Below are 117,143 nucleotides of genomic sequence, written 5' to 3' on the forward strand. Positions count from 1 at the left end.
GCTTTGGTTGCACCGGGGGTTTTCTGTTGTACAGCCTGGGAATGGGTCCAAGAGAATCCCCAGGAGAGCATCCCCATGCAAGGATGCACAACCCAGACCCAGCGAGGTTCTGCCTCTTGGCCAGACCCTTCCAGGGAGCCCCAGTCCCAGTCCCAGCAGCCAACACTGTTTGTGGGTCAGGGCAATCCCCCTCAGGGACTGGGCTCCCCAAAGCCCACCACAGCCACCTCTTGCCTTCCACCCATCCGTGGCAGTGGTGCCTGCTCTGGCCAGGAAGAGGGAAGGGACACCACCTCTCTCTGCAGCCGCCTGCCCCAATTTCACAAGTAGTTTGTGGAAGTGTAGTACAAGGGAACTCTGTCTCGTGGTCCTGACAGGAGCTGCTGCCTGCTCCCTTTAGGGGATGTTAAATCCTGTTATTAAATGCAAGCCATTATCAGGATGTCACCGTTGCCTCTTGATGGAGCTCTACACCTGTGCAGACAGACAGCCCTCTTTAGCTTATTTACTATTCATTATGAATGCTCCACATTGATTTGCCTCATCCTAATCTCTCTGTGGCTCGAGGATTTGTTTTCTCTGTGTGAGTTCAGGGCACTGGACCTCACTCCCTCCTCCCCAGAGATGTAGATGAATTGCCATTGCCGTCCTGCCCCAAAACTGGCACAATCTGGGGGGAAGAAAAAAAGAAAATATGAGGGTTTTCTCCTCATGTCCATGTGTTTTTCTTTAGGGAGGACAAAAGCCTTAGGAAAAGTCAGAGCTGGAAGTCAGGAAAGCAAACAGGATCTTACCAGGACCAGAACAGGGACTTGAGTTCCATCTTCTTTGCAACAGGAGATGCAGAAAGCCCTTCCCTTCCCTCTGAGCATCCTAAGCAGGCCAACTACTTAGCAAATAAGAATAAAAGCCAAAAAGATTTGCTGAAGGAAGAGTTAAATACACACTGCAAGTCCTAAAAGCAACATTTCTGGAAGCTTTGATAACTCTGCAAACAGAAGATTGTGCAAATGTTTTACCCACATTCATATTTCCCAGTAGATGCACCCTTCCCCCAGACAATTTATGAGCCTTCATCCAGACCAAACATCCATCTTTCTCTCAAAGACATTATGACCCTTTCAAAAATCTCCTTGAAAATGTGCATTTCAGTGATTCTTTCTTGCTGGAAGCAATAATGCCAGTTCCAAGAGCTAAAAAAAAATCAGACCTTCTCAAAGTGCATGAGATGAGGTTAAAAATCAGGAGGCTTTCACGTAACTTGCACAGGTCTTTCACTTCAAGACACCATGGGGTTGGCAGCAACCCATTCCCAAGTGAGGATTTACTTTCAAAGGCAATTCCAGCTGCAGGTACCCACTGGAGAGATGGGAATGTGCTGGTCCTCATCCTTCCCTCCTACAGGAAAGGGCAAAGACATCTTGCAAGCCATGTGTAGTTTTTAACCCTCCTCTTCTGATTTTTAAGCACCCACCACTGCTTCTCACTCTGGGGAGTCCTCCCCACACAACACTGACCATGAGCATGGCCAAAAGTTTGAATTTTTGCCAGGTGTGTTGGGAAAGCTCTGCAGGGACACATCCCAGCCAGGGAGCCAGGCACAGTGACACAGACATCTCCAAGAAATCAGGGCAGCGAGAGCAGCAGTCCCTGGGAGAAGAGCTGCCTCCTGCCTCATACAAGTTTCCTGATCACATTGTATTCCCTCCTGCTCAGGCAATATGCATTTGCTAATTTGTGCTGGAAAGGAGGGAATTCAATATTCCCCTCCCTCGCTGCATGGGGAATAGCCCAAATTTTCCAGAAATCTCCCCTGACTTGTCCTTTAAATAAATCTTAAATAATGCCATACCGTCCTTTAGGCAGCTGATGTCAGATATATTAAGAAATACAAATATATACTCATTTACAGAGAAATATATACACAGTACCCTCTTTCAGGCTGCCCAGCAAGTACAGCAGGAAAACGCACCAATTTTCAAATATCTACAGATGAGTATTGTGGGTCAGGCCATTAACCCTTCCTTACCCCCAAAGGATCCCTGACAGACACTTTGGAGAGCTGCTCCATTGCAAGGCGCTAGCCCTGAGCAGCCCCACCGCTGCTCTCCCTCTCTCGTTATTAGCCACGGGGTCGGGCAAAGCACGATGCAAAATGCTGTGATTATTTCCTGGGAGGGAGCAAAAGGAGCCTTTCAGCCTGGGTGATGCTGGGAGCTTTATCTTGCATCAGAAAAGGAATCAGTCTTGGCTGGAGCTGTGGTCTGTCCCACAGGGAAGGGAGGCAGAGAGGGGCTGAGACCCTCCTGCTTCATGGACAGACCCGACCAGTGCCACCAGGCTCGAGTCATTGCAGCCATGACCCTCCTTTCTGGTAGCCACCAGCTGCTAAAATCCCCAGAGCACCCCATAATCTGGGTCTCTTTCTAAAGTCATCCCCAGTGTTTAACCCCACGGTGGGAAATGCGCATTCCCATCCCTGCAGGGGAGGAGGGGGGTGCTGGGGACAGAGATGCCCCAGGAGGACACAGGATGGGGCTCCTCAGGGGCAAAACACTATTTGCACCCCGTTCCCACCCAAGCTGGAGCTTTTTATCCTCCACAGCAAGCCAAGCAGGACTGGGAATTTTCCCTCTCCTCTTGTCATGCCTTTCGTCCACGGAGCATCCTAGAGCTCCACAGATCTTACGTTGCTCCGGGGTTTAAGGCAGATTCTCGCTGCCTGATTCAAGGGATGTGGAAATCAGCATAAAATGGGATTTAGAGAGCAAAGCTGTTACTAGGGATAACTGAGAGAAGAACAGGGGATGTCTGCGGGAGCCAAGGACCCTGCCCGGCTGCACACCGTGCTGCTGCCTTCCCACACCCGTGTCACGAGTATTTAGGGAAGGAAGAGGCATCCAGGAAAGAAATTCCGCTTGCCCGTGGGGCCGAGCATCCCTTCTGCCCCGGTGTCCCTGCTCAGCTCTCCCTGGGGCCACAGGGACCTAAGCCCCGGCTCCTGCCGGAGGAGAGCAGGGAAGGACCTGGCACGGATAGGCTTTTTTCTCTCAATGGCATCGATTATTTCTGTAATCAGCACCTCGTTGCCGAAACTGAACATCCATTATTACAGGATTCTAAAACAAAAATAACCCAAGGGAAGGAAAAAGATGTAATTCAGACACCGCCGCTCCTGAGCCGTGCGCGTTGGGTCAGTGCCATCTAGAGGCAGCAAACCAGTCCAAAACGCCCAAAAACACCCACATCCCAGGGTTCTCCCGATGTTTGGAGACCTTGTGGCCCCAGAATGTTGGGAAGGGACATCAGAGGGGATGCTCTGTCCCGTCCCGGTGATGCAGAGCCACAGGTCCTGGCTGCTGCCCCATCGCACCGCGGTGGGAGCCACACCGCAAGCAGCACCGCATCCCACATGCCAGCACCGCATCCCGCATCCCGGCACAGCACCGGGGGCAGCCGCACCCCCCGGGATGGAGGCACAGCCGAACGTGCTCGCCGCTCGCAGGCAGCCGCTATTAATATGCGTGGAGCTGTATTAATAGAGCTGCTAAACACCGCCGCGGGCCACAGGAACAGTTCAGCGCTTCGTTTTCATCCCAAATTAGACTGGAACAGCCAAACAGGAACATTTTTTACTTTTTTTTTTTCACTGATGGAAAGTTCAGGAAAAAAAATACCGAATGAGAAAATGAGGGATGAGCAAGTGCCACATCATTGCCATTTGTGGGATCCGGGCTGGGGGTGTAGCTGCCTGTGCTGCCCTGCCTCGTGCTCGTGCACTTTTAGGGCACCTTATTTCAGTGTGACAAACCTGCCCACAGGACCCAGCTGGCCCTGAAATGGCTGCAGACACCCCCGGGGTTTATGGCTGGTCTGCAGACAAGGCCAGGACAGAGCTTGTAACAGCTTCCTAATTGAGACTAAATCCTTGCCATCATCCAGCCCAAAGAAGCCTTTGGCACAACCCCGGTGGTCCCTGCTCCCATCCCCCCAGGAGCATCGAAGATCTTCAAAAGCATCTCCCCTGTACAAACCTTTCCATTCACTTCTGTTCACTTCCTTTTTACCCAAAAAAAAAAAAAAAAAAAAAAAAAAAATTCTCCTCATCATATTTAAGAGCAAAGAGCCTGCATAATGAAAGAATAAAATTGCCTCCTGTCCCTGGAAACGCTGTCCTATTTTGCAGTGATTTACTCACTGTATTTGCATACTGCCCATTCCTGGCTAAAGACTCAGGGGGACAATTTCCAAACACTTTCTAATCTTGCACGGCGCCTGCACGCAGTGTTGTCATTTCCTGACAACCCCCAGCGTGGCTGCATCTGGCAAGCTCCACTTTTGCTCCCTTTTATTGATATTATTTCATATTTCCACTGCTGGCTTGCCCGCTGCCGGGCCCTGCCATGCTGGGTGCTGCACTAATGAGAAGTGGAACATTGCTGCATAAATCAAGTGGTGCTCACATGAGAAATTGGCTATTAAGACCCATCATGAGGGCATCATGGGCTTTGCTGAGTTTTCTTTCCCATGCTCCCTGTTGGGGTGTCAGGAATTGCTGTTCCTTTTCTCCCCTGGGCTTTGCAGTGGAGGTTTCCCAGGACTGGGTCTCCCCAAAACACCTAAACATCCCAAGATGGTACCTATCTACTGGCACCTATTGATGAAAAGCAATGGGTCAGCCCATGCAACCCCAAATTATGCACTATACACCCCAGGCTGTCTCTCAGGGGAAGTACGGGACCACCAAGTGTCTTTGGGGCTGGGAATGCAATTGGAAATCAAAAGGGTTGGGCACTCTCTAATTGCTATGGCAGGGTTTTATTAAGCAAATTATTACTGAGCAAGTAAATAAAGCAGCAGGAATCAAAGTGGCAATCAATAGGATGGTTTGATGCAGGGCAGCCTGAGCATGGCCTCGTGCAGATCCCACAGAGCTGCCAAAGCCAGTGCCAAAGCCAGAGCCGAGGGGGGACACCCCAGTGCACAGTGCTTGAGGGGACCCAAGTGGGAATTCACAGAATAAACCCTGAAAAAGAGCTAGAAGGGCACTCCTGAGAAGCATCTCAGGAGTTTCCACCCTTTTTTTATACCACTCACACACTGGCCCCACTGCAGCCCTTCCCTTCCCCCCTGTGGATCAGCAGCACAGAGCAGCACATGCCCCTTGTAAGCCCTTTTTCTGCTGCCAAAAGCACCAGCAGCCCCCATCAGTGTGCTCTGCTGCAGCCCCCCTCGGCACAGGGCTGTCCCTTCCCAGCGGAGAGGGAAAGAGCCGCACTGGGAGTTCCTAATCTCCCATAAAATCTCCCGTGTTGCACTTTCCCCTCTGTGCAGATGCAGGAGCCAGCACGGAGCACTTGGAAAGCTTCCTGAGCGCTCAAAGCAAAGCTTTCCATCTCCACACCGAGCCTGCCCTGTTTGCCATGCCCAACTGGAATGCAGCATCCTTTGTGGCCAGACTGTGGCCTGGGGTTGGACACAGAGGTTTGCTGCCCTCCCCGAGTGGCTGCCCCCTCCCCAGCACAGAGCATCCCACAGTCCCGGCCACTCCCAGTGGCCTCGGGGCTCACCCAAACCCCTCTGCCAAGCACAGCACCAGGGCAACTCCCCTTGGTGTGTATTTGTGGGACTGGGGGTGATCGAATGCTGGATATTTGTTAATAGAGCACAACAGAAGTGAGAGACGCCTGCGTGCCCTGGCGGGGATAAATCCCAGGCCCAGGGGAGCGGTGATGGACATGCTGGGTGTGCTCAGGCTGCATCACTCACCAGGGGCAGCACAGCAGTGTGCCCAGGACTGAGGACATCGATTTATTGGCTTGGGAGTGTTGTTTGTGACTGACCCAGGCCCACGGGGAGCAGCCCTGCATGGGGATTTTGTCACAGCAGGGGAACGTGAGCTGGCTGTGGATGTGTTCACCCTCACAGCCCTGTGCCCAGAGAGAGCAGTTCTTTCATGCTTCCCACCTCCCTTTGTTCATTCTTGTCTCCTTTCTCCCCAGCCATGATCTGAGGGAAAGGGTCACTATTTGTCCCCTTCCATGCAAACCCAGAGTAGAGCCCTCCCTTCCCAACACACGCAGGCAGCCCTGCACTGCTTGATGCTACTGGGAAGTGTCAGTGTCCCATATGTCCCGAATTTCCTGCTGCACCAGCCCAGCTGTAATCAGCTTTGGATTACCGTAGTCTCCTAAAGTACCACACTCTGATAACATCCCTTCTGTTACTGACTCCCTAAATCTCCCCAGTCACGCAGATGGTTTCCCCCCAGCAACCCAGCACCAATTACTAGGATGGGAAAAGAACCCCAAAACAGAAAAAAAAAGTCAATAATGAGGGGAAAGCCAGACTCTGTTGCACTGAGCAACTGGGGGCTGGTTTTTGCAGCAGCACAAAGCCAAGAGGATATGAAGTGAAATCAGACAGCAGTGAATTTAAAACTGGCCACTCCCCACAACGTGTCGTTAACTTCCAGAAGATGCTGCTGCAAATTATCTCTGAGGGCTCAGTGGTGCAGGGCTTGGGCTGATTGGAGGCTCAAATTGATGGTGAGGGGAGCCACGGCCACCTGAAGAACAAGACAAAAATTGCCGTGGGGGTTTTAGGGGTTTATCCTTCAGGACACAGTCCGAGGGTTGTCTGAGCACATAAAGAATTTCCCTTTTCTCAACAGTCACCATTTTTTCCCATCCTTGTCGTGAAGCAGCAATAACTGGTCCTGTCCCAGTGCTTTGAGCAGCCTGGAGTGTACTTCTCATCTCTGATGTTCCAGCAAGTCCCCAGAGGCTCCTCACCTGAGCTCCTTTAACATCAGGATACTCTTTGGTCTACAGCTTTCCAGAAGGTGCCGTTTTCCAAGCAGGAACGTGCTTTGGTGAGGAGCTGCACCCACACCAGCACAGCCCATGCACTGCAGGGTCACAGCACACCAGAGCCGGCTCCTCTCCCCATCACAGATTGGAAAGTGGAGATCCTGAAATTCAATGACTGCTGCTTTCCAACACTTCTCCTCATTCCACTTCATTCCGGGTTTAAACAACCTTGCAGAGGGGTTTTTATCACTCTGGTTGCCTCAAGTGGTAAAACCCAAGTCACATGGGAAAGAGATGAGGCCCAAATATAACTGCAGCAGCCAGAAAACAGATACAGGTTATTAATCATTATTTTAAGCCTCTATCCTCTGGGGTGCCTCCCACACCACAGCTGTGGGCCTGGGGCAGCTCTGTGAGGGGCAAACAGGCCCAGCATGGAGCAGCACAAGGAAAGCTGTCTCCCACTGACCTGGGACAAGGAGAGTGATGCTGGATGTTGTCCTTAGGGACCACATTTTGCAGCACTAATACATTTAAAAGCCCTGTGCAAAGAGCTGGGAGAGCAGGTGTTCATGGTGCAGGTGCAGGACAGTCCCAGGGGGACACTTTGGTCCCCAGTGCTGTCCAAAAAGCTTCACCGCCCACATCGCATCAGTGCCTGTGCAGCTCACAGCAAGCACCAGGGCAAAGAGCTGGGAGGGACACATGGCAGGGCCACCGCTAGCAGAGCACAGCATGTCCCAGGAGTGCCCCTCCTGTGACCCTGCACTGGCCATTTGTCACCCTGACCCAGCAGCGAGGGCAGGGGCAGCCAGGAACAGAGGGCTCACAGCCCAGCCAGGCACAGAGGAGGAAAAAAGAGCTGTCAGAGAGCAGTGTGAGAAACTTTGCAGGCTCTTGTAGTTATCCCTCTGCACGGCGAGTGGGGAAGGACGAAGGGAAGAGGCCGGCACCTCTGCGGGGACACAGTGGCGGCTCTCGCCGTGGCACGCAGGCCTCAGCACTGCCACGCACGGGGTTTTCCTCTGGGGGAGGCAGACAGGGGTTTTAAATTCTTTAACATTTTCAAAAGAACGATAAGGTAAATCCTCCAGGCCCCAAGCAAGGCTCCCACTGGACCCCATGGGAGTTTCGCCTGAGTACCTCAGGATTATTATAGCCAAAATATTTCTGTGGATTCAAATCTGAGGCTTTTCGTCCACAGCCTGTAGCTGCAAGTTTTGTCAGAGAATAGTCCCGATAAAGCCTTCCTGGTTTTCCCCCCCGTTTTAATATAATTGGTATTTCTCTCGCTGTAATCCAGGCAGCTCCTTTTCTATGCCATTTCACACCAGCACTAAGGATTTACTTTTTTTCCTCATAAAAGGGAAAAATCAGTTTTTCCACCCTGTGCCTCAAATGTTCCTTTTCCACCTGAACAAGCCCCAGGTGGCACCTCTGAGAGTGCCACATGGACCCCAAAGCTGAGTGGGAAGAGAACAGCAATCCGCGTCCTGTGGCATCTCACCCACCCCAATGGGATGGGAAGCAGAGTCAGAAACAGGAGGGGATTTTGTATCCACCATCCATGTGTCAAACTGCTGCCCAGCAGAGTCTGGCCTTGTTGATGGAGGCAGGGGGCACACCTGGATGGGTCTGTGAGGCTGGGCCGCCCCAGGAGCTGCAGTGCTGGGTGAAACACCCAACCCCAAGGCTGGGGGACAGGGCAGTGACAGCTCTGAGGACTTGCTGCAGGCAGTGATCACACTCTGCCCCAGCTTCTGTGAGGTTTCAAGACAGCAGAATTAAGTCTATCCATTCGGCTTAGTGCCCTGAGCTGCTCAGCAGCTTTGCCAGCTCCGCCTGCAGGGCAAGGGGTGAGGACAGGAGAGAATGCCAGCCTGGAAAGAGATGCTGAAGCAGCATCTGGAGGAAGGATTTTCTTCTCGGTGATCTCTTTTTGGTCATCAGCATTTATGACACCTCCTCTTGGTGATGTCCTGAGAGATGCCATCACCCAGCAAAGAGGTGAAGCTTGGAAGTTTCTTTAAAAAATGCTGTGCCCTTGTACAACTCCAAGGTGGTACTTCAGAGAGGTTTCAGAGGCTGTACCCTCTCTCCTAGGGACCAGCACAGTGGAAAATTGAACCTGAAAGGAGGAAAATAGATTTCCTTGCTGGGACAGTGCTGTGCTGCCCAGAGGTCCACGAAGGAGCTTTGCCCTCGAGGTCTGAGCCTCACCTGGGGGATCATCTGCAGCCACAGCACAACTCCCCATTCCAGGCAAGGAGGGATCAGCACTGCCAGTGTGTGCCTGCAGAGCCCCAGAGCAAATGGGAAGGAAGAGGAGCGAGGCTGCAAAGCCCAGGTGATGTGTAAATCGATAGCACAGCAGCTCAGCAGCATTTCCTTACAAATCCAGGCAGCCACGCTCGCAAACGCCTCCCGTTTAACAGCAGAGTTCCCATCAGCTCAGCAAACCAGCACAGCTCAGGCACAAGCCTGCTCTGAAGGGCCTCTGCCTGCCTGGGCTGGGGGAGAAATAGCAGCTGCTGCCACAGAGATGGAGTGGCAGGGGTCCCCAAAGACACCCACTACAGAGCTGGAGACAACCCTGATGTTCCTGCCCAGCTGTGTTCCAGTGTTTGGCCCTCCCTTCTCCTCCACCACACAGGGATATCTAGAGACCACTTACATCAGCTCTAGGGAAGAAAAAATAAACTATCCATAGAGGAATTAGCAGTTTTGCTAGCTGAATGTTTCAGCCAGGCCGTGGCTCACCAGGCTGTGTTATCCCAGAGCAGGAGGATGCCCAGCCCCCAAACTCAGTCTGGAGCTGGGTGAAACACCACTGAGTGGCACAGCACCCCAGGGAAGTGGGTTGGCCCTGGGACAGGCACACAAACCCCCTGTGTGTGTGGCAAGGCAAGTTGGGGTCAATCCCTGCTCCCAGAGACTGCTTTTTGATTTCTGGGGCAACCAGCAGCTCATCCCATCCCTCTCCTCCCACTAACCACTCCTTGCCAGCTCTTCCCGGCTTGTTAAAACCAGATTAGGCTTCTGGCTTCAATTTACTTTCAGCCCCTCTGTGGCTAGTGGTAAAAAGTACAATGCTCCCCTTCCACCTGTAAAAATCAGGCTCCAACTATCCCTCGGATTCTTATATTCCTCAGCCTTTCAGGAATGATGAAATGCATCACTGTGAGCCAATCCCCACAGCTATGGGTGCCACACCAGCGTTCCTCTGCCCACAAGGAGTATTTCCTTCCACCCTACAGGGAGCCATAGCAATAAACAAAACCTCCTCAGACACAGCAACACATTTCAGCCTCACACTTGCTAGTCTCTACTCTTACAGCAAAGAGACGCTATAGAAACCAAGTGCTGAGTGCTGCTGGGCCCTGCTTCTGTCCCCAGAGTCCCACAGCCCTGGTCTTCACCCGTCATTATCCCTGCATCAGAATCAGGAGCTCCCAAAGAAACATACAGGATTTGATGTTGAGTAGTAGGGAAAAACAATTTGGAAAATTGGGAATAACCAGCAACAGGTACTCCAAAGTATTACAGCTGGTGGTGGGGTCCGAGGCAGTGACCCAGGAAGAGATGACCGGTCCGGGGAGATGGTCCCGAAAGGACTCGCCTTCCCGGGGTCCGGTGTCTTCCTCTCAGCTGCTGGCAGAGGAGCCCTTGCAGAAGCTGTCAGCTCTTTAGTGATTATCAGCTCGTGGTTTCAGCTCAGCTCTGCAGGGCAGCCTCTAGGCCAAACCAGACCGGAGAGAGAGACACGAGAAGACCTGTATGGCTGGTTCCGCACGAAGGTAGCTTTATTGTGGGTTCCCTCCGGCGAAGGGAAGGCCAGGGACGAGCTCTCTCCCTACAGAGGTGAGCTGGTCTTCTTTTATAGGGATACAGAGGATCAGCAAGGGGACCAATGGATTACAGAGGGTCTGGGATAGACCAATGGGTTACAGAATGATCTGCATAGGGTATCCCAAAGGATTGTGGGTCTACTTTCCCTCACCATGACTCAAAAGTCCTTTCCAGGGAGTACTGCTGGGCAATTGCGAAATCCTTTATCTCAGCAGACATCCCTCCAGGGCAGTGGCTGGGCATATCCCACACCAAAGCACTCTGGAGGCTGTGCACGACCAGAGTCCCTCCTCCATGGACAAGTCTCCAACTGAAAGAGCTGAGCACAGAGCATCTAGAAAGGGTGTTCATCGGATGGGAAATTACTCTACAACTTTTACACAAAGAATATACACATACCTCTAATACATACATACCTCTAATACATACCTCAGCAGGATGGGAAAGCTGGGATCAATGACACCCTGCAGCAAAAGGCCCTTCCACTGCTTCATACTAAACCTGCTGAGGGATTGCACATGTGCCCGCTGGAAGGGACCAACAGGAACAGCTGTGGAGCTCCAAAAAGCACTGGTTCCTTCCTGGCAGGGGGGCAGGAAGGGAACAGATGCTGGTGTTTGCTACATCTGCAAGTGCACCTCATGGCCACGAGACCAGGGGCTCTATGGAGCCTGAGCAGCACAGCTCTGCTCTGAGGGGATCACTGGCACATCATCAGCTGCCATTTCTGCTGAAGGGAATTAATTTTTTATTTGGTTTTATTAACCTTCACACATCTAGACCCGAGGCCTGTGCTTTGCAGCTCACTCACAGGAAAAGATGAAATCGCCGCATCTCCCTGTTTAAGATATTTGCAATCATGATGTGCCATCTGCCCCGTTATTAAATGCTGTCCCAAATCCACTGATACAGGGGAAGCAATTTCCTAGGAGGTGGGAGAGCCCAGCTAACCCTCAACTCCTGCATCCCCCCACACGACCCTGGGCCTGTCCCCAACCCCTCCAGACCTCAGCCCGCTTCTCTCTCTCACCTGTCTGGGACAGGGTCTCATTCCTGGCACAGGAAGCCACCACGTCTGATTTATAGCATTCAATAAGGAGAAAGAATGCAAAACAGAAGGTTTATGCAGAGGTAAGTTTTGGAATGTTTCTGCATCTCTACCTTTGTTCCCAAAAGACTGGAACTTGTTTTGAGTAGAAGAGGCAATTTGGGACAGTTTGCAGCTATCCCTGGGGCGCAGCAGAAGCTGAGAAGCTGAGCTAAAGTACACATTAATGATGTGCCCTTGTACATCCTTTCAAATACCTGCATCTTAATTACTTCAGAGAACAAATTTCTGATGCTGGAAATGCAGCTAACCCAGCTGGGGTGTCTTTCACGCCTTCCCAGCTCATTTTGTCACTGGTTCCTTCAAAGCAAACCATAAAGACAAAAACATTTCCTTGAATGCACTTGATGGGGGTTTGATGTGAGTGGTGGGCTCTTTCATCTGCTGCTTCTTCAAAACAGGCTGTGGATAAAAGGATGAAAGGAGAAGGGATCCTCATGCACAGACGTGTTGCTCCTGGAGATTTGCTTGCTCGGCACTTGCTCCATCAGCTCCAACGAGCTCCCACGTCACAGCTCCGGCTCCAGGCCTGTCCTGGTGGCCTTTGCTGTGGGACTGGGATCCTCGGTCACAGCCACCTGGAACAGCAAAAGCACAGGAGGATGGGGACAGGGCCAGCCAGCTTGTCTTGTTGGGACCAGCTCCCAGGCATCTCTGGTTAGTAGGGCAGAGGTATCCAGGGGGGTTGGGGCACCATGGTCCCACTCCGAGCCACATTTCCACAGCCCTCCAGCATCACCCAGACAGTGCCAGCACAGAGGGCAGGGCAGGGACCCCCCCAGCCCCTCATTCCCCCAACCTTCCCCCACAGTCTCTCAGGGATTCCTCCACAGTTTTTCCCCACTTCTGTCCTGGAGGGCTGAAGTTTCACCCTTCCTGGCAGGAGAACAGCTGGGAGTTGGAAGGAGGCTCTTGCACCCCTCTCCTGCTGAGGAGCTGAGTGAGCAGCGCCAAACAGCATCAGGAGATGGGCCAGGCTGGGGCAGGGCAGCTTCTCTACCCCAGTTTCGCCTCACGCTGTTTGTGAAGAACTCTGAACATCCCCTTGTGCCTCCCTGCATGCCTGGGGACAGCTCCATCCCATTGCCACCACGCACACCATGGGCACCAGGCAGGATTCCAAGCATCCCTCCTTGCCACAGTTTTTGAACAACTCCCTGGGTGGGCCTGTGCCACCCGAGCCCAGCACAGGTCACAGGGACAGCGGCTGCTTGATTGCTCTGGCCTGTCCGAGCAGCAGAGAGTGGCTACTTGTCCCACTGGCCCTTGTGGGTCCCCACCTGGGCCACAAGAGCATCAGCCAGGGCCAGCTACACATATCTCCTTCCCAGGAACAAATAGGAGAGGGGAGATAAGGACGAGACAAGGATGAGAGGTGACAGCACTACCATCTATCACCTCAGGCCTTAGCCTCAGCACTCATTAAAGCCCTGAGTCTTCAAGTCATGAGATTAGAAGTGATAAAAAAAAGAAAATCAAAACAGCCTCTAATGGAATGGTTTCTTGTAGAACAAAGAAACAGCACTCTGTTGAAAAGTGAAAAAAATCTGTTTTGACTTAAAAATCTTTTGCTATTGCAAGTGAAACAGAGAGATAAGTATATTATAAATATATTTCATTTAGGTTTTATCACTACAACTCACTCTGACATTTACATTGTGTTAAAGTTTTAATATTAATACTGTGCTGCTACATAATATTTAATACCAAAATTAAATATATATATTTAAGTTAATACTTCATATGCCAAAGTCCAAATGGCAAAATCCTTTTTCTCCATCAAAGATAAAAGCACCCAGCACTAATTAAAAGTGATCTGATGCTTCTGAGGCTCAGGACCAAGAGCAGCATCAAATAAATCCCCTGGAAATAAATTGCAGTGATGCCAGTGATGTTTGTAAGAGCATGTCAGGGCCCTGCACTGATGTGGGGATCAGGAAGAAAATGACCCCTGTTGCTCTCACACCTCTGTGCATCACACACTGCGAAAGCAGAGCAGGAGCAGTGAAGAACCTGTGGAGAAGTGGGATGAGGAGGGATGGTCGGTGGTGTTTTGCAGGGAAAACATCAGCTGTGAGAATGAGTCAATCCAGCCATGGCTCTGCAGGACTGGGCTGGGGACTGGTGGGGTCGGGAGCCCAGGGAAGGGAGCGCTGCCTTGGGGCAGGGGCTTTGGACTGGATGCCATCTCTGTCACCATCATCTCACCTGAGATGTGTTTCTGAGCCATTCCCATTAACAAGGCAAGCATCCACACAAGGAATCCAGAGGAACTGTGCAATCCTGCAGGAAAACTGCCCTCACAGCCAGCAGGAAAGGCAGGCTCGTGCTGAGAGTGGAGCCCTCCAGCACCCAAACCGCAGAGCCCAGCCAAGCCATGCACAGTTCTGTTGGTCCTAGAGGACAGGTGAGTGCCCATATTTCCATGCAATCCACAGCTTGCTGGACAGCCAAGCCCTTTGTGGCTATCCAGGGCTTACCTCCCCATGTCCATGACACACCACCTCTCCAGAAAAAAAGAGTTCAGATGTTATAGCCGGATGCATCTCAAAATCAGAGAAAGCTGAGGGGGGCACAGGGTTATTCCCCTGATTTCTCAAGCCCCTGATCCAGCCAGCAATATTCCCTTAGCCCCCTGTTGTTCACCTCTGAAGCCTCAAGCCTCCATCTCCATCAGCCTGAAGAACCACCCTCACTCCTTTCCTGCTGGAAAATCCTTTTGGGGTAATTCAGCATAGACAGGCAGGACCAACAGAACCCTGCCCACGACTGTCCAGAGGCTCCTTCCCTCCAGGGAGGAACAGGGAGCTGCTCCACAGGTCCCCCTCTCCCCTCAAGCCCCCGTTCCCCAACCGCCTCTGCCTAATTAGAGGCCAGCTTTGAACTGCCTGTGTATAACCAGACCTAATCTTCAAACTGAATATATTTAATGGGCCTGATCTCCATAATGGCTGTGTCTGAGGCCCTGGATTTCAAAGCAGCTCCACTTAACGGGACTTTGTCTGGAAGCTGCAACCATATAATAGGGCCTGGTTCTAACCCAGGAGTGTTTAATAGGATCTGATGTTTAAAGAGCATGTAACTAATTGGACCTAAGCTTCACAATCCTCCTTTCCTCCCCCTCTCCTGATGTTTTTCCTCCTCCTTTGCTGCTCTCCCTGCCTGCAGCACAGAGGTTCCTCATCTCTGCCATGGCAGATCCCCAGCTTTCCCAGGGGCCCTACCAGGATCATGAGCTGATCTCACAAGGATCATACCAAAGTCTTTCAAAACCCTCCAGGGTCTCCCAGACAAGCTCCTAATTCCTGCTGCAGTTCCTCTGCTCTCACCATCTCCTCCTTAGGAGCTCGCTCAGGCCTGGCTTGTCCCAGAGACACAGGCACAAACCCATCATTAAAGCTTTGTTTAAACAGGGAGGCGAAGAGTGGCCAAAAGATCCCCAAACACCCGATTTGAGGAATGGAGAACACATGGGGGTTTTCTGTCCTTTTCTGCACCAATCACCAGGCTCAGACTGTTTTATTTCAGTATTTCCCTCTCTGGTGCTGTGGTAAAAGTTGCACTCTTTGGAAGAAGAGTCCTCTGCAGGAGTAGCCAAAATGTTCTGGTTTTGAGAATTATAACTGATTGCCTGAAACAACAAATCCCTTTGCTTTGTCATTTATGAAATTGGAAAAAATATATAAAAGGTTTTCCTATCATCCCTTCTTCACAAAGGTCAGGCGTGAGGAGTCAGCATCTCTTCCAAGCAAAGAAGCCACAAAATACACACACACAGTTTGTAGAGCAGCTCTGATCAGTCCCCTGCCCATCTGCACCCAAGTCTCAGATGTGCCCACCTCGAAGGACAGCAAACCTGTGTCTCAGTTTCCCCTGCCCTTGCTCCCTGCAGTGCTGTGAGAGAGCAAGAACGGGAGGAATTTGTACTTCATGGCCCAATACTGTAGGACCTTCCAGCAATGCTCCTCAGACCCAAGAGGAAAATATTCCTGACACCAACTGACCAAGAGAAATTAAAGCAGAGAGAAACCAGGGGGTGTTCTCAGCAGAGAAGCTGTGGCTGCCCCATCCCTGGAAATGTTCAAGGTCAGGCTGGATGGGGCCCTGAGCAACCTGGGCTAAGAGAAGTGTCCCTGCCCACAGCAGTGGGGTTGGAACAAGAGGATCTTTCAGGCCCCTTCTAACCCAAACCATTCTGTGGTGCGGAGGACCAGGAAGGATGGAGCATGCAGATCCTGAGAGCGAGGACATCTCACATCTCCAGCCCCTCGGGTGATTGATCAACCCTTCCTCCTCTAGGAACACTCTCCGAGCTCCCTGTGCCAGCTGTAGCAGCTCCCCAGGCAGGGCAGCCCAGCTGGGACCATGCCATGGGGTTACACACCCCCATCTGCCCCATGCTGCACCTCCACCATCGTTCACCACTGCTGGGTATCCCCGTGGAATCAATCCACCCTGGTTTATTTGCAGCTGAATCCAGCTCTGGCACTGCCCTGAGATTTATGCTCCACACAAGCGGTGACAGACAGCAGGGTTGGGAGGTTAAGGAAGCAATATTTCCAGAATTTGCATAAAACAAGGGCATTTCATAATTTAGCTGATGCAGATTTGGATAAGATGAAATTGTTGGCCATTTTATAATTAGATGGCTAATCATAAAATAACCTTTGCGAGTCATCAAAAACCATTATTACACAAATGAATTCCTGCTTGGTACTAAACTTACTTTACCCTCGTCCTTGAGGACCAGAGACAGTAAAAGACGACCTTTTTTTTTGGTGGAATTCATTCTGCAGCCAGCCCCATGATTTTACTGTGTTTTACGGATCACAAATGCTTAATCAATAATGCAGTGCTTTCGGGAATGATGTTCTTTCTTGTGTCTCTGTCTGGAATTGTTTGGCTGGCTGCTCACAAATCTCTTGACATGGATTCATTGTTCTGGAGATACCCTTCCCTGCATCTCAGGGCAGATTCATCAGCTGAGCTGGAAGGAGTGGGAAGGTTTATTGGGGTAAAAAGAGACGTCATGGCAAGCAGGTAGAATCATTGCTCTGGGTTTGCTGGTTGACTCGTCAGGTTAATGAATGGCCCTAGAAAGCCATTAAGTATGCAGCTGCTGGAAGATCCCTTCTTCAGCAAATAAAAACAAAGCTGGGGCACCTCTTCCCACATGCCAGTGCTGCTTTTCTCAGAAAACAAGGATAGGAAAGGCAATTGCTGCCCCCTCCAAGCCCAGGAACCCTGTGCTTCTCAGTGCCTGGCTGTGGAGATGATGTTTCCCAGAAAAGCAAGTTTGCCTCCCCAGGGGTTTCCCTACTCTTAATTTCTGTCCAGTTATAGAGGCATGGGTGTGTTGCTCCATTAGAGCTCAAGAGGGGGGATCCAGCACCCCCAGCACAGACCCCCACACTCAGCTCCCCCATATCACATTATTTCTCTGCCCTATAGGGTTGTTGTGAGAACTGCACTAAGCATCACACAAAACAACCCTACACCAGCCCTGGGGATCACTCAGCTCCAGACCAGCCCAGACCCAAAACTCACACCAAGCTTCAGTAGCACCCTGGGCTCCTGTGACCACATTCATCTCAGCACCAACAACTTCTACCACTCAGGCTTTGCTTCGTTATCAAAGGTTGAGGGAAAGAGGCACTTAGATCAGGTACAGCTGTCTGCAGATGGGAAAAAATAGGAGAAAATGGCTGGACATTTTTAAATCTGGAGTCAAAGCAACAGCCATGGTCTGCAGGGCAGCACCTGCCCAGAGAAGGTGGTGAGAAGCTTCCCTAGGAATAGTCTCTGTAAAATAGAACCACCTCATTCCTGTCCTCTCTGTTTAACTTTCCGTGCTCATTGTAAGAGGAATTAACTGTTGTAGCTCAGCCCTAATTTGTGTGCAGTGTGTAGCAGGTACTGACCGTGTTTGACTCGGCCACCTGAGTAAATGTTGGATCTGCTCACGCCCCATGGACAGGCAGCAGGGAGAGAAGGCTCTGTCAGGGTCTGGCTCATTACACAAAGCACCTGAGACTGCATCTCTCCGGGTGATCTCAAAGCACTGTGGCAAACAGCGATTAACCCAAAGCCCCCCAACACCTCCACGGGCATGTGGGGCTGAGCAAATCCTCAGCTCACAGCAGGGAGGAGTCACCAGGGGCACCAGAGGCTGCAGATCCCTGCCCACCCCCTTGTCCCCATGGGGTCACACCCCATCACTGCTCCCCACAGCAGATGGGTCATCCCACTCATCCCCAAGCATACCAACCAGCACCTTTAGACACCATTTCGGCATAATCTGAACCAAGACCTTATCCCTAGCTCTGCTGCAGCTGCTGGGATGAACCAGGGAGAAGCAGGACACACAAGGACCAGCAGGTTGCGGAGCCTGCAGCAGTGGGGGGCCCTCAGACTTCTGTCCATTCAGCACAGAGCTGCTGCAGAGCATTGACTGCCTCATCAGCTGTGCAAACAGAGCGTTTCAAGGTCCAGCACACAAGCCCCTTCTCACTGCAGTACACTTATATTTTAATTAGCAGCTTATGGGCTGATTACCCTGTTGTTATTCGTGGCACTGTGTATCTGGGCTGGCGGGCTCCCAGCAGGAAGCTGGGCTCCAGGAGGGCAGGCAGGGAACCCACACTCACTGCCTGGAGCTCCTCAGAGGGCTCTGCTAAGTGCATCCCCCCCCATCATACATTGCTCATTGCCCTGCGGCTGCTTCCTCGGGGGTGGAGGAAAACTGAGGTGAGAGAAGCAGCAAAGAGCCTCTGTCAGACTGCTGAGACATGAGATGTCCCAGCTCCGCAGCTGTAACTCACCCCTGCAGCACATAAGGCAGGCAGTTCATAAAATAACGCGAGGTTTTGGGGGCTGGGCCATCTCACCCCAAAGCCGTCAGTTACCTGATAACACTAAAGTCTTATTTTTATCCTAAGAGGGATTGAATAAACTAGGGCAGGTGGTGGAGGAAGAGGATTAAGTCCATAAACTTCTTTTTTTAAAGACAAAAAAACTACTTTAATATGTGGGTCATACATCATTTCTGCCACACACCTGCCCACATCTGCACACTGCAGCTCAGACATGCACATGATCCTCCTCTAAACCTGGTGCTAATCCTAAAATCCTAAAAACTGTTGACCCATCATTATTAATTAGCTTGCTTGCCAAAGCACACAAGAAAGATGATCATGTTATTAATCTCTGTGCTACCTGCTGTGATGCTGTCTTGGGCAGGGGGAGCCTGACAGAAAGGCTATGGAAGGATTTCCCTCCCATACCCCCCAGCAGCACCCCAGGAATCAGCTGCTCAGCCAGAGCAGAATTCCAGCTTGGAACTCGACAGTGCAGGATAGTGTGTCACCATAGCAAGCATGTAATAAACATAATTATAGAAGAAACTTATGATTATTCAGAAGAGCGTGTGGGCAGCAGCGAGCAATACATGATGTAAAAGCATTTCAGTAACTGCAGCAGAGCTTTCCAGATCTCCCAGATCCATATTTTATGAGAAGAACAGACAGAGGCATCAGCAGAGGGGCTAACAGAGCTCCCTCTTTAACCTCAGTACTGCCATCAAAAGCTCAGCATAAGCAGGGTTTGCTGACACCTCCTGCCACGAACATGTCTGGGTGTCACAGAGCTGATGGCACCCAGCTGTTTCCTCCCAGGTTTGTTTCCAGAAATTTACTTTTTCCTGAGGAAAAGACGCACTGGTGCCTTCCCACTTCTCTTTGCCTCTCCCACCACCCAACAGGGACACCCCAGTGGGGCACTGGATGAGCAAACCACTGGCAGCAGCAGATGGGAGGACACTCAGCTCATCTGGGAGGACACCAGGCTCTGTGACACAGCCCCAGCCTTGGCTGGGAGCCCCCCTGGGCATGCTGGAGCACATTTTGGCACGTGGCCTGAGCTGCTTCCAAGCCCAGGCAGGCTGGTGCTGTGTTGGATTCCCATTATTTATGGTTTGGGCGATGGGAAGCGCTACCAGACACACACACTGCACCACCACGAGCTGATGTGGATGCCTGGGGCATGTTTCCTAACAGAGCTATTATGGATTTAAATGATAGCATTTTCCAGGCACTTGCAGCAAGATGTTTTCAAAAGCCCCGTGTGCTAAGCTGTAGCTGAATAGCTGAGTGATCTCCTGCAGAGATGGGGACCCAGAAAGGGGGAATTTAGTTGATTCCTTATCAGCAATACCTAAAATGGCTTTTTTTTTTTTTTCTAGAAGAAGGAAGAAGAAACAGTTTTTCTTAGAAACAGCAGCTTTGCCTTCCCATCCAATGGAGAGCTGGAGCCCTTTGTCCTTACTGCACCCTCCCACTGTGCTCTCACCAGCTTCCCACCCTGACCTGGCTCCTTCTCCATCTCCCAAAGTTGATCTGATGTCCTGGAATCACCCCTGGCCCAGTGCTGTCCCCACAGGGGCAGGAGAGGAGAACGGTCAGGCCAGAGTCAGATGGGCACCAGTGAAACCCCCAACTGGAATCTTGAAAAGATATGAGGGAGATGGAGAAGGTTTTGCATTTCAATGTGGCTTGTCCTGATAACAGAGGAAATTCAGCAGGTCTCCAGCCAGCCACAGAATGCTCAAAACACCCACGACAGACACAGCACGGCCTTTTATCAAACAGAAAAATGCTCACCTCCCTTCATTTTATCTTCAAAGACACCTCTCGAGGTCGCTTACCCAGGGAAGGCAACAGGAAGAAATACACAAACATTATGCTTCAGAGTGGCTTCTTTTGACATAAATACTATGTGTGAATCCCCTTCCTGACCCCAAAACCGGGGCAGCTGCATGGGGACAGCTGACAGAGAGCACCCAGAGAGCATCTCCCAGGCATTTACAGCTCAACAAGCCATCCTCCCTCGGGTCACAGCCTCTGCCTGGGCACAGAGAGCCAGCACAACACCAGATCAGGCCTTCCTCCTCAGGATTTCACAGCTTTGGTGGCATCTGGCTGGGTTTGACCTGGCAAATAGCTGTCTGGAGGAAAGTGCTTTGTAAGAATTTTGTTGATGTGGTGGGAGGATACAAGAGCCATAAACATCAGTCTGGACAGAGGCTGAGGGCCAGGAATGATCAGCCCCAGGGCTTTGGCCAGGGGGTCCCCATGAGGTGGGAGGCAAAGCAGGGCCCTTCCTTTGACACCAGCACCAAAAGCACCATGAGCTGTGCCTGAAGGCAGCAAAGGATTACAGCTTTTTCCTCCTGTTCCTCCTCCCCTCTCCTTCCCCAGGAGCAGCGTTTCCTGCCAGTGCCACAGCTCTGAACCCACACCCAGCAGAGCTCACCTGTCCCTTTACCCAGGAGGAAGCAGCACAAACCAAGAGCTGGAAGGTTTTCCAGCCTGCTGCGTGTCCCTGCTCTAGGGCTGTGCTCCTATTTACCCACTCCTGAAATGGATACAGCAGCTCCTCCCCATGCAGGCCCATCCAGCACACTGGGAAGAGCTCTTGATTTCATGGACCAGTATTTATAAGGAGTTCATGCTGGAGCCTGTGCTTCACCTCCCTGTTTTATTTTTAAGTTTCGTTTCATAGAGCTCAGACAATTCTTTCAAGGTTCCCATGAATGATCTTTATCCCTTCTGCAGCTCATTCCAATTCTGTGAATAAAATCCCTGGGTGGCCCTGAAAAAAGAAGAGAAAAAGGATGACATTTGAAGTGAAGTAAGAAACTGAAAGGAGAATGTATTTTTAAAGAAAATTCACAATTCTAACCACAGTAAGCCATAAACAAGAGTGTTTGGCATCTGTGGATGTAGATGCCAAAACCCTGTGCAGGGAGGGGTAAAAAAAAGATGGAAGGGGGTTATCTGCAGTTCGTAGGCAGAGGGACTGGGGTTCTAAGGAGGGAAAGGTCTGAACTGCACACACCTTTTATGTCTCTCACAGGGCAGGGGAATGACCTTGAGGTCAGCTGGAGCACATCAGGGATGACACAAGCATCAGCCCACATGAAAGCTGCCAGAAGCAGAGATCCTGAACTGCCCTACCCCAATGAGCCCCTCAGCCCCATTTTTAACTCTCTTCTGCAGGCAGGGAGGGACCCTTTCCACTGGCAGTTTTGGGGCATTTCTCCTCTTCTTGATCCGCTTCTTCCCGTAGCAGGGAAGCTCATTTCATCAGACTGCCAAGAGTCCTTCCACCCACCTACACCCTCATCATGCCCTCCCTACTCTTCACCAGTTTCCATCCTCCTGGGGCCTCATGGATCAACCGGTGCCTCTTAGCCCACGCCAAAGCCGAGTGGTGACAAAGGCTGATGTTTGCGCTTATTGCCCAAGATGGGTCTGAAGTTTGTGTCGCTCCCCCTTTGATCCCGAACAGGAGGGTGTTTGCCCTGCCCTGGGTGTTGCTGTGGCGATGCCTGCTTCACTCCTGCCTTTCCCAGCCGCTCCAGGAGGGAAAGGACGCGCTGCTTCGGGCTCATCCAGCTGCTCCACGGCGTGGCAACACTCCCGCTTAGTGGCAGGAGCGGAGAATAATCCTTCAAACCAGAAATAACTCTAATTAAAGGGACAAAACGATCTCCTGGCTCGACACGGGTCCAAAGTGTAGAGCTGGGTGTTAATCCAGCTCCATTTCCACGGCGTGGGACTTGGAAAAAAGGTTCCTGGCATCCAGAGAGGGGGAAAGGATTTCCTTCCTTGCGATGGAAGGATGCTGGGTGCTCCCCTGAAGGCAGAGCAGGGTGGGCTTTGCAAGAGGGGTCAGGCAGGGTCCTCACACATCCCCTTGGCCGCAACAGCCCAGGATGATGGGCTGGGAGGAAACCCCAGGGCAGGATAGAAACCACAGCAGAGAGGGCTCCAGAGAGCTGCAGGGATTATTAGGCAGAAATTAATCTGTAAAGAAAACTTAGCAACAGTTAGAGCAAATATTGATTTTGTGTTTGTCTGCTTCTGCAGGGCCTGAGAAATGGCAGATTTAGACATTAACTGGGCTGTTTTGGCTTAATTCAAACCTCGATTTACACTGACCCTGGGAATAGATGAGTACATCAACAGAATTTAATCTAAAGTTTTTTTTTTTTTTTTTTTCCTCTTATCTGGTCCTTTTCTGCAGATCTGACAGCAATTTTGGCACCTGTTACCTGCTGTACAATTACAGATAACTGGCTTTATTTCCACAGCCAGACACTGGGCTCTCCCTTCCCTAATCGACTGACTTAGGCACTTTCAGCAGCCCAGTGCCCCTGGCTGAACTCAGGACTGGGCACAGCACAGTGGCACCAAAAACCCCCTAAAAACCCCAAATCCCACCTTTAAAGACATCACTGTTGTACAAAGCATCCCATTCCCTGGGCTGGCTGCCTTGCTCAAAGTCAAAGCTTTGGGTGAGATTTCCAAAACTGAACAAATTTTGAAAAACTCTAGGAGGGATTAGGAATGCAACATCAATTTATGTCCTACAGCATCTATTTAGTGTCTTGGGAAAACAAAACAAAACCAAAGCTAATGCATTTACAAACACAAACCCACTATAAAGTATTAGATTTGCCTCTCACAAGCTATTAGGTCACCAGGTCACACATGACCCAGGTGGTGATTTTGGCCACTGCCAGCTACCCTTGTACAGGCCAGAGCCTGCCCATGGCCAGGGGAGATGAGCCTGTGCTTGCCCCCTGGGTAGTTTTGCCAAGTCTTTTCCCAGCAGGGGTTTTAACTCCCTGAAATTTCTGATTCCTAACATTTTTCCAGTGAGAACATTTATTTCCTCACCCTGAACCCTTTGGTTTCCACAGCAAAATATTTTCCCCTGACCTAGTACCATATTTTAATATTTGATTATTCTGTTCAGGCAGAGATGAAGAACTGCAGTTTTCTCACTCCAGAAACAGGGGCAGGCAGGATTTTAGGTTTCCAAAGCTCAGTTGTTTTCCCATCCAGCTGCAGCCAGCTGTTAGCACAAGTGGTCTCCATCTCTTGCAAAACCCAGGAGCTGCTCAGCTAATCCTCAGCACATGTCTGCTCAGCTAAAATCATCCTTTTAATTTCCCAAACCTCTAAGCCCACAGGTTAGAGTGTCAAAACAAGCACATGGGAAATTTTACAAGGTTATTGCTGAGCTACTACTCAATGAATACCATAAGCAAAGGCAGGAGAGGAGGCACTCTGCTGGTCAGTAATCCCCAGGATCAAAGCATTTTTTGGCAAAGCAGAAACCCGGGACACCCCACACCAACCTCAGCATCCCCTTGCACTCCTCACAGGGTTTCTTCCCTGCACTGAGCTGTAACCAACTAATATTTAGCTACTAATGACCCTCTAACGGAGAATTTCCTCTGCTCTGTGCCACCACACCTGTTAATGAGGAACTACCAAAGGGCAGCAGGGCAAGGCTGGCTTGCAGCAGGAATTGCAGCCAGGTCAGCAGCATGTCCTGCCGCAGCTGCCAACACCTGGGGAACACCAAAGCCCTGGAGCACAAACCGTGGATCCCGTGCCCACAGAGCCCTTGCTTTGCCAAGGCTGGCCTTGTACCCCGTTCCCCAGCTGAGCCCCATCAGCTGTCTTTTTCTTGTTTTTCCTTCAGATGCAAGAAATGCCCAAAATACGAGGAATTACACTGTTCACCGTTTGTATTCCTCCACGGTCAGATCTCTCTCCCCAAGGGTGTGGAGCCACAGGCCCCTGTGAGCAACCTGCTGTTTGCACAGGCTTTAGCAGAATTAGCTGTGAAAACGAGATAAAAAAGCTGTGAAATTCCTTCAAGCAGCAGGAAGGAGCCCAGCAGCTGAGAGCCCTTGGAGGGACACACAGCACAGCAGCTCCCACACTGCTGACCATGGAGCTGTGTGAGCTCAGCACTCCTCAGCCCCACCAGCCTCCATTTCAAAGCCAGACTTGCCAATAAAAAACCATGGATGTCCTTTTTTCATCTCCTTGCCCTATTATTTTTGCTTTCCCCAGCTTCTTTAAGGCCTATCCCAGCTGGAAACAACATCCTGTTAGCAGTCAGGGCACTGCCATGACCCAGGAGCTCCAGCTGTGCTATTCCCTTCCCACTCCTGGTAAGAATCAATCCTTTTTCCATGTCTGGACTCAAACAGGGAGTCATCTGCTCTGTTGTGGAATGCAAAATACCAAAAGATAAACTTTAAAATCAAGCAGCAACATGGGGTTTGTGCAGCAAGTTGGGCCATGGGACTGGATTCCTCCCACACACAGCCAATGCTCCTGGAACACTTTCATCCTGGTTTTTCATTTAAAGCTAAATTAAACATCCAGATTTCCCTTTGTGAATGAAGGTTGGGCAGCCTGAGAAGGCTGTGTGAGGCTTCACAGGGACATCAGCCAGGGACAGGGAGCCTTGGACTGAGAGGGGTCTCCACCAAAACTCCCTCTCAGGGTCTCCAGCTCCAGTCCAGGAACTCCACAGCCAGCAAGAAGTTCAACCTCTATGAAACTTTTACTGGAAGAAAGCAGAGCATCCAAACTAATAGGAAAAACAAAGCCAGTGCCACCTTTTTTACCCCACCTGTAGAACAATGTCTATTCCTGGGCCCCAGGACAATCAAGCCAGGCTGGCAACCTCCACACTAGAAAGAGCATCATTTTCAAATTAAAAGCTAATTGTCTTTTTACCCACTAACTATGCTAGGCCTTGGTATTTTTCTGCCCCTCAATCTTTCCCCACAAATGTTCTGCAATGCAGAACTGCCAGGATTTGCAGCCTCAGAGAAGCAGTTAATATTCTCAGCCTCCTCCTCCTTTAATTTGGGCACAGCTCTCAAACAGAGGTGCCAGGCTCACACCATGATTTATCCTCCAGCAGCCCCTGCCTGCTCAGAGCTCCCAGCTCGTGTCAGCTCCAGGAAGGAATTGCAATTCCAGGCTTGGGTTTGTACAGCCACACAGCGCAGGACCAGCTGAGCCCACCAAAGGCCGAGCAGACAGGGATAGGTTTATGACAATTTCTCTTAAAATAACACCAGAATGGGAGCAGCTAAAGCCAGGCTTCCAGACAAGTGCTCCCAGCCATCTTTCCAAAGCAAACGCTGCAACACTGAGAAACAGAAATAAAAATTACTTCATGGATTTGCTCTGGCCCCAAGCTTGTAAAAATGAAAAACAAGCTGGGTTTCTAAACCTCCCTCATTTCCCAGGATCCAAGGTTTTATTAACAAGTTTGTCAGTAAGGATTGTTTGACTCTATTTCCAGCATAAGCCACAACCTGAAACGAGGTTTGTGCAGCCCAGCTCTGGTTTTCCACCCTGGGGTGGGTACAGCGTTGCTGTGTGCACACCCCCAGCCAGAGGCAGACCTGCCAGGACAGCTTTGGCCAAGGAAAGCACAGCACAGCTCACCCAAAAAGCTCTTCCTGTGCTGCTGAGCTGCTCCTCAGTTTTTCCAACACCTTTCCAATTGCAAAGTTAATATGTTGCTAAGATCACCACATTTCATCCTTGGCTGCCTCAAAACAGGGCAGTGCTACTGTTCCCACACTGGAACAGCTACGTGGATGCAACTTTAGCGTTCACAGGAAAGGGAACAGAAAGGCTCTGCTACATCACACACTTCTGCTGCTCTTTCTCCAGCCTCCATCCACCCCTGCACCTCTGCAGGGATCCCAGCCACCCCGAGCTCAAACACACTGTGGCACCTGCCCATAAAGTAGCCCAAACTTCTGAACAGCTGATGAAACTACCAAGAGTGTGTGCTGGGGGAACGTCCCTTCTCCCCCGTGCTGAGAAGGGAATTCCAACAGGAATTCAACAACTTGCCAGGAGAGCAAAGAGCCCACACAAAACCCAGCACTTCTCTGCCTTCCCCGAGGGCTGTGAGGCAGAGGCAGAGTCCAAGGGATGTGAGCACCATCATTTATTGGAAGAGGGAGCATTTTAGGTTCCCACAGTTGTGGGAGAGGCCCCGCTGGAGCCATGGCAGGACAAAGCAGGCCCATGGGGAGCAAGGGGCTCCAGGCACAGGTCACCCCACTGCACCACACCCTCCCTCCTCCTCCAGCCCAGGGGGACACTCCATCCCCTGGGGAAAGCCGGGAAGGAGGCTAAAGGCTTGCAGGAACCTTCACAAAGCTGTTCCTGAGGTAGCAGAGCAGCAGCAGGAATCCAGGGATGCTGTGAGGCCGGTCTCCAGCTCCAAGGTGGAACATGGCTGCTGCTTCCACTTTTCCAGAATTCAGGTCTTGCAGAGAGAGGTCTTGCTGTCAGCTGTCCAAGCCTCCCTGATTTGCCTTTCCATAATGATCCCAAAGCTTGCATTCCACACACTAGCCAGCAGTTAGCCCAATTTATAACAGTATAGATCTACCTGGGAACTGAAGGGGGAAAAAAATCCACACCCACGTACTAAGACCTGGCCAAAGATATTTTTTCCTGTGGTTCCCCCTCCACTTATTAAAAAGTTTAAAAAATAAAATTAAAAAGCTGAACAATCCTTCATGATAAGATTAAGGTCCTTGATGTGTGACTCTGTTTCAATGTGCCCAAAAACTGTCGAGCTTTCTCCTGCATGAAGAGTTGGTCTTGGGTTCCACCACAGGCCACTGCTTTCCAAGCCCTGCTCATCTGTAGAGGGAAAAGAAAGGATGTGTACAACACAGTCAAGGGAGAGGACCAATCTTGTTGACACCGTATTCTGAAAGACTGCAAAAATAAACAAAACTAACAAGGGAAATAAAACTTCAGAACCCATCTGGCAACCAGGAGGCACTTGCACACCACCAGTTGCTCCTCACAGCTGAGGTGGCAATTTCTGGGGTTCAGGTTCAGCAGTTTCCCAGGTGAGTGCTCCATTTCAAGGCAATCCACATGCCCTTTTAGGGCTTTCCCTTAACTTGCCTCAAGACAAAAACCCCAAAGCACAAACCTATTAAAACTCACTGCCCTGAAGGGATTCCAGAAGGATAGAAGGAATTCAAGCACAGCTTTAGAGTTTATTGCCCACCAGTTCAATTCCTACAGGAGCTGCTTGGCCCCAGGCCTATTTTGATCAAATGCCATCCTTAACAGCAATTTAGCGCTTTCAGCTTCAACAGGGCCCCACAGCACAAAGGAAGAGCCAAAAACCAGCTGTGCTTCAGTCTCTGCACACAGAGACTGAGGGCACCTACGAGGTGTTTCTGCACTCCAGGAAAGCCCCAGAGAATCCTCTGGTAAATGCAGCCAGGAGACAGGCAGTGCCCTGAGCTGGAAGTGCCTGTCCACATGCACTGCAGGGAACCAGGGCTCCAGCATTTGCCACAGCAGCAACATCCCACACAGCCACAGAGCAGCTTTGGGCCCACTGAGGCTCAGCCCAGAGCTGGATGAGCCTCCTTAATAAAGAACTGCCTGCCAGCAGCACCAGAGCAGCACAATAAATCCCCAGAGCCCAGCAGCAGCACAGCCAGCCCTGCTGCCTGTGGGCAATGGGATTTCACTGCACACCTGTACTCCATCACCACACAAGCTGCCTCACTGGCACCCCCGAGTCACTCCCAAAGTTTATTTATAGGGAGCTGTTAGCTCTCGGAGCAATACGACCCTGGCGAGGACAGGAGAAAAAATTGAAGTGTTTAAGCAGGGTTTATTTGGGGAAGGGGAAGGAATTACTCTGGCTGAGGAGTATTTATTTGTCAGAATAAAGAGCTCTCACAAGACAGGGACAGATGCTGCTCACTGCAGTTTCCTGGGGACAACGCTGCACCTGGGCTCTTCCTGGGATGGGAAAACACCCTCACACAAGGCCCCAGTTGCAGTCTAAGCCCCCCAACAAGGACAGCACATGTTTCCATCCTCACTGAAGCTCGAAGAGACATCCGATGACTCACTCTACAAACACCTACAAAATTATAGTCCCAATCCCTATGTCTGAGCTACACTGCCCAGCAAAGCACGGATACCTCTCTACAAATGCATCCTGCATGCAAGCTGTGACGATTGCAGAGAGGTCTGTTTATGCCCCAGAGGGCCTTTGTGGGCTGCTGTGACTCCAGCACAACCCAGCTCCAGAGCTGAGGAACAGAGCTGCTGTAACAGCACCAACCTCAGCAAGAGGTACAAGGTGCCACACCAGAGCTCTGCACTGCCACGGGGTCAGGATAAAGCCAGCCCATGCTGCCTAAGGCACTCAGCCTTCCCCACAACCCAGAAGCACCCTAAAAAACACAGGGGTGGGAAATACCTTCCTGCTTAACCTTTATACAGCACTTCAGAGTTGCTCTGCCCTGACAAGCAAAAAAGGTGAGCTTCCTGCTGTCCACCCAAGGGGTGCTCACTGGAAAAAAGAAGGTTTACTTTACTGCCAGAGCAATCATCCAAATTCCTTGATGGGTGCGAATTCCCATGGGGAAATCCAGGGCCAAACATGCTGAGCAGGCCACAGCTGTGTTTTGTAGGAATGTAGAATGACACCTCTGGCTCAGCATCTCCCAGCCTGAGTGCAAAGACAGCCCTGGCAGTGTAGGGATGCCCTTGCAGGAGTTCAGAGCTCCATCCCTTACTCCTCAAGGGACAAGGGCAGTGTGCCAGATAAACTCCTGCCTGGGAGGGCAGTGGCTGCAGGGCTTACCGGCGCTGGTGGCCTGAAGTGGCTGGGCATTTTCCTGTAGGACATCTTCTCTGGCTGCACTTGCACAAAGGCTCTGTTGAGCAAACCACTGTCATTCTTCCTGCTTGAGGAGGAGAGGTTCAGGGACCGTGACAGGAAATTCACAGGCTGCACCAGGAGAAAAAGGAGAGCGTAAGGGAAGGAGAAATCCAGCCCTTCATACACATTCACATGGACTGTTCAAAGGCAGCTCCAGGCTGCTTCTGCTGCTTTGCACAGTTTTGCCAGAGCAGAGCCAGCTCTGCCCCTGCTCTGAGCACACAAGCCCTCACCTGGGCTCTTTTGAAACACACAGTCTTGGGGAGGGCAGGCAGGTTCTGTGTCATGTCTTCATCCACAATATCCAGGGCCAGAGACTTCCGCACCTTCTTGATGGGACTCCTGCGCAACTGGAGGACGTAGGAAAACCAGTGTCACCATGAACCTACCCAGGAAAGTGCCCTCCTGAGGGCCCAGGGTGCACACCAAGGCCACATCACCCCAGTTCTGCATGGCACCAGCACCTCAGGAAGAAGGTGTGTGCAGCCTTCCCCACTACAGGGCACAGCAGCTTCCAGTGCCCCCCTCCTGGCACCTTGAGCCAGCAGCTTAGAGAAAGAGCTTTAGTAGGAAGGAAAGGCCACCAGGCAACTGAGACTTCTTATACCAGCTCAGAGCCTTCTGGGAGCCCAACTTGCCCCAGGTGCTCCAAGCATGCCAGCAAGCCCTGAGCTCAGCATAAACCAGGACACTCCTGGCAGTATTTTAAGCAGGCCTTAACCTCAGGCACCTGTTGTTGATTAAGAGAGCAGCCACAAGGCTAAAAACATTTTGGCACCAAAAGCAGGATGACTAAAACCAGCCAGAACACTCCTTAAGAGTACACAGCAGATAGCAGCTGGCACTGGATGCACAGCCAGCTCACCCCTTGTTTCCTCTTTTGTTTCTCAGGCTTCACATCATCCTCAATGATGAGTTCAATGCCAGCTTCACTTCGGAGCACCTCCTTCAAATCTTCTTCCAGGTGAGGAGTCTGGGGCTGGGGTGGAAGGCAGAGAGAGCACAAGGCAGTCAAAATCTCTGTGCTAGGCAGGGTCACAAGTGTTTCCCTGAAGGGACAATGGGGTCAGGAGAGCCCACAGTGGGAGCACAAACACAACAACATATTTGCTTCCCATCTGGAAAAGATATGACAAGCTTTCTGCTAGGCTGATGGATTTACAGGATCTCCAGGTGTGAGAGACTTATCAGCTGAACCCCACACGTGCCATCAGGAGACCGGTGTGCACACAATGCCTGGGAGATCCAGCTCCTCAGGGAGGCCTAGGCTTTTCCCTGCTTTTCCTCAAGGTCATCAGTAGCCAAGCACTGCAGCCCGACTCAAGGGCAGCTTTTGGCACTTTTAGCTGGTTTACAGAGGAGCTGAAAGTCCTGTAGCTCCTTACAGTGAAAGGACCACTGTGACAATGTCCCCTTCACCCCTCCCCTCTCAGCCTGGCACTACCACACCACCCTTTGTTCTGGCACAGATAAAAGTTTGCTCACAGCCCTGCACAAACCTCTCCCCTCCATGTCTCATTTGCATTCATCAGCCCCACACCCTGCTCAATAATTACCAGAGGTCTAATTGGTCCATATTTCTCCAGGGCATTTTTGAAAGGCGTGGGAGTGTGGGGTGTGTTGTCCACCACATATGTCTGATCTGGTGTGACAAACCTGGAAGCAGAGCGGGAAAGAAAAGGGATCAGACAGGCTGGAACCCACACAAGGCCACAGCCCACCCAGCAGCTGAGCACAACAGAGGTCACTTAGCTGTGCCCCCAGCCAGCCTGGACACTTACTCCCTGCAGCTCAGAGAAGAGCTGTTTTGGGGGGGAAAACACTGATTTAAGGAAATCCCCAGCCTGCCTTGCCTCTCTCACAGTAATGCCATGAGAAGTACTGAGAGCTATGTCTGAACTGGAGCAGACTGCTGTGTGGAAAGGGACACTGCTCAGGGATGAGGAAAGGACTTACGCTAAGTTCTTCTGGAGCAGAGGGGTCTTGTCCCTGTGCAGCGGGGTGGTGACAATCACCTTCTGGCTGCACACGGGTGTGGAGGTCAGGGAAGGGTTCTCCAGTTCTAGTGTATCCTGTTTGGTCCAAAAGTTCAAGAACTGCACAGCACAGGGAAGAAAAATTGAAGACACTCAGTCTCAAGCATCACATCACAAGCCATTACTTTTTCCTAAATATGAGGGAAACCCTGAGGCAGGAACATTTCTCCCAACCCAGGATGGGTTACAGACTCAGTTCTGTGCATGGACACACACATGAAAGTGCCCAGAAGGTGCCTCTCACCCATAGAGATTATTCACTTCCCATAAGGGATGAGCTGATACAACTTTCACAGCTACCAGCTACAGAGTAGGAGAGAAGTCTCTCCTTGCACTGGTAATCCCAGCTCACCCAGTCTATTCCAACCTCAGGCTGGCAAACATGAGGGAAGTCCACATAACACAAAGTGTGCAAGTTAACAGGTCTTGCATTGAGCTGTCTTCAGCCTAAACTGTGAGAAAACAATGAACTGTGTTAGCTCTGCTAGGATTTTACTTCCCTAGAGCCAGTAAGCAACATCTCTGCCTCCACGAAGAACACAGTTTGTACCTAAGAACCTCTTGGGAGAGAAAAATTGTGTTTGTGACATTCACTGATGGCTGAAGCTCAGCTTGAGGTAGGACATGCACTTTGCCTTCTCAGATTCACTCCAGACACTCCTGCCTTTCACACTCTGCAGAGCTGTACATTATGGGTCCCATTCTGATTGCTTCCTTCCTCCTGGCCTTTCCCTCAAGGTCCACCTAAACCTGCATTTTGGACTGTCCTGTGGTGCCCTCCCACGTTTTCTGCTGCAGAAACAGCAGAAATAAAGGCCTGGAAGGCACAGCTGGACCCTCGTGGGTCTGACCACCACAGAGACCACGTGTGGGGACACTGCAGGAGTCACAACAAAGGCTGAAACACCCTGAGTCCCTTTTGCAACAAAGACAAGGCCAGGAGCGTTTTCATAAGCACAGCAACACAGATCTGCACAAGGTGTTTGCTGCCCTTGTCTGTGTGACTGAACTGCAAACAGACAGGGAAAGCAAGTTTTCAGTGTTGCCACTCTGCTGCCCGCAGCTGGGCCAGCAATGCCCTGGGGACAGCAATGCCCTGGGGACAGCAGCAGTGTGCTCTCCATCACAGGGGGCTCCTTCCTCACACTGGGCAGGTGCCCTGCCCCTCACACAGGATAGTTGGGCTTCCTTAAAACTGCAAGCACTCCCATATGGAGACACAGGCTGCTGCTCCCTCAGGAAGGGCAGCACTGAAGAGAAGCAGTGCCAGAAACCAGCTCTGAGCCTTCTTTTAGCACAGGAACACGCTCTGCACACTGGCACTGCCTCATTCAAGGCAAGAGGAACACAAAGGGGGCAGAGCTGATGGGAATGTATGACATTAGGGTGAGAAGATACCTGAGATGGAGAGAAGGGCAGTGTCTTTACAGGGGTGCCCTTGGGCGTCATGCTGTTGCAGGACTCCAGGAAGGACATGCTGGTGCTGGTGATGTTCTCTGTGACAGGCGAGAGGGAGATCTTCCTCTTCTTCTGCCTCTTCAGCACCGAGGGCGGGGTGCCAAAGCTGCCCTCGGCGTGTGGGGAGATGGGGATGAGCTCTCCCTTGCTGCTCCTGCTCAGGTCAGAGATGGTGTGGCCGTCCAGGCGGTACTCAGTGACGCTGGGCAGGGCCAGGGCCACCTCGCCGGGCACTGGCCTGGCCGGGCTGGCGCTGCCGCTGCTGCCACCGGCTGAGGGCTCCTCGGGCAGGTCGAACTGGGTCAGGTCACACCACCCATCTGGGTCCTGCACAAAAGGGAAAGTGTCAGCAGCAGCCCAGGGTGGAAGCTGAGCAGCCAGACTGAGCTGGGAGGTGAAATAAGTAGGGGTGTGAGATGGCACCAAGCTTTGGAAGGAGCCTGGCCAGGGACAGCTCAAGCCCTTCTCTCCTCTGCCATGGGCACAGCTGGAGCCAGATCAGGGATCTGACCCAGCTGAAAGCTGCTGCTTGTGCATGGGGCAGGTTTTTCTATTAATGCAAGGCTGGTTTCCCTGTTTGTTTCACAGCACAGCTGCACAAACAGCTGCACCCCCTCAGAGAACGGACAGAAAAATCAGCTGGGCAGAGGGCTGGGACTGAATGAAGCAACTATCACCCAAGAGCGACCCACAGTCCTGGGCACACCTGTAAAGCTGGGCACGGGGCTTGGGTGCAACCTGCACAGCTGAAAGCAGACTAAAACTGACCAGATAGTTCAGAAATGAGCTGCTTCACAGCTCCACCCCACCAACACCCAGCACCATACAAGGGCCCACAGATGCAGTGCTGAGCCTCAGGCACACACTGTCTGCCTATACACAGGCAAAGTGACTCCTTCACGGATTTTAAGTGCCTCAGGCAGGCTGGGGGCTGCAGAGGCAACTTCCTTCTGACGGCAGCAAAGAGCCCTGCTGGTTTTAGCCAGCCTCCCATCCTGGTGTGCCTCTGTCACCCAGGGGACCTCAGCACCGCTTGACTGGCTGAAAATAACTAATTTCAGTGAAGCTACCTCCACTGAAAGCAAATGGTGGCATTGTGCCAGCATGAAGGGGTCTCTCCTGCATAGTACAATGGGCTTGGCTTATTCCCAGTCTGTCCTGTCCTATCCCACCCCATGACAGGGCAGAAAGGAAAGCCAATGAGCATGGGCCTGAACCATTACAAAAAGGAGAGCTGGGGACACTCTGGCTGGCAAAGAAGGGCTTGAAATCAGGTTTGCCAGCACTTAGAGCCTCCCACACAGGCAGAGCCCACACACAAGGACACCCACCTAGGAAAATCTACACAAGCCCACAGCAATACTGGCAGAGCTGGAAAGGTCTAATCCAGCCCCAGAAGAGAGAGAGGAGGAAGCTGCAAGGCAATGACAGACCCAGCTCTCCTCAGGGTGATGATCAAGGGGACCCAGTAAGTTCAGTCAAACAAAAAGGGTGAGGGTCGGTCTCCCTACAATAACTGGAGGAACAAGGGTCTGTTACTTACAGATTCAATCATGTCCAGAGCTTCACTGAAGGCTGGGGCACAGCTTGGGTACAAATAGTTGGTAGCTTCAACGACCCATTTGTACGGTGACTCGACCAATGAAGTGCCATCCTCAGGTACTGCATCATCTGGGGTCCCCTCCACGTTCTGCTCTGCCACTCCTGCAGCTGGCAGCTCCAAGGGCAACTCCTGTACACCCGTCACTTCCTCATCACTGACTTCTTCTTCCTTTATTTCAGAGACATCCACTGGCCAGTTTGGCAGGACATTCTTGGCACATACAACAAAGAAAGTCCAGATATCAGCAGAAAGCAAGGGAACAGTGTCAAGTCCTGGGGACAGAGAGCACCTAGACACGTTCAGCTCTGCCCACTCTCCTACCTGCCACCAGGTTTGTTTCACATCCCCATTCTCCCTCACTGTTCTGTCCCATACAGTGAGCAGGAGTCCACACAACATAAGAAGCACAGGACTGCTTAATCAAAGATGTCATTTTCCAGTGTCCCAGGAGGAAGTTCTACTTAGGCTGAGCATGTAGCACTAGTTCTATGCTTCCTATTTTCCAGGAGCCTGCCTTCAAAAACTATATGCTTTCTTCATGAAAACAATCACTGGGTGTACTTTCCTGCTTCCTTGTTAAGAAGAAAGGAACACAGTATCTCTGCACCCTGCTCCCACACACACACTGTCTGCAGCAGCCTCCTTCTCCCACCAGCCACAGCACAACGAAGCCAAAAGAATATTCCGTGTCCAAGACAGGCTTGTTGCTGGGATTGGCAAGGTAACAGCTCTAGCAGACTGCTGTCCTCTGCCTGGATAACACACTCAGGCTCCCATCACACCTCTAGCTCCTGAAGGGAGAGATCCGGGAGGCTGGGGAAGGCACAGACTGTCTGGGCAGACACCAGGCTGCGGAAAAGCGTGAGGCAGCAGAAGGGTGGACGAACAGCTCCAAAATGCATTATCAGGGCAGGAGACTGACCCAGCTGCCTGCTGCAAGTGTGCTGGTGCAGTACCTGGCTCTCAGCTGTCGTCTGACTTTGCCTCTCCTTGTTATCCACCTCCACAAGGAGGTACAATGACTTGGACTCCTTGGTTTCGTTGAGAAAACCTCCTGTGTCCACTTTCCGCTTGATGGTGGAGTTCCAGTGATTCTTCACAGCATTGTCAGTCCTGCAGAGAAAGCAGAAGGGAACAAATCATCACTTACAGCAGCTTTAAAGCACAGCTGGCAGCTCCAACACACGCCCCAGCCCCATCCTGAGAGCCTAACACACGGATCTCCAGGGGCCACCCAGCAGGGAAGGCAGCAGCGAGCAAAGGGGTCCTACCTCCCAGGCAGCAGCTTGGCAATCTCTGCCCAGCGATTCCCCAGGACCTTGTGGGCCTCAAAAATGATGCGATCCTCCTCCTCTGTCCACGACGACTTCTTCACCTCAGGGTTCAGGTGGTTATGCCAGCGTTCCCGGCACTGCTTCCCTAACCGCCCTTTCAGGTGCTTGGCTATCAGGGTCCACTGTTTGGTGCCATATTTTTTAACCAGTTCAATTACCTTTGGAGAGAGTGGGAGGGAAATAAGGAAATGGAAAAAAGGAGAGGAAGGTCAGTACAGTCATCTTCAGGCTTTGCTCTTCACCTCTCCTGGGACCAGGCACGGACAGACAAAGAAAGGCCCCTTTGGAGGAAGAGCTGGAGGGACCCAGCAGGGCAACCAGGTGTTCCAACCCTCATGAGAGCAATGATTCAGCCAAATTTCTCTAAGAGGCTGTTTCCACACAGATATTTTGCCACAGAGCGCCTGTGAATGCAGATGACCCCTCCCAGAAGATGGGGTGGAGACTGGCAGGGGCCCAGATATAGAAACACGTTCCCCATTTCTGAGCAAGGGCCAAGTCCCACCTGCTCCAAGGCTCCTCTGCCCTCCCTGCTTCCGAGGGCCTGGCTGTGTGACAACAGTCCCCATCAGCTGTGCACTGGGCTGCTGCTCCCTTTCACAGTGTGGTACACCTAGGACAGACAGGGCTGCAGCTCCACGCCCTGACAGCACCAGGACAAACAGGGAAAGAGCCAAATTCATTTAAGAACCATCCACTTTGCCTCTTCCCCTTCGCCCAGGGCTCGGTCACTTCTACCTGAGCCCCAACACAAATGCTTCTGGGCACTGAATCCATTCTGGGCTCCTACAATATCCAGGGCACAGTCAGGATGAAACACTCCCTGCAATGTTCAGCCCATCAAAATCCTGGCTGAAGAGTTCTCAAAGAACACTTCTACCCTGGCCAGCTGTGCTGAGCAGAAGGGTGCAGGTAGAGAGGTAACAAATGTCCCCGCTGTAGACTCCTGCCTTTTGAGCACAGAAAAATGGACCCAAGATGCCAAACTGAGGCCAAGGAGCTGGGCCAAAGAAATGAGGAGTGAGTTGGAGCCCAGCCTGGCCAGGATGGGCAGGCTGGCAGAGTTGGGACAACACAAAGGGCAGGGGAAAGCAGGCAACAACTGCTCTGCTGTAAGAGCAGGGAACAACATCAGGAGAAGCTTCCTTAGGGCTTGACATAATGAGACCAAAAGGGAAAGAACTGGGGGAGCAGAAGTCTTACAGAGAATCTGCCAAACTAGGATGTTCTGTACCAGAAAACCTTGGTAAAATTTGAATTTCATTCCAGCTTTTCTGAAGTACATCAAGATGATGAGTCTGTCTGAGCTTGCCTCTCTCAGCTGACTCTGGAATCAGCAGAGAAACAGGCTCACAGGAGTCATGATTCACCCAGCCAACCTCAGACATCCACTCCAGCCTACCTACTGTGGGCACAGGAAATACCAGTTTTATTTTCTCTCAGACCCAACCTGGCCAGGCCAGGTGGAGACCTGCCAGCAGGCAGATGAATTAATTCCCTTTTCAGCTCTCTCTCCCTTGGCAGCCTACTGTAGCAGCACTGTGTGAAAGGGAGAAGGTGTTTACCTGGAGAAGCCTAGATCACATCACATCCCAACCATGGCTGCCTGGGCTGCTCAGGGCAGGGCAGACAGAGCTGCTCTCACAGGTATCCCCCATGGGGAACAATTACACACAGTTTACAACGTCTGAGGATGGCTCTGACATCTCCATCCTCTCTGCAGACAGAGACAGCCCAACACTTTGATCCTCTCAGCCCTCACTTACCTTTTGGTCCTCTTCTTTGGTCCAAGGACCCTTAACCAGGTCTGGATTCAACACTCTCAGCCACCGGTACTGACACTGCTGGTCACTGCGGTTCTGGGAACAGGAATGGGAACAGCCCTGTGTTAGACCAGGGACTCAAAAAGCTCCAAAAGCAGCAGCAGTCCCCATACACACAGGCTGTCCCACAGAACACCTGCAGAAGCACGTGGAGAATACATATGGAGGCCCAGGGCACTGGACACAGGGACAGGAACCTCAGTTTCTCACCCCAACTCCAACAGACTCGCCCCAGAAAGCCCTCTGTGCAAGAAGGTCTCCTCCTGGTTTCACAGCCTGGAGCTGTGAAGTCAGAGCAGAGTCCCACTGCACAGACACAGGGAGCCAGCACGAGGAGAAGCAGCAACATGCAGACATGGCATTCCCAGCTGGGCACGAGGTCACTTACAGGAAAGTGACTGGCCAGGAACTTCCAGTCATTCTGCCCATAATGGCTCACTAACATCTTCAGCTGCTCATCCTGCAAAGGACAAAGACATCCACTTTCAGATACACTGAGGCAACACCTGCCACAAGGCTGATGACATTAAAAGAACAAGTTAGATATTTTGAACTGTCAAGGTTTTGTTGGCATTTTGTGTTCAGGGGAGGAAGGCAGCTCACATCAGCCTTTAGCAGCTCTCCAGTACATGGAGCCCACATGGCACAGACTGCTTCTGAGCTCTGTACTAGGACAAGCTCATACATTAAGTACAAAGTAAGAGCTCAGCCCTGTTCCTCTAGTCTGATTCAAACTCTGTGGCCAAGGGCCTGCTTATCCAGCCCCAGTACATCCCTGACCAGACAGTCCATCTCCCAGCTCAGCCACTGCTTTTGGCTGGCCAGGACAGCTGACTGATTGAAGTATATCACCACTAGCCCTGGCGCTCTTCTGTCTTTCAGTGCTACAGGGCTCTACAGCATCTCTTTAGTGATCCCTGCTATAGCCTGGGTGTGCAGACTCCTACAGCTCACACAAAGCCTGTTAGAGGGGTCCTTGTCTGTGAGCTCTGGCTGGCTCAATAATTAAATTATTCCCTGCCCAACATGAGCCCAAGGCTTTGATCCCTCCCCACAGACCACCTTACTTGGTGTTCTGACCCCAGCTGTAGTTTTCACACTGCACAAACCAATAGTGAAACTAGGAGGAAGGAAGAGAATATCCCAGTAAATTCCAGGCTCTTAGCCAGGATGACTAAGCCATGATCCCAAGTGTCAATACTCCAGAAAAAGGAGTACATTTCCACTGCACATTTCAGCTTGTTGGAGGCATCAGCCATCATCTGGACCCCTCTGTGCTCTCAGGAGTGTTACAGGCAGTGGTATTTCACTCAGTACTCACATGCTTAAGTTAAAAATGTTTGAGTGCTTGCTCTTCAGGCTACATTTCAAACTCCCCTGAACCTCTGAGCCTCATTCAGGCCTGAGCTCAGTACAAAAGACACATGGTCCTCTCCAGTAGCAGGACAGCAGGAGGTGAGGTCGTGGCTGGCAGGTGAGGACTGGGGTGGAGTCACTCAAGCCCAGGGTGCCATGTCAGCGGCACCACCCCAAAGCACCTTTCTCAGCAAATTTCAGGCTCTCACTCACCTCTTCTTGTGTCCACTTGACTTTGCACCTGCCATCCCGCTGCTCCGGCACATCCAAGTCTGTATCCTGGTAATGCAGCTCATCCTGGTCCTCACTAGAAGCGAATAAAGGAAGATTATAACTTCCATGCAGGAGAGGGAACAACCTCCACCATACAGAGCAGAGCTCAAGAGCAACCTGCACCATTATAGAGCAGAGCTCCAGATCTCTCTTCCAGACCGAGCTCCAACCTCACCGACACCCACCCAGCCACCCCAGACTGAAAGGAGATCCTCAACTTTGGGCTCCAGCGTCTGCTGGCAAGTTTTATTCTGCCCAGAGCAGGGAAAAGAGCGTTTCTTTCCATTTCTGCCCCTGCTGTCCCTCGGGGCGGACTTTGCATCTGGGCACCGGCCTCATTTCCCCGGTACAGCTCAGCAGCGCCCGGATCGCTGGCGCAAAGGGGCGCGGGGAGCGGTGCGGGGCAGCAGCCGCAGGGCTCCCGCTCACCCCCCGCTCCCGAGCGGATGCCGCGGGTACCGCGGGGCCGCCGCCCTGCGTCCCGCATCGCGCTGTCCGGCCGGCGAGCGGGAACGGGGCGGCCGGGAGGAGCCTGCCGGGGTTGGGAGCGGGCACGGGGAGCCCCGGCACGGCGGGGTCGGCACTCACCCGCGGGCGCGGCGAGCCATGGCGGTGCGGGATGGGGCCGGGATGGGGCCGGGATGGGGCTCGGGCCGGGCCGGGCGCGGGTCCGGAGCGGCGGCGCTGGCGGCACTTTCCTATCTCGCGCCAACGGCGCCCCCCCGCGCGGGGCCGGGCCGCGCATGCGCGCAGCGCCTCCCGCCCGCACAAAGAGGCGCGCGCGGGAGGGCGCCCGTCCGCCCCGCCCCCGGCACCCTCAGGGAACCCCGCACCCAGCCCCGCACCGACCCCGGCACCTTCAGGGAACCCCGCACCCAGCCCCGCACCGACCCCGGCACCTTCAGGGAACCCCGCACCCAGCCCCGCACCGACCCCGGCACCCTCAGGGAACCCCGCACCCAGCCCCGCACCGACCCCGGCACCCTCAGGGAACCCCGCACCCAGCCCGCACCGACCCCAGCACCCTCAGGGAACCCCGCGATCCCCGCACCCAGCTCCGCCCCGCCCCCGGCACCCTCAGGGAACCCCGCACCCAGCCCCGCCCCGCCCCCGGCACCCTCAGGGAACCCCGCACCCAGCCCCGCACCGCCCCCGGCACCCTCAGGGGAACCCCGCACCCAGGCCCGCCCGCCCCCGGCACCCTCAGGGAACCCCGCACCCAGCCCCGCACCGACCCCGGCACCCTCAGGGAACCCCGCACCCAGCCCCGCACCGACCCCGGCACCCTCAGGGAACCCCGCGATCCCCGCACCCAGCTCCGCACCGACCCCGGCACCCTCAGGAAACCCCGCACCCAGCCCCGCACCGACCCCGGCACCCTCAGGGAACCCCGCGACCCCCGCACCGACCCCGGCACCCTCAGGGAACCCCGCGACCCCCGCACCCAGCCCCGCACCGACTCGCGACCCTGAGGGCACCCCGCATCCATCCCCGCGCCCGATCCGGGAACGCCACATCCAGCCCCGGCACCCTCAGGGAACCCCGCACCCAGCCCCACACCGACCCCAGCACCCTCAGGGAACCCCGCATCCAGCCCCACGCCGCTCCCGGCACCCTCCGGGACCCCCACGATTCCCCGCATCCATCCCCGCGCCCGATCCAGGACCCCCGCAACCCTTCCTATCCCCACCCCCGGGATTGTTCCACATCCACCCCTGCCCTGACCCGAAACCACCGGCATCCCCCACACTGACCCAGGACATTCCTGCATCCACCCCTGCACTGACCCATCTCGTTTCCATCCTCAGGACCTCCGCATCCCCCTCTACATGGACCCAGGGCCCCCCCAGAAGCTCCACATCCACCCCCTCCACCAACCTGAAGCTACTGGGACCCCTCATGCCACCCCAGGATACCCTCCATTCACCCCCCACCCCAGGACCCTCCATTTCCACCCTTGGGACTCCCTACATCCACCCCTACACCGAGCTGAGCCCCCCTCCAGCCACAGCAGCAGCCCTGGGCAAAGGGCAGGAGTGCCACACAAGCTACAGAATATTCCGGGTTAGAAGGAACCCCCAAAGATCATCCAAGTCCAACTCCTGGCCCCAGCCAGGACAACCCCAACAATCCCATGCCTGAGAGCATTATCCAAACACTTCAACATATACTATCCACATCATCCACTAGGTCTGTGTATGTGGATATTCCTAACCAACATCTCACAAAACAAGGCAAAACTTAAAAAAAGGTGCCACCTTAATAAGGACCACTGACAGGACAAACACAACCCAGCCCTCAGAGTACCTCCATCACTCAGCCATGGCCCACCATCACTGCCCCTGTGCTTAAAAAGAGGCAAACAGAAGCCCCTCCCTCTCCCAAACCAGCTTAATTGGGAAACCAGCCTGTTAATTGATTACCAGAAGTATAAAACTCCTGTAAGTACCACTAGCAGAAAAGGGTCAGGAACTTTGAGGGATATTTATAGAAGCTGAAGGTAAGTAGTGCTATTTACTCTGTTTTCTTAATCTCTTTTTTATTTCTCACACACTAGGAGAAAAGGTTTTTAGTCTCTTAAAGAAGACTTTTCTTATAGACTGAGCCTACGGGCCCTTTGTACTAAATTTAGGAGCTATTTATCACTGCTTAATGTGCATTCAGGATAAAGATGGGTTTGGAGCATAGCTATCCCTTTCCTAGGCCTGCCCTCGTTGCTTGGAATGGTGCTGGAAGTCAGCTGATGGTGAGGGTTATCACAAGTGAGACTAAGGTGAGAGCTGCCCCTCAACCTCTCCTATCCAAGCCTGAGCTTGGTTTTGGTGCCTCCCTCTCAAAGGGGCTCAATTCTAGCTGGGGTTAGTGGTCCTCTGACTTCAGGAGTGGGATAAAATGTTGCTCGATCCCCTGTATGGAGCTAAGAGTAGTGATAAACAGGCTGAGGTCAACTAAATACAGCTCCAGGGAGGCTCCCCAAGGACCTCTGAGCAACAAACACACTGTGGTGCGCTATTTCTGACTCTAAAAAATGGATGCTCTCTTACTTGTCCTGGATCCTGCTCAGCTCCTTGCAAGACTGAGACAGGATTTTGGCAAGAGTGGTCCATGCTACTGTAAGTCTGTAATTCCTTTGTGAACAGTAATGTGTTTATTCTGACAGGGTTACCCTGATCTGTCTCTATAAGCCAGACAGCTGTTGGATTCTGCACCATGCTGTCCACCCGGAGGCACAGTGCCAGCATCCTGACCAGAAAGGAAATTCTAGAAAATGGGTTCTTGGCCGGGTCCTCCAACCATAGCCATTCTTTTCCTGTTCTGAGTTATTACATGGACTCTAGCAGTGCTTCCAAACTGGACACCGGGGGGCTTCCCATGGACTTGGACAGCACAGCAAGTGGCAGTTCTCTGTGTGTTGTCAAGCAGGTAGAGTCTCTGAGCAGCTGTGTGAAGACTGAGCTGCACAGCCTGACCCAGAGCATCTCTGACCTCGGTCTCATCTGCTTCTGCAAGGCCCACCATGGCCACGCCACTTTTGAGGTGTCTGGTTTGCCATGGGAGCACCCCAGCAGAGACGGCCGCCTGATGAATGTGTCACAGAAGACCTCGACACCTTGCAAACCACTGGAGAGCCTGCTCTTCAAGGGCCCTGGGCTGGTTGGAGATCTCTCAGCCCTTGGGAAAGTGCCAACACCCAGGTGGGACATCTCCACAGTAAAATCCTTTATGGATACCAGCACATCCCTTGACGTAAGCACTGAGGAGTTACGGTTACTGGGATGCTCCATACCAGCCACATCATCCCTGGAGACCCCTGTGGTGATTCCTCTGGCTTGCCCTGGTGCCTTCAAGAAGCACCCTACACTGATCCACAGCTCTGCCACCCTGCAGACCCAGCTGAGCGATCCTGACACCGTCCCTGTGTTTCTGCACCGGACTCTGTGATGCTGCTGCCCGGGCTCCAGCTGGATCTGCTGGGTGCCTGCACCCTGCTGCAAGGAGCAGAGACCCACGCTGCCGCACAGAGGACGGAGCCAGCGGCTTGAGTGGTGACGGCGGCACCTGGTGACAAGTTAAATCTCCCCCCCTGGGGTGACTGACTCGGCACTGCTGGTGGGGGATGTTTGGGCTGGTGATGGCACCCCCGAGAGCCGCAGCCTTGGCGGCTCCTCCCCCTCCTCCCCGATCCCTCTCTTTTGTATTAACACAATAAAGATATAAATGTCTCTCTGGTGCTGGTCTCCGACTCTCGCTGCATTCCCGACCTGAGGTTGAGCCCCCTAAACACCCAGGGCCGGCCTCCGGTACAACCTCACCGGGTGCAGCCCCCTCCGGCACCGCCCGGCGCAGGATCCTCCAAGGTGGCCGTGCCCGAGCCCCCCGCCCCGCCCGCCCGCGTTACCTGGCAGAGGGGTCGGGAGAGGTCCGTGCGGAGAAGGGGCAGCGGGATGCGGCTGCAGAGCTGGGGCCATGGCTGCGGGGCCGGCGCTGCCCGCCGGGAGCGCGGGCGGAGGCGCGCCGGGGCTCGGATCCCTCTCCTGGCGCAGCGGGAAAGCACAGCCTGGCAGCGGGGAGCAGCCCCGGGCACCCTGTCCTGTCACCCGCCCGCGGGAATCCAGCACCTGCCACCACGCAGGGAAGGCCTCCTCTGCCCTGTCCAAGCGCTGGTCATGAGAGAAGGAAAGGAGCCGGACTATCGCACCCACCCCTCTTACAGATTTTCATGCTCTCCCGTTAGATCTCACCCCACTCCCACAATCCTGATTTTCCTCTCCTGTCGCTGCTTACAGCAAAGAAAGGGAGAAGGACTTGTTAAAACCACATAAAAAAGGAGATTTATGGTTTGCTGAATAACCAATGTTGTATGAGAGGACAGACAAAAAGGGAAAGCAGCAAGAGTTGCTTGTAACTCACTTTTGTGAATCGCAGCAATAATTTCATTAATATATAAACTCCTTCACTAGCTACGTGCCTAACCTGCCTCCTGGCCTCGCCTCACTTCTTCAAAGCACTCACCTACTTGTACTCCTTCAAAATTGTCGGTCAGCCACAAATTTTACATGTATCACACTGCCATGACTTTAAGTTTAAATACTTCCAGCGGGCTAAAGGAACAGCTTTGAAAGAGAGATGCTAGCTACATGTATTCCACCCTAGTAAAAAAACATTCATTCAGTGAAAAATTGGTTGTTCAGCTGTCAGAGAGGCCTCAGAGACACTCAGAAAACAAAGGGCTGTTTGTATCCCCTGGCTGCTCACCTGGCTTTTCTCTAAACCATATTACATCAGGAACAGGTGACAAAACAACTCCAAAACAGGGGTGGAAAACAGAAACTATTTACAGTTTGAAGTATAAACACCCCAGACTAGTACAAACCAGAGCTATAATTAGCAAGAGGAGCACTCGGGGACTTGGTTCAGCTGCAGTCTGTGCTGGCTGATTGGTATTGATACCACACAGGAGAAGAGATTAAGCTTGTTGTGTAAATCTGTAGCTGGAATGTACAAAGTGCTCTGGGTGACTTAAAGACAAACAGAGGAAGAAATGAAAAATTTCCAACATTCTGCTGAGAAAAGGGAATGTCTGTAGCAGAAGAGACAACCACTTCTGCTAACATTTATATTAGCGCATCTCAACTGGGCAGGAACGTGGCAGGGGCTTTGGGGCACCTCCTTTAGAAAAACCTGTGCCAAGAGGATATGTGAAGCATGAAGAAATGTAAAATAAAAAGATGTTTTTGGGGGATAAAAGATGAACAGATTTCTCCCAAAAAACAGCTTTGATTTTAAAAACCATGGAAGAGCAAGGTAAAGCACAGAAGTCATGGAAGGCCTGAGTGGGGGAAGAATTTATGTTTAACAATTTGAGTGTCAGATTGACAGCCAAACAAAGGCTTTATAATGCAATTTCACCACATTAATATAAAAAAAGTCCTTGCAATAGAGATGTGGTGTTGATGATGTTGACAAATGTTTTCTTCTCACCACTGATCTCCTTGTCTCTATTTTTGCTGTGCACTGAGCTTCAACATTTCACGGTCAATGAATTTAACCTGAATTTCCACTCCTGCACATTACTGAACTCACCACCTCAGGGAGTGGGCTAGATATCAAATAACTGGAAGTAAAAATATTCCTGAGTTTCTGTGCAGTATCAAAGTTTCTTAATAATGATCCATTAAATCTTAAGGTTTTCATCCATGTGCTGTCCTCTCTTTTTTAAATTATGTAGTTCCAGTCTGATATGAGGCAGTGATCTGCAGCAATGTCATTATTGCTTAATTTCAAATCCTCCCCTCCCTTGGAAGAAATACTTTCCTTCTACAATAGCAAACTCACCTCTCCTTAGTTCTCTTTGGCAGAGAGACAAAAGGAGGCTGCCCGAGGGTGATAAATGTATTTTCAGCAGCTCCTGTTAGAATCATGGCTCTATTTTTTTGTCCTCAGTTCACAAACCAAAATAACAACCCCTCTCACAGTGCAATTAAGGACCTCATGTACACCAGAACCAACAGTAAGACTTAACTACAAGAAAATAAATGCTGGAGCCAGAAAGAAGGACCCAAAACACATTTTCTTCGTATATTATTTTTTTAATATATTAAAAAATTACATTTTCAATAAAGAAGTAGAAAAATAAGAAATTCTTTGGAAAGTGCTTGTGAAATACAAGCAGTTCCCCAGAAGGCATTAATTATCTGAACTACCACATATAAATGATCCAAGTATTCAGTGAACTACTGAGACAGTCCTAATCAATATACTGAAAGGAGAGGCTCTAAAAATGGAAAAATATATTTTCACTAAAAGGTCTTTCTCAAACTGGGGAAAGCCAGGTCTCAGGTACTGTTCTGGAATCCAGCTTCACTTGGGTCAGTGTCGTGTTCCTTAAGTGAGGGAAGAGAAAGAAAAAAAAAAAGAAGGAAAATGAGTTTTAACAACAGGATAGAACTGTAAGATTTTTGGCTTAGCTAGATTATGTGTGAAACAGGCAATTCTTGCTAGCACAAACTGCTGCTCTGCCAATATGCTCCAAACACACTTTGAAGCATCAAATCTACTATGAGGAACTATTTCAGCACAGCTGTGTTTCAGTACAGCTGCTGAGGAACAGTGCTGGTGTCACCTCTGCACTGCAGCACTGGCCAGAGCTGTGAGCACTCCTGAGGCCTCACTGCTCTCACTCAGGCACCAGCAATCAACTGGATTTAGTTGAAATTACAAGCTACACTTGCATGTACTAATCCCCCAATTAAAATAAATGAGAGACTTAATAAATTGAGCACTACATGTTTTATAGAGATTAACAGTCATAAGTACTCTGGATCACACTTCACTGGTCTCATTTATTGCACAACTAATGTCTTACATCACTGCACCTCTCGCCTGTGACAAGTGTAGCTGCTACAATGACACACCACCCTCACTGCTGCTACTACAGCTACTCATTGTACTTTTTATAAAAATACCTGATTCAGTTTCTTAAACTCAACCACTTGGAAGAAGATGTGCTCCAGGATATATTTGGCATCTTGCTTGTCCTTTGGGAGTTCACTCGTCACGCCCAGGATATCACCGCATTTCCGCACGTAAAACTCCAGGTCATCATCAGTGCCTAAACAAGAGCCCAGATGGAAGGCAGGTGAGGATCACACACATCTGGAGCAGCTGGCCAAAAACTGCTCTGAATCTCCATTTGCTGTTGGCATTCGGGGAGGTTCAGTCCCATAACCAAGCTCAGTGGACCAGCCATGATGTATTCCTGCAGCCAGTACCTGCTCATCTTCCTTAGGTGTTTAGAATAATCCTAACGTTTTAACTTCAAAGCATAAAAAGGATGTGAAATTCATCAGCAAGAGTGCCCAAAGCAATTTATGCACAATATCGGAAACAACAGGCAGAAGCAGGATAAAATGTCATGTAACAGACAAAATATAATGTCATGGTACATAAAGTCACACTATCCATTTCCAAAGCTTTTCAATTTCTTGGATCAGGATGAGAGCAATAGATTTTCCCAAATGAGGTCCATGCTTTAAAATTAAATATAACAGTTTTCCTCTAAAAATTTGGACTTTTTATATAAATGTGCAAACAATCTGCTCCACTTACATTTGTTTGTGAGCTCTGCAAGACGTGCTTTCTCAGAGGAAAAAGTTTCATCCAAGTCAAACAGTTCCAGAGCGGGAGGAGGCAATTCTCTGAAAGCAGGTGGAAAAACCTTGAAGAGAAAAAGCAGCATGGTTGATTGCCACATATTTTTCTTACACTTTACAGATCTCTAAGACAACAGTTTTGAACTTTTACTGGACTTGAACAAACCTTTTCAAAAGCCATAAGCAACTCCAAAGCCCACTGAACAAAGGGGCACCATTTGAAAATTCCATTCTTACTTTGTAAAAATAACTGAACATTCCAAAAGAGTTTAGTCACAAGGGTGCCAGAATTATCACCCAGCATCACAACTAGACATTCTTATTTGCAGTTTCAGTTTTGCTCCATGAGACCCAGGTGATGGCTGAGGGCTGAGGAACTAAATTGGCCATAACAGATCACCCTGAAAAGATATTGACATCAGTTCTGGTCAGAGTATCTTCTGATTCATGCAGGCACCATTTATGTCACAAGTTGGACTTGGGTTTGTAAAAAGCAGTGCATGAGACACCACTTTCAGTTGCAATCCTGCAGCTATAAGGATCCCAGCAATCTCAATGGCCAGGGTAAAGAAGGATGGAACAATGATGGCAAAATTCAGATACTCAGAGATTCCTGCTTTCTGAAATGAGTCTGACACCACCATAGCTCGTGTTGTTGCTGTCAGCCCAAATCTCTGCTGGTAAAAGTTTGATCAGCTCCTGCTGTAAAAGACCAGTGCTCCACTTTCTGCCTTTCCTGAGGGTCTGGGAGATGGAAGCAGAGCAGGACAGACTGGCTCCTCCCTGACAGCACTCAGTGCAGTACTTACACCACCACTGCCTTCTGAAATACCACATCCTGTTTTCACAGGGAAGGCTGAGCCAGCACCTCACAGGACTGGGAGCAGCTACTCAACCAAAGGCTTATCACACAAGGATTCTGTTTTGGTACCACACACTACATTTTGAAGCTCTTTTAATGAAAATTAGAAGTGTAAATAAGTGCTCTTTCTAAAAGATGGTCCCTGTAGTGTATTCAACTCCCCAGTGATTAATGATTACTACAGTATTTCTCACCGCTTTTTTTACAGAAGTATGGAAATGACACACAGAGGTTTTGCATGAAACAAAGGAAGCAGAGACTCATTAAGGTTGGAAAAGACCTCCAAGATTCTCAAGTTCAGCTTTCATGGAGAAGGGTTCTCCCTGTACTGTACAAGCAAGAAAATTACTCACAGCTGGCTGGAGGACAGGTAGTGGACTCTCAAATTCAGGCTGAATGAGTCGAAGGGGTTCATGTTTCACATTCAGTTCTTCATAAGCTCTACAGCACAGAAAAATTCAAAGTATGCGAGAAAAAATGATACAACATCTATTTCCACTTGCAGGCTACAGAGATGGATTTTTGTGAACACACCAGCATCAAAGTTTTGCACTGTAACAGCACAAAAAAAAATGGGATGTCCATATTAGAAGGACCTCAGAGAACTACAGATCAGTAATAAACAACTTCTACAGTGAGAAAATTAAAATTGTGACAGAGGAAGATAATGATAGCTGGATATATCAGATGATCAAAAAAAAATCACAGCTCAATTCTTCAATTGACTTTTAGCAGGATGAACATGGATGAACAAAAAGTGATCCAGCACAAAAAAGCAGAACTGGGATTTCAAAAATGTTTGTAAGGAAGTCAATAACCAAAATTTATTTTTGAAAAAAAAATTTGTTATGGTGGGATCAGAAGGGAGATCCTACTGTGAATTCACAACTAGTGAAAATACAAGAAATACAGAGTAAGAAGGAAGAGTGTCCACAGCAGAGTGGAGTTTCATGGAATCTGTGTTAAGCGGCCACTACTCAAGTGTTCAGACATGATCTGGGTAACAGGGGAGTTATGATGGACAAAGCTCATAGTGACACAAACTGGGAAAACTGAGCAGCTGATAAACCTCAAAACACAATTATTGGGAAATGCAAAGGCGACTGAAATGCAGCTTTCAGTAAATGCCAAGTAATTCAAACGTGGGGAAATGAGCAGCTCTCAGCTATCACTCCAGAAAGTGCCCAACTTCACTGCAGACAGTTCTAAAAACATTAGATCAATGAATCTCGTGTAGTCAGAAAAAAACGGAGAGAAGAAGGCCAGAAACTACAGCTAAGACAAGCAGCAAGAGAAAACATCATTGCCACACTGTACAAATCCATCCTCTGGTATATCCATATTCAAAATGCTGCCCACAGCTCAGTCCTTCCTGCTCTTAAGGAGACACAGTTGAACACAAACAGAAAATGCAGAACACAGAATGGAATAAATAAATAATAAGAAAATTACAGATGCTGACTTGATAACTGAAGGGAGGGCAGTTGTGTCCAGCTGATAAAGGGATGTATCAAACAGCTTTGTGAAGTCTCTTGGGTTCTCATCTCCTTCCTGCAGGCAGACTCGCAGCTGCTCAGAGAGCGCGGCTGTGTCGGGGAGCACGGTGTAGTCTGAAATCTGAACACACAGGTACACATCCCTGTCATTTGAAACGGCCAACCCATTCCCATAGCCTCCTTCTAGTTTCTATCTCACATAAAATCTCACCTACAAGTTATTATTTCATTCTTTATCAGGTATGGCCCTTTGCAGTGCAGCTCACTAGATCAGTAATTGTGCCAACTCTTCTCTCAGCTGTAAAGCTACCCAACACATGGATGTTTCATCTGGATTTCTGTTAATTCTTTAAAATTAGAACAGCCAGCTTACTAAACAACCATGCAAAACTGTTGTTCTTTTATGCACACAGAGTATACAACTTTACCACATAAAGATATTTCCAAATAAAAATGGCATTTGTATACAACTAAAGCTGACACAAACGTTGATCCCTACTCACATACAGAAAATCTGCCTTTCCTTCCTGCACGCTCCTCCTGTCTGAGGGCTCAGAGTGAAAAAACTCATTACACTGGAGCAGTAAATCTCTTAAACATGGGCAAATTGAGAGAGACTTTCACAAATCCTATCTGATAACGAAGAGCAATCTAAGGCTGAGTGATACCATTATCTTTTACACCTAAGCCATCTGTCTACTCAATCTTAGACCATGAATAAAGGTACTGCAACAACAGCAGCACCCATCTGGCTGTTACCCACTCTGCTAAATACATGGTACAACAAAACTGGTGCTGCCAGATCACACTGTTCTTTACCTCCTCGTGATGGATCTCTCTTACCTCAGGGTCCTCCATATCCATCTGGTTTAAGTGGATATCTGATGTTGTGAGCCACTGGAAAAGCACATCCTGGAGAAGGGCAAAACTCAATTAATTTCAGGAGAATCCAAATAATCTCATACTATGCTTAAATATTCGTATTAAATCTATTAAATAACATGCCATGAAAAAGATTAAAAATAAGATAATAAATCAAAGAATATCCATTAGTATTGGCTTAGAATCCCTATACTGAATCCATTGCATAGCTGTCTTACTCTAAAATGAAGATGAGCCTGGAGTGCATTGCAAATGTTGTGAAGACCCACTAGGGTGTTTTTAAAGAAAAAAAACAACTCCCAAAAAACTCCAACTTACCATGATCTTACCATTTTCTTCTTTATCTAAATACTGGTCATTGAACATGTGGGAAGATCCCAGCGCTGCCATCTTTCCACCTTTACTCTACCAACAAAGAATACAATATAACAAAAATTCCTTCCAAAGCAGTTTTAGAGGTAATTGTTTTTGCACTGCTTTACTTGTCTACATAGTAAAAAACTGTGTTAACTTAATATCAATCCTGTGCTTGTAACCATTGACTATGACTAGATTTCTGAATTTATTTCTGTAAATTAACAGGGTTGGATGAGCAAGACAATATATGAAAAATCTACTGGTTCTGAGGCGACAGGCCTCTTCCTTCATTCAATATGGTGTACTTACAAAGCTAAGGATAATTTCATTTAATAAACTATTACTAAAACAGTGGAAAAAAATCCCAAAACTTTAAAGAACTAAAGATATCCACCAGTCAACCAAAAAATAGGTAATCTTTGCTGACCAGCTCATTAACTCTCCTCTGAACCCCATGCAAAGAAGTTTACTATAAAAAGAATAAGAAGTCACAGGGCTCATCTGGAGTTTGCAGATGCATCAAAAATTGAGGTGGGTTTGTAAGTATCCCCAAAACATCCACTCACAGTTTTTGTGTGGGGCAGGGGGAATGCAGGGAGTGCCCCAGGCAGCTCATACCTCATGCTGATAGAAAGCCAGGATAGGCCTGTTGAGAGGGAAGCAGACGGATCCTGTGGACAGAATTGCCACTGCTGGCTTCATCACATTCAGTGTGGCTCCAAAAGGATAAACAAAGGTGAGAGCTCTGCAGGAAATACAGAAACTCCATAAGCACCTGCATGCATCAGGCAGGCTGGACAGAGTCACAGAACTCAAAATCAAACCCACAGACTAGAGGCTAAAAAGATCTGGTCATGAGAACAGTAATTCCTTTCCAAACCTATCCCTCCTGCTCCTTCAGAGGTTACCAAGCTCTACTAAACAGATTCCCCTTTCCAGATATAACCTAAGAAGCATAAGAACATAAGAAATGCATTAGAAAACCTCACCATAAGCACAGTGTACTGCTGCTAATCACAAACCTGCCAGTTCTGAGGTATTCTACATATTTTCACATCAGTTTCCTCACAGAAAACACTCACTGTGAGTCATGGCCCCTTCCATCTTCATCTGTTGTCTCAAGCACTGTTTTCTTTGCAGCTTCACTGATTCCCCTACGAGATATTGAAAAACAAACCTTGCTGAAAACAATCCAGATGACAAGAGTTTACTGTGAGGATTCATGTACCCCAAATACTTACCTGTTCAAAACTCCATCAGAGATTAGTGCTTCCTTTGGGTGGTGGTACTTGTAATACACATTCCGTACTACAGCATCTTGAAACAAGAAAAAAATACAGAAATTCACACCTTAGCTGATCAGTGTGTTATATTTAGCAAAGAAAAATTAGTTTAGTTCTTGGATTCCCTGGGTGTTTGCTTCTAACAGCACAAAGCCGGCATTTGGATCCCAAAAGAATTGAAATCAGCCTTCACTACTGTTTCCTTTTGGACAAAACAGATTTAGGACAGGAATACCTTTGCAAATTCAAATAAAAATACAAAAAGTAAGCACATGTCCATCTTCTGCAAAGCAGAAGAGGCAAAAAGATGGTCCAGTTAAAACAGCCTGTATCAACTTTTACAGGCTGATTTTTTTAATACATCTTCCAAACACTTGATGAATCGAATCCGATTGATGCAAAAAAAAGGCACAGTTGAGAAAAGCCACCAAAGACCCAAAATATTTTATGTACACTGAGACACAGTTGCCTTGGGTTGTTGGGGGTTTTTTCCCCATTGGCAGCACAAAACTAATAAATGACATTTTGTTGGTCTGATAAAGAAAAGTGCCACTTCTTATTCAGGATGAGCATGAAGTGAGTCAATCCTTTAAAATGTGTGGAAAATATCTTAAAGGCTTTTGAATCAAGAAATTTCACTAGAATTAATTTTTCTAGTAAATTAAAACTAACAGCTACAGCAAAGGAATGGAGATGGCCGAGTTGTCCAGGTACTCTGTCCATGGAAAGCCTTTGCTGTGCTCCAGTATTACCCTGCCACGTGCATGCAGATTTAGAGAAAAAACATCTTTTAGATCAAAAGATACTTTGTGAGAAAGATCTGCTTGGCTTGTATCCACAAAGGCTGAACCTTGCTCTTTCAATTTCGCTGCAAACTGATGAATAAAAGGCAGCAGTGAGCCCCATTACCATTATTGAAAATGATCCCATATTCTTCTAACAAAAAGTTAATATTTGTGCCATTCTGGGACTCTCCACCTTCTCTCAGCATCACCAGGATGGCCCCACCATCCTCCAGGAATTTCTTCAGAACGGAAAACTAGAAAACAACACAGATCCAGAAAAAAAAACCAAACATGAGAAACTACACACAAAACTGCATGAAGTTATATTGAGATGAGGGAAGGTAAATGATTTTGACTACCTGCATTTAACTTGATCCTATGAGAAAAACATCAAATTTCAATTTATATTAATTCATTTAAAGCAGCATTACAGCAAAGTCTTCTGTCTTGCTCTTTTCTACTTCAGCAAATTTTAAAACATAATTAACTTGAAAACAATTATTGACTTTTTACCTCATCAGCACTGAACTTCTCTCTTGGTCCTGCTGTAATCCACAATTTCACCCCAAACAGTCTCTCAGATGTGATCTCATCTTTCAAGCTATGAATAGATTAATAAAGACACACATGATTCTTGGATATAGCCCTGAACCACAACTTTTTCCTTTTATTTTTTTTAAAGGACTGGCAAATGAACACAAAGCAAACCACTTCAGTCAGTTCACATCCTTTTATCTGGGTTTAAAGTTGACAACTTGAGCAAAAATAATCCTTATAAATGTCAACCAGCTAAACAGTGACACTCCTCTGACAAGGCACCGTGGCAGTTCCAGAGCTGCTGCAAGCTGTCACAGCTGCTATTGAACTTTGCACCTGAGGAACTTCCTATTATTTTTTTCTTTTTCTTTTTGGTCTGGGCACATTTCATAGAATAAGCTGAGCTGGAGGGACCCACAAGGACCACCCAGCCCAGCTCTTGACCCTGCACAGACACCCCAACAACCCCACCCTGGGCATCCCTGGCAGCGCTGTCCAAACGCTCCTGGAGCTCTGGCAGCCTCGGGGCCGTGCCCATTCCCTGGGGAGCCTGGGCAGTGCCCAGCACCCTCTGGGGGAAGAACTTTTCCCTGATATCCAGCCTGAGCCTCTCCCAAACAGTTCATGCCGTGCCATCTTGCAGCGGCCAGATAAACAGTATCATCTGCACCGGGGCTGTTTTCTTTTTGTCCCAAACTCCAGATCAAGACAGACTCACAAATCTGCATGAGGCGCTTCATCCTTACAACTTACACTGCATCTCCGCCACAGCTGAGACAGCTGTAGCTCCAAAGAACCACGCACAACATCCCACAGCGGCAGAAGATGCAACAGGGCGCAATCAACGCGAGAGAGCGACCTCAGCTCACGAGATACATCCCCAAGGCCACTCGGGTACCCAGCGCGGCCCGCACACCCCCGCCGGGGCCTCTGCGTGTCCCCGCGAGCCGCCCCTCACCTCTGCACCTTCCAGCTGCCGCGCAGCCTCTTCCGCAGGGCCTTGTAGCCGCCGGCCGGCGTGAAGCTCTCGCCCTTGGAGGCGTTGAACACTATGGCAGTGCGCGGGCCGCTCTCCATAGGCTCCCCCGGGCTTGCCGGAGGGCTCTGGGGGGCAGCGGACAAGCGCCGGCGCTGCGGCCGCCCGCGGGTCCCCACCGCGGCCCCGCCGTGCCGCCGTCACCACGCGCGCTCCGCCCTAGCAACGCTCCGGCCGCACGCATGCGCGGGTGTCCTGCCCCCGCCCCCCCACCGAGTGCCGAGGTCACCGCGGTGGTTCGCTCCACTCCCCGCCAGGGAAAGGGGCGGGGCGGTACCACTGCGGAGGGCGGGGGTGTGGCGGGGCGGGGACAGGGCTGCGTACGCCCGGCCGCGGTCAGTGCGGGCCCGTGGCCGCGGGCCGCGCTTGCCAGCAGGGCAGTCCCGCTGTGCTGAAGCCCCTCTTGACGCTTCTGGGCCTTTGATTGTACTTGTGTCTAAAATCCCAATCCTGACAGCTGCAGGTTCTGCCCTGTGACGGTGGGGAGGCCCTGGCACGGGGTGCCCGAAGAAGCTGTGGCTGCCCCATCCCTGGAAGTGTCCAAGGGCAGGCTGGACGGGGTTTAGAGCGACCTGGGAGAGTGGAAGGTGGCCCTGGCCCTAGCCTTTAAGATCCTTAACCCTTTCATGATTCTGTGATCATCTTAAATTAGGGAATTTCTCTTTAAATTAAACAGTGCAACCACCCCCTACCCTCCTCCCCTCAGATCCAAGACAGCCATAGAAGAACATCAGTGTTTGCACTTTAATATAAACCATGTCGGATTCCCAATGACTCCAGCATATACAAGATAAAGCCTGATAAAAAACCCAAACAATTGCTCCAGCACAAGGTTCCCCACAGCACGAGCATCACACAACTTTTAGAAAGGCCCTTGTTTATCCCTGTGTTGCACCAAGCCCCCTCTTCTCCCTACAGCAACAGCACAGAACAGCTTAACAAAAAAAAAAAAGTGGGAAGTGACATTCAATGAATACACCATCATTTAAATTAAGGCAGAATAAATAACGGTTCCACAGCCGTGATGGGCATTTTCAGGTGAGTGCTGGAGCCTGGAGCGCAGCTACCCCTCACTGTGCACTGCCCCGTGCTCATCACAGAAGTGTTGGTGTGCCTGGGACAAGTCAAGCACATGCTGTGAAAGCACCCCCCAACCCCAACCAGAGTTCAGCTATAAAGTTAACCTTTATTTTTCCAAGCAGCTCAGCCTCTTTCCCCACACCTTTGATCTGGGATTTTCCTCCTACAGAGTGGCTCCTCCATCACAGCCTCGTTGTTGCAGCAGTAGCATCCCAGTCCTGGACCAGAGAGATAATCCATTCCCTTTGAGGAGGGACAGACTGGCATGAAGGGTCACAGTGCAGTTCAGGACTTACAGATCTGAAGCTGCCTTTGGAGCAATAACTGATGAACAGTTTTTCCCTCAGCCCAGCTCAGTCCAGGATGAGTAGCTTGAGAGAGTTTACTTAAAAGAAGGAAGCCACTGTTCTTGGTGATGTGAAGAGTATCCTTCTCTGTGGAAGGCTTGGGGAAAGATATTGGACATAGCTGAGCATAGCTCCACAAAAAATAAAAAAAAAAAAATGTGTCCAGTTACAGGGCCATGGCTGTTGATGTGAATGATGGCACATTCCTCAACCATAAATACAATCACAGAGTGAATACAATTCTGCCAAGTAGCACAAGACACTCGGGGAAAATCATAATCAGTGTCCCACTTTCCCCGGCAGGGAAACATTCCTTTAGGGAGAAAATCCACCAAACAGCAAAAATTAAGAGCTCTGATCCATCCCAGCCAGTTAGTGTGTTAGTGCCAATTTCCTTAAACCATGAGCAAAGGATGGTACCAATCCTCTCAAAAGGAAAAGGAAAACAAAATAAACATAAAACCCAATCATTTAAAATATGGCTTCACAAAACCTTTGTAAAACTTAAATGTCCTCTTCAGCTGGTGCATAAGAAAATCCTAAAAATGCATCTGAGGCACTGGAGCTGCTGGCTGCTAGGTCAGGCGTGTGGGTGATGGAGGCAGAGATGGCTTCTTGGGTGAACTCGGGATCAAAGTGTCGCAGATCAGCTGGACCAGCCTAAGCCAAGGAGCAGAGACACACAATCATGGACTGGGCAGACCCAAACCAGCCACTTGTGTTCAGGCAGTCCAACACAGCTGCTCTTCCAAAAGAGAGATCACCACTGCATCTGCAGGTCCCAACCCACACCTCAGAACCCTCGGTGCCAGCATGAGAGATCTGGAAAGGATCCCTTTGGTACAGCAGACAGAATTACCCACTTACCACATTGGGGTTGAATGGAGGAGTAATCCTCTTGTGATATAAATCATCCCAGTTTATTGGGCTGAAGAATACGTGGTTCTTTATCTCAAGCTGTACAGAAAGCAGGAAGGAGAAGTCAGTTTTCCACCAACCCTCCTTTTCCAGCACCTGGTCTCACAGCTTGAAGCAAGACTTGAAGTTACCACATACCCATATCCACAAATCCTTGATACACGAGGGTCATGGTCCAGGAATCCCTTGAAGGGAAATGACCCATTGGTGTCCTTAGCTGGCCACCACCCCTTTCCCGTTGGGGAAATCCAAGTCAACCCCATGTGTCCCTTGTAGGAGGCTGAAGGGACAGACTGTGTGGGAAGCTTTTTCCAAGGCAGTGCTGTTATGAAAGAAATGCTCAGAACAGAAATTTTCCCATCCTCCCTCCCTCCCTCCCGATCATAGTGGAGGCCACCTACAAAGTCTGTTTTGGCACCCAGCCTCCTCTTCTGGTCCTTGTGGAGAAGTCCCTGGAGGATGTCACAAGCTGCCACAGTCTTGGTTCCTTGGATCTGTAGTGGCTTGTGCAGAATGTTGTCATACATCTGAGACACATCCCGGCTGTAAAAAGGAGGCTAATTTGAAAGAGAGGAGAAGCAGCCAGGTAAAACATGAGCTACCAGAAGGAGCCACAAATTGCAGGTCAAAATGAGTCCTGCCATGAGTAGATGAGGCAGACCTGCCACACCTCTGCTCAGAAGGGCAGAGGCAGGATTGAACCAGGTCGTTGATTCAGGATTTAGTTGTCTATCAAGTACCTTCTGAACACCAGACCAACCTCACACCACAGCTTTTGAAAATAAAGTTTCCACCATGTAAAGTAAACCAACCTATTTCCAAACTTACCAGTCCAAAGAGCATTTCATAGAGGACAGCTCCTAGGCACCACCAGTCTACTGTCCTGTCATAGGGCTGCTTCTTTAGCACCTCAGGAGCCAGGTACTGGGAAGCCAGAAGGAAATATTTGAGTCAAATTATAAAGGAAGGGCTTTACCCTTATAAGCCCCAAACCTGGCTGCACATTATTCCTAATGTGTTGAGCAAACATTAGGAATAACGCAGATGTATTTCCTATTATTATCTAATAAACTCTCCATTTGCTTTGGTGCAAAGGCATTGAAAGAGACCTACCAAAGCCCTCAAAGTGTCCTTCCAGAGAACAGAAGGTTCTCTTCCTAGAGAGGATTTGTACAAGGGCTTGCCACCCACCACAGTTCAACCAACCAACCTGTGCCACCCTGACACATCACACCTCTAAAAAGCTGCAGTTTCCAGCCCCGGTAAGCCTGCCCAAAGCAGCAAAACTACCGAGAGCCACCACCAAAGAGCAACAGGCAAGAATTTGAGCATTCTGCAGAACAGTCTGCCACAGAATTATCTCTGTGTGCTATCAGGCTCTGTCTAGAACAGGAAAACACCAACACAGAGAGCAAAACTAGAAAACAAAGCTCAAACATTCCTCCTTGTTTCATGCTATGCTATGGCATAAGAGGCATCCCCCTGGAAAAGGGGGGAAATTCCTGCCCCCTTCTGCTGAGTTTGAACACTGGAAGGTGTCATGTTTACAGAGCCTTTGTCAAGCTGTCTGGGGAATAGCTGAAGTGCTACCAAAATCCCCAGCAGACTCCGTCAGGAGCAGGTTAAAAAGCCTCCAAGAAGCCAGACTGGAAACAGGTTTTTACAAATGCCAGCTGGAGCGCATTGGAGAAAAGGCATTTCCTCCCCTCTGAGCAGTGATCACATTCCAGAGGGAGCCTGGTGCTCTCCTCCATGCAGGGCATTCTGTAGCTCCTGCATGCACCAAGGACACGCAGGAGAGCACAGCAAGGTCCTGTGCACACCAGTACCAGCAGGCTCCCTGTCCTGCACCTCTGGGGTCTCAGAACTGGTAAACATCCTGCTCACAGGCTCCCAGGGACACTGTTGTCTCCACCTCCACAGCTATTTTCACAAGCCTGGCCATTTCCAAGTGCAGGAACCCTTGCCCCAATAACTGATTAATACTCAGAAATCGCTGTGTTGTTACAGGTAGAGCTGTCTCTGCTGAATAGGGAAGGCCTTATCTGAACTCCAGCTTCAGGCTGACAGCCTCAGAGAGCCCATAATTTTTTGAGGTGTCACATAAACCCAAGACCCAGAGCAACAAGTGTCTGAAGGCTTCCAGCCCTCAGGTCACAGCAAAGCCCCAGCATATGCAGTACCTCAGGAGTGCCACAAAAGGTAGAAGTTGTCTCCTCTTGCTCCATTCCTTCTTTGCAGAGTCCAAAGTCTGTCAATACTATGTGTCCCTAAAGAAATGAGATATTTTAGCTTGTCCCACTCTTTCTGGAGAGGAGACAGGATTTCCAAGTATTCACCTATGCATTACATCTCATGTGGGTTTTAGTTTCCCACTGCTCATCTGCCCCCCCTCCCTCCCCTTGTGTTCATCCTACAGCACAGGCACTGGAGCCTATAGAGGAAATAAAGTCTAGATTTCTTTTTTTTAAATTTGTCTACAGCTAGATAGCCATGAAGAGATGCAGCACTGTGGTGATTTTCTGCTGCTTTATCCCAGAGCCAATTTATGTAACAGTCACCACCAGAGTTGCAGCAGTGACCTGCTCTTCACACCCCTGATCCCTACCCACAGCTTCTGGGAATGAGCCAAGGGCCCCAAATCCATGCAATCCTTCAGAGGGCAGACCCAGTCATCCTTCCCACAGAAGTGCAGTGGGGCAGACAGACAAAACCCATGCCATCCGTCAGCTATAGCCCAGCTTGCAGAGCCACAGCCCTCTGTTTGTGGTCTTGACATTTTTAAAGGCAGCAGGAAGACAGCCCAAGCTGTGACTATACCTGGCAATCCAGGAGAATGTTCTCAGGCTTTAAGTCCCTGCAAGACAAAGTGCTGTTTGAGCAGATTTGGCCAGATATTTAGAAAACATGGATCTGAAACAGCATCAGCTAAGAACAGGAGCTAACAAAACCTCCCAATCCAGACCGCCAAGACCTTCCCAAATTGCAGATTCCCATCAGTATACATACATGCAAACATAGGTAGGCTGCTTTCACAGCCTATCAGGATCAAGCGTTAGCCAGGATTTCCATGCATGAAGTGTTACTGAGAGATATTTCTTACTTATTGAGCCAGTTTTCTTTTATATCTTTAAACTTAATACTCTCAGACAGATACTGGGAAAGGGAAAGAATGGCTTATTGCCTGTTGGGTCCTGTGCAGACCCTCTTGCAGGGCAAAGTGCCAGCAGCACAGTCTTGTCTGGGGTAGGAGATTCTTCAGCTATGCCAGTCCTGCTTTTCACTTCCCCAGTGAATCCCATTCCCTCGCAGCACTGCACCCCTGGCTGGGCAGGCTTGGTGCCCCTGCCTTACCTGTAGATGATGTTTAGGGAATGCAGGTACCCAATGGCACTGGCGACTTCTGCAGCGTAGAATCGGGCCCGGGGCTCACGGAAACAGCGCTCCCTTTGTAAGTGGAAGAAGAGCTATGGGAAGGTGAGAGGGTGGATCATGTCTCTAAATAAATGAAGGCTAATCTGGAGCAAGGGTGAAAGCCAGCTATATAAGTGACAAGCATTTTGCAGCAGGTAGCACATGAACAGCATGAAATAAGCCCAAGTCAAGTAAATTTAAGCAATCCAAACACCTTTCTAGAAATTGTTTCATTTGTCCTCCTCTTCATTCACAAAAATTAATAATTAGTTCTCAAATCCTCCATCATCTGCTGACCTGATTAAGCTCCTAGCTTACTACAACCCACAAGATGATTTCAGTGGTAGTATGGCCATGAGAAGTGGTACATGCAGAGAGCTGAACATGTGAAGGTCCCCAACATGAACTCAGCTTGGGCAGGATATCCGCTTTCACAATGTCTCCCAGCCAGTTTCAGATAGCACAGAAAGACAGCTGAAAAAGGTAAGCCTCTACAGGACAGAAAAAGTCTACAAAGTTGCAGTGGCATCACACACGAGCTTTAGACATGGATCCAGAGCTGGGCCAAAAGTGAGTTTCCCTAAAGCTCACCAACACCAATACTTACCATATTCTCCCCAGCATTTTCAAATGCCCCAACACTGCTTTTCTCAGCATCTTTACTTTGGGAATCATCTGACCCAGGTCATAGCCAGCAAGATCTTGACTGGATTTACAGGTGAGGCATCCTGCCAGGTATTCCTGGCTGCTCTTTGCCAGCGGTCAAAACAACATCATCCCTCAACATCATTATCTTCTGACAAGAAACAGTTTTAAATGAAGCAGCATGTTTGTGAAGGACCAAAAATGATTAAAACAAAGCCTGTAAGTGCACTCACCTCTCCTCCATTTACATAGTCAAGCACAAAGTAAAGCTTCTCTGAGGTCTGGAAGGAGTAGTGGAGTCCCACGAGGAAGGGGTGCTTGACATTTTTCAGAAGCACGTTACGTTCTGCCATGATGTGGTTTTGCTACCAAAAAGCAGATGAGGCATTAAGGTCTCAGGCAAGGGTCCAGCCCAGCCTGCCCTAGGGGCTCACTGCTGGTTTCAAAACAGATGGAAGCTGGGAGCCCACGAGGGTCATTCTCCAAAAGGAGAACAACTCCCTCCTATCTGACCCAATTAATCTGTGTTCTTTTGTTCTCATGGCACAGAGAAATCCGTGTTTAACACGTGAACTGCCTACATGAACACCAGGTACCCCAACTGCATTACCCAGAGAGCCCATACACCGAGCACTGTTTGCAGAAGTAGCCCAGGAGAGCAGACACACCTCCTTTTTCTTGAGGATGGTTTTCTTGTGCAACACTTTCACTGCATAAAAAGTCCCGTCACACTTGCGTTTGGCCAGGAGAACCTGCAACAGAAGGTCCTGGTCACAGCTTTCAGTCTCACCTTGGTCAGTGGTTCCTCATTAGCTCACCACTCTTGTGAGTGATCATACACAGAACGGCTTCAGAGGGCCAGATACAGGGTTTTAAAGACCAAGCTCCAGCCCTCTCAATTCCCAGCACTTTTTCATTGCCAGAAGAAAAACACACAATATCTCCACATATATCCCCTAGACACCCAATAGAAAATACTTTTGGAACATTTGGGGACAGTCCCCATTAAAGTGAATCCTGGCTGTCTCCAAGGTACAGATTTCTCTGGAGATCTTTTGCTGAACAAGTCTGAAACTTATTCTGAATCAAGCACTGCTCCTTACCATCACCCCCTGAGCATAAAGCACCTCACTCTTCAGTCCTTAGAGAGGTTGCGGGACCTTAAAGTAAGAATGGACTATTAATAACTGTCTCAGGTCTTATTTAATCTCAGTCCCACTCAGGCCAGACAGCCAGAGAGGTGCAAGCAAAGGACACAGCCAGAAACTCCTTCAGAAACACATGTTCCTTCCAAGCTGCCTCTAAAGATCTACAGCCCACCTGCACAAGCCCACTTACTTTTCCAAAGCTTCCTTTGCCAATAACCTTCAGGAAGTCAAAGTCTGTTGGCTTGGCACTGTTGGGCAAGAATGAAACAAGTTAATGTTTCTGGGAGAGAAACATGTAACAGTGACACCACCATCAAAGCAGAGTTCCTGCTTGGAAAAATGAGTGTTTGTGAGTTTGTGAAAGGGATTAAAGGGCACTGGTGGGTGACCCTCGCTCCCAGCCAGCTCAGGATTCACACTGTGGGTGTCAGTGCGCCCTGCAGAGCACCAAGAGCAGTTCCCAGGCTGAAGGCAGCAGCAGTGAAAGCACCTGTAAGGATAAAGTGATGCCTTACAGGGGACACAGTTTATCCCTGTTTCTAGAGAAAGGTAGTCAGGAAGCCAGCAGGGATGAGGAAGACCTTCTCTTATCACCTCTCAAAAGAAAAGGGACAAGAGGCTACAGATATGGCCAGGAGAAAATGATTATAAGTGCCAGCTACAGCTTAGTCTTGAAAGCTGGTGTATTGGTGACACACATGGTGTTAGAGGCCAAGAAATGTAATTATTGAGACTTCTGCAGACACAGGGACCTGCTGCATCCCCCAGGCAGATTTCTTCATGCTCCACACCCTACCTGGCTTTGCAGAGGCTTACTTGGGGTTAGCAGAAGGTCCAAGGTTGATGTTGTCAGTTGGTGTTGAAGGCTAGAGAAGATAACAAGAATTTTAGTCAAAAGGACTATGCTGCACATTGGGTTTTCCCTTCCTCAACACAGTGTCCCTCACACAGAGCCATTGATAAACACCCATCAGCAAGAGACCCAGCTGATACTTCGGCAAACCTTTCAGGTCTCTTTGGATGGCCTTATGCACACCCAGCACCACAGAGCTGCAGCCCCCCTCTTCCCAAAGACAAGAGGATACATACACATACATGCTCTTCCTCCTCTTCCTGCTCCCTAGGAATCTTCCCCTCCCCAGACTCTGGGAACATTGTGCCTTGTCCAAAAGGGCCTCTCTGCTGTTTTTCTTCGCCCAGCATCACCCAGAGGACAAGGCAGCAGTAAGACTGCCAGCAGGCTAACACAGGCTCTCTCCTTGTTTTTCATCTAAAAGCACCAGCCCCCCTCTGTCCCAAAGGTGAGGATCTGCTTGTTCAGAGCCATGATCTTACCTGGGTGCTTTTGTCTGGGCTCCGGGAACGATCCATTAAAAAAGCAACTCTCTCAGCACTTGGGAAAGGAAGAAGTAGTCAGTGTTGAAAACAAAATCCAAGGGAGAAACAGCTTCACACCATTAACTTTCCAGGGAGCAGTGCAGACCCCAGTGCACCCCATCCATCACAGGAGGGCTGAGCTGAGTTCCCCAGCACTGCTATCCCCAAAGGATGGGGATGCCCACACTCTGGAGGAGGCAGGGAGCAGTGTGTGCTGACAGGAGGTTAGGGGAAAAGGGTTCCTGGGTGCACAAGCACATGAAATGTCTGCCCTTGACTTGCAATAGCACAAAGTGCTCAGGGCACCAGCACATGAGGACCAGCACAGCCCCAGCAGCAACACAGCACCAGGCCAGGTGAAGTCACAGCTCTCCTGGCCAGACCCCTCTCGAGGCAGCTGCAGCCCCCACCCCACTGCCCAGGGATACCACAGCCCAGTGAGTATCCCCACAGGGCAGCCAGGAGAGTCCAGCCGGGTCCAACCACCATGGTCCATGGGGCTGGCAGCAGCCAGAGGCCACTCCCCAGGCCAGGTCAGACCAGGGCAGCTCAGGGCTGTTGACATTGCAGGAGAGCTGCCATGGCAGCCAGGACAGGCTCGGTGAGCAAAAGCATTAAAGACCAGGGCTCTTGTCTGCCTGGTGCAGCTTTTGCTGGGGCTGGAAGAGCTGGACTTGAACACTTGTTGGTTCAGATCCATCCTGCCTGAGCATCACTGGGCATAGGTGGACCCTGCTTCAGGGATTCCTCTCTTTGGTTTTAAGGGTTCCCCCATGCTCCTTGCAAAGGCCAGAATTAAGGAGATAACACAAAACAAACAGCTCTGCTCCCTTCTCCCCTACCCCAGAGAGCTTTGACTCCCCCTCACATGAAGGCTCTGAAGGCTCCCCTCCCCACAGCCACTCTCTGCCCTACCCCTCCCAAAAAGGGGGTCCAAAGACCCCACCAGCCTCCCCACATCTCACCTGTGGGTGCTCCCACTCGCTGCCCCCACACAGCACCAGGCACAGACCCCCAGCCATTCCAAAGAAGCCCCTCCTGTGCAGCCAGGCTGAGCATGGCAGGAGCTGCCGGGCAGCAGCGGATACTGGCAGCTGTCCCCAGGGACTGCCCACATCTGCCCGGTGCCAGCCAGCTCCATCCGCCACCCAGCCAGCGCAGGGGTTATCGGGCTGAGCTGTTAAAGGGCTCCCATCCCACTGGGAGGGTTTCATACTCACTACAAGCAGAGCCTGGAGCCGGAGGCCTTGATGGTTTGTTCTATCCTCTCCCGGCCGTGCTTGATGAGTTCTGTGAGGAAAGTTGGAGCACCGAAGCCGATTAGCTGGCAGCGTGATCACAAGTGCACAGAGGCACATTTGTTCTTCTCTGACCTTGCTCTTCTCTCCACAGCCACCCTCCTCCCCCTTCCACTCACATACCAAAATAACCGGGAAATTATAGGAACCAGGACATCTTCCCTCCCAGCTTCACCAGGAGCCCTCAATAGCTCACAGGACAGCAATGAGTGCCACAAAACAGACACCTTCTCTGGTGGCCAAGGGGACTCAGGCTAAAGCACCACTGACAAGCCTTCCTGAGCCACCCCTGTGTCCCCAGGGGGAACAAGGAGAGTGCTTACAAGGACAAGGTTGTACTGGGATACATCACACACTTGGCACATCCACTGTCCCTTTCATCCAGGACTCTGCGAGTAATTAGGGACATGAATGAAACCTTTCAGGCCCTGCAGGAGGTAAGCCAGCACACACACAGCACAGGAGTGACTTGCCCAAGGACACATAGCCAGTGCCAGAAGCTGGGATTCCCACCATGGAGCATCCCTGCTGCTCAGCCGTGCAGGCGGTTGCCACCACTCATCCTCATCATCACCTCTCCCTTCACAGAGGGGCAGCCCTGAGCCTGCTCCCTGCTGCTGCACAGGCTGAGCCAGAGGGAAGCCCAAGGAGTGCAGCCTGTACAGAGGAGATCCTTGTTTTGCTTAGGAGAGTAGATAGCAAGATTATTTCAAGACTCAGTTTTACTCAGTTCTGCCACTGAAGGGAAAGGAAGAATCAAAGCATTCACAGAAACATGTGTTTACCTCAATTTAAAAAGAAGGGGCTTTGTGGACATAAGCAAGTTGTGTCCATAAATATCCTGGAATAGCTCTTCTACAGGGAATGGACAGCACCAACTGCCAGAGGCCATCTCTCTGGGCAAAGAATTTGTAGGACAATGAGTTTTGAGGCAAACGAGTCCATAACAGAGCCCTTCCCGCATGGATATTTGGATCTGCCAGGCAGAGGGACCTGTGAAGTCCTGAGAGCCACTGAACTGGCCCCACCAGCAGATCTGGGGGCAGCTCTGATGAGCAGCCAAAAAATTAAGCTGTGGGTTTAGAGTTTCTGAATGGATAAGAAAGGGAAAGCAGGAATTTAAAGCAAAATCCACAAACCATGCAGAGGGAAAACTTACAACCTCAGTCTGGTCCGAGCCCCTGACCTTGTCCGTACTTTGCCCTGCAGCAGGTCCAAGATCCTGTCCCAGCTGGCACCCACCAGCGGGGACAGCACACAGACAGCACCCAGACAGATCAAACCCCATCTCCTCCCACTGGGCATAGTCCTTTCCTGGAGAGTCTGGCTATCCCTGGCTCCCTGAGGTCTGCTGAAGGGCATCCAACACCTGCCTCGGGGCTGCATCTGTCCCGCAGGCTGGGCAGGTATCATGGCCACAGCAGAGGGACATCAGTGCTGCTGTCTCTGACCAGACAACACTCACTGAAGGCTCAGGGCCAGGGAGGAGGTTGGCACAGCGGATGGCCAGGGCACACAGGTGTGTGTGGATAAGCCCCAAGCTGCACATGGCAGCAGTACGTAGAGGAGTGAAGGTTCCCACCCCTGCTCAGGAGCCTCTTGCCAGAGCAGCCCAACCGAACACCTCACTCCTTCTCCCTGCCTGCAGCTCCATCAGGTGATACAGCCCATTTCCTCCAAATCTGAACCCCCACAAGCCTGGGTTTGGCCCCAGGGTCAGCGTGCTGCCACTGCTCCAACCCCAGACTTGGGGGGAACATAACGACTCAGGCACAGATGGAGATATCACAGCTTGGACATCTTGGAGAGCACATGGGCAAGCCATGGAAACACATCCATCTGCTTTGGAGGTATTTACTAGCAGCACAGGATGCAGGACAAGTTCCTGGCTTGCTCCAAGGGGCTTGGACAAGCCTGTTTTAGCAACCTGCAGCTAGGCAAGAGCCCCTTCCAGCCTGGCAGCCCGTTAATGCCTCCCTCCACCAACCCTGTTCTGCTCCACTGCCTCTTTGCTGGAAGTGAAGCCACTCAACAAGTCCCTGCTGACCAAGGACAGCCTTTTCCAGAAAAGCTTTTTCATTAAAGGGACTTGCTCTGAGGTTAAAGTCTCTGGCACTGAAGTACCATACCCATTTTTAGGATGTGTATATCCGCATCCCATATCACTTTCTATTCAGCTTCAGAGCCACCTTCCCCAGCCCAAGTCCACCTTCAAAACCAGGTTAGTTTGTGGTTTAAATCTCACAAGCAGTCGAGCAGGCTTTTCTTTATCACTAACAAACCCTACTCCCCCTGAAGCACAAAGATTTCCTGAGCGCACACACTGAACAACAGAACCAGAAATAGGTCACAGAAATACGCTGGAATCCTTGGTTATACATGCCCAGCTGCATCCCTCCTTGTGCCTGCTGGTGCAGCACAGATGCTCCAGGCACGGCCAGGGCCACGGAGAGCATCGGCAAGCAAGTCTAGGAGTTTCCCAGTATAATGTGACTATTACACACCAGGAATAACCCCTGCACCCTGCTCCCCACTCCTCAAAGACGATTTCACCCCAACTCCCAGCCAGAGGCATCCCCCAGGAACGAAGTCCCCGCTCACACAACAGAAAGCCGCTACTTACAAGTTGGAGCAGTTACTGCAGCTAAATCTCCCCCCACCACACATCCCTCAGTAACATACGTTTGCTTCCCAGCACAGCACGAGCAGCTCCCTCTTCCTTGCACAGTTCTGGCAGTGCTGACCCACATTCCCATGCTAGCCCAGCGTTATTTGCTACAAACACATTACTAATGCAACGCGTACCCTGCACGGAGATACAACCTCACAGCCTCGTCATCTGCGGGCTGCCTCCCACCCTCCTCCCTGATGTCACCGCTCTCGGCAGCCTCCCCTACCTAACCTACATTGCAAACCCCTCCGAGCGAGTCCCTCGTCCTCTCCCGCTCTGGTTATACAGAAGGGCTGGCTGCCAGCATGGAGAGGCATGGCAGGGCTGTCACCGGGACAGCAGGTGATGCTTTGGAAGAAGCACAGAGTTTGGAAGGGCAGGATGGAGAGAGGGGCACCGAAGGCAGCCCACAGCTTTCACCCAGCACAGGGGCTGCTCTCAGCCTAAGGGGGAGGTGCCCCAGTTTCAGTTCAGAGAAGAGCAGGGAGAGAGGTGGGAAGGAGGATTCCCGCAAACACGTGCTTTTACTGGGGAGAGGAAAAAAAGGCTCAAGTTTTCCCCAGCTACAGATCTAAGAGATAGCTGCAAGCCAGTACTGAATTGCACTTTCATTCCCATTGAGGCACTACAGTAAGTCCAGGAAGAGGTTAGGAAAGACTTTAAAGCACTTCTGTATTTGAGGAAGCTTTCTTAGCCACCCTCTGGAGAGCTCCTGGCTTGTCCAATTTTCTCCTGCGGATCCTGGGACACTGCAAACCAAAGCAGGAGCCCAGCCAAGCAGCCATGGCTCGGGGCAAGCTGGAGCCCACAGACAACCAATCCTTGAAATTTTAGAGAAGAGCTGTATGCAGAACTTAAAGAAAACAGCAGGTGGCTAAAGTTTGAAGCACTTGGCAGAAAAATAATTCCATGAAAACAAGTCACTAAACATACCTGGGAGCACATCTGCCAGAGGCTGAGTCCTGAAGCACGGGAAGCAGCCCACAACCAGTGAGTGCAGAGACCTCTCACTCCCCCCATTTCCCATCCTTGCACCAGCCCACCCTGTTAGGCCAGGAGCCCAAAGCCCCTTCCTAAAACCCAGAGGGGAAGAGCTTTGTTTCCTGCAGCAGTTCATTTAGCCCCTAAACACAACCACCCTCAACCCCTCAAAGTGATCGTGCCACTGCTGGTGCCTCACTGCAACACTTTAAAGAGAGCAGGAAAAGCTGCCCAGCTGCAAAAGATGAATAGACACCTGCTAGCTATACCCTAGGAGTGAGAATTTAGGTGGGAGGGGTAGTTTTGGGTGGGGAGGAAAGGGTGTAGGTTGTGGCTAGGAGCAGATTACAGCCTGGCAGGCAGCTCAGGTGTTCTGAATAATTTTTTACAAGTCAGCTGGAAATTTGTCTGCCAGCCAGTGGTTTGGAGGAAGGTCAAAACTGGCATTTGGTTTAGGTCAAACCCTGAAGGAGCTGCTTTTTCCACTGTCCTCAGGAATCCTGGAGGGCTGCAACCAGGGCAGCCAGGCTGGTGCTTTGCAGCACTGTTAGCTGCAAACATAAACACGCAGGGAGCCTGGTGATTTGAGAGACCAGGGACTAAGCTCTGAGCAAAAGGGACCTGGGAGAAGGGCTGGTGTCTTCTCTCTCTTCGTTAAAAATAAAGCAGTCACTTTTTGCTTCCATTGTAATTTCCTACAAAATCTCCCTGTGTGCAGCTGCAGCAGCAGGAAAGCAGCTTGCAGAGCAATTTCAGTGGTGGGTGCAAGGAGGAGTAAAAGCCAGGCTGTGGGCAGCATTCCTTGTGGGAAGCAGAACAGCCACCATGGGATGGGTGGCCCTCACTCCAGACTGCAGCTACTGCAGGAAATCACTTGGGACATCTGATGTGCTTGGTGCCATGTGTAGCAAGGAAGGGGAAGCAGCATTTTGCTTGAAATGTTGCCTTCTCTCAGGTCAAAACCTGATTTTTTGCTCAGCCAATATTCTCAGGCTATCAGCTTTGACATCTTTTAAGAATATCCCTTAACATGTTTTTCTTTTCTCCAGCTTTGCCTCCACTTGCATTGAAATTGTCAAATTTCAGAATAATTTCATCAGTTAACTTACATTTTCTAGTCAGTGCCTTCTGCTTTTGTTTCTTTAATGAAAATCTCGGTGCTATCAACTTGATTTTAATTTCCATAGGAAGAGGCATCTTTAATTAAAACCCACTTCCTATCTAAAGACGAGAAAGCAGAAGGATCCTGTAAAGCAAATTTTAACTGCTAGAATGCATAAAACACCTAATCTGATGACAGATAGTGATGGTAAAATGATGTTGGGTCGGTTTTGTCCATCCTAGCCGCTCTGTGAGGGTCACTGACACTCCGGGGCTGGGTGTCACTCAGGACCAGGTGTGCGATGCAAAGGTGCCACCTCCCCTCACACACGAGTCCCCTGTGTGTGTCCCATGGGAACCAGGCTCCCTGCAGCCCTTGCTGGGCAGGCTGAGCCCAGCTGGAGCCCACCGGGAAGGCTCTGCAGCCCAACACTAGTGGGAGACCTCCATGGGGAAGTCTTCTCCATGCCCTCACCACCCCCAGGGCTTAGTGACACCTTACCATCCAGCAGCATTACCCTTTGTCTTGGCCAGGGCAGTGGAGGAGGGCTCCATCCAGGCCACGAACATTAAACAGCTGAAATAATCTCCTCTCCTCACAGCTGGGGCAGGAATCCAGCTGCTGGCTCCGGGTGTCCTCGGGAAGCAGAGCGTGCAGATGTTCCTCTGTCTGCAAAGGTGAAGGGCACAGAGTAAGAACAGAAACAAGTCCCTGGGTGCAGCACTGGCTGCCTGCCAGCCAGGCATGGCTCTGGGACACAGGGACAGCTCCTGACCCTCGTTTGGGCAGCACCCACTCAGCATTCAGTCTGGTGGAGGTCACTGGGGGGCTCTGCCATCACCCTGGTGACAAAGTGCTTTGGGACTGGCAGACAGGGGGAATGGAAGAGAGCTGAGTGGTTTGGCTTCTGTACCACAGAAGAAATTTACCCCAAAGCTGTTGAATTCATGTATTTCTGCTCTTGGGAAAGGATTTGGGGTTTAGATGCTTTTGAGGAGCTAAAACCCGTACCCGGGGTGACTGCCCTGACACTGGTGGCTCCCTGGCACAGGAGAAAACATTCCCTGGAAGCACACGGACACATGGCCCACCAGAAAATGCCCATCCTCACTGGAGATTCAGCATCAGACACCACCAGATGCCTGGGGCAGCCGCAAAGGGCTTTGCCTGTGGAGCCCTGTGGCTCTCCCTGGAGAGGTGACCATGGTGAGCAGTTGTCACCATGATGACAGGAGTGGGACAGGTAGGTGTGAGCAGGGTTAGCCTCCTGCCCTCCCCACGTGTAAGAGGTGAGACTTTCCCCTGGCCCTGTCCTGTGTGCCCACAGCTGGTCACCCCCTGCAGCAGCTCTTGTCCCTCACTGACCATCGGCCGTGCCCATGGCTGGACAGGTTAATGCTGTGCTGAAGGCACTTCTGAGTGTGGGAGCCCTTGCAGGGCACACACATCACACAGGCACGTGTCCCTGCAGGTGCCAGCAGGGTGACCGTGCCCCCTTACACCAGCACTGACCTTGGCCCGTTCCCCTGCCCAGCACCCACGCACTCCTATGCAAAATTAAACAATTCCGGTGCAGCTGCTGATCTCAGGGCTGGGTTTTGCCAGCGTTGCTGCTCTTCTGTGTCTGGCTGCTGTTTCCCTGCCCTCCAGAGAACACATCTGTGCCAGGAAAACCTCTGGCTGGACCTGAGTTCAAAGGTGAGGAGCAGCTCTGGGGAAATTTAACCCCTTCTGTGCACACCTCCTGCCTGGACCTTGTCAGGCCATAGGGGGAGCAGGCTCTGGCCACAGAAAGGGAATTTTTGCAGCTGCACTGGCACAGCTCAGAGCCTCCACACACTGCCTGTACTTGGAAACATTTTCTTTTCCACCAAGGAAGGGAAGCTACTTTCACATCCCCAAGCCCTATAAGGGGTCAAGGGCTGCGTGGTCCTTCTGTGGCTGAGTTGGATCCCTCCAGGCAGAGCCATCCCAGGGAAGCCACATTTGCAGCTTCTCTGGGACAGGACATATCCAGTGGGAACAACAGGTCCAGCCCATTGTCTCTACACACAGAGAAGCACCCTCTCTCTCACACACACAATATTTTATATGTTATTTTAGAGGGAAAGATAATCCTAATCTCCCTATCTAGCAATATCCATAACCATAATCATAAAAGTATCACTGAAGTGGAGCCACACAGTCCTGAGCAGTTGGAATTGCAGGGAAGGTCCAGATAAGGCTAAATCAAATACTTCTCTAGAAAGCACAGAGCAAGAGTCCGTGGATCTGCAGTGAAAGCTGACCTAAAATATTTGGCTACTCAGTTATCTCTGCTGGGTAAGAGCTAAGATAGAATAGGACAGGGTGGGATAGGATAGGACGTTCTTTAAAAGCCCAGAGGCTATTTGTTCATTTTAGGAGGATCCATAAAAGACTAAATAGATTACTGGTGACCATTGCAGTTCTTTAAAATATTTCTCTTTTTTTCCCTCTCTACATTTTTCTTTCAGCTTCAAAAAACCAGGGCTCTGCCTGAGGCTTTGCCTTTGATTTTGCCAAGGAATCTCACATAGGTGCTGGGATATTTCCCCATGGAGAAAGGAGACAAGAGGAAGCCACTGGGGATCAGGTTTTTATTCCAAAGGACAGCTAAGGTGGGTTTGAGCAACTCTTGCCACTTTTCATGCCTCTGTTTCTGTAAATATGAATGCAGCAGAATGATTACTGATCTCTTGTAAAGCCTTTACATCTTCTGAGGAATAAATTCCTGAGGTTATTATTGCCATTAAATTAATTGGCTGGACTTTTTTTTGCTCCCAAGTGCTTTTCAAGTGTAGGCACAGTCTCAGTGAATAAATAACACGTGGTTGGAAGCAGCCTGACTGTAAGTGGCCCTTCCTGGCCAGCCTCGTCCTTGGGGAAGGCTCAGCTCTCCTGCTTGCTGTCCCCTCCTCTCCTTCCCAGCTGCACTTCAGGACACATTACAGCCCGTGTTTTAGGGTCTTTAAAAAAAAAAAACAAACAAAAAACAACCACAAACCCAAAAAACACAAACACCAAAACCTGGTTTTTGGGGTGAATGCCTCTTTTCCCCTGTAGCACAGCTCAGTGTGACACAGGGCCACCACCCACAACTCAAACCCCAAATGTGCTCAGCCTGGTGGGGACAAGGGCAGAGAGGCAGTCTCCTGGCTGGATTGAGCAGGGTTTAGCAGTCCAGGAGTGGCTCTGAGAGCTGCACTGCCCGGACCCAGGCCCTCACTGCTGGCACAGCACTGGGTTTGTGAGGATAGCTTATGGGTGCAGTGTCCCTGGGAATGCCTCCCCTCCGCCTGCTCCACCCCTGAGAGCTGCCTACTCCAGCTCCTCTGCATGGGATATATGTTTTCACCCCTTTTTATCCACGTGCAAATCCTGGGAAGCAACCGGTGCTGGCACAGCCAGAGAGTGTCTCCAGCAGAGTTATACATACTGGATCCAGTGAGCAGCCCAGTCCAAGCTGGGCTCAAGGCATTGCCAGGACCTGTGAGCCCCTGCACAAGAGCAGCAGAGCTGTCCTGAAATCTGCCAAGCCCAGCTCTGTTCCCCTGCTCTGGAACTGAGCAGGAACAGCCGTCCCTGTCCTGCCAGCGAGGGGGCTGGGAATGCCCTCTTAGAAGGCTGCTGGGCACAGCACCCCTGAGCTTCACCAGGCCGGGCCCCGAGCCCAGGAGACCACAGCCAATTCACAACCTGAAATTTCCGGTGTAAACTTCACCCTTCTGGTGCTGGCTGCAAATCCCAGTGGAGCCCAAGGCTCCTTTCCATGTGCAGGTGGCCCAGGAACATGCGGACACACACAGTCGGTCTCTGCTGATCTGCCAGCTCCTGGAATCACCCAGATCAGGAACACCTGTGGGTGCTCCCCACAGGAGCTCACCCAGTGAGCTGATGTGGGGCTGCAGGGACAAGCAGGGTGGTGGAAGTTCCTTTGATGGAACTTTCCTGAGGGAGGCACAGCTAGTGCCATAAGTCTTCCCAACTACTGCAGCATTTGCAGGGGGAGCAAGGAGGCTGGTCATCTCCTCTCTGGACTTCTCCACAGCTGGGAAACAACCCCACTGCTGGAACTCAACCCCCCTCCACTTCCAGCTGCTGGCCCTGAGGAGCAGCTCTTCCACTGGCCAGCCGGGCTCTTGGCAGCAAGGGATGAGTCCTTCACAAAACCCTCTGCTCCTCCCAAAGGGGTTCAGGAACTCATTAAAAGAAGGGAAAGTCACAATCATCCCAGAGAAAGCAAATGGGCATTACCTGCAGAGACAGGGCTCCCAGGATCCGGCAGCAGGGCTGGCGGGCACTGCCACACTCTCGCTGTGGGAAGCAGCTTGTACTGCTCCCTCCCGTTGTTTTTATTTTGGCAATGCAGTCTGAAGGTCGAAGAAAAAGTCCGAAGGAGTGGCTTGTGGCAGGCAGTAAATTATTACCCTGGACCGCTCTCCGAGGGGACCAAGGCACAGGGAGCCGGGGTGGGAGAGGAAAATCCCTCCTTGGGGGGATTAGAGGGCAGCTCGCTGGCAGGGAAGTGCAAAGGGTCAGAACAAAGTGCTCTGTTTGCCGGAGGCTGTGCCGGGTCACATGCCAGGTCCCAGCAGAGGTAGTGAGGCATGGGTCACCTCCCAAACGCCAGCAAGACCTCCCGGCTGTGGACATGACCTCTTGCCAATCCTCCAGCAACCCACAGACCTTGCCAGACAGGAAGGAGCTGGGTGAGGGGGAGCCTTGTCCTCTGGCAGCACTGAGGGGCAAGAAATCCAGGGACTTTTACATGCTTGATCTGTACAGGTGTGACAGTCCTACAACCTCCCTTCTGCCTCCTGTGTGCCCCCCCCTTCGCTCCACACTCCCCATCCTGGGTCACTAACATGCAGGAACACCCACCTGAGCAGCCAAGAAGATCAAGCCCCATGGGCACATCAGAACTGAGCCCAGAGGAGCACTCTTAGAGCCAAAATCTACTGCCTCCATGCCCTCCCCAATTTGCTGCATTCCTCTTCCTTGCCCTCTGCAGAAGCCCAGCACCAGTGGTCACACATCCCTATGTGGGGGCCCAAATGAGGGTCTGACAGATGAGTGCATTGGTGGGGTCACTGGTGGAGCCTCCAGCTCCTCACCTGAAACACAAACTCCAAAGATGTACAGAAACAGTTGATGGAGAACATTGGTGCCACTGTCAAAATAGGCGTTTTCTAAAATAGCCTGGAATATGTGATATGGAGCATGAGGCCGAGATTTCCAGCTGCCACCACAGCCAAGGACTCTGGCTCCCTGTGTGTGGGGAGAAGGCAGAGCCACACCTGCCCTCTGCCCACAGGGAGGACTGGGCTCAGCCCTCCCCTCACTCCAGCTCCCACCAGTGGTCCTGTTGGGTGGCACGACTGTGTGGGTGCATGAGGGCAACAGAGATTTGGTATTACCCTCATGTCTCAGGAAACGAACCCAAATAGAGGTCCCCATTGTGTTTGAGGAACTGTACGGACAGAGAGAGAAATAAATCCATTCCCTGGTAGTGCAGAGAGGGCCTTTGTTTGTCTGGTTTTCAGAGTGAGAAGGTTTAGAGGATTGTTGCAGCACATGACCAGAAGCTATGAAGCTGCAGACAAAAGCCATTTGGAGCACAGATCAGACTTTGCCATCGCGCTGGCTGTTCAGGAGATCTCTGCTTTGTTCAAGTTAAACCTGCTGCTATTTTGGGGGTTATTTTCCTCACTCCGCTGCATCCCTTGCTGTAAGGGCTGCACATGTCCCGCAGCGCTGGGCTCACGAAGACTTTCACCGGCACCAGCACAGCATAAAAATGTCTGCTGCGACGGGCTGGAGGGGCTGCCCGTGTTCCAAGCCCAAGGCACAAGTGTTGCACCGACATCTGCGTTCGCTCCAGCCACGGACAAGTTTAGAGGACAAAGGCTCCGCTTATCGCCCGGTTTGCAGAGCCGGCTCGTTTCGCAAGCTGGTCGCACGTCAGCCGCCAGCGAGCGCCGGCTCCCGGCAGGAACACGCAGGGAAGCGCCTGAGCAGAGCTGACAGCGAGACAAAGCCCTTTGGGGCTCTCTGGGTAATCGCTGGCTTCGCCACAGCTGAAATCTGCAGCGCAGCGAGCCAGACGCTGAGGTGCCCTGTCGTCCCCGGGAGCAGCACCGCCGGCTGCTGCCAGCCGGCAGCGGGAGGCACGAATGCCTCGCGGAGCTCCTCCAGCCAGAGGCATCTCCCTGGATGCAGGAGCTTGGGGGGCTCCGGGATTTGAGGTGTCCTTGCAGGGGCTGAGGGCACCCTCTGCTCATGCTTCTCTGTTCTTCACCCTGAGGGATAGGAGCGAGGATCCCTGACTTTCCCCTCACTGTCACAAAAAGGGGACAAACCTTACAGCCCCAATTACAGCAGGAGCCACTTCTGCTTGCAAAACAGAGGGGGAAAAAAGTGCTGAATTAGGTTTAAAACCTCTGCAAAATTAAAGCTTCATAAAAGGGTCTCCATCATCATGTACCCTGAACCAGAGAAGTTTTGGCCCCTGTAAAGCACAAAGACCAGGACAGGTTAGTCTGTGAGCATCCCGTATCCAGACACAAGCCCACAGGAGAGGAGAGCCAGTTGCCGCGCTGCTGCAGCATGGCATGGCATGGCATGGCATGGGTCCCTTTGCTTCCCTGGTGAGGAACAGAGAGACAAAACCACCCTGAAACCATCTTGTGCAAAGCCGATGCAAACCACAGATGTGCAGAGCAGTGCGTTAACCTGCCGGGGAGCCTCAGCTCTTATTCCCAGGATCCGAGGGGTTATCTCAACCCTGCTCAGGGCAGGGAGACGGGCTGGATCTCCTCCCACACTGGCCCCTTATCATCGCCCTGAGGAGAAAACAGAGCTGGGACAGAGAGTTCAGGGCAGAAGCAAGAGCAGTGAGCACCCCTGAAGTGAAGCTCCCAGGCCGGGCTGGCTCCCCTCATCCCGGGCGGATGGACGCGGTGGCTCTGGGCTGGGCACATCCCATCTCCCGGCTGTGGATGCCGTGGCCCCGGGCCGGGCACATCCCATCTCCCGGCTGTGGATGCCGTGGCTCCGGGCCGGGAGCGCCGTCGGGCGAGGGCGCTGCGCCTCCGGGCCGGCTCCGGGCCGGCTGCGGGCGGGGAGCGCACGGGGCGGGGGGTCGGATCGGGCTGTCGGTGCCTGCGGCAGGGCGGCAATCGCGGGTAACCTGCATCGGGGTGGGAGCAGGGGTGATGAGGATGAATATGATGCGTGTAGGGGTGAGCATGGAGATGATGGGGATGAGCTTGAGAACGGGATAGGACAGCGCTGGATGTCCCCAGGAAAGGGCGCCGGCGTGGAGGGAAGCGTGGCTAATCCGGGGGCGCAGACGCCCCACCACGATGCCCCCCACACTCATCCACCCCCGGCGCCACACCGCCCTGTCTCCACATGGAATAGACCCCACAGCTCCCCTGTGCTTTCCTTTCGGAGGCTGCTCGGAGAGCCGCCCGAAATGCGTTTTTCTCCGGGCAGGGACATCCCCCGCTCCCGCTCGCAGCCCCTTTCCCAGCTTGTGCCAACACCCCCCTCCCGCCCCCGGTACCGCATTGCGGAGCTGCCCGCTAGCGCCGGACCGGACGGGGGACATGGAGGGACATCCCGGCCCTACCGGGGCTCGACGCGATTTGGGGGCAAAAATAAGACCCCCACGGGGATCTCAGCCGTGCCTGTGCTGCGAGAGTGCTGCCGGTGGGTACCCCCATCCTCATCCTCGCTGTGTAGCGGCAGCGGGTGGACAATTAGTCGTTGTGGCTTTTAAAATGGTGTAAATCGAGGTGTTTTCTGTCACAGGAGTGGAGTGTGGGGCTGATTTTCCCCGCGGTGGCGGCTTTGCCTGCAGCGGGGATCAGCGCGGTGCTCCACAGCCGTGGGCAGGATTTGATGAGTTTGGATCAAGCCAGGGGTACATCCAGCACTTTTTTTCGGTTTTTTCTCCCCTTTTATTTGTTTGTAACGGGTTTTTTTCCCCTCCTTCACAAGAACAAAAACCTCGGGGTGCATCTGCAAACTCCCTCCATCCCTGGAGTCTGAGCACTACGGGGGAAAGCAAAACTGTGAGGAGGGGGTGAAAGCAGCCCCACCACCCCCAGACGTAAGACGACCTCTTCCCAAAAAAACGTGTCCTACCTCTCGCAAACAGCTTAATGCCACCTTCAATGGCAACCCAGCACTGCCTCGCTTTAACCCAAGGATGTGCTGTAGCCCCGACACGGAGAGGATGAACCTCCTGCCCCTGCCCTGCTTCTCCGTGGCCCCCCACGAACCAGGCCAGCCTCATCATCTATGTTTTCTCTTTATTGTTCGATATATTTATGTACCACATTATATGTTAAAGATAGATTTTTTTTTTCTGATATACATTTTTCATCTTATTTACCACAATGACACCACACGTACATTGGAAACAGCTCCACGGATCTGGTTGATTGCACAGAATGAATTGTGTCGTAGTTTTGTTCCTGTAATCCTGAACGACATCAAATCCAACCATATATATATATATATTTATTTTTTTTTAGCTTTTCATAATTTAGAAATAACGATTGTTAAAACGAAACGAAACATAAGTCACCGAGAAGTGGACTCCAGGGCTGCGATTTCAACCAGAGGCAACACATTTGTATTCGATGGGAAGCGCCGTTCCTCGGTGCAGATTCGGATGAAAGAATCAAGCAGTCCTGACATCTGTGTGACTACGGTGTAAACATTGCAGGAAAGCAGCATCACCAGTCGTCAGCTGCTGCTTGGGCTTGTTGGGCTGGTCGTACAATCTGGGTCTCATCTACATCCATCTCTCAAAGTGTTAAAACAAAGGTCCCTGCTCCTTTAAAGGCGGGTTTGCTTCCGTCTGTGAGCGCAGCGACCCAATCCCATGGGATCGGCACCTGTGTTTCAGCTCCTGAAACACTGAATTGCATATCTGTGAGGAGTGTTGAAAACTGCGACTGTTTCCCAACAGGCCGTTTGTGGGGGGCCAAGCTTCAGGCAACGAGTGAGGAGATAGGGACGGGGCACCAGATAATTTCCTTCAAAAAAATCTAAATAACAAAAAAATAGATTTAAATCTGAGCTTATTTAAAAAGACATCAGGGAGAGCACTTTCATCTCTTCTTGTTTTCCTTAATTTGCAGATTCTATGACATAGAATTTGTTGGATGCACGTAACGAAAATAATGATTCTTTCCATTAAAGGGATGCAGAATTATTTGGCTATGCGGATGTTCAGTGTGATTCTCTTCCTGCACCCGACTCCGGCCCCTCCTTAGTCTTCAGCATTGGTTCTGAAAGCCTCTATGAGGCCTTCTAAAGAGTGGATGAACCCAGAGATGCTGCAGATACCACCTATAACGAAAATGGCAACGTCAAAGAAGACGTGATGCCACAAGAGCTTCCTCCACAAGAGTTTGAGGTGGAAGAGACTGGGGAGCAGGAAACAGAGCCCTGCGCCTGTGAGGCTCCCAGTAAGACCCATCAAGAGGGCAAAATGGGGGACATAAATAGCCATGAGCAGGGTGAAAACTACCAGGGCACATCTGAGGGTGAGTCCCCAGGATTTGAGCCGCCCGTCACCCCCGTAGCAGTTGGGGAAGAAAGCCCTGTTTCCATCTTGGAAAAGGGACCTCTCCAGGACTTCTACAGCTGCAAAGAACGGCAAGGGGTATGAGAGCAAGGCTTTGGCCACCAAGAAAATATTGACTACTGCCCTAATGGTGGATGGCAAGTTGTCTGTAATGACCTCCTTGGTCTCATCAGCCCAGGTCAGGTAGGCGACCAAGGCAAAGAGTCCCTTAAGGATGCAAGCTGCTATGTGAGTCCAGTTCATCATGCAATGAAACTCCTTGGGGTTCTGCATGTTCCCCTCCAAGGAAGGCAGAAAGATCTGGGAGGTGTAACTGAAGACAATGATGCCAATGGAGATGGGAAACTTCTTGACATCAATGTAAAACTTGACTTTGTCCCAGGCCCAGTCGCGCGCCCTGGAGAGGCAGTAGGCGATCACCAGGATGTTGATGACGAAGTGGGCTAAGGTGCAGAGCAAGCTGAACTTGGAGACTGCCTTGAGGTTCTTCAAGAACGCACAAGGCAGGAGCACTGCCGTGGCAATGATGGACCACGACTTCTGGGAGACGGGCAGGTTGGGGAAGCTGTTGTACATCAGGTTCCCACTGACCACCACATAGAGGATGCAGGTCATGACCAGTTCAATGATCTGAGCCACATTCACAATTCTGCCCCCGAGGGTGGGGAAGCGGGGCGCGCAGCACGCGTTCGCGATGTCCACGTAGGAGTCTCTCACCCTGACTATCTCCCCATCCTCATTCTCTTCGTAAAGACAGGCAATAAGGATTTTCCCAGTGTAGCAGCAAACCACTGCAGCAAAAATTATTAAAAAGAGTCCTAGGTATCCACCATGAAGGATGGCATAGGGCAGGCCCAGAACAAACATTCCCTAGAAAGAGACAAAATAGAAACCGTGTTGCTGGGTCTTGGAGGGGCCCAGGCTGAGCACACGCAGCCGCAGCACGGCGGTCATGTGCGTGCTCTGTGTCTCGTCCGCGCACCATCACACCCACGCAGGCGGTCACACAGTCACGCCATGCAGTCGCGGCCCCGTGGTGACGCAGCCCCGTGTCCCTGTGACGTGCAGCCCCCTCAGTCACACCCGCGCAGTCACACCCGCATCATCGCACCCCCGAGCGCCCGGAACAGGCCAGCAAGGTTTTGGCGCCCGGGCTTTGCCCCAGTCTCTACTGTCTCTGTCCCCAGCCCCTCTCGGTGTGCCAAGACCTCTGCAGCTGGGAACATCCAGAGGGGCCACACTTGGCCCACTCCAGTGCAGCCCCACCAGCAGCCCAGTCACGCGCGGGGCCCCTGTCCCTCCTTGCTCCCTGACCCTGCTGGGGGCAGCCTGATGGGGTCACTGGCCAGCCCCCGCCCCGCAGAAGCTGCAGTGTCACAGGGCTGGAGCCCCTCCCTGGCGCTGTGCCCTGTTCGGGGGTGGGGGGAAAAGCAGAAAGCCGGCCTGGGGAGTTTTAATCTCCTTTTTTTAAAATCTGTTTCCCTTTTCCTTTCTCCCTATTATTCTCCTCTATCTTTCACCTATTTTTATTTATTTTTCCCCCCCTTTTATTCTCTTTTTCCCCTTTTCCCCGAAGCGGGTTTGCAATCAGCTCACGGCTGCTGGCCAAGACACAGAGCATGTAAGAGGACCGGGATCAGGGAGCGCTGTCCGGCGGCCCTCGGCCGTGGCGGCGCGGCGGCGGCCGTACCTGGATGGCGTTGGTGACGTTCCATCCCGCCTCCCATGCCGTGATCTTGGGCTTGCCCTGCCCCGAGAGCTCGGAGCAGGCCTCCTTGGAGCCGGAGGGCGGCAGGGGCCCTGTGCCGTCCCGCTGGTAGTGGATGTCCCCCTCCAGGGGCGGCTCCCCGCCCTCCTCGCTGCCCTCGGACTTGAGGATGTCCATCTGCAGCCCTTGCCGATGCTCCATGTCCAGGTCGTCGCAGTGGGCGAAGCCCACCGCCTCCTCGTCGGTGGCCGCCTGGAAGCCCATCCTGGCGAACATGCCGCTCATCTTCGCCTGGGATTTGTGCGACACCGAGGTGGCCACGTTGGAGAGCTTGCTGCGGAGGAGGGTGGCCATGGCGGCGGCTCTGGTGACTCCGCTGCTCGCGGACCCTCGGGGATGCAGAGACCCGACGGGGCGGGCGGGCGGCGGGGCGGTGGACGGGACTTGGTCGCCCGGCGAGGGGCGGCTGCGGGGATCTGCTCCGAGCCGCTACCTCCTCGTGCCGGCGCAGTGCGGGCGGCTCCCGGCCGGGATGCCCAGGGGCATGACACCGCTGCGGGGGGAGCGGGCCCGCACGCCCCGCCGCCCGCTCCGCGCTGCTCCGCGCCGCTCCGCCGAGCCCCGCGGCGGGATCGGAGGGCGAATCGGGCGGGATGGGGGCTGTCAGCAGCCGGCGGATGTCACCAGACGGGCAGCGCAAGCCCCTGGCAGAGCGCGCCGCGTCTCCATCGCAGTGCGCCCACCTCGCGGAGAGAAGAGGAGAGGGGAGAGAATTGCTGCATTTCTGGGGGAGGTACCAGCCTCCCCGGCCAAGCCCAGCCCCCCGCACTCCCCCCCCGCCCCACCCACGCCCGCCGGGCCCCGCCAGCAGCGCCGCAGCCCGGGACCCCCCCCCCCCCCCCGCACCCGGCTCCGCATCCCCTGCGCTGCCCGCCCTGCCCCTCACCTGCCCCGCACTCGCCCGCAGGCCTCCGGCCGCCAGCCCCTTCCCCACGGAGAAACAAAAGAGCCCTGCTGAGGAGGTGGACAGGCAGCTTTCGACAGGTTCTGAACGGGATTTTCCTCCTCGCACCCCCTTCTTTTTCTTTTCTCTGCCCCCGAAACGCGTGGCTCCTTTGGAGGCGGGGGGCGGCCTGGGCAGCGGCCCCTGCCCAGGGGACTCAGCAGAGCGTGGCCACCCGCGCACAAGGAGCGAAGGCTCAGCTCTCTTTAACGATTCCCGGGATCAGGGAGCTCCAAAACCGGCGGGACAAGGGGCCCAGCTCCCGGTCGGGGCCCGCATCCGGGTGGCATCGCATCGGCACCGCACCGGTACCGCCCGGCCGCGGGGGGCACCGGCACCAGGGAGATGCTCCGTGCAGAGCTCTCGGTACCCACCAGCCAATTCTGAGGTTCTCCTTTCTTTAAACAAAGTACCGATATTTTCCGCTTCCGTGCAAGCGCTTATGTTCGTTTGTAAGTCAAAAGCCTTACGATTTTTAATTTATTTTAATTTTTTCCGAGGTGAGCGGCCAACACAGCCAACAACGGCAACGGGAAATGCCGGTCCTGTGCTGTGGCACAGACAAGTGGAGAGTGGCAGTGGGAGCGATGGCATTTGGGGGAGGTGTGTGGGAAAGCACGTCCCCTCTGCGGCGGGAGAGCCTTTGAATCGTTGTTAAAACAAAAACAAAACAAAAAAATTATATCTATATGTTCTTTAAAAGGCGCGTGGGGGGAGGAATTTCTGTTACCTTTGCTATTTTGGAAGGCAAAAGAAGAACATTATTTTACTACAGATGGGAGGAAAAGCCACCACTAAATTATTTCCTAATATCGTTGTTGAGGGAGCAGGGAGAGAGCGCTCAGGCTGCGGTTGCAGATGGGATCCGGTACCGAACAGAGATGGGGAAAAAAACCCGATTCCTAGGAAAAAAACCTTAAATAACCTCCTTAAACACCTTTTAAATTTTTTTCCCGGTCACAATCCAAAAGCAAATTGGGTGCAAAAAGGTTGAAGGGCGCAAAAAACCAGAAAAAACCTAAAATATCCCCGGTGAGAGCTGTAGCCTTAAGGGGTCTCTCGGCCGCTGCTCCCGGCGGAGGGATGGGGAGCTGCTGTTACAGCCGGCCCCCCAAAAATAGGGGTTTTGATGGCAGCAGAGGAGAATGGCGACTGAGCGTAGCGCATCCTTGGCTTTGCGTGGGAATTATTACATGTCAGTGCACAAATAGGTCGAGAAAACCGAGCGGGGCACGGCTTCGCCTCGGGTTTAGCAGCGTCTAAGGGCTGGGATTTAACGGGCGAAAGTGAAAAGCTCGGGCCGTCCCCGCTGCCCTCGGCTGCCGCAGCCGCCGTCTCGCCTCTTCACAGCCCGGGAAAACCACTGCTACGACGGACACCTTGAGGGACTCGTCCAACGATTCCTTTTTCTTTTTATTAACATCAATTTTTATTCATCCTAAGACGAGTTCGTTATGAAGGAAGACGTGAAGGAGCTCTGTTTCTGGAGGCTGCAGGGGGCATCAGGGAAGAAGGAACGAAAATGCATCCAAACCTCTGTCTGGTGCGTGATTATTTCCTCAAATAGCCCTGACACATCCCCGCCCCTGCCCCGGCACCCCCGAACGTCGGCTGGGAGACCCAAAATGGTCCCACCGGGCATCGCGCCGCACCCCGGCCAGCAGCCCTCGATGCCGGGGGATGGAGGGGGTTCCACTGGGAGCCACCCAGCTGACCTTTAAGGTCCCTTCCAACCCAAGCCTTTCTGTGATCACGCCAAGGGTGGAGGAAGCGGGCTTTCGGCTCTTCGTTGAGCATCCACAATGTCACGGATGGGTCGGGCTCGGGAGATAGCGCTTAGAGAAAAAAAAAAAAAAATCCCTAACCGAAATAAATAATAATATTAAAAAGCCCCAACAAAAAACAAACAAACAAAACCGGAACAAAAAAAACAAACCGACAGAAAACCAACCAATAAAAAAAACTCTAACCAAGAAAAGAAAAAAAAAAAACAAAAAGTCACAGGGAGCTTGAAAATAAGCCCAGGATGGCGGGGCCGGTGCGCAGAGAATGCCCCGGGGCAGGGGCTGCCTTGCGAGAGCCGTGGCACCCTCCGTCCGCTCGGCGGGCTCGGGCCGTTCCGCCGGCCGGGATGCCCGGGGGTCAGGGGTCGCTTTTCCCCCTGCTGTACGGGGCCGTGCCCGTTTCTTGCCCGGGGGACCCCTCAAGCCGAGAGCCCACGGAGCGCCGGGGGGGCTTCCGAGCCTCGTGGGACCCCGAGGTGAGTGGGAAACTGTGAGGGGTGCGAGGATGCGCGGGGAAGCAGAGGATGCTGAGGGGTCAGGGTCTGGGGGCTCCGAGGGATACAGGAGCTGGGGGTGCCGCTCTGCCCCCCCGGTTTTAACGCCGAGAGCTGAGCCCGCACCCGCCTCCCCTGTCCCCACTGGCGGGGCGCCCCTCGGAACCTCCCCCGCCACCCCCTGCCCGGCTGGGAACACCCACCCGGGTGCCTCTGCCTCCGGGACGCCGGCTCGCTCCTGCCCCGTTTCCAGGAGAGGGAGAAAAAGATTTTCTGCAGCAGCGGCTGGAAAAAAAAGACTTTTCCTCCCTTCCCCTCCCCCCGAACTAATACCGGCGGCTGAAATCGGGGAGAAAGCACAAAAATAGGAACGGGGGCGGAGGGAAGGGCTACGGGACACAGAAAGAGGGAGAGCAAGAGAGGAAAACCCGGAGAGATGGAGAGGAGGGTGGGGGCATTTACCTCTGCTTCTCTCCCCATCGCTGCCCGCAGCGCGCCGGGGAAGGCTGGAGGGGCGGCTGGATGGACGGACGGACGGACGGACGGACGGACGGATGGAGGCAGCCGCGACACTCCTGGGCTCTCCCTAACTCCCAATTAACCCAAGCAGGATAACGGTGCCAGACCTTATCCAAAGGTTAGCGGCTCTCAGGGGGGCGTTTGAGCTGCAAATCGTTTCAGCCGAAGCTCAAAGGCGAGAGCGAGCCCGCGAACGAGCGGCAGCCTCCCCTCTGCCAGCGCTGACGCCGGGGGGCTCTGGCACTATCTTCTTTCTCTGCAGCTGCTCCCCGGGGCGGGCTGAGGGTCTCCTGTACCCCCCCCGAGCAGCCCTAGGGGTGTGCAGCTCTGCTCCTGCGGGGAGCAGCTCGTCCAGACCCCACCATCCTCCCCTGGAACGTCCAAGCCAGAGGAGCGACTCTGCTTATCTCTGCAGAGCAGGCTCGTGAGGGTTGTGGCTGGGTCTTCTGATTAATAAACGGAAGGGAAAAAGCTATTTGTGGTCAAAAATCACTTAAAGCAAGCCAGGAAGGCCAGTCCTGGATGTGCTGTCTCTCTAAATCCCTCACCACCAGCCCCTCTGCAGGTTGCTGGGCGGCATAGAAGGTGCTGCTTGCACGAAGGTGCAGTTATTTGGGAGCAGGATGGGCATCACTCCTAGTTCACTGCTCAGTCAGGCTCCAAGCCCTCAAAGGATTTGATTCTCAAGGGCCTTGGGGGACCGTGAACTGCTACAAACACACCAGACTGCAAATTGTGACCATATGAAAAAAGGAGATGTGCAAATCCTGAATGTTCACCCTCATCCTCCCCTGTAACACTCGGGGAAAAACGTGGGTGTCCAAATGCAGGTGTGCAACCCCCTGATTCCTGCTCAGCCTCCTGGCCAATGCCACAATATTTCCCCACACCTTTCTAACCTGCTGCAGGGCACCTCCAGCACAGATGCCAGGCTGCAGAGACAGGAAGGCCGAGGGGCACCTTCTGCCCAACCAGCCAAGAAAATTCCATGGTCACATCTGCCCGAGGAGCAAACTTCATGCAGGTCAGCAGGCACTCTTGGAGCAGCAGCCACCCCTCTGGACACGTCCATGTCCACCCAGGGAGGTGATCCCAGGAGTTGGGAGTTATTCCACCTTCCTCCAGCCGTTGCCAAAAGCAGCTCCTGCATTTATGGCCAGGCCAATGCCACCCCAGCAGCACCAGCAATGCACAGGCACAAGAGGCTGCACAGCACTGCCCTTCATCCCAGCTCGGCCTCCTCATCCCTGATCCAGCACCGTGCTGGGAAACTCTGACAGGATAATGAAGAGTTGCATGATATACTATAAAAAGGCAATTAGATAAACTGCTGGATTGGGACCAGCTCCTGTGACCTAGTTAATAGCCCTGGGAATTTTGGGCTGTTAGGGAAGGAAAAGGCATTGCTGTCAGGACGTGGTGCAGAGTGAGTGGGTTTTGGAGGGGAGGGAGGGCTGTGGGCTGCAGCACAGGGTGCTGGAATGCCCCAAGCTTTGGGCTCTCCCTCCTGGTCGTGTTTAGAGCTCGTCAGGAGCTGTGAGTGAAAGTACAAAGTGAAAACTCTGGATGTAGAATCAAAGAAGCTGCTGCTGGGTTTGTGCTCTGGCTGTTGGGGCTGGATCCACAGGACAGTGCTCAAGACAAAGACAGCTGCAGCCACACTGACAGATACTCTGCAGTAAAATAACCATAACAGAGCGAAATCCAAAGGCAAAGTCTCCAGGAGAAAGCCCGCAGTGGATGTCCCCTCTTTATTTCATTTTTTTTACTGAACAGAAAATGGCTGCCTAAATTAAAGACTTATAAAAAAAAGACCACACGTATAAAGGACTGGGAATACCATAATTTTAGATTAATGTGTATTATGATAAGAAAATTTTACTATATGTAGAAAAAAAAAGGCTTCTTGATTTAACCTCACTATTTGCAAAATAAATAACTTCTGATCTGTAATTTGGGATACAATTTGTACAAGAATTGCTGTGATTTCTGCTTCCCCTGGGGAAAAGCCTTGATAAACCATGATCACCTATAAACTAAAAATTAATTTGCAATTTGAGCACAACACACTCCCAAAAACACTTTCAATAGGTTGGAATAATGTTTGTCTTTATGCTTCATGTCAAAATTAAGTGGTAGCCACTGGGTACCAAATTCCCAACTCACTACACAAGTAGTATTGTTCCCATGAGCTTTAACAGCATTTTCACTGACTTAATATATAAAGCTTCATCACTGTCAAATTAAATATTCATATATGTACTTGCCCTTGTATTTCACAGGAAATGACTGTGGACTAGGAAAGGAAGGTGCACACTTCATTGTTGCCAAGCTTTTTAGTATCAACTTTCAAATAAAAAGCTCTTCTGCTGCAGTTGTAGAGGCTGTAACAAACAGTGACTGGTCTGTACAGGAAATTTCTCCCTGTGGCCAGATGATGCCCCAGTACTGGAGAGTTTTTATATAATCTATATTTTGTTCTTATTCTTTTAATATTGTTTTTTCTTAATTGTATTTAATCTGTGGGAAAGGCCTCTCAGAGCAGAGGGCCGGCCGGCAGCCAGCCTGCCTTTGGGGTGTTTCTTGTCAGGAGGGCTCAATCTCAGCCTGTTCCATCCCCCACCTGTCCGTTTTCCTTCTTCCTTTATGTGTTCATTTCTGATAAAAGCAGGTCAGCAACACACAGTTACTCACATCTCCTGCAAACTTCTTCCAGCTCTACCCAAAAGCCAAGAGGAGCTCTTTGGGAAACCCCAGCCCCTGCTTTGTGATATTCCTGACACCTCAGGCAAGGCTATCAAGGGAAGGCAGTAGGCACAGGTTTGTGTATCTTCCTTTAACAGGACCTCTCTCAGTGTTTTGGAGTGACAGAAACCAGGTTCACCTAAGCCAGGGACTGGAGCTACTGGCAAAATTGCAGTTGGGTCTCTGGACCGGACTCCCACACCAGTTTGTGGAGCCTCACATGTGGAGGGTGCTGTTTCCCACAGCAGGATTTGGATGTGCAGCCTCTGAGTGCAGGTATCATCAATTAGTCGGGTCTTTTTTCTAGAGAGCAAAAATAAACTCCAGGTAAAGGATACAATCAAAACCTGAGCCCAGAAAAACACCACGTGAAGCTGCTGCTGTGACCTAAGGAAAGCCAAAGGGCAAAGCGAGGTACGTCACAGCTTGATCGAAAGGGAAGGTGAGCTCAGCCCACAGCAACACTTCCCGTGCTGCTGGAGAGGATGAGACAGAAAACCTCACCTCGTGCTGCTGCCACTGAGTCCCCTGAATGCCCACTGCCAGCTGAGGGGATGCTGGTGCTCGTGGACGAGGACTGGATTCTGCACTCGCCTTGGCTGCCCCTGCTCTGCAGTGCGGGCAGAGTCCTGCTTTTAGCAAAGAAAGGCAAAAAAAAAAAAAAAAAAAAAAAGAGAAAAAACCTCTTTTTGCAGGGAGGCTCCACACACATCATTCCCTTTTATCCCACAATGCCAGTGTGAGCAGTGCAATGCACAGTGCTGGGAAAATTCACTGTAGCACAGGGAGGGTGTGAGTGCCCAGCTCTCTGCTGCCAGAGGGGGACTTGGCACGGGGCAGACCCAGCCCTCCTGGTCCTGCACTGAGAGGGTGCAAGGAGCTCCAGTCACCTGTGTCCAACGCAAGCAATACCTGCTTGTTTTTTACATGTCTCAGAGAGACCAGCTCATCACATTTTCTTAGTCTGCTGTTGCAGGGGTGCCCATAATAACCCTCGATACCTGACAGTGCTGGCAGCTCCTCCGTGGTGACTCCAGAGCCAGTCACGGGGACAGCACTCAGTAATTACAGCCTAAATGTAGCATTTCTATAGAGTTTCTCAAATACTCTGACCTGAAAAGCTTTCCTGTCAGTGTTTCAGACTAGCAAAGCTGGGACAGGGTAATATTTATTGTCCTCACAAGCAGGCAAGCAGCCAGTTCCTTGTCCAGAGGCACCAGAAGAGTCCAGCCAGCCCCGGGAGCCTCAGCATCAACCCCACAGGCAGAACACCAGATCTTCGCAGAGGGGCCTTCCTTCTTTCATCTAGGATAATGTACAGAAAGAGAACAGGTACTAGGGCAGGACTGAAATTATCCCTTGCCAGGAGACAATAAGGAGGCAACAGACCATGAGCTGGAAATCACAGCTGCAGCAGAGGATGTATTTTTGGTGACGCAGCAGAACAGTGCACAGCTGTGCAGCTCCCACTGACACACAGCAAATCTCTCAGCAAAATAGAAATTTCACCTGTTACCACTGCAGCAAACCTCCTGTGGGGATTTTGGTCACTTCCTGGTGGGATGCTCTGCTCCATAACAGGCAGAATTGGGTGCAGGACTGGGCAAGGTGCAGGCAGGGTGGTTCTCACTAGGGTCTGCTCTGCGGCTGCCAGGAACCTGAGGGTCTCTGCTTCATGGGTATTACAGGGACAGATTCTGTGCCTTTCCATGAATTTAGCTTAAGCCTTCAAATTAAGAGAGGAGGGCAAATGAGATTTAAAAATATTCGCAAATAAGTACCTTCTGGGCACTCAAGCAGCATTCCTGCCCACTGCCTCCATCCTTGCAGTGAGCAGAGAGCAGCAGCACAGGGTGGCTGCCCGAGGCTCAGAGGTGCTCATGGTACCAGCACCACCCCGCCCCTGAGCACTCCAGGAGCCCAGCCCAGCGTGGTGCATTCTTTTGGGACACACAGCAGCATATGGAGGGGACTTTACCCTCCCCTGCTGCTGCTTTTCCATCAGGAAGGAAACTCAAACACGGGGGAGCCTTGCTTTTTTTTTTGCTGTTCTCCCACACCACTTTCCTCCTGGGACAGCTCCTAATAAAGGGGACAAGCTGGTTCATGAAGTGCGTCGCTGCATCCCGTGAAGGAGCGCATGGATGCACCAGCTGGGCTCACTCTTTATGCCTCAGGAGCTTCCCAAACCCACTCAGGACTACCAAGACTTCAGGCACCTCTACAGCTTTGTGTGGGGATCCAAGGATCTTCAGCAAATAAAATAACCAATATTTTAGCCACATTTATATGTTTTCATCCATTTGTACCTTGCTGTAGGCCTCTGTAAATACCTACCAAAATATTTATTTCACAGGAGTTTTAAGCAGTCTTTAAACTTTGAAACTCTGACTTAGCAGTCAGTAATCTCGAAGTATTACTATTAAAAATGCAGTTCTCCTAATAAACCTTTTGGCATCACAACACTATCTGCTTTTAATAGAACAGTACTTCTTAAGCAATTTAGTTAATTTGATTTATGACAAAAAGAAATTTGGAGAGTGTGAAACCTCAGGAAGAGAACAGCAGGGAAGGCAGCTCTGTGATTACCTCCCCCTGCACACATGTAAACTGCAGATGAGGTAAATTAACAATGAGACTTAAAGTTACTACTTCTCCACGTTAGAAAGCTGAGTGAGAGGAGACTGCAAGGCTGGGAAAGGAGAGGGCTGTGCTGTCCCACAGCAGGACTGTGATTCAGGATAGACCTTCCAGTACTAAAACACCTCATCCTAGCTATTAAATAGACATGTGGTGGTTGCACTGGGTAGAAGATCCTCAAGACTTGTTTCCTAAGGCTTGAAAATGTCATTGAACTCACCAAACTGGGCACAGCACTCTCAGTTTTTCCCTGAGGAGCTGACATCCTCCCTGTCACATCAAAGATCTTCTGCTGTTGAACTGGACACTTGGTTTTGCCAAAAACTTCTCTATGTGGTGCAAACCCCTGACGGGGAAAGGGAAACCTGGGATTCCAAATTTCCAGTTTGTGCAGGAAAGCAGAGATTAAGCTTCCTTGTTCCATTTCAGGCACTGTAGCTCTGTCACTGTAGATAAATCACTGGAGCCCGGTTCAGCTCACATCCCAACTGATAATAGGACAGAAGTGCCCAGAGCGAAAGTTAAAGGAGAGGGTCTCACATTCCTTGGTCTCTCTAGGTTTGATTCTTTCTACAGACCAGGATTCCTTTCTGGGCACCTGACGTTCCCTCTATTACCTTGCTGTCACTGCAACAGAGCCCTGCACATGGAGCCCCTCCTCACCCCATGGATCCACCACTGGCCATGCTGGAGGCTTCTGCACTTCCCAATCCATGCTCCTCCCTTCTACTGTCCCTTCTTTCCTGTCCCAGGGAGTGTCAATCCTGATGTCCCCCCTCCCAGCCCCTTCGAGGTGACCTGAGTGACACCGCTGAACTAGAGGGGCCAGAGGTAACATTTATTTGCTCTCATTAACAGATAATTACTGAGGGCTCTGAAGCTGTCAGATCTGATAAATGGACATTAAAATAGTCCTTATCTTCCTTCACTTTTGCAGTTTCCCTCAGAACAGGGCACTGAGCTCTATCTGGGAAGGTTGAGGGTGACCTTACAAGCCCCTGTCTCCACAGAGGCTGCTAAAAGCAGCATGTTCTCCTGCTGAGTCAAACCCCGTATCTGTTCAGATCACCACCCATGGCTTCTCAGTTTGTTTGTACCCATCCGTCAAATCTTTCCAAGGAAATTCAATCTTTAGAATGATTTTCCCATTAACCTTCACCACAGAAAGCCACCAGAAAGAGCAGTGAAACAGTCACATTCAAAACCAGCTCTCAGAGCAACCAAACAGCTGCTGGGTGGAAACTCTGGGGCAATGTGAGAGGCTGCAACAAACCAAAAGGGACCATTACCCAAGGAAACAGCAGCTGAAAAGCGACTATTACCCAAATAAACTTCTTGAAAGGCCAGTTCTGAAGCAGGGAGGAGGTCAGAGCAGATAATCCCATGTCTCCAGGAGCTCAGGTGGTGCCCTGCAACAAGACGGGGTGTCTGCAGAACCATCAGCAGGGCTGAAAGCAGGGAAATAAGTCAATAATTGTGTAATCACTAGCGTCTTACTTTTTTTAAATGAACCTGTAGGATGAGGGTTTCCCCCCAGCATCCTCCCTCTCCTCTTTTTCCCAGAGCTCATCTTTCACTTTGTCACGCAATTCCCAGCTGGCCAGCTGCAGCCTGCCTCGATCCCTTTTCCATTACACACTCGGCTGAGCCGAGGACGAAAGGGCCCCCGGATTCCAGCGAGAAGGTAATTAATTGACTTTCTGCTCTCGTTGCTATGCGGCAAAGGTGGAAGCCGCAGCAGCTACAGTTCATTTTTAATCCTGGAAGATTAGTCACAAATGGCATCATTACCGGGGTGATCAGCTGCCCCAATAAAGACACTGGCTCAGGGAAGGGGTGTTCTCGGGAAGAGGAGGGCTGTGAGGAAGAGACCTGGAGCTATGAGTAACATGCCCACCCCCTGTTAACCCGTCAGCCAGGTGTTAATTCTGTAGCTCATCTCGGTAGTCTTTTCCTCTGTATCTTAAACCTGCCCTAACCTCCAGGCTGGGCAGAGAGCAGAGCCACCACTGCTTTGCTGGCTGGTGTCAGCCGCCAAGCCACGCATTCCAGGTAGGAGCAAAAAAAATCACTTCTTGGAGCTGAAAATAAGTGGCTGATTGGATATGCTGTCCCTGGCAGTGTCCAAGGCCAGGTTGGACAGGGCTTGGTGTCACTTGGTCCGGTGGAAGGTGTCCCTGCCCATGGCAGGGGGGTGGAATGAGATGTTCTCCAAGGTCCTTCCCAACCCAAACCATTCTGTGATTCTGTGCCTGTGCCATGTGCCCAGCTCAGGCGAGCACCTTTCCCTGTTGTGGCAGCAGTGCTGTGCCCTTGGAGGTACAGACATCACCAAAATCAGCTTCTTAGTGTGATAGAATGGCAAATTCTATCAAAAACTTTTAGAAGATCATTTTTCGGATCAAAATACTAAAAACTATTCTCTAGCTGAGACGGCAGGACCAATTACATGCAGAAAATTATAGATATGCTGAAAATATGTTTGAATTTTGACTCTAGACATACACTGGAAATTAATTCCTTTCTCTTCAGCAGCAAAGAAGTAATGGCAAAAATATATCTGTTATTTGGGCACATTCATCCAGGTAAGGGCTTCTCACTGCGTTGGAATTTGACTCCCCTGAGTAATCAGCTGGTTCTCGACAGCCCCCTCTGGCTTTTGGTGATTTCTCACTTCCCAGCAGCACGATGCCTCCAGCCCCACAGGGCCTCCCGTGCTATTTGCCTGAGAAGGTCAGCAGCAGAACAAATATTTGCTCTTCCTGTGTCTCATTGAGGGCTTTATAAGAATTAAAGTTTTACTTTATGGTCAAATTCTGTATCTCTCTCTCTGTTTTTTTCCAGGTTCCTTGTCACTCTGGGATTGTTTCCTTTGATTTTCAGGTAGTACCAATGCCATTTTGTCAGCACACAGGACCTTGCTGTGATCCAAGCCTTAGTGATAGCACAGAAAATACTATTTTAATAGAATCACAGAATGGTTTGGGTGGGAAGAAACTTTAAAATCTCATTCCAACCTTCTGCCACAGGCAGGGACACCTTCCACTGTGCCAGGTTGCTCCAAGCCCCATCCAACCTGGCCTCGGGCACTTCCAGGGATGGGGGTCTCTACAGGAATGCCTTGATGTGGGGCCAGACTAAACACATCTATAACAACAGAAGGGATTCTTCTGCCTGGGTGCCTTGTCCTCCCCTCAACAGGGGAAGTTCAGCATTTCCCACTCACTCGTGTCCCGGGACAGACTCACCTGCGCATTGAGGGCTCGGTTTTCGTCAGCCTCCAAGCACTGCATGAGGAGCACGCAGGGGCTCCTGCAGACCGTGCTGAGGGTGGAAGGAGGGTTAATGGCCATGAGGTGAAAGCTGCCATTGGAAACAAGGCAGGGATCCTCTTCTCACTTCTGGCCAGGGCCATCATCAAATTTACAACGCCTGTAAAAGCACAAGGCTCCCTCCCCTGCCAGCAATCCCAGCAGAGCTGTTTCATTCCTCTAAGGTGTCAGCTGCTCTCCCATGCGGACCTGAGCGCAGGATTCACGCACAGGGGGCTGTAGAGGGGCCTCAGCTGCAACTACGGCAGGAGTAAAAGCACATCGTTAAAGGTGTCGGCTCACAGCACACGGCTGGGGCGAGGCACAGATTCATTTTCACCTTTCTGAAACTGTTGCAAAGCCTGAAAGTAATTTCTTTCACCATTCTTTGAGCCGTGTGAACCGCCTCCTTCATCCCCTGCGTGGTGTTTGCTCGGAACCTCGATGACGGTGACCCGTGTTTCTGTGCTGCTTGCAAACAGCTGGTTTTATGTGATCCTCACAACCCATGTGGCTCTACAGCAGCGTCAATGTGTGCAGACAGCAGCAGCATCCCAAGAAGCTAATTCCAGAGGTTCCCACCTCCCTCTCCGGATTTCTGCTGGCGTCACCGATGGCATTCAAGCCCTTACCTGCATAAGGGCCGTGCTTCTCCCTCCTCCTCCCCCTCAGCCGTCTGCTCTCAGGAACTGGGACACACCTCGGAGGTGCTCTCCAGAGCCATTCTGAAGAAAATAAAAAGCTAAAATGGGTTTTGCTGTTTGAACATTTAACAGCTCAAGCAGATTTCATCAGCTTGGCGTTTACAACCCCCTGTACTTTTCCCGTGCCTGGCCAGGCATGCTGTGAGCTGTGGTTTGTACAACTGGAGCACTTCCCTGTGCCCACAGCGGGGCTGCAGAGCTGCTGCACAATGCCTCTGACGTGGGATTTGCATCAACAGAAAAGCGGTGCCTGAGGTTGTAAAGAGGAATTTCTGAATGGGCACAGCCCCGTCAGCAGAGTACTGCCTTATGAAAGAAGCAAGTTTATTTCCCGAGACGTAATAAAATGAATTGTCTTCAAATGTGGAGGTGGAGAAATGCACACATATGCCTTGTACGTAGAGTCAAGAATCTCCTGAGATGGAAGGGCCCCACAAGGATCAAGTCCGAGTCCAAGTCCTGTCCCTCCCTGCACAGGGCACCCTGAAGAATCCCACCCTGTGCCTGAGAGCAGTGTCCAAGCACTCCTTGAGCCCTGGCAGCCTTGAATAGATTCATCTATTATGTACAGAATACAGTGGCTACAGTAGATTTTTTTTTTTCCCTGTGGAGTTACAGCAGGGTAACTGATGTAACGGATGTAATCAGGTAAACCTGATTTGGTTCAGGTTTTGTGCCCTCAGATTCTCTCTGGGGCAATTTCTGTGGGTTCCTGGGCAGATGCTGGAGGCACAGCCACTCACCAACATCCATCCCTCCATCCATCCTTCTTCCAGCTGCCCCTTTGCTCAGGAAATCACTTTGCTCCTTGGGGGCCAATCACAGAGGAGCAGCCAGCACTGACTTACACCCTTCAGAAGGGTCGAGCTGGGCAGATTCAGAGTTCTGAATTTTGAACACTTTGTTGTGCTGCTGATATGCTGGGTGGGTATTGTTGGACCAAGTGCCAAACGCTCGGCCTACACAGAGCGAGGGGCTGTGATTGTGTAGATAGGAGGCCTGAAACAGTGTGAGGCAACCGGGAATTATTCCTTGCCTTATCTCCTCTGCTCAGTGCACGTCATCATCCCTGCCTTTCCCCGATCTCACAGGTCCCAGAGGACGTGGCTGCCAGTGCTGCTCACCTGATAAGAGAAGCTCCATCATGTGTGTTTGTACAGCTTCTTTCCTTATATATGTTGCATAGCCACGACTGTTACTTCACATTTCTTATACAAAAAGACACCTGGAAGACAGCACATGCAATGAACTCTGATTAAAATGCACGTCACAGCATCCACGGTGGGGACCAGGCCTGGAGGCCTCGTATTACAGCATCACATGCAAATTGCTATTTGATGGGAAGCAATATGATAATTGCCCCAGAAAAAAACTGCCTGCCCGAGAAGATGTGGTGAACACTCCCCTCTCTGCCTCTCCCTTCCCCATATTTTGGCAGCCGAGGTGAGACTTACTGGGCATTTGAAATGGGACACACTCAGCTACTGCAAATTGTGCCTGTACCCATCAGAGACATCAGCTGGGATCTGCAATTCCCTGTTGCAGAGCCCATCTTTAGCATTTAGCTATGGACTGTCCAGGGGGAAAAGGGTCAGCCTGTGATATCTCCTCAGCTGGAAACAAGGGAGGCTGGCTAAGAAGTGTCCATCACTCATTTAGTGGCCAATGTCTGATTCTCAAGTGTGGCTCTTTTTGGGCTGAAGCCGCAGTCAGCAGACATTGTGAGTATCATGTCTGCAGTGCCAGGTGATATCCCTCAGCTTTTGTGCTTTTAGTCAAGGTGAAAACACCACAATGCCCAGGAAAGCTGGAGGCCCAGGTTTCATTTAAACAAGAGCAGGTGTCTGGGAAAATGCACACCATGGAACAGAAGGGCATTTTCTGCCTTTCAGAACTCTCCTCTCTGTTGGAAAGAGGCTAAAGGCAACTTCTAGACAAGAAATTAGGGAAGGAGATGCTCTGTGCAAGTACGATGTGCCTATTTATCCATAGAAAAAGGTTTTATTCATCCACTTCTAAAAACATGGCAGAACACCCCATATCTGTTTCTATGTCTCAGCATGCCTGTTCAAAAACTGGCTAAGCCTACTTTTGTTCACAGCTTTTGGGGAAGTCAAATATTTTGGTCTCTACCTTTAGATCACTGGGCCCTTGGTATTTCTTTCCAGACACCCTACTCTGATCCCATTGCAAGGGGTGGAGGAAATTCTGTTGCTTTCATGGGCAGATGGATCAGGCTCATTGGGAATTTCAGACCTTGTCTCTTTGTTGTGTTTCAGGCTTGTGTGCTTAAGAATTGGCTTATTGTCCAGCCTGCTAATGTTTTCAATTATGTGGAGCCCAATTCAATATCCCTACCTGATGGGGAGGCAGCAGGAGTTGGCTTTTTGTGTTCTCTGACCTAGAGCTGACTCCATTTGCTGCCTATCTGACTAACCAGTGAAGCAGAAAATGCTCACAATACAGCACAATTAATGACAGACTCTGAAAAACACACCAGATCCCAGAGGAGAGGAAGAAATTAGGCTCTTGCACAGTGAAGGAGTTTGTTGATGATGTTTTTCTATTTATAACATTTTAAAGGGCAGGCGTGAGCTAGGCTTAGTGGAAAATCCTGACTGCTTAATTTTTTTTCCTAAAATTGGCTTTTTTTTTTTTTAATTGGAGACAATAATTTTAAAACTCACTCCAGCTGTGTGGCCCTGTGGAGTGCCAAGAAAGAGAGAGGGTTTCTCTGGCCTTTAACAATGTGTCTCTCTAGGCAAACATGGCAAATTGTTTAAACCTACATAAAATGAGAAATACCCTTTAAAAATAATTGTCAGTGCTGATATGCTACCATTAAACAGGATTTTATGGCAAAGGGGCATATGAAAAGATACATCTGGAGCACTGTGTCCAGTTCTGGGCTCCTCAGAACAAGAAAGAGCTTCTAGAGAGGTCCACTGGAAGTCACAAAGTTCATTTGGAGTTTGGAGCATCTCCTTTCCGAGGGCAGACTGTGGGAGCTGGGCCTGTTCAGTCTGGAGAAAAGCAGACTGAGAGGGGATCTCATCAATCCATACAAACCTCTCCAAGGGATGTCAGAGGATGGTGCCAGACTTTCTGGTGGTACCCATTGACAGGATGAGGAGTAATGGCCATAAACTAAAATACAAGGAATTTCACCTCAACACTTGGAGGAATTTCTTTACATTGAGAGGGGCAGAACTCTGGAACAGGCTACAGCTCGGGTTCTGAACCCCTCAGCCTGCAGGAAAACACCAACACTGTGTCAGCAATCACTAATTTCATTAAGCTCACAAAGAGGATGGGTTGTTGTTACCCCCTGGTCTTTAGGTCTGGTGCGTTGAAGTGCCTTTGGACACTGTAAAAGAACCTTCAGGAGCAGCATAAGCTCATTAATGTGATGATAGTAGAGGGAACAGGACCCAAGGCATCACAGTGAGGTGTAACAAGGCGAAAGAACAGGCACACAGAGCTATCTCAAGGCACGACCTCTGTAACCAGGAATACACTGACTGATTTACAGTGCCCTTCTCTCCAGGTTACCTTAGGAGGAGCAAATGCTACTTTGGCAAATGTATACTAATACTTTTTAAACACTTCCTGCCACATTTACATATCCAGTGGAGATTTTTACCTCATTTTATCTCTCTGCCCTGGAAAGTTTCCCCATGCCCTGTATCCCCCCATGGCGAGGTTTCCAGCCAACACATGGGTCCTGCTTCACATCACACACAGAAAGGACACTGCTCCAGGAGGCAATAAAGAGCAGCAGCATCATCTATTTCTGCTGTTCACTCCGTGGCCACGAGCTTCATTCATTGCACAGAGGCAGAGGCTGTTCTCAATGATGAGTTCGTGTTTCCCCACAGGCCATTTTTCATGGCCAATAGAGCAACCAGATTTTTCAAGCACTAATAAATACATCTGCCCAACGATTCAGCAGGACCCGGCAGCATCAGTCCCGTCTTACCTTTGAAGCAGAGTGCCTGGCCATGGAGTCAGCTTGAAACACACAGCATCTCCTGGTTTTCCAAAGGACTTTAATATTCTTCAGCCTCTGCTATCTTCAAAATCCAAATCTCTTGGCTTTAATTGCAGACTGGAGGAGTTGGACTAGTGAAAAACCAGATCTCAGAGTATCAAGTTGCGAAATGTTAACACAGCTCTACACTTATCCTTTAGTGAGCAGTTTTTTGAAAGCAAATATTCTTTAGCTTGATAACATTAGTTTTAATGCCAATATCTGTCATTAATCCTCTCTGCAAGCACTGAGCACTGTGCCAGGCCAGGGCTGTGATAAACAGGAATGTGCCATTTGCCCTCTTTGAACTTCACATCATTTGCATATTTTGGCAGTGAATTTCTAATTCTCTCCTGCTTACAAGAGTTTGTGGGGATGGTTTTTTGTTTGGTTTTGGGAATTTTTTTTTTTTGGTTTCTTGTTTTTTTTTTTTTAATGGTAATTTAGTATCTGAACATATATTTTAGTAAAAAAAAAGAAAAAGAAAATATTTCGAAATTCCAGTTCCCCTACTGCTTTTCCACACTTCCCAACATTTTATTAGGGAGATATAACCTTGGATCCAACTGGTAATACAGGGCCTTGAAAGAGCCTGTAAATGGATTCTAAATTGATGTTTAAAAGCCTTTTTTTTTTTCCTAAATGGGAGAGGCTAATGAGTTTTAATTCCTTGAAAAGCCAGCTACTGCAGTAAAAGGAGATTTTTCTACTACCAGAAAATCATCTGGTTTGGAGACAGGTTTACTTATTTATGTAACTCCTGACTGAAAAAGTGTTTGATTAAGGCTGTGTTTTGTCTTTCAATAAATTCTAAGGAGTGCTGCTGAAGCAGGTTGTACTTTGTAAACATTTATGTGGAAGGAGAGGTGGAATGGAATAGACATTTTAGCCAAAGGGAAAAATCTGAGCATTCCTCACCAGCACCCTGGTATATACATAATTTTCATGTGCTGAGAGCACTAAAACACCCACAGAGTGGTTTAGGCCCTACAAGGAGAACAGCAGCAGCTGGATCTTACTCCCACTCTCAAGCCTAGGATAATATGTCAGATTTTAATTCACAATTTGGGCTCTCCACCTGAGGGTTTCCATGTCTGCCCATGGCAGGAGAAATCCTTCCAGTTTCAAGAACAGGAAAGAAAACACTTCTGCCTCTTGCCATCTTCCTTGGGCGAGAGCCTGGAACACCAAATAAATGGGGAGGAGATGAAAAACCTGCTGTCTCTTAAAAAAAAAAAGTGTTCAGGGACACTGGGATACAATTTGGAGGTCTGGACAGCTCCTAGCTGCTGCTGGGGCAGAGGAGAGCCACAAAAAGCATGGTGAGCGAGGCCCTTGATAACACAGCAGCAGAAGCAGAAAAAAGGGAGGGACTTGAGGGAAGGACGACAGCCTGTGCTGGAGCCCATGAACCCCTGAACTGCCCCCACTAGGATTCCCTCTGCACAAACAGAGGTGCCTGGGGACAACTCTCCATTCAGGAACAAGGGGGTCCTGGGTGCCATCCCCTTCTTTGCACCACCAAGGAGCTGCAGGGGAGAAAACCAAAACTGGAAGCCTCAGGAGTGAGATTTATGGCTTGGTTAATGACATCCTTCCCTTCCCAATGACCCCAGTGAAGCAAGAAAAGGCTGAGTGGCTTTATCTTTATTCGTGCCTGGTCCTTCTGGGACACTTGAACCTGATTGCATCACTTTCGGTGTCAGCCTTGATAAGATGCTGATTGTGTTTCCCGGTTTTCCCGTGGCAGAGGACTCCCCCCGGCAGCCTGGATGGTTAATGGGACCTGACTGGCTCTCCAGTTTGCCAGAGCAGTTCCCTTTGGCTTCCTGCTGTAGCACATTAACACAACAAATTAACATTGTAATTGCATTTTAACTATTTATCACTGTGGAAAAGGGGGGGAAAAAAAAAAACAACCTAGAAAAAAGGAACATCATAGGCAAGGGCCCAAGAGACAGGTTAGTGAGGCAAGTCTCTGTCTGCACCTCCCTTCACTTCTATTTATAGCCAGCCATTAAGTTATGCTAATAAACAGCCAGCCACAGGCCATGGCAAATCCCCTGCTCAGACACAGCAAAAGCTGAGTTAAATGTATTCAGCTTACTCAACTCACAGGACTGGTGTGACTGCTACCAAACCCAAAACCACAGGGATCTAAGAGCAGCTCCAGCGTCTCTCACTGACACCCATTCGTGCAGCAGAGCCCTGGCAAGAGCCCGTACATTGGGCATTTATATAAATACATATGTAAATCAAGCACAGGATAAATAAAACATGGAAATTCCAACAAAATACCCGGCCTCAATGGCTCTGACTTAATAAATTATTTTGGCAAAGGCCAATTCACTACAGTTCACAAACTGACTCATCTGGGAGAAAACAGCCCTTTTAACCAAATAGCAGAGCGATGCATCTGCCACCAATTTCTCCAGAGCAATTGCATCAAAAATAGCATTTATTGTAGCTCTGCCTCACATGCAATTGGTTATTTTATTTCTGCCTATATGCAGCAGTTTAAGGTCATAGCATCAGGTCCTCACATAACCTATATATTTAATCAGATTATCCAATTAAATAATACAGCCTTAAATGAAAAGTCTGTTATTCCCTCGAGCAGTTCTGGGAATGTTTTCATTGCTTTTTCTTGTGCCTAAAATGTACTGGCAGCACTGTCTTCTGCAGCTATTTTTGGGTATGCAGACATTTGTAAAGCACCCATCACTAATTTTTAGATGCCAATACCTTGTTTTCCTCATCAGATTATGTCAGTCAGAAATGTCACGTTCACCTATAAAGTCACAGAGCACATAAAAATAACGAGTGACTTTATCTTTTCTGACTGAGCAGACACAGGATGAAAAAGTGAGTGTGGTGATGGGGTTTTTGTGGAGGAAAGAGGGGAATCCCAGCAGGGAGATGCGATTATTGTCCCCCAGAGGGCTGAGCTGCACCCTTGGGAACTTGCCAGCATGGACCTGGCAGAGGAGCAGCCAGGGAGGCTGGATAACCCCCAGGATTCCCTCTGACTTTCCCAGCAGCCAGCACAGGAGGTGCTGTGTGACAATTCTGTTCTTGGGGTGACTCATTGCAGTTCACCCCTGGCTGCCCCACACTGGCTGTGGCACTGCAGCAGCTCTGATGCTCCAGCTTTGAGGCTCTCTCTGCCCTTCTGAGCAAGGATATACAGGCATGGAAAGGCTTTTTATCAACTCTGAGCAGAAAGTGTGGGGTTTGCAAATCCCCAGAGAAGGATTTCACGTGAGGAAGGTCATCACAATGCTCTGCCCACAGGGAATGCTTCTTCCCACAGCAAACCCTGTGAGGATGGTAACACCCCTGGCTGTTTTCCCTCCCAGTCCCATCCTGGTAGGACATGTTGCCTTACTATTGATTTACAGGTTAATCCAATGTCTCCATGTAATTTCTTAAATAGGTTACAAATACAAAGTACTGCCAGGAGAAAGGCAGGGAGGTGTTGCATCACAGCGGCCTCAGGGAGGTGGAAGAAGCCACGCAGTGGTTCAGCACTGTGGATAAGTGAACACAAACACCAAGTGTTATAACACCGTGTTTTCCCATGGGAAAAACTGGGGGGAAGTGACAGATTCAGCCTAGACTGAGCAGACTCTGCTGGCTACTGCAGCACTGAGCTCTATCCAAAAACCAGTCGCAAGGTCCAGGGATGCCGATGGGACTCCAGCAAGAGGCTCTGACTTGGTGCTCAGGAGTTTCTGCCAGTCTGGCTCTCCCAGAGTGCCCAAGCTTGGGCAGAGTGGGAGGTGCTGGTCAGAGTCCAAAACACGTTCTGTGTTCAGGTATCAGTTACATCACAGCCATATGAACAGAGCCATGAGCCTGGGTATGCCACTACCACGTCAAACAAATGATTCCCAGCGAATTTTCTCCATCCACAACACCTGAAGACAATAAAATTAATTTTTTAAATGGTTAAATAAAATGTCTTTTCTATTTCTTTACTCCTCCCTACCATCACACACCTCAGCAAAGCGAGAGGCATCAACCCCTGCATCATCTCTTGGACATTCCCTGGCTCCCTCCAGAGGGCAATTGGGTGGAAAGGGGATATTTTGCAGTCATTAAAATTTCATTTTATTTTTAGCCAGAGATGATGCCGTTTAAAAAGCTCCCTGGTGAGCAGGGGATTGGCAGTCTGGGGAGGAGAGAGTAGAGACAGCAGGGGCTGGGGAGGATGCAGGGGGTGTCGAACGCAGCGGGTGCAGGAGCAGCGGAGATGCTGCCGGAGCAGGGAAGGGTTGGCCTCTTGCCAGCCTGCTCTGTGCTTTGAAAAATAGCAAAGCTAATAACCTCAATTACAGCCCAGCCTCTCTGGGGGCTGCTGCTGATGCCTTTGTTTATCTGAGTCCCAATGTGAAAGCAAAGATTGTTTTTTGTCTGCAGGGGCATGTGTCATACAGACACTGGAGAAATAAACAGTCCAAGTCAGGGAAAGAAAGGTCAGAGAACCACAGGCTGGTTGGGGTTGGAAGGGACCTTTAACAACCCCCTAGCTCCAACCCCCCTGACACGGGCAGGGACAACTTCCACTAGACCAGTTTGCTCAAAGTGCCATCCAACATGTCATTGAAGCCAGTACAGATCAGCTACACTTTCTTCCAAAATCCACTTTAGACACTGACAGCTGTAATGCCTTAAATTCTGACTCTTTTGGGCTTGTAGATATTTTAATTTGGCACCCAGAATGCAGTAAACCACCCAGAAGGTCCCTATCAATATCTCGGCCTCAGCTGAAACAGTGATGGGCTTTCACCCTGACCTTCTGTGGCTGTACCACTGTCCACACTTGCACTGCAGAACTCATAACCAAAATGTGTCTGCTGGCTTTTTAAAGAAGGTTGGAGTTATTCTGTAACAGCAGTTGGGAGTTGATTACCAAAATATTTATTTAACGGGTATATTAGTTAGAGAGGGATGCCCAGAAGAACTAGGCAGAAAGAAAACCACCCCATGTCTGTAGAATACTCAAGACTGATGCAACATTGCTGGACTTTTGCAATTTTTCCTCCCTGGTTATGAATCTACTCTATGTTTGGGAAATCTGGAAGGATGGGCTAAAGAAACCGCTACCTTCATCATGAGATGAGGGACCTGAGAATGGAGTACAGCAACATCTGTGATGGGTCAAGAGAAATCCAGCCCGTGGCAGAGGCGAGCTCTGCCTTCCTCACTGGGAAGAATTAACTACAATAGGTTTCACAGAAATGACTGTCACTGTAAAATCCTCCTTGTATTTAAGCACTGCTCCTGCTGATGAGACGAGCAGTGCTTTTGTTCATGCGTGGCTTCCCTCCGTGTGTCACAGCACCCCGAGCCTGCAGGCTCAGCCATTCAGTTGGCTCTGCCAGATGGTCCCTACGGATGGGCCCCCACTGCAGCTGCAATGCAGTTTACTGTGCTGCAACTGCATTTTCTGTATAAGAAAAGTCGCATAAAGGCTTGTCAGGACCAGCAAAACCTGATGTTGTCAAGTTACAGGCTCCCCCTCAGCACCCCCGAGCACCTCAGGTGCTTGCAGCAGTACACCTCCAGGTTGTATTCGTATAAATTTCAATGAGGGTGAACTTACATAATGGGAGTTAAATTTTCTCAATTCCCTGACGAAGCAGAGGCAATCAGCCAGCACACACAGCCATGTCACGAGTTGACTCTGTGCCCTGTGTACACACATGAGAAACACAAGCCTTCTTCAGCTGCAGCAGCATAAATCTGAAAATACATCTAATAATCCCCAGTCCCCACTCACCAGATACTGGATGCAGAGAAACAAAGTACTTCCTCATGACATAAGCCAATAAAAGTGCAATGCCAGCCAGTTTTTGGCAGCCTACAGTTGGATGAGTTCTGGATAACAGGTTACCAGGGTGTGTTAGACCATGTTTACACAGACTGACTAAAACCCACACCCCTCACAGCCAGCAGGGATAGTGGGGTTATGCCGTAGATATGTTTTGGCTATGAAAAACCAGGATCTAACGAGCAGTGTAACAGCTCAGGTTAGATACCCCTGCCTCGGGCTAGGAGTCAAATCTCTCCTTGGCTAAGAGAGCCTGACAATTTAACCTTTGCCTGATCTCACACATGGCTGGCTCTTAAAAAATTACAGAAGAAGAATTGTGAAAGGGGGAGGGAGGGATTATTTTATCTTTGACCTTGTTCACTCACATTACATGACAAGACACAGGAGGGTCTGACACAGCCAGGCTGAACCTCTCTGTGGACTCATGCTGGCTTTTCCATTAGCCACAAGAAGTGTTGGGAAATTCACATGAACCAGTCGTACAAGACCCACAGAACAAGGCAGGAGTCATTGCCTTGCCCTCACCACAGAGCTGAACATCACCCAAGCCACGCTGCACTAGTGCTGCCCTACCAGAGATTTGAGCCTTTACACCCTGGAACCACCAGCTGCACCTTCCTCTTCAGATCCCTTTTCTTTCTTTAAAGACAGCAAAAATTGCACAGAACTTAGAGCTGGAGGTTTACCTTGGAGATATTTTGTGATTTTTCAGTAAAATCACAGAAACACCAAATACATTTAAGTTCATCAGCCAAACCCTCCCTAGATGTCTTCAGTCCCCAGGACCTCAAGTCCTCTCCTGCCTCCACACTCCTGCAGAAACACTTGCTATTCCTGCCGTGTTTTGGCACACTGATAACAACTGGGATATTAATGTCCCAGGCAAAGGCAGCCAGAGCAGCAGGAGAAATAGGAGTGGTGACAGGAATATTGAAAGAGAAACTGAGTTTTGTTTGTGTGGGTTTTTTTACAAAATAATCCAAGAAACACTAAGGTCAGAGAACTGGTCAGCTCCAGATCAAGATACCTGTGTGGGTGATGGACCAAATCCCAATGTGGGCTGTCCTCCTGCAGATGATGTAGATCTCACTAGAGCATCCTTCCTGCTGTCCCTTGCTGAGGAGCTACAGTTTGTCACACAAGCCCCTTGCAGTGGTGCTGACTGGATTCTGTGGGTCACCAAAAAAACACTTGGCACTAACTGGGAGAGTGACCCAGAGGTGACAACAAGCAGCCGTCAACCAGGCTGGAGCTCCAAGAGAAGAGGATTTGCAGCAGGTCCCCTAAAGCAAAGGGGTTGGAAGCAAGGCTACACCACCCAGCAACACAGTACAAACACTGGTGTTACTGGGGCCAGAGGGAGAGCTGACCTTAATATTAAAGACTAGGTGGGTAGCATAAAACAAATTCAAATAGCTCTGCGCTTCAAATTAAGGTTCAGCTAATTGTTGATGCAGCAACTCAATAATCATAATTAACTGTGCTCCAATTTTTAAGCTTAGGGAGCTTGCAGACAGCAAAGGATGCTCCCCCCTCCAATAAGATGAGAAGGGAATAAGGAAGAGGGAGCAGTGCAGATGTTGATGTTTTGGGGAGATCTGCATGCTCGAGGTTGATTAGCAGTTGCCAGCGTCCTTTCTGTGTCAGCAGCAGATAAGCCGGGAGCAGAACACTGCAGGCAGCTGATAGCAGCAATTCCCAGATCAGGGCGTGTGGGGGCTGAGGATGCGGAGCAGGAAAGATTTCCTGGAGAAAACAACTTGTGATGCTGAATGGTTCTGAAGTTTGTGAAAAGTGCCTTGAGCCTACTAAATACAAACATGTCATTGAAATCTTCTTCTCATCCTAGAGAACAGTTTTGTTTAAAACAGAAAGCAGTATTTCCCGAGTTCAAGCCCAAAGTAGTTTCAAATGTAGTTAAGTTTGCCAAATACAACCCTTCAGCCATCACTTAGAACCTCAACTACTTACAAATGTGCAGGTTTGTTCTGGAAAACATCACAAATCTTGTGCTGTCACCCCACACATCACCCTCATCAATAAAGGACATCAACTTCATTAAAATAAACAAGAAAAAACCCCAGCTGTAAAACAAAGCAGTCACTCATCCACTGTCAGGGGGTTTACATGGGAACGTAGGTGACTAGAAGGACTTATCCATCTTTAATTTCTTAAGCCTATTAAAAAACCCCACAACTGTTATGCAAAGAACTACAAACCCTTAGTTGCCAAGGAAAATAGAGAGATGGAGTTTCCAAGCCTCAAGCAGGACAAGTGTCCCCAGCCAGCTGGGCCATGGAGGGGCTCTGCCTTTCAGACAGAGCATCAAACTCATTTCTGGGTAATAGCCCTATAATTTAGATATCAAACCCAGGCCCAATGAGGGCCCAGCAGCCACAATCACCATGTTTTTAGCCATCCAGCCTAGCACAGAAACCCTCCTGTAATCCCCTCTCCTAGCACATTTTCTTTAATCACAGGCATAATAGAGATTCAATTTGAGCCTTCAGCTGCATTTTCTTCTTTGTTATTCACAGTGCTGTATTTTCCTCAGCAATAAACAATTTTCCCCCATTTCACTTTGCATTGATCTACCTCAAAGAGTCTTTTAAGGTTTTAATAGCCCTATGTGGAAGCCCCTGGTCAGTAATGAAGACAGAAACTCAGGGTTTTTACCCAGAAAATCGAATTGCACAAAGCTACTGCCAAGAGAGCACCCACTTCCTTTGTTCTCCTGCAGACAACATCCCTGGAAATTTGAGTTATTTGCAGCCATTTGCCAACATTCAAGAGCCCAAATCCCACCATCAAGAGTTGCTCCAGCACAGGCAGGGGCTGCTCAATCTGATGCTCTCTCAGGGTGCAGTGACCACCCAAATGCTTTGTTACCAGAGTCTGGGCTTCACCTCTTTGCTCTGGAACCTCATCCAGTCCTTTCTCAACTAGTAACCTCTTTTAGCAGTATCAGGAGTCTCGACTGTTTAAAAAGAAAGTTGCCAAAACATGAAATTAATCCAGGCTGTGTAAATACACAGCTTCCCCCTAATTGACCCTTTAAACGCACCTGTGTCAATGCAGGCACCCCCAGCGATGTATCAGCTTGCAGGGCTGAAAGGTCTGTTCCCCCCCAGAGGCAGCTGGGCTAACATTTCATAAATTACAATCATGTTTTCCTTTTCTGTTAATATTTTCATTCCAAAGGTCATTTACCACACACACACTCACTCACTCACAAAGCAGAGGAAGGTGGGGGGAGCTGCTTCATTCCCAGGCACAGGAGTCAGTCACTCCATTAAGTGTAAAATGCAAATCTACAATCTTACTACAAAGGTATTTCTATCTGCACTTGCCTAGGAAGAGCTTCATGCTCTGGATCAGCTTGTGTCTAACACCAGGCTCTGGGAGCAGGTGCAAGGCACCTCTCTACATGTCCCTTGGGCTACTGAAGGTGTCAGATCATCATCAGGGCTTGGAGCAAGCTGCTCCTGAGGAAGGTGTCCCTGGCCATGGCAGGGGGTTGGATGGAGATGAGTTTTAGGTCCTTTCCAACCCAATCTATTCTGGGATCTCTTCTGAAGCTCAGTGCTTTGGTTGGGCACCCTCATTCCACACCAAGGCAGCTAAGCTTCAGTCACCAGGAGCTGCTGCTGCCAGCCTCAGTCAGCAAGGTCTCACAGGGCATCTCTCTTTATTCCTGCGAGGCAAAAAGGACCAGACTACACAGAAACCATGGATCAACACCAAAAGAGGGACCCCTAAGGTGATGGGAGTACTGAGCCTGCCCCAGCCTGATCTGGGGTCTCTGACAAGGGGTGCTTGATCCCAGGAAACCAGCAATTACCTGAGCAGTGCTGGGGTGCAGGCAGCACAGTTTATACACACAGATCTGAGAGCCTTCAATGGTTAATAACCTTTCTGAAATTTCTAAGGAACATAATATTTTCTTTATTATCATATTAGCCTGTGAAGGTTTGTGTGCCCCATCCCAGAGGGTGTCAGGAGCTTAATGTTAATTAAATAGCAGATTTAAGGTTATTTCTCATAATCACAGCTGTGATTTGAATTATTGCTTGATGATATTCTACTTTGGCCCACTCGCTGCTTTTGATTGATTATTTGCATTTACTGGTTTATAACATCCATGCATTGCTTCAGACAGAGGCATCCTTTTTGATTCTAACTGCATTATATTCTCTGGTCAGATGATGGATTGGAGTTCCCAGCATACCATAAACACCAGCCCATCTTTGCCAGCGTGATATGTATCTATATCCCATATTCACTCCTCAGCATATCCTGTATTCAATCATCCTTATATTCATTTCTCCTGATATTATTATTATTAGCCTTGGGGAACTTGTTTTATAGGCTATTTAGTCTGAATTAAGCATGTATGCCAGTCACTTCTTATTTCCAGGAGAGCACAGATGATAAATGGTGGGATTTATGCCTGGACTCCGCCGTGGACTAGTTCCCATCTTTACTTATATTTAAGTATTATTACTATTAGGAAAACAACAATGTCAGAACCTTCCACACACACATCCCACAGGCTTGTTAGTGGGCTCACGAGGCACAACTGGAAATTGCATTTTCTTTCTCCCAACTTTCTGGTTTAATCAAATACGCTCTCAAGCTAACGAGGTCTTTTGCCATTTTTCCCCCATAGAACTCACTGCCACTTCCCAAACATAAATTCCTTGACTGACCAAGATATTGATTATATTTCAACCACATTTCATCTTCATTTTAAACTGTCTACCCATTGAGACCCATTGAAATTTCAATTATTTTTTTAATCAAACACACTTGGTTATTTAGGAACAATTGAATGTCTAGGCACTTACTCGGGCCAAGTGTTTGACCATCCTTTCTCTGGGCTTTAACAAGACCAAATCAGATAAGCCCACACAGTCAAATGACCACGTGTGCAAGTTCTGATGGAATATTCAGACACATAATCCAGTGCTCCCCCACACTCAGTGCAGCTACGTTAGATTTTGGTGCTTTATCCCCTTCCCACAAGTTCTGCAGCAAAGCACACTTCAGATGACACAATGCTCAAATTGCTCCCCATTATCCCTCCACTTTCTCATCCCACAAATGAATCAGAGAAACGTCCCTGGGGATCTGGGGAGTAGCTGGCATCCCTTGTGACTGGGGGAACACGCTGTTGCCTGCTGCTCTGCACCCCTTTGAAGCAGGAGTGAGTCACCATTCCCTATTTTTGGCCTGGAGCCCATGTTTCCCTCTAACACTGCTGAGATGGGCCAGGCTGCAGACGGACAGCACAAGGGATGTCACTCCCCTGCCCTGCCCCTGATGACTGCACGGACACAGTGACTTCTCCTCCTGTGAGTCACAATTCAGGGTTCTCTCCATGACTTTGTGTGATGTTTTTGTTTCAGTTTCCAACTCATACTAAAAAATCCCTGCATTTACCCCCTTTCTGGAGGCATTTGCTGCACTGTGACAGCCTTTGGCACAGCAGTGTCACACACCATCAGCCAGAGCTACACATTAGTCAGCCCTGCTCTCCCAGAATAGAAGTGAGCAGCCTGATGCACGCAAGCGGATTATGAAACTATTTTGTCACATCTGCACTGGGAGATTAAAAGCTGACAAATGATTATCATCATGGAAATGGGTTCTCCAGCAAGGTGAAGATTGGAAACAGCTGGGATGCCACCACCAGAGCTGAACGCTGTAAAGACTGGCAGATTATCTCCTGTCTCCCTCATTTTTACATACAATTCCAGCTACCTGACCAGAGATTAAGGCAGGGAAGCCTAAAATAAGGTAAAACTCTATTTTTCAGACAGAAGTTTTCCTTCAGTATGCAGCTATGGGGATATTTGGGAAGGAAAATCAAACAAAGAAATCATATCCCTCCAAACCCAGATAGAAAGCAAATCCTCTGTGAGCCAAAATAGACAAGAAAAACATGCACCCACAATCAAAGGCTTTGCCTGGGAATATTACTATGAATTAAGGTGATAATTCTTGCTCTCTACAGATCTGTAAGTAACACATCTAAACAGAATGAATCCCCAGATGCTGCAGAATGGTTTTAAATCAAGGGAATAAAAAAAGCAGCCAAGCAGCAGCCAGCAATGCAGGCTCTGGTCACCTGATGTAGCAGCAGGCATCCCTCCCTCCTCACACGGAAACAAACCCCGCACCCCGGGAGCCCATGGTCAGTGCCCTGTAGCCAAACCAGCAAGAGATGACTCAGGAATGGCTTTGAGAGCAGAGGCATCCTTGAGGATAGGACTGCAGGAGGATGAGGCATAACACATTCTCCCCACTTGATCCCTGCCAGTGTAAGGACATTTCTTGTGGTAGCTTTAAAAAATAAAGTCCTTGAACCAGCAGAGAAGGGAAGTGTGTCCCTGTGTCCCGCACCTGCATCCTGCTGCAGGTTCACACAGGCTCAGGCCCACGGCCAAGGCAGTGTGTGGGCACTGAGCAGGAGCAGAGGAGGGGATGGGAGCTCAGGATCCATCACTTTTCTGTCTCATTACCCTGCCAGCTGCAGCGCTCTCATGCAAGGGATACTTGCCCAGAGTCCTGTTTCATTGGGTCAGAGAGATCATGGGCTTCAGAACAGGAGGAAGGAAGAAGGAGGGGGTGAAGATATTTTTATGCCTGAGCTTCCTTAGAAGGTCAGGAGCTGGGGTTTGTTTCTTTGAAGATCCAGGTCTTGGTCTCAGACACAGCCTCAAAGTGCTGCAGCACTGAGAGAGAGCTCCACGCTGGAGCAGACTCCTGGCAGGACCTGTGGCCCCACGGAGAGAGGAGCCCATGCTGGGGCAGGATCTGTGACCCTGGCGGGGTTCAGGCTGGAGCAGCTTGTTCCTGAAGGGCTGCACCCTGTGGGAAATCCATGCTGGAGCAGCTCCTGGAGAACTGCAGCCTGTGGGAAAGCCCAGTACTGGAGAAGCTCATGGAGAATTGTCTGCTGGGGGAGGGACCCCATGGTGAAGCAGCAGGGGGTTGTGAGGAGTCCTCCCCTGAGAAGGAAGGAGCAGCAGAGTCAGTGTGTGATGAACTGACTACAACCCCACTCCCTGTACCACCATGGGGAGGAGGGAAAGAATTCAGGAGTGAAGCTGAGCCCAGAAAAAAAAGGGGGTGGAGGGAAGGTATTTTTAGGATTTGTTTGTGTTTGCCATTACTCCACTCTGATTTTGTTGGTAATAAATTAAACTAATTTCCCCAAGTCAAGTCTGTTTTGCCTGCAGTGGTAATGGGTAAGAGATCTCTCCCTGCCCTGATCTCAACCCATGAACCTCTTCCTGTATCTTCTCTCCCCTGTCCAGCTGAGGAGGGGAGTGATGCAGCAGCTTTGGGTGACATCTGGCACCCAGCCGGGCTCAACTCACCCCAGCTCACACCATTATTCACACAACCTCTGCAGGCAGCGTCACCTGCAGCTCCAGTGTCACCCTGACCACCACTGAAGCCTCTGTTTCAAATGAGAAATTCTGCAGGTAAGTCCATCAACAGGCAAAAGACGCCAAGATTTTGGTGCAGCTCTTCCTGCCAAGCTGGAGGAGGGGAAGGTCAGTGTGGGAAGCCTGTTCAGAAACAGTTCATCTCCTCAGACCCTGCAGCCCGCACTTGTGAGATTTATTTAAAGTACCCAGATACAGAAAACATCTCATGAATTCCTAGGGGCTCACAGTGTGAGCTTCTAATAAGTGAGCACTCAGGAACATTAAGGAAAAAGTTAGGACTTTTAAATAAGCATTCAAGCTGAGCACCTGATTTATAAATATTCTGTTTAACCAAAATAAAAGCAGAAGCAGCTCACCTCCCTGGCCAGCCACAGCCCAACCTCCAGCTGGGTGGGAACAGCAGAGATAACCTCCCTGCTCAATTACTCACAGAAGTTATCTAACAAATAGATATCTAACAAATTATGTCTAACAAAGAGGTCTGTTGAGTTAGATAACACTTTAATCAAACTCAATATTTTGATTATCCAGGAAAAATCCACCACACTTCATGCTCCACAGAGAGAAGAGGGTGTCTTTCTACCAGGAGTAATCTGAAAGGAAACTTGACCAACAGAAATCAATTTTCCAATATCCGTGTACTAACACCAGTCTGACTACTCCAGCTTTTTGAAGCTTGTTTACATTTTGAACCTGCTACCCTGAACATGGGATATGCAGAAGAAAAGCCCTTCCTGATCTGGAGAGCCCAAAGCTCCCATAAGCAGAGCAGGACGCAAAGCAGAGCAATTCACCTTGGCTCTTCTGCATGTTCTGTGTTTCAAAGGGAGATAATAAAACCTAAACCCACCAAAATCTCTGTCTGAATATCCACAGAGGGAAGCAGGAGATAGGTGAATGTTTCTACACATTCCACTTGACCTGCTCAGTGTCCCACGTGGTTTGTAAAAGGTGTTTTCAACAAATACTATTAACCTATTTTGTTTCCTACAAGGTACTGATTTCCAATATTTTTAACAAGTCCTTTGAAGCACTCTGTGACGCTTGTATTTATTGCTTGAGTAGATTGGAGGTCTCAGGTGCAAAAACCTGCCTGGGGCTATGTGTCTCCTTCCACCATGGACTTGATTAAAGGGAAAATCCAGACCAACACGCAGAAGAACAATTTTACTGTTACAAGAGAACAGTTTGGAAGAGAGAGGATCAGAATTTTCTCCCTTTTGCCATATGTAGCTCCAAATTTTCACTTGCTCTCAATAGTTCAGCGGAGAAATATTGATTATAAGAAGGATTTGTTTTTCAAATGAGCCTTTAATTTGTCAGACCCAAGAACCACACGATTCTCTGTGCTCCTGTCTGAACGTGCCTGTGTCCTTTGAGCTCCCTTCCACACAAAGTCTGCCACCCTGCCTTATTTATTATTGACCCATCACAGTTTGAAAACACAGTTTAAAATAAATGAGCCTGAATGCCATGGCCATGGAGATTAAACTGCCTGGCACTGAGGAAATTGCTTTTCATAAACATCCTGAGCTCCTATGGCTTTTTTTTTCCTAAAGTGCTTAATATAGCGAGAGCCCAAGTCAATCTGAATCAGTCTTCAAACTGAATTGTTAATAAGAAGGGAAGATGTATTATTGTTCAATATTGAAAGGCTGAAGCCAGAGGACAGAGCAGAGAAAGGAGTTTTCCATGTACAAATGACATTCTTTGTACTTGCTGTCACTTGATGCACAAGCTGATCAGTGACAGAAAATGCCTCCACATTCTCAGCAGGTGAGGCCACACAGAGGATGTTCATTTAATCTCTCCTGTGTCACGGATCCCAAATCCCAATGCCACTACCAGCACCCTCCTGCTGTTACCTGCTCACCCTGGCAATAGAGACAGTAACAGGTGAACAAAGAATGAAACAGTAATTTCCACATTACTGTATGGGACCAGTAAATATCCTGTAGTTGTTAATTCCCTATTAATCTTTCTGTCTGGGAGCACTCAGGCATGCCCTGCCTGTCCTAGGCACCAGAGAGGAGTGCACAAGGGTAGGGGCAAGTCCACACAAGTTTTTGGAAAGCCAGATACATCATCCAGATAAATGGCACATGGAGAATGTGAATCCCTCTACACAGCTACCAAATCTCGACAGATGCGTTAGGGACGCCCTCATGATGTCTGGGCATCCCAGCTCCTCTTCCAGGGCAGGCTGACTCTCCCCCACTGCTCTTACTGCACAGCACACACCAAAGCTGAAGTTTGAAAAAGCTCTTTGAGCCCCTTGTGTGTGAAACAGCCAGAGCTCCAGCAGGACAGGGAGACCACAGGGTGCCCTGCCCTACCTGCACACTTGGCAATCCCACTCAGAGCTGGGATTTGTTTCTTACTTGCACTATATAATCATGCTGCCCTTCAAAACAGGCCTGGGCAGCCTCTGCCTCAATCTCAACATCTCAGTGTCCAGACAAAAGCAGACTGATGAATCTCTTTCCTATCCTTACATCCAGTGCTCCTTCCCAGCCTCACATGTATTGCGGGTTTGTAGTTTCTCTGAAGTCTGACCAATTCTCCAGCCTGACCAGGGGATGCAGCAGCAGAAACACACCCTTTCTGCACTTTGCTCTCTGAACAGGGCACAGAGGAAAGAGGGACCATGATCACCCTCCTCACCTGGAGTAACCAATGTGGCGCCAAGGAGGGCTCCCTGGACATGCCTTTACATCAGGCCTGAAAGGAGCAATGCAATTTCCAGTACTCATCCCATTTCAACCCCAGCAGGACAAAAAGATGAAAACCAGCACTGAAAACCCAGACAAAACCTGGATTATCTTAGGTTCATTTACCTTGTGAGTTTGCACCCACACGATGATAAAACAAGGCCAACACCAGCTGCCATCTCTTTAAGAGATGTTAAACTTAAGCAAATCCTCCATCAGCAATGAATTCCTGTTTGAAATGCCTCTAAATTGAAGAAAATGAGTATTTCTTTTTCCGGCGGAGCAGCGGCCCGGTCCCCAGCCGGGGTTGCTACGCAACCAGCTCCTGCACATGGCTGATAACACTCCCGGCATTATTTCCCCGCCTGACTGCGCCGTCAGAACAAAGCCCGGCTAATGAAGCTCTCAGATGCTCCTGGCTCTGCCTCTGACAGTTCAACACGGGTTTTCCCTGCTCGTAAGTGACAGTCACAGCAGCGACTGGCTGTCCCTTCCAGCCAGGGGTGCTTCCAAGCGGGATGGAGGAGAGATGCCCAGTGGAGAGCCATTAACAGCACTAGGGAAGAGAAGAGCAGCCCCTAAAACGGAGAGCAGCCACGCCTGCGACAGAACTGGGCAGTGATGACCAAGCCCGCTGAAATGCTGAGCCATCAGCATTACAGGTCAAGCCAGACACTCTCTGGCTCCCATTTGTCCATCTGCCCTAATACCCTCACCACACCTCACTGCTGCCTGCAGGTGTGGGGACAGCGAGGATGAACTTCCTCTGGCCTATGCAAAAAGGGCCAGAACGAAGACAACTCTCCAGGTTAAGCAGTTCAGTCCCTTGAAGCACTTACAGGTTATTTTTTTAACAATCTGTTGAAATAAATGTGACTGTGATGGTCTCATGCAGCACGGGTGGGCAAACCTAGGTGAGCTGGTGTAGCAAGAACAACCACTGCTGGCAGGAGCACCAGCTTCATCCTCCTGCAAGACCCGAGGCTGAAACAGACCCATTTTGTACTGCTACCTCCACACACCTTTTATGAGCCCTGCCAGGGATGGTGATTCCACCAGTTCCCTGGGCAGCCTGCTCCACTCTTTCAGTGAAGAAATTTTTCCTATTCTCTGATTTAAACTTCCTCTGACACAACTTGAGGCCATTTCCTTTTATTTTATCACTTGTTATCTGGGAGAATAGACCCACTCCTACCTGGCTACTTCCTATCCAGTTGTTGTAAAGAGGGAAAAGGTCCCCCCTGAGCCTCCTTTTCTCCAGGTTGAGCACCACCAGCTCCCTCAGCTCCTCCCCATATTGTTCTCCAGACCCTTCCCCAGCTGTAGCAGATCTACCCTTTACCAGCTCATTTCCCAGGAGGGCAGAACACAGTGAAACAGAGCATTTCCTGGGCCCTCCAGCACCTCATCTCCTTCATGGGATCACCCTCCATACATGTGGGGATGTGACACGATCCCGGCGTGGCCAGGCAGGGAAGGTCGGTGACAACACATGCAGTGTCAGCTTGCCAGAGAGCACGGACACACCACACAAGCTTCAAGAGGGACAAATTCCTGTAGCCAAATGCTTTTTAGACAGCACATGGCTCTGAAAGAAGAGCTGGGGACAAGTGTTTCCCACACCAGCGAGCTGGGAGGATTCCTGGCGATAAAAGCACAGGTACCTTCAGACAGCAAAGTAACACGAAGAGCAGCAGCTGGGAAGATGGAGAAGGCAACATCTGCCCAGCTAAAGACAACCTGAGGAATCAATCTTACTCTCAAAAACATAAATTCTGCAAACAACCTCCTAAGAGTCACAAGTGAGCCCAGAACACAGGGAATCCAAGCCAGCCCTGCTCGAGGGGGAGGTTATAACCAAACAACCCACCTGACTGCTCACCCGCCGTGACTCTGCCTCTCCGGGCTGAGCTGAACAAAGTGCAGCGTGGGCGCTTTTTGTTGGAGACAAAATTGCCTAACAAGAGACAATTATGAGACATTACCATTAAAAGCAGCGTGTGACAAAAAAAAGCTCTGAGCCTGTGTATCCTGAGGTCTGCAAACCCCTTTCTCCACTTTTGTGCTAAATAGGTCTCATTTAGCCCATTTGTTCTGTCCCAGCCAGGCAAAGTGAAAGTAGGGTTGATCGATTTGTTAATTACAGTAATTTTATCTTAAATAGAGACAGCTGAGTGTTCATCAAGTCACAACTCCGCCTGTTACCGAGAGCCCTACCCCCTGCTCAATAATTAGGGATAATAAGTGGCTCATAATAAATGCAACCCACAACAACACGCTCCGAGACCGCGGCAAAGAATCAGGAGGGCTATTAGGGAGCCCCCAGGTCTATTTCTCTTTTTGAAAGAAACAATGTAAAATCTTTAATTGTCTCCTTGAAACCCTGAGACAGCTCTGCCAGTTTGTTATAAGTAAAAGGCAATTATTCCACTTTGTGGCTGCTCTTGTGTCCAGAGAAGGCTTAACCAGACTCATCAAGGCAGGTAAAAGTGACTCTTCTCCTCCTGCACTGACTGGGCACATACAAAAAGCTGAGGTGGGAGGTAACACCAGAAAGTTACGGATAACCACCCTCCTTGGGAGTTTTAAAACTCTGGGTAAGGCTTAAAAGATTAAGTTTCAACACAAATCACAAGCAGTCCATGCTCAGCTTACAGCTTCCATCCACTCACACAGACAAACAAGAAGTATATTCAGTACTGAGGGCTCACCTCACCCTTCCAGCACAGAAAGCTGGCAGAAGCTGAAAGCAAGGGAAAACCAACCTTTCATCCTCATCCTGCACAGGATAGGGAATTTCTGAAGCAGGTTTCTGCTACAGCCTGCCAAGACCAAGGTTTGGGATGAGTGAGGAGAGGGCAGCAGAGCTCATGTGCATCTGTGTCTCTTCCAAACGCTGAAAAACAAACAAAATGACACACAACCCACATAGG

At 50.4% G+C, this 117,143-nt stretch overlaps 6 protein-coding genes and 1 long non-coding RNA gene across 11 annotated transcripts; 2 read left to right on the top strand and 5 right to left on the bottom strand.

Moving 5' to 3' along the window:
- Positions 1–25,181: 25,181 nt before the first annotated feature.
- Positions 25,182–43,771, bottom strand: MYBL2 (MYB proto-oncogene like 2). Of its 2 annotated transcripts, none has more exons than XM_010397153.4 (14): positions 43,665–43,771; positions 39,206–39,299; positions 38,025–38,096; positions 37,580–37,672; positions 35,751–35,971; positions 35,436–35,592; positions 34,420–34,689; positions 32,817–33,203; positions 31,339–31,478; positions 30,939–31,038; positions 30,248–30,361; positions 29,616–29,732; positions 29,305–29,451; positions 25,182–27,320 (listed from the first exon to the last, which is right to left on the bottom strand). In XM_010397153.4, exons 3-14 carry the CDS (start codon positions 38,079–38,081, stop codon positions 27,192–27,194), a joined length of 1,932 nt encoding a protein of 643 aa, XP_010395455.3. In that variant the 5' UTR covers positions 38,082–38,096; positions 39,206–39,299; positions 43,665–43,771; the 3' UTR covers positions 25,182–27,191. The 2 variants fall into 2 exon arrangements, with proteins under 2 accessions (XP_010395455.3, XP_039419518.1); XM_039563584.1 differs by lacking the exon at positions 43,665–43,771 and adding an exon at positions 39,854–39,928.
- LOC120411070 (proline-rich protein 2-like) lies at positions 39,907–40,737 on the top strand. Its single transcript, XM_039563635.1, has one exon. The coding sequence runs from the start codon at positions 39,907–39,909 to the stop codon at positions 40,735–40,737; it is 831 nt and encodes a 276-aa protein (XP_039419569.1).
- Positions 43,772–45,834: 2,063 nt separating the features above from the next.
- IFT52 (intraflagellar transport 52) lies at positions 45,835–54,807 on the bottom strand. The gene is made up of 13 exons (XM_039563585.1): positions 54,579–54,807; positions 53,597–53,684; positions 53,208–53,337; positions 52,257–52,332; positions 52,098–52,169; positions 51,634–51,760; positions 50,977–51,063; positions 50,620–50,688; positions 49,743–49,897; positions 48,634–48,721; positions 47,375–47,483; positions 46,732–46,877; positions 45,835–46,149 (listed from the first exon to the last, which is right to left on the bottom strand). Exons 1-13 carry the CDS (start codon positions 54,695–54,697, stop codon positions 46,102–46,104), a joined length of 1,314 nt encoding a protein of 437 aa, XP_039419519.1. The 5' UTR covers positions 54,698–54,807; the 3' UTR covers positions 45,835–46,101.
- Positions 54,808–55,386: 579 nt separating this feature from the next.
- On the bottom strand, positions 55,387–74,163 carry SGK2 (serum/glucocorticoid regulated kinase 2). 4 transcript variants are annotated; one of them, XM_010397032.4, is made up of 15 exons: positions 73,913–74,163; positions 70,155–70,306; positions 64,806–64,875; positions 63,544–63,601; positions 63,025–63,074; positions 62,399–62,456; positions 61,729–61,812; positions 61,294–61,425; positions 60,356–60,468; positions 59,822–59,858; positions 59,185–59,271; positions 57,830–57,925; positions 57,403–57,558; positions 56,951–57,040; positions 55,387–56,743 (listed from the first exon to the last, which is right to left on the bottom strand). In XM_010397032.4, exons 2-15 carry the CDS (start codon positions 70,204–70,206, stop codon positions 56,588–56,590), a joined length of 1,239 nt encoding a protein of 412 aa, XP_010395334.1. In that variant the 5' UTR covers positions 70,207–70,306; positions 73,913–74,163; the 3' UTR covers positions 55,387–56,587. The 4 variants fall into 4 exon arrangements, with proteins under 4 accessions (XP_010395334.1, XP_020439540.1, XP_039419604.1 ...); XM_020583951.2 differs by having other exon boundaries at positions 70,139–70,306; XM_039563670.1 differs by lacking the exons at positions 70,155–70,306; positions 73,913–74,163 and adding an exon at positions 68,488–69,880.
- Positions 74,164–77,958: 3,795 nt separating this feature from the next.
- Positions 77,959–81,754, bottom strand: SLC32A1 (solute carrier family 32 member 1). Its single transcript, XM_039563680.1, has 2 exons — positions 80,953–81,754; positions 77,959–80,132 (listed from the first exon to the last, which is right to left on the bottom strand). The coding sequence occupies exons 1-2, from the start codon at positions 81,322–81,324 to the stop codon at positions 78,945–78,947; spliced, it is 1,560 nt and encodes a 519-aa protein (XP_039419614.1). The 5' UTR covers positions 81,325–81,754; the 3' UTR covers positions 77,959–78,944.
- LOC120411072 (WAS/WASL-interacting protein family member 3-like) lies at positions 81,624–85,243 on the top strand. Its single transcript, XM_039563636.1, has 3 exons — positions 81,624–82,425; positions 83,417–83,516; positions 84,744–85,243. Exons 1-3 carry the CDS (start codon positions 81,624–81,626, stop codon positions 84,850–84,852), a joined length of 1,011 nt encoding a protein of 336 aa, XP_039419570.1. The 3' UTR covers positions 84,853–85,243.
- A 1,245-nt stretch (positions 85,244–86,488) lies between these two features.
- Positions 86,489–98,389, bottom strand: LOC109144270. The gene is made up of 5 exons (XR_002044935.3): positions 98,150–98,389; positions 95,295–95,395; positions 93,404–94,191; positions 91,478–91,603; positions 86,489–88,820 (listed from the first exon to the last, which is right to left on the bottom strand). It is a non-coding gene; the product is annotated as an uncharacterized LOC109144270 (long non-coding RNA).
- Between the last annotated feature and the right edge of the window lie 18,754 nt (positions 98,390–117,143).

This window comes from Corvus cornix, chromosome 20 (assembly GCF_000738735.6).
Source record: "Corvus cornix cornix isolate S_Up_H32 chromosome 20, ASM73873v5, whole genome shotgun sequence".
Classification (NCBI taxonomy): domain Eukaryota; kingdom Metazoa; phylum Chordata; class Aves; order Passeriformes; family Corvidae; genus Corvus; species Corvus cornix.

Bases quoted from the DNA above. Each gene is read 5' to 3' on its own strand.
- MYBL2 (XM_039563584.1), bottom strand. From the start codon at position 39,873: ATGGCTCGCCGCGCCCGCGG. The intron at 35,972-37,579 runs GTAAGTGAGGGC...CTCTCTCCAAAG, and splicing joins CCAAAGAAGAGGACCAAAAG to GTAATTGAACTGGTTAAAAA. The intron at 35,593-35,750 runs GTAGGACCCCTT...CTTTCTCTGCAG, and splicing joins GCCAAGCTGCTGCCTGGGAG to GACTGACAATGCTGTGAAGA.
- LOC120411072 (XM_039563636.1), top strand. From the start codon at position 81,624: ATGGGGGCTGTCAGCAGCCGGCGGATGTCACCAGACGGGCAGCGCAAG. The intron at 82,426-83,416 runs GTAAGTCAAAAG...ATTCATCCTAAG, and splicing joins GCAAGCGCTTATGTTCGTTT to ACGAGTTCGTTATGAAGGAA. The intron at 83,517-84,743 runs GTGCGTGATTAT...CGCTGCCCGCAG, and splicing joins TGCATCCAAACCTCTGTCTG to CGCGCCGGGGAAGGCTGGAG.
- SGK2 (XM_039563670.1), bottom strand. From the start codon at position 68,671: ATGAACTGCTGCAGGAAACAAAGCTCTTCCCCTCTGGGTTTTAGGAAG. The intron at 59,859-60,355 runs GTAAGGCAGGGG...TTTGTCTTGCAG, and splicing joins TCCCTAAACATCATCTACAG to GGACTTAAAGCCTGAGAACA. The intron at 57,041-57,402 runs GTAGGTGGCCTC...CTTTCTGTACAG, and splicing joins TGGGTGCCAAAACAGACTTT to CTTGAGATAAAGAACCACGT.
- SLC32A1 (XM_039563680.1), bottom strand. From the start codon at position 81,324: ATGGCCACCCTCCTCCGCAGCAAGCTCTCCAACGTGGCCACCTCGGTG. The intron at 80,133-80,952 runs GTACGGCCGCCG...GTCTCTTTCTAG, and splicing joins ACGTCACCAACGCCATCCAG to GGAATGTTTGTTCTGGGCCT.
- IFT52 (XM_039563585.1), bottom strand. From the start codon at position 54,697: ATGGAGAGCGGCCCGCGCACTGCCATAGTGTTCAACGCCTCCAAGGGC. The intron at 49,898-50,619 runs GTAAGAGAGATC...CTGTGTGTTCAG, and splicing joins TGGATATGGAGGACCCTGAG to ATTTCAGACTACACCGTGCT. The intron at 46,150-46,731 runs GTATTTTTATAA...CCCTCACTTAAG, and splicing joins AGTTTAAGAAACTGAATCAG to GAACACGACACTGACCCAAG.
- LOC120411070 (XM_039563635.1), top strand. From the start codon at position 39,907: ATGGGGCTCGGGCCGGGCCGGGCGCGGGTCCGGAGCGGCGGCGCTGGC.